This window comes from Mesoplodon mirus (assembly GCF_964341445.2).
Source record: "Mesoplodon mirus genome assembly, chromosome: 17".
Lineage (NCBI taxonomy): Eukaryota > Metazoa > Chordata > Mammalia > Artiodactyla > Ziphiidae > Mesoplodon > Mesoplodon mirus.
The window spans coordinates 4,234,779-4,378,957 of NC_138993.1; the positions used below are offsets into that span (position 1 = coordinate 4,234,779).

The 144,179-nt window shown below is 41.1% G+C and overlaps 2 protein-coding genes across 5 annotated transcripts in view; one reads left to right on the forward strand and one right to left on the reverse strand.

Annotated features, from left to right (window-relative positions):
- The window catches only part of RNF6 (ring finger protein 6), an 8,937-nt gene extending 7,463 nt beyond the window's left edge, over positions 1–1,474 (reverse strand). Inside the window, exons 1-2 of one of the 2 annotated variants that reach the window (XR_014291721.1) lie at positions 1,166–1,474; positions 588–662 (exon numbers count right to left, since the gene is read on the reverse strand). Coding sequence is in view for 1 of the 2 variants with exons in the window: in XM_082602163.1 (XP_082458289.1) it covers positions 1–30 (30 nt within the window). In the remaining variant the exon portion in view is untranslated. Of the gene's footprint in view, positions 55–587; positions 663–789; positions 1,140–1,165 lie in introns of those variants that run through there. The other variant, XM_082602163.1, reaches the window with a different exon arrangement.
- Positions 1,475–16,238: 14,764 nt separating this feature from the next.
- On the forward strand, positions 16,239–115,968 carry CDK8 (cyclin dependent kinase 8). Of its 3 annotated transcripts, none has more exons than XM_082601945.1 (13): positions 16,239–16,457; positions 60,939–61,014; positions 72,711–72,821; positions 77,310–77,450; positions 95,155–95,212; positions 97,541–97,672; positions 104,553–104,696; positions 107,146–107,215; positions 108,016–108,088; positions 111,139–111,236; positions 111,852–111,930; positions 112,054–112,212; positions 114,695–115,968. In XM_082601945.1, the coding sequence occupies exons 1-13, from the start codon at positions 16,330–16,332 to the stop codon at positions 114,818–114,820; spliced, it is 1,395 nt and encodes a 464-aa protein (XP_082458071.1). In that variant the 5' UTR covers positions 16,239–16,329; the 3' UTR covers positions 114,821–115,968. The 3 variants fall into 3 exon arrangements, with proteins under 3 accessions (XP_082458071.1, XP_082458072.1, XP_082458073.1); XM_082601946.1 differs by having other exon boundaries at positions 112,057–112,212; XM_082601947.1 differs by having other exon boundaries at positions 104,583–104,696.
- Positions 115,969–144,179: the final 28,211 nt, after the last annotated feature.

The window sequence follows — 144,179 nt, forward strand, 5'->3', positions numbered from 1 at the left end:
TCTGGGTGTTCTGTGGCTGAAATAAACCATTCCTTGACGATTTCTGGTATATCACTAAAGGGTACGTGTCATAGAGCACATGACTTAATAAAGGCTGCAGGATCGAATGACCAGGTGACCAGAGAAGCAACTTCGGTAACTAGGACTCAGTGTTTCATAAGCAAGCTACTTTAAAAAGAGAGTGAAATTAGCCTACAAGTCTGAACTATTGTATGAGTTAGCAACTAACCAATCTCATGCACATTCCGACATTAGATTACAACTTCCCAGGATTTTTTCACAGTGATCCCTGTGTCCTTTTGTAAAGGAAAGGTCTCGTAGCACTATCCAGTCACATGCAAATTAACATCAAAAACTCCACGTTTCTTTCCATTTTCAGAATAATTAGGACTAGACCATCGTTAGCAAAGAGCATATTCGGTAGGTACAGCAGTAATAAGGTTTCTGTATTAAACAGTTTAAATATCTGAAACCTACCATAAAGCCAAGCTACTTTAATATTATTCAAAACTTTAAGAGCTTCTCCTTAAGTGGTCATGTTCTCGTACAATTAACCACAATTAAGTCCACGTGAATACCTTACTTGCCTTTCAATATGCTTTTAATATATGCAATGGTATCCATCCTTCCACTCTGTGTGCTTTTTTTGACAGCTGCCCATCCTAAGCGATAAAAGGGAGCTGAATTATTCAATAAGTTGCCTCTTTGAAGGCTAGGAACGGCGAGTCGTCTCCCAACTCTACTGGAAAGTCAAGGCAAAATCTCCAGTGGATTCTGTTAGAAACTCACCTAGAAAATGAGATCCCCAAACAATTAGGTCATGGAAATCTCCCTCACGGCCCGTTTCTGCCACAACAGAAACTAGGCCTTTCTTTCCTCCACCGTCACCCTTCCTGGGATGACAACTCTTCTCTCAAGGCCTTCCTTCCCACGCCGCTCCCACTCGGGTGTTGCCAGGCTTAGGGGCCTCCAGCTTACTTCTAAACCTTCACTCGCTCGCCACCCTTGCCCTCCGCCCCGATACTGGTTCCCTTCCTGGAAGTTGCGACGGAAGCTCGCGCCGGGGTAGGGCCACCAGTACAATAAACAAACTGGACTCGGGCCCAACCAACCTCTCCCCAACCGGACCTGGAGTAACGTTTCCCTTAGCGACCTAGATTCTCACAATGAAGCCAGTGACGCGGGGCCTCGGAGCCAATCACCGGCCAGGGCAGGGCATCTAGCCCGCAGGTAGCCAATCAGGAGAGGCGGGGCCCAGGGAGGGCCTGCGGTGACGCGTCTCCCGGAAGCCGCGGGGGGCCCGGTGCTTCCCCCGAGCTCGCTACGCCGGGGACCTGGCCGTCTTCCCGCTACCTGGAGAGAAGCGTGCGGCCCCGGAGGCTGTGACCGGGCGGCGGGCGGGGCTCGCATCCGCGCCTCCGGAGGCCGCTGCGCCCTCTGCTCGTCTGCTGAAGAGAAGCCTGCTGCAGCGGGACGGTCCAGCCGGAGCGGAGGCTCTGGAGGAGGGACGGCAGGCCCCCCCCGTGTCTCCCTACGGCCGGGCCGCCCCCTGCGCGACAGGAGGCGCTCAGCCGCCGCCGGGCGCTCGCCGGTCCGTCTGGAAACTGCGTCCGGTGGGATCCCGGATGCCGCGTGCCGCGTTCCGGCTTTCGGCGCTCGCGCCAGCGCTGATGTCACGTGGACGCCTCTCCAGCCGGAGTGCGGCGGCCCAAGGACGACTTGGGCTGGAGTGCAGCCCAGCGGTCTGTTCCTGTCCCTTGACTGCCTGGGTACCACGTAGATCACCACCCAGGCGCTTTCCCTTATTGCCAATCGGAAATTACAAACCCTAATCAATTTTCGAGTGCCTTTACTCGGGTTTCAGTGAAGAAAGTGAATTCCCGCTAGGAATGCGCTTTGAACCCACGCCCCTCCCCACAGTCGCGTCTCTGGTTTTATTTCTGAGATGTGACGCTTACCAAACTCGCCTCACCACTAGTTACGCCCTTGACTGAGTCCCTGCCCAGCCTGGTATAGGCTCCCCGACTGCCCTACCCTCTAGAAGGTTTAATCATTGCACCGTGCTCACCGTGCTGTGATTCTTCATTCGTTCGTTCGTTCGTTCGTTCATTCATTCATTCATTCACTCATTCATTCCTGCCTTATCTTTGGAGGAGCTAATCTATCCCGGCCCTCATGCTTAGCGCCTGGGTAACAAACTTTAGCATCCATGAGCTACCAGTGTAGTAGGGGTAGAAGGGACAGGGTTTGTTAGAAATCGGCATATTGTTGTAGATACGAAAATGGAAATATACAAACGATGCAGTCTTCAAGGCCCTTCACGATATCTCTGCTGTATACCACTACAGACTGGGCGCTTCTTGGCATTCTGGAACTACTTGAAGTTCAATTAAGCAACCCTCAACCCCACGTTTTCCTTTATCTCCCAGGACTCATTTCATATCTCATGGTCAAGGGATTTTTTTTCTGATACCTCTGAAGTGGCACTCTAACCCCAACGTCCAACCACGCATAAAGCTAGGCCCATGTCCCTAGTACGGTGGCTCCCATAGCTTCCTCTGTATAATTATTTTAGCACTTACTCATTTACTTAACAAATATTTACTGGGTGCCACTAGGAATGAGGTGCTAATGCTAACAGCAGAAGATAAGACAAACCAGGCCCGTGCCTTCCTTTTGAATGGAAGAAGACAGCCACTGAACGAGTACCTACAATGATTTTCCGTTCTTTTATAGTTCTCTCCCATCTAAGAGTCCAAACTCCTTCAGTTCAAACAAATGGATTTATTCATTTTTAGAGTCCCAGAGCTCAGCATGGCACCTGGCACAAAATGCCCCTCAGCCAACTGCGTGGATGAGCAGAGAAAAATGCAAACTTGTTACAAACAGGATTAATGCATGTTAGTACAATGACCTCAGGAATTCTGAGTACACGTCTGAGAAAATCACATGTGAGATATCCAAAATTCAAGCAGAAATCATTTTAAATACCTATACGAGTTGTAATGAGTGTAATACGCCATCAAGTGCAAATACTTTAAAACGTTAAACCGAAAAGACGTGTATATATCCTAAGAGTCAAAAAATATAAAGTCTAATCAAGTGATTTACCTGGTGGGAGGCTGCAAATTTCTGTGGATAGATAGTCAGGTAATGTATGGAACTTGAATCCAATACCTTGCTTCAATTTTGTAGCCCAAGACAAAGTGACTATAAAAGAGTTGTACGTATGATAATGGGGACAGAGAGAGGGGTCATTCTGGATTTCTGTATTTCCATCTCTCATCACCTGCCAAAATCTTTGGTCTAATTAATCTCGTTTGCTGGGGTGCTACCTCGCCTTTCTAGTGTGTAGGCGTCTTTCAACTCCAGGACTTTTTACAATGAAGAATAAAAAGGTATAAAAGAATTAAAACCATAACATTAGAAGGATTTTCTGTATATTTGCTATTTTATGTACTTATAGTGTTTAAGTGATTTTGGCTTCTTAGAATGACAGCCTTAATTAAAATTTAAAATCCAAACTGAGATGTTGATTTAGACTTTTATGTTTAAGTCTTTTTTTTTTCTTTTTTTTCTTTTTGGCCGTGCCGCCTGGCTTGCAGGATCTTAATTCCCCCACCAGGGATTGAACCCGGGCCCACGGCAGTGAAAGCCCCGAGTTCTAACCACTGGATCACCAGGGAATTCCCTTAAGTCGAAATCTTAATAAGTTTGTGGACAGTATAAGAACAGCTAAGAAAAATTTAGGCTCATCATATTGTTTTCTGATTAATTTTAAGATTATTATTTAAGGATTCAGGAAGACATTAAATCCAACATTTGAAGTACTATAAATGAAAAAATACTACATTTATATACAGTTTAAAATGTTTATTTGAAGATGATTAATTAAATAAGTATTAATTAAATAAGTATGTGAATGAGATCTAAATTTAGTCAAAGTCTAATTCCAAATGACTGTTAAAGTTTACTTATTACTAGAATAATGAGAGCTGTAAACTAGATTTAAAAGCCTAAGGTTTAAGTAGGGCATTGAATTGGAATTTGATAAGTTGAATATTAACTGTTTAAAGCAAAGATTTTTTAAAAGAGTATTTTATTAATTTCCTCTTAAAATATATATATATTTTTTTTTTTTTTTTTTTTTTTTTTTTTCCTTTTTGCTGTATGCGGGCCTCTCACTGTTGTGGCCTCTCCCGTTGCGGAGCACAGGCTCCGGATGCGCAGGCCCAGCGGCCATGGCTCACGGGCCCAGCCGCTCCGCGGCATATGGGATCCTCCCAGACCGGGGCACGAACCCGTATCCCCTGCATCGGCAGGCGGACTCTCAACCACTGCGCCACCAGGGAGGCCCTAAAATATATTTTTTAAAGAGCTTTATTGAGCTATAATTCACATACCATAAAATTCACCCATTTAAAGTGTACAATTCAGTGATTTTTACTATATGCACAGAGTTGTGCAGTCATCACCACAGTCTAATTTTGGAATATTTTCATCACCCCTAAAAGAAATCTCACACCCATTAGCAGTCATCCCATTCCTTCCCACCCCACTCCCAGCCCCTGGTAGTCACTAAGACACTTTCTGTCTCAGTGCATTTGCCTATAGGACATATCCTGTAGATGGAATCATGCAAGGGCAGCCTTTTACACCTGGCTTCTTTCACTTAGCACTGTTTTAAAGGGCCATCCACATTGCAGCCTGGGTCAGTGCTCCATTCCTAAAGAGAAACTTCTTAATAGCCTTTTTCTGCACATGAAAACCACTTTCAAGGACGCCCCCTGTTATGGGTTGAATGTGCCCCTCCACTCATATTTTGAAACCCTAATCTCCCCCCGCCCCATCTCAGAATGTGACTTAATTTGGAGATAGGGCCTTAAAGTGTTAATTAAGTTAAAATGAGGCTATTAGGGTGAGTTCTAATCCTATCTGACCAGTGTCCTTCTATGAAGAGGAAATCTGGACACGTGAAAAGATACCAGGGATGTGTGTACACAGAGGAAAGGCCATGTACAGGCACAGCAAGGAGGCAGCCATCTGCAAGCTTAGGAGAGAGACCTCAGAAGAAACTAGACCTGCTGACAGCTTGATCTTGGACTTCCAACCTCCGGAACAGTGAGAAATAAATTTCTGTTGTTTAAGCCACTCAGTCTATGGTGTTTTGTTATGGCAGCCCTAGCAAACTAATGCACCCTCTACATCAATAGCTTAGAGTTTTACTCTATCAGAAATTCCTCCAGATAGAAGCATGTGCCCAGGGAAATGGAGCACTCAAGCTCCTAAACCTGTGTTCTAGAGATGTCCATCATTTCCTTTCAGAGAACCTGCCAGCTGCTTGGAAGGAGCCACTCTAGACCATGTGACCCCACCTCTCTGGCCATGGCTATTTGAGATAAGGTACATGTTCCAGATTTTCTGGGAATTTGGAATTGTCATGGAGATATTGTCGGTTAACTGTGAGTAAAAGAACTGAAAGGTCATAGAGATGAAAAGGCTAAGACCTCTCAGACGGCGGCCATGAGCAAGTAAACAGTCATTAGAAAAGGAACCGAGAGCTTGCCAGTTCCCTAGGGGCTCCGTTACTTTGTCAGCAAATGGGTCTGTGTGATTCTCCTATGCCTTTACATCATTCTCTGTCTTTAATTAGGTTATTTTACTGGGGTTCTTGCAGCTAAAAATTCTTCCTCTGAATCAGCCAGGATTCAAGGCAGGATGCAAACACCACTTTACATTTTTAAAGCAGAAAGGTATTTAGTACAGGGAATTAGGCGCCTACAAAATCATTGCAATGGACAGGGGAGTGTGGGCTGTGGGTTGAGCCTCAGACCAACTCCCACATACGTTCAGGACCGACCTCAGAGGCGAGCTACCACTTCTGAGGTCGCCACTGGAGTCCCGGGTTCAGGAATGTCCGGCATCAGCTGCTGTAATCCAGCGATCTGGAAGCCAACAGCAGAAATCCTCTGTTCCCAGAGCCATGGGTTATCTCTTAACACCGTCAAAGCCGGGAACCACGCTGAATCACTACTGCAGAAAATCCTCACACTCCAGAGCCTTGCTTACCATCAGGAGAACAGCCCAAAGTGGGTAGAAATACAGCTTCTGCTTCAGCTCGGTTTTCCACATCTTGTTGAACACTTTTAGCTGGCAGCACCTGATCTGCATCCAGAACTGTGGTTGCAGGAAAGCCTGGGTCATGTCATTCCTCGTGTTCCAGGCTTTATACAAGATGGCACACCAGAAGAAGGGAAGAATGGAGGTTGAGCAAGGAGGTTGAAAGTACCCAGGGTCATTCTCACCCATCTCACCTATCCAGTGCGGCCAGAGGCTGTCTTGGGTCAGGTTCTCTAGAAACAGAGCCTGCAACAAGGATTCTTGTTCAAGTGATTTTATGAGGGGAGTGCTCTCTGGAAAAGGCGAGTGAAGGAAGCAGGACTGTCCAGGAAGACAAGGAAATAAGAATGAGCCTCAGCTGATCCCACACAATTCACCAGCAAGTCTTATCCAAGAAGGCCAGCTTTTTGTACCCCCATTACCCCTGGATGAGGTCTTCGATGCAGGAGGACAAGAGAAGGTGGCATCTGGAATGGTTATCCAGTGCTCACAGCAGCTGGGGTACAGATGCACTAGCTTATAAGTGGGTTTGGGCAGGGTGCTGTCTTCCACCTTTGCAGTGTTCAGATTGCTTGCTTTTTGCATAAAGCTACTCCATCTAAGCACAGTTTCTCCAGAATTCTTACTAGCCACAATTTCTGGGAAATTTTATAAGAGGAGGGTGATGGGCCAAACTACAGTCCCTGCTGCTGCAGCTGGTCTCAAGGCCATAACTGATACTATTAGACATGATGGTTTAGTTTCTAAGTTGTCCATAAAGCTTAAGTGGTAATTGATTGAAATTCATTTTTCATTTTATTTGATCCCTACTGTGCCTGACCTGTAGGTTTATCCTTTTCTTTTTTCAGTTCTTTGGTTATCTGTGTGACCTTTTGCAAATTACTTAATCTCTGCATGCCTCAATTTCCTAATCTGTAAAATGAGTATAACCATAGTACCTACCTAATTCTGAGGATTAAATGAGTTAATGCCTTGCATGTAGAAAATATTCTATAAATATTAGCTGCTATTACTATTATATTATCATCTGTCCTAGGTTGGCTCCCTCCTACCCCCGAAAAAGCAGAACCTTAGGCAAGGATTCATGTGAAAATGATTTAGGAAGTGTTCCCAGGAAACACCAGTAAGGAAGTGAGGGAGTAGAATTGGGGAAAAAAGTAGCCTAAGTCAGGGTTTAATACCAGTTTGGACCTAAATTCAGCGGGACACAGGAGACAGTGCAGGTTACCCCAGTGTGGTCCCAATCAGGGGTCATGAGAGCTGGAGTATTCATACTTGCACTCACAGTCACTAAGGTGGGGGTGAGCTTAATTCCCAGAACTTCAGTTTTGTGTGTGAAAAGGCGTTCCAGTAGCCTAAGAGTGGTAGCTCCACAAAGAGAGAAAGAAATCTGAACGGATATGGTCAGAGCATTGACTTGGCATCTGCTACACCATCAATACTATCACCAACATCACCATCTCCATCTCCATCATCATCGTCACCACCACCATCGTCACCATCATCCTCATTAGCGTCATCACCATCACCATCACCGTCATCACCACCATCATCTCCATCTCCATCATCATCACCATCACTGTCACCATCATCACCATCATCCTCATTAGCGTCATCACCACCACCATCACCATCACCATCACCAACATCACCACCATCATCACCATCTCCATCATCATCACCATCACCATCACCGTCATCACCACCATCATCACCATCTCCATCATCATCATCATCACCAACATCACCACCATCATCACCATCACCAACATCATCACCATCACTGTCACCGTCATCACCATCACCAACATCACCATCTCTATCATCAACATCACCACCACCATCATCACCACCATCGTCATTATCATCACCACCATCACCATCTCCCATAAATCACACAATGGTACCTAGTTTGAAAGGCATTGTGTTAGGTTCTGGGGACAAAAAGAGCTATAAAATGCAGGCCCTGTCCTTCTACACCTTAGAATCCCATTGAAGAGACAGGATAAACACACAAAAGGAAGTATACTCAAAGTGCCAAATAAGTGTAAACAGGGTATTGCTATGGGAATGTATTGGCACTGGGTGATAAGTTAAGATCCCAGAAGGACCTGAGTTGGATATCAAAGAGGGGGTAGGGTTTAGAGAAGTACAGAAGAAAGGGGGAATGTGGATAGGGAAGGAGGGGAATGACGAATGTTTCAGGGAGAATCGATAAACTCGTCCTAATGTAGCGGTTCTCAACCTTGAACGCTCATTTAGGATCACCAAGGAGCTTTAAAAATCCCAACACTAGGGGCTTCCCTGGTGGCGCAGTGGTTGAGAGTCCACCTGCCGATGCAGGGAATGCGGGTTCGTGCCCCGGTCCGGGAAGATCCCACATACCGCGGAGCGGCTGGGCCCGTGAGCCATGGCCGCTGAGCCTGCGCGTCCGGAGCCTGTGCTCCGCAACGGAAGAAGCCACAGCAGTGAGAGGCCCGCGTACCGCAAAAACAAACAAACAAAAAACCCAACACCCAGCTGTAGCCCAGGTCAATTACACCAGAATTGCTAGGGTGATTCACCAGGTGTTTCCAGTGGACACCCAAGGTCGAGAATCACCGTTTTATTTGATGAGAAGCAGCACAGGGGAAACCGGCTAGAACCGCACTAGAGATAACAGAAGAGCTCAGATTGTGGGAAACTTAGCTATGTGGAGCTAATTAATCTAATTCTAACGTTGCTATTGCAAGCTGCCTTAAGATATTTTCATGTCAGGCTAAAGTAAATACAGAGGCTAGAATATTAGAGGAAGGAGTTTGAACTTTATGCTGTAGGTGATGAAAGGTCACACAGGGTCCTTGAAGATTTCTGAGCAGAGTAATGATGTAAATAAAACAGCATTTTAAAATTTAAACAGGATGTAGGGTTTCAGAGCAAGAAGGACAATATCTGATGGAACTTGACCTTGGCTGGTAAGGGGGAAGGGCTACTAAGGGTGAAAAAGTCCCAGAGGTTCTGGGCATGGAGTTGCACGGAAACAAATAAGCCCAGGTATCAAGTATCAGGTGGTTGCAGAGATGACCTAAGCGTGTTTATGTTGGGTAAAAAGAGAGCTCTGTGGCTCACAGGAGATCCAGTTTTGCGCAGAAACCAGCCAGAAAAGACTCAGCTTTTCTCGTGATTGGGTCTGAGTAACATAGTCCAGCTACCTGGAAGGTGAAACATATTGGAATGAGAGGAGAACCCAGAGTAATGTTACACCTTGAAAAACTGAACACAAACCTAAACGGTGTTCTAGAGATTACTTGCTACACTGTTGTGTGGCAAAGTAGATTTTGAACTGAAAATTCAAGTCATATGCTTATTCAAGGAAAACAGGTGCCCAGCAGAGGAAAAAAGGACAAGATTAGAGTACTGAATATCAATTTAAAGAGGTAAACTTTCTTTAGTACTTATAGAACATGAGAGCAGAATTTGTCGTCAGCAAATGGGAGAGGTTTTCGGTTTGGGATGGTCTTACCGGTCACTGGAATGGGAATCCCTTAGCTAAGAAAAGGAGAAATCATTTTTAACCTGTTATATTATTTTTTCAGCTGTCTGTTTTATTTAGTATGTATTTGATGGAAGGGTCTTGGCTCCATACACAGATATTAATGAAGCAAGGAATGAGGGTAGGTATTTATTTTAAAAATTAATTTGCAAAAAATTAAATGAAAAACTTCAAGCTCGTATTAGGCTATAAGAGGGGAAATCCCGTCTTCATTTTCCTCCTTACCCAGCTTACTGTCATGGTCTGTTATTCTAACTACTCCACTGCTAATAATCCTCACTCCCCGCCCCTCATCTTCTTTTCATCATACCCAGCTGGCAGGGCCCTAACCCCGGATGAATCCAACATCTGTCTTTTCCCGGTCTCCACCTGGGCTGTTGAGTGCTGGTGATGAAAATCTCACAGCAAGGCAGATGGATATGGATACAACGCATAGCTGCACCTGCAAACGGGCCCTTGACATTGGCTAGAAGTCCTACGATGATCTGCCAGCTATCTCTCTGATTCTGCCCAAAGATTGTTTTCAACCCACAGTCTTTTCAGATATGAAACCATTGCTTTCTCTCCTTCCACCCATCTGCTCATTCACAGCAGGTGAACTTTTCTTTTACCTTCGAGAGAAAACCAAAGCCATCTGAAAGGGAACTACTTTCACCAGATCTACAGATTCATATGTACCTGTGCCTGGGTAGAGTGAAAGGCATGGATGATATCTTGCACTTCCTACTAACAAGAGGTGGAGTCCACTTGCCCACCCTTTGAATCTGGGCTGGTCTTGAGTCTTGCTTTCACCAGCAGAATGTGGTAGAAGTGATGCTGTGTGAGTTGTAGAGCTCAGGCTTCAAGAGACCTTACACGCTTTTACCTTTGCCCTTTGAGAGCCCTCCCAGGCAACGTAAGGAAGTGTGAGATTGACTGCTGAGAGGGGAAGTGGGTTAAAAGGCTCTACAACCTTGCGCCTGCCCACCTCTTTGTCCTTATCTCACACAACCTCCCCCCTCACTCATGACACTCCTATCGCACAAGCCTTCTTTCTGCTCCCTGGCCCCCAGCTCAAGGCCTTTGCGCCTGCTGTCCCTCTGATCCATCCACCTGGACCACTTTGCTCCCTCCCCTTAGCAGCTTTTGCTCCTCATCGCTCAGATCTCAGCTGGAGCCTCATCTCAGAGCGTCTCTGGCCATCCGCCCAATTTAAGTAATCTCCTCCCGGACCCACTTTGCATCTCATTGCCCTGTTTTACTTCTTCGTGGTACTTCGAGCTTTCTCCCTCCTCCTATGAGCTCCCCACCCCCTGCTTCCTCATCCCTCCAAGTGAAGGCGCTCTCATATTCTGATATGACCCTGCCTCTGTGGCCACACTTCACTGGGCCAGGATGCGCCCCTAACCTAGTTGGTCCAGAGCCCTTCCTGGGATTTTCAGAACTGGAATTGAGAAGCAGAATCTATTATTCTCTAGTGACAGGCATCTTACATCAAATTCAGCAACTGTTAGTGGTCATGTGTCGAGTCATGTGGAGCGAATGACTCTGTGAGAACAAATGACACTCACATGATGAAGGGGAGAAAGGAAGTTATTTTTGAAAGTGTTTTTTTGGTTCTGACTGTTTCTAAGGTCTAAATTAAATGCTGGATGCTTATAGAGTTAGTTGAGAAACTTTTTGCATCAGTATTTTCTTTGAAAAATTATAGAAGACTAGAGCGTTGATTGATTTAGCTTGCTATTTCTTGTGTCTAACACTACACTCAAATATAGATGCTTAATATGTGCTTTTCGATAATAAAGGTGATGAGTATTCTATCTGCAGGATGGGAGAGTAGATATTTTCCGTTTAAATCACACTTTGATACTGAGTGAGAAAACGGAATGAAAAGTTGTAGAGACAGCAAGTGATCAACACTGAGAAGGCCCAGTAGGACTCTTACGTTCATATATCACGAAGCACCAAATCCTTCTGCATGCTGCAAAACAGTATGTGTTCAGAGGCAGGACTGAGGAAAAATGCCAAATGGTTTAAAATGACTGCCCCCCTTTTATTATTATTAAGGTCCATTTCAATCTTTATAGAAACCAAGCCAGTGACACACATTCTAATTCTAAATAATTCTGCAAACTATGTCCTGGGCACTGTGGGGAGACACAAGATAAGTTACAGACTCAGTCATTAAGGTGTTTATTAAAGGAAAGATATATTTTTAAGTACATAAAATAAATGACTACAGTACAAGTTAGCTGTGATGTTTCTATGTGAGTTACAAATAAAGTGCAATGGTGCCAGGGCTGGGGTAGGAGTTCACGGTAGAGAAAGTTCATATTCAGTTGTAAGAACCAGAAAAGGCTGCATGACTAACTTAGGCATCTGAGCTGTATCTTGGAGGATGGGTAGGCATGCAAAGGTCAGAGATGGTATGAGGAAGCATCCAGCCTTTGAGGATTGGACAAAGGTATACTTGGCATGAGCATGAAGCACACTGAACAGCTAATGAAGGCCTGAGCTCGTAGGGTTGGCAGGAAAACAACAGAACGTCTGTCTACTGGCATCGCTGTGCTGGGGAATTGGGAGGTTCAGGACATGGTATGGTATGTCCAGTTACAGAAATTTTATGTTTGCGATGACAGCACATTATCCCCTGAGGCTGAACAGGAGGCAGTGGAAATGTGGGGCTGGTGTCTGAGAGGCATGTTTAGACTGGAGATGTTAAATTTAGAATGAAAAGAACCGCATTTTAAGAAAAGAAGCATGAGCGTGATTTGCGCATTGTCTGGGACATGGACCAACGAGGGTCACAGACTCTACAGTGTCACTGGAGGTCATTGTGGAGCAAAGAGACATGATGTCAGGATGACCGGAGGCTGAAAATCAAACTGAAACTGCAGCTCTTAGTCCCTGATGTGTTCAATTCAGTCAAATAACAGTTAAGTCTGAACCTGATTCTTTGATCTATAGCAGGGTCCCCAACCTTGCTGGCACCAGAGACTGGTTTCATGGAAGACAAGTTTTCCACGGATGGGGGTGGGGATGGTTTCGGGATGATTCAAGTGCATTATGGTGAGTTGTGCACTTTATTTCTGTTATTATTACATTGTAATATATAATGAAATAATTATACAACTCACCATAAGGCGGGATCAAGTGGGAGCCCTGAGCTTGTTTTCCTGCAACTAGATGGTCCCATCTGGGGGTGACGGGAGACAGTGACACCTGAAGTGTGTTGCTTATGTCCAGTCTACTCCGTAAGATGCAGCTTAATTGTCACTTAATGGCCACTCACTGACATGAGTCTGCAAGCAATTGATTTATTATGGTCTCTGTGCAGTCAAACCTCTCTGCTAATGATAATCTGTAGTCGCAGCCGCTCCCCAGCACTAGCCTCACCGCCTCAGCTCCACCTCAGGTCATCAGGCGTTGGATTCTCATAAGGAGCGCGCAACCTAGGTCCCTCGCATGCGCAGTTCACAGTAGGGTTCGTGCTCCTAAGAGAGTCTAAAGCCACTGCTGGTCTGACAGGAGGCGGAGCTCAGGTGGGGAGCGGCTGTAAATACAGATGAAGCTTTGCTCACCTGCCCTGGTTCCTAACAGGCCACGGGGTTCCAGTCCATGGCCTGGGGGTTGGGGCCCCCTGATCTACAGGAAATCCTTTCCAAAACCAGGTTCCCTCCCTCCAGTGTTTGGAAGACAAGCATGTGCCCCAAGGGCTTCCCAGCCCATTGCTTTGGCTCTGCAGGCTGCTTCTTACCTCTCGTAACTGAGTCTCCGGCTGCTGCCCTTTCCTTTCCTCCAAGCCTGGACACAGGCTCCACAGGTAGGACCCAGCTGATATCTCGGGGATAACAGAAGGGAATTACCACACAGAAAAGAAAAACCTCAAGCTGGATATTAGATATGACTGCTCCTAACACATGAGCCAAGCTCCCCTTTAAGGGGCCCTCGTGGCTCTCTCTTCCTTTGCTCCCCATCGTGATGCTCCTTTAAGGGGCCAGCTTACCTCACACCACCGTGTGCCCCCGACCTGGAGTCCAGACCCCTAACTCACACCATAGCTGCAGAGAGTGAAGCAAGCCTTTCTCTTGCCTGGTCCGAGGCTGGCGTCCTTTCCTGCCCCGGGATTACTCATAGTAAGAACACTGTTAGTTAGCTTGACTATAGTAATCATTTCACTATGTATATGTGTATCAGAACGTCACGTCGTACTTCTTAAACCCATACAATTTTTATTTTTAAAAAACACTCCGTTTCTTCATGGGAAGGTCTTATCTTCATCCACAGGGTGGACAGAGTCAAAGCAGTAGTCAAAAGTACAGTTTAAGAAGGCAGAGACCTTCAGGGTTCAGGAATATCGTGTGCAGGGGCTGTGGGAGACAGGTGCAGGGGTGAGGTGGGGCAAGCCCAGTCTCATGCTTCTTCACAACCTTTTCTCTAGCGTGGTGGTTTGGTTTCTCAAGGTCTATGAGTAAATACTTGGACAAAAAGACACAGCACTGAAGAAATACAAAATATATATGTTTCAGGAAGAGTCTATTCTAAAACCATATTTAGGAGAAAAAATTGAATTCTGTAACTATGCAAAGGAGCAGTCCCGCTAGAGAATCACCCAACTGACATCACTGAGTGGAAACATATAACGCCCCATTCATGAAAGCTTAATTTTCTGGTGCACTTACTCTAAGCTGAGGTCTTTTATGTCTCCATTTTGCAAAGAAAGGAATTGAGGGTCCAGGGACACACTGCTAATAAATAGCACTTCAAGATTCAAACCCAGGCCCACCTAACCGGTCAGTGTGCTTAAACACCAAACAGTATTTGATGTACTAGGAAAAACAACTTCGTTTAAACCAGTGGTGAAGTCACTATTTTCTCCAGAGAAATCTGTATAAGAGCCCTTCTGAGGGTTTTTCATAAAATGGTATCATGGTCATCATTTGTACATAGATATTTTGGACACAAACATCCTTACTCATTAATTCGACAAATGTTTACTGTGCACCAAAATCAAGCCGTGATACTAGGTGTTATGGAAGATGCAAATATTACTTCCTATAGGAATTTATAATCGAGCAAGGGAGAGGAAATAAAAGACAAAACAGAATTTGATGGGTACCACAGGAAAAGTGAAAAAAATGTGTGATGGAGGTTAAAAATGGGAGAGATTATATGTCCTTTGGGAGCTGGGGAGTTTTCGTGGAAACGATAGCAATTGGGAAAAGTAAAATAAATATAAATACAAAATTAATATAAAATCAAAAAATGAAAAACAGACGTCTAAATAAGGGGGATAAAACAACATGAGGGATTATTATCAAGATATCAGGACTCCTCCAGCTGACACCTTTCCTACCTTAAAATTATCCACGGTTTCCATGGATTTAGATCCATTGCTGTAATCATGGCTAAAAATTGCCGTTCGTATGGGCAGTGGTGCAGAGGTCATACTCAAAATAACGTCCCCTCTGAAAGGATGGGACGCACTGGGATGGTCTGTCACAAGAGTGATACTTTTCAGGAGCAGCGTGGCCACACCTCGCTGATTCACTTTTACTGATGTTTGTAATGTGTGTCAGCACATTGCTATCTTTGTGCAGCCCTTATCACACTGTGAACGACAAGAATACACCAAGTAATAGTCTGTGACCTGTTGACCAATACTTCGACTTTTTTCGATAACGATAATGCCCTTTAAACTCTGGAGTTCGGAAGTGGCGCAAAATGTGATTCTAATGCAAACTAGCCTCCCTCACGCTTGAATTTCTTTGGTTAAGTTTCTAGCCCAAATCAGACTCTAAAGACATCGCTGTAAAAAAAAAAAAAAAAAAAAAAAAAAAAAAAAAAAGACTCACCTCCCCTTGGACTACGAGTCCCATCACGCAACGCTGCCACAACCCCACCGCGGGGGGCGGAGCCGTAGGAGGGCCGGCCACGGCGGCGGCGCGTGCATTCTGGGCGTTGTAGTCTGGAGCCCCGGCCGCCGCCGGGACGCCCCACGTGGTGCGTGTAGCGACCGCTCTGGGCAGCGGTCACTGCGCTCTGTCCGCGCAGCCCTCGGGGAGCGGGGCCCGGTGGGGGACGCCGGCCGGCCGGCGCGGCGCGGGCCTCAGGGAGGGCCGAGCAGCCCGAGGCTTCGCGACGTTTTTGCGACAGCGCGGCCGTGTTCCGCGAGTCCCCTCCCTCCGCTCTCTGAGGAGGTACCGGCTGTTGTGCGGCGCTGCCTTTCTGTCTGAGTGGATGGGAGAGCGAGCGAGCGAGCGAGCGAGTGAGTGAGTGAGTGAGTGTGAACGTGTGTGAGCGCGGTGAGGCGCGAGCGCCCGAGGGGCAGTCCGCCGCGCCGTCCTGCCGCTGCCCGCCGCGGGGGCCGAGCGCGCGGCCGGAGCGCAGGGTCCGGCGCCCCGGAGCCCGCGGGGACAAGGGCAGCGACCGCGCTCCCTGCCCCCAGCCCTCGTCCCTCGCCCTCCTGCGCCCGGGGACCGCGCCGTCCCCACCGGCCGGCCCCCGCCCCGCCGCCCCCCTGGATGTCCCCGGCGCCCTCGCGGGGCCTCCTCCTGCCGCCGCGGCCGGGCCGGCGCTGCGGCCGCCGGGCGTAGAGCGGGCGGGTTCCCGGGGGCCGCGGCTGCCGGAGCCTCCCCGGTCCCCACCCCCGCCCCGCGGCGCCGCGACCCCGCTCCCCGGCCTCGCAGGCCGTGACAATGGACTATGACTTTAAAGTGAAGCTGAGCAGCGAGCGGGAGCGGGTCGAGGACCTGTTTGAATACGAGGGCTGCAAAGTTGGCCGAGGCACTTATGGTCACGTCTACAAAGCCAAGCGGAAGGATGGGTGAGTGTCGGCGTCGGGCGGGCGGCGGCGCCGGGCAGGTGGGCAGCCTCCCTCCGGCCTGGGTCCGGCCGGCCGGGCTCGTGGAGGAGCTGGTGCCGAGGGGGCCGGGCCCGCACGAGACCCCGCGAGCCGCTGCCTCAGTCTCTCCTGGCGCCGCTCGTCGGGCAAGGGAGCTGTGTACTTTTATTTCAGGGGTTTCGGTACAGATTTCTTTAAAATTTCATTATGAAACGTCAGTTTAAATGATCTTTAAGGGGGGTCGATTTATTATGGGAACCTTCTGGGGCTTTCCTCAACCGCCTCTGGACTGACATCCATCAGTCTGGAAGGGAAGCTGGGATCCTTTTCCCCCACCAGTTTGTGGTTGATTTACGATCAAATTCGGCTTTTATATGGGGGAAAGAAATCAGCAAGTCAGTGTGGTTCTGAAGAGTTCCTGCTGGTGATCACCTGCCGCAGAAACGGAGTAGTTACTCTTTCGATATCATTAGCTGTGAGTTTTACCTAGAACAATGGGGGTTTGGTGCAGGGTGGGTGGTGAGGAAAAAGGCTGATGACAAATAGGGGAGTCTTGTTCAGGCCGTTCCCCCCAGATGTAGCAGCTGGCAGTGAACTTTCAATAATCTCTTTGCTTCAGATATTCTTCCCTAGAAATATTAAGTCTGAGTGGTAATGCTCCCGATTTAGTTGCCGAAACCGGCAGGTGAAGTGTTCACTTTTCCTTTGTCACTAGGTGAATAGCTTGTGATATTGACAAAAGAGAAGGCATTTCTTAGTTGAGAAAATATAATTTATTAACTCCTTGTTTTCCTCTTCTAAAAACGGATGTTGTCTTTATCGCCTTTGACACTGTAGGAAACTGCTGGAAAGAGAACGTCAAAGCTTGTTATATAATCTTTAGATTTTACTATAAACAAAGTAGGTTTACTTGAACATCACCGTTAGTTTGGTTAGCTGCTGTTTAACGTTGAAGATAATTGCTTTTTTCCCCCCAAATCACACAGGAGGGTATGTTCAGAACTATATTAGCACTACAAAAATGGAACCATTCATAAAGCTGAAGTTACCTGGGCTGGGGGGGAAGCCACATTTATAAATACTTTAGTATTCTAAATATTGGCGAAAGAAGGGTCTACCTATTCAACATTTTTCTTGGATTTACTGAGATACCTTTCTAAAATAACTTCAAATGGACTCTGAGAGGAAGAAGATAGTAATTCTCCTTAATTTGGAATGTGCATTTCCGTGCTTATATGCAGCAGTAAAGCAGTACTGGTATATGCAAAAGGTAGGGATTTGAAAACTTGATTCTGTGGGTGCTGCATGTCTTTAAAAGTACTCTCTAGCAGAATGGATAGTCTGGTGACACTTGAGAAATCAGCTTCTGGAGGTGTTGTTGACTCTTGTTTAATTGTATTTCTCATTGAAGTATTACTCTGTAATAACGTACATAATTAAAAAGTTATCCTTGTTAACTTCCCATACAATATTTTTTAAAGGCCTTACTCCATCTCCCTGTCCCGCAATATTATGTAATTTGGGACATATTTATAAAATCCCTGATCCCATGAGATTAGACATTGTAGTGCATTTGACCAGTCTGTCATCTTTTTAATAAAATTCTGGTGATCTTAAATTCTTTCTAATCTCTCTGAGAAAAACCAGTTCTATTTTCATAAATTACCAATTTAAGCTAATAAAACATACAAATTTTATTAACTTTGATTTTACATTTTATGAAAAACTGTAATATTGTTTACTAGCAAGAGGTACTTTTGACCACATTTTATATCTCATGGTCAAGTTTTAATTTAGGCTAAGAATAATTTTAGAAGAATTATACAATTTAAAATTAGCTGAATGTATAATATATGAACATTTCTTTGTCATTCATGATAACCAAAAAGTAGGTAGCATTGCATTTTGGAAAAATTAACTTTTTGTTTATAATTCTTTGGGCTTGTTTTCCAGTGGCCTCTAATGATTTTGTTTATAGGAAGAACTGTTTTTTTAAAAATGGATGAAATGTCAAGAGAGTTTTAAAATTACTTAAAACAGTTTTTGTGCTCCAGAGGGAATGTTTTTCGGCTTCTTATAACCTCACTCTGGTAAAATGAAGCATTGTATTTATGAAGCTCTTTTGATCTTATGTCAGTGAAATGTAATTTAATGCATTTTAGTCCTGGTAAAATAAAAATCTGTGGCTGTTTAATCTTTTATAAAAAGATGATGATCAAATAATTTGTTTCTAGTATTGATTTACTTTCAAATGAAATGATATATTCTGCAACTGAAATTTCAGAGAACTCTAGGAACCCAGACAATAACACCTTCAAAGAGAAGACTGAGATTTACAATAAAATGAGATAAATTTCATTTAGATGTATTTGGCTATTAAAATGAAGGTATCTAAATGTATCCTTTCAGTTGTCCAGTGAGCATCATAGACATGAATAATTAGTAATGGAATTTAGACCAGAGGAGTTAGCTGCTTAAATTATTGTTTTAGGAAATAAGACAGCTTGAAAGGTCATTTCTTTGATTTTAAGTATTGATAGTACTCTGCTGCTAGTAGACTACACTTTTGGTAAACTCAGAATTTTAAGGAGTGTGGGGAAGGTGGAATACTTTATTTGAGGCATGATTATATACATGGAAAGGGGGCCTTTTATAGTTGTGTTATTTTCAGATTCTAATAGAGTTAAAACATAAATGCATAGTAAATCTTGGGAATAATTCACTCTCACTGTCACATAAATGAGATAGAGAGTGTCCTTTGTGTCTGAACACCAGAAGGGTCCTCAGTGGGAAGCAGGGGGATTCATTTTCTTTCTGAGTCAATTGCATTTCCTCTTTGCAGAATTTAGGCAACCAAACTTATCTTGTTTAAAGGAATGGAAAAGTGTGAGAACCAGAAAACAATCTGTGTTTTAAAATTCTAAATTCTCATTATTGGCACTGAACATTGTAGAATTTAAAAATTAATTTGGGGTAAGAGTTTGATTTCCAAAAAAGAAAAGCAAAAAGACTTTTCTTGAATAGGGTTCTTAGGCTGCTGTACTCTATGTTCAAAAGAACAGATACTATATAATTGGGATTGTGTGTGTGTGAATGTGAGAGAGAGAGGGAGAGAGGGAAATATACAGAAAACTTTTGTTGGGGCACTTCTGTAGACAGCACAGAGATTAGTAGGCAGTGGTAATGATAATAATAGCTAAATTACTGAGTAAGTCTTAGGACCTGGGCAGAGCCCTTTACAGCCATCATCTGTTGAATCCTCACAAGTACCATACAAGTCAGTTGTGTTTTTTCAGTTTTATAGTTGAGGAGACTGAAGTTTAAAAAGGTTAAGCAAATTTGTCCATGGTTACATGACTAATTAAATGTCAGAGCTGGAATTGGGGGATTACAGGCAGGTCTCTTACTCCACAGCCCAGGCTCTTAACCATTATGCTTCATATTAAGATAAATATAAACATAGACATGGGGATTTGGTGTTTTAGTGGGTCATTCAGAAAACATGAATGCCTTATCACAGGACTAGTCTTTTCGATTAACTGATACTTTTTTAGTATGTTCCTGAACAGCCCTAGTTTTTCTAGTGCTGCAAAAGTAAGTGTGTAGCTATGTGGTGTGTACACACACACACATACGTGTATGTCTGTGTGTGTGTGTGTGTGTAGGACCAGACTCTAATAGGGCATGTTGGGATGTGAAAATTCTTCATCCAGTGCAAAGAGCTCTAAGCTGGGGAGACTGGAGAACTGAGTTCAGACTCTGCCTCTGATCACCAGTATGACCTTGGGCAAATCATTTGCCCTTGTAGACCTTTGTTTCCTTATTTCTAAAATTATGGGGTTTGAGTTGATCATTTTTAGGGCCTTCCTAGTATTATAGTTTGAGGAAGTAAAAATATAAAATACTTTTGCAAGATCAGGTAAGCAACCACTAAGACAAAAGTTTTACTTTAGACAGTAGTACACATCCATGTTTCTTAGTCTCATGCTTTAATGTGGGTTCTCATCAACTGCCAACAAGAAAATAAGTAGGTTCCGAAGACTTGTCAGCTCCCTTACCTAACATGCCTTGTACCTGTGGCATTCCCTCCTGTTTACATCTTAAGGTGTGGGATTTATGTGGCTGCTCCCCTCCTGTGAACCATTCATTTGGTGGCTAGCACGAGGAGCGCTTCTGATTTGATCTGCACTAGAGCTTTTAAGTCAGCTCTAATTCCTTAGTGTGATCGGAACTTGGTTGGAACCCTTTGTTTCCCCTGAAGGATTCCAATAGTTTTTCTTCTGACCATTGCTGAACCGTGTATCTAGGTTCAGTTTAAGTATTTCTTTAGATGTCAGAAATGCCAAATACAACATGTAATAATCCCCATCGCTGGGGATTTTGCATGCCTAATAAGGAATATTCCTTATAACATTAAAAAAATGTGAGGGAAAGGGACAAGCAGAATATTCACTATGGATTTCTTATCTACTTGCAGTTGAACTTATCTGCCTTAGATACTCAGTGCATTCAGATCCACCGGGTAGGCCACTTTGAGGTTTCATGCTTAGATCCCGTTTTATTTTTTTTTCCTTTTTAAAATAATTAATTAATTAATTTTTGGCTGTGTTGGGTCTTCGTTGCTGTGCGTGGTCTTTCTCTAGTTGCGGCAGGCGGGGGCCACTCTTCGTTGCGGTGCGTGGGCTTCTCATTGCGGTGGCTTCTCTTGTTGCGGAGCATGGGCTCTAGGCATATGGGCTTCAGTAGTTGTGGCTCGCGGGCTCTAGAGCACAGGCTCAGTAGTTGTGACGCACGGGCTTAGTTGCTCCACGGCATGTGGGATCTTCCCAGACCAGGGATCGAACCCGTGTTCCCTGCATTGGCAGGTGGATTCTTAACCACTGCAACACCAAGGAGGTCCCAGAGCCCATTTTCTTAGTAGCAAGACTGGCAAATTAATTCATTTTGGATTTGCTTATTTGATTATTTTACTGTTTCTTCTAACATTGCAAGAAATCTATTCCCTTATTCACTCAGCAAATATTTACTGGACCCTTCTATCTGCCAAGCACTGTATAAGGTATTGAGAATGCCAAGATGAATAAAATATTCCATTTTTGAGAAGACACCTACTGAGGAAACAAACTTAATTAACCAAAGCAATTTAATCAGCATTATGATAATTAATACAAGGTGCTGTTGGAACCCAGGCCTGGAAGCCCCCACCTGCTTAGGGCTTTCGGGATAAACCTCTCAGTGATGGCAGCACTTCGTTGACTCTTGAAGGACAAGGACGGTCTCATCAGAAAGGGCATTTCTTCTTTTAACTTAGTTTCTTTCTTTTTTTCTTTTTTTAATTTTAATTTTAATTTTTTGGCCGTGCCGCAGGGCCTGTGGGATCTTAGTTCCCCAACCAGAGATTGAACCCGTGTCCCCTGCATTGGAAGGGTGGAGTCTTAACCACTGAACTGCCAAGGAAGTCCCAGAAAGGGCATTTCAAAAGGAACAGGACAAAGGGTTTTTTTTTATTGTGCTCTTACAGACCCCAGCGAATTTTGTGGGTCTGAATTATGTCTTCCACGCCTTTCCTTGCTTCACCTTTTCTGTGGCCGGCATCACTGAGCTCCTGCTGTTTGTGTAGTGCCACATACATGTGCTACAAGTGTTCCATTGTACCCGTTGGACATGACGACGTCTCTGTGATTCAGTGTGAGGATACATTTATCAGCATGTTCTGAGCACCTTAACTGTCACAAGAACATTGGTGAATATCCAACTGTCTGATTTAGGAATATCTCTCATCTGTAAAACTGCCATGGCAGAACAATGGCCCTGGATAGCAGGTGACTCTCCTTTGGCCTCACCTCCCTGAGGAGTAGGGATCCAGAATTTTCTGTGCTGCTGAGATGGTGGTGGCCAACAGGTTGGAGAGGAATTCCTCTTGTTGGGACTCTCAGTTGTGTGAGAAGATGGCAGGGAGGTGGCTTCTGGCAGCCGAATTTCAGCTAGGAAAATAGAAATAATGACAAATTATTAGAAGTTACTGTAGGTCATTTGCAAGCTTATCTACTTTTTCAAAAATTAGTTCTCTTGGCAGTTGTGTTCAGAATTATGATTTACAAACATTTGAAATATGATCCATGTGTAAGTTGGGACTGTATATGCCAAATCAGTGTTGAGAAACAGATATTCTTCCCTGTGGCTGATGTCATCTTTTTTTTTTTTTTTTTTTTTTTGCGGTACCCGGGCCTCTCACCGCTGTGGCCTCTCCCGTTGCGGAGCACAGGCTCCGGACGCGCAGGCTCAGCGGCCATGGCTCACGGGCCCAGCCGCTTCGTGCCATGTGGGATCCTCCCGGACCGGGGCACGAACCCGTGTCCCCTGCACCGGCAGGTGGACTCTCAACCACTGTGCCACCAGGGAAGCCCTGATGTCATCTTTTTGTAGTGCCTTGTATTGTTGCATCCAACCCTCATTGTCTCTTTATGTTTTTATTCTTTTTCTGTTCTTAGCTGCTGCTAGAGAATGAAAATCCTACTGTCCTTACCTCTTTCAGAACAATTTGTAAATCCTTTCCTTCACAGCAGCTTAACTAGGCCTTGGCCATCTCTTTGTTACTTAGAAACTACTGTGATATTTTTTTGTCTTTAAATATTTCTTGTCACCTCAAGGCAGTTCTTGAAGTTGTCACTAAAAAGTGACTTTCACCCGTTAGTTTGATCTTAATACTTGAAGACCCTTAAGTTATCATTCTCTCAAAATTCTGTAGTATAGTGATTGTCAAAGTCACAAAACCAGTCTCTGCTGTAGTAGGCTGCTTCTACTGATAGAGTTATGTCTTGTCCTTCAGGTGTGTTGTCACAGAAAAAATGCTGAGAATCCCCTTTTTAAAATTGAGATACATCACATACCATAAAATTCACCCTTTTAAAGTGTGCAGTCTACTGACTTTTAGTGTATCCGCAAGGCTATGCAATCATCACCACTAATTCCAGAACATTTTTATCAGGTCAGAAGAAACCCCGTATCAATTAGTAGTCACTCCACATTCCCTCTCTTCCCAGCCCCTGGCAACCACTAATCTATTTTCTTTCTCTGTGGATTTGCCTATTCTGAACATTTCATGTAAATAGAAATATATAGTATGTGGCCATTTGTCTTTTACTTAGCATAGTGTTTTCAGTGTTCATTCATGTTGTGCATGTGTCAGTGTTTCATTCCTTTTTATGGTTGAAAAATATTGCTTTGTATGGATAGACCACATTTTGTTTATCCATTTATCAGTTGGTGGACATCTAGGTTGTTTCTACTTGGCTATTATGAATAGTGCTGCTATGAACCTTCATGCGCAAATTGTTGTGTAGATATATGTTTTTGGTTCTCTTAGGCAAATAGCCAGAGTCATATGGCAACTCTATGTTTAGCTTTTTGAGAAACTGCCAAATTTTTGAAAGCAGCTGAGAACCACTTTTGAGTGGCTTTACCTTGACTTTGGTTTAGAACCAAGATTTGTCCTTTGTCCACAAGACCTGGACACCTTAATTCCCAGGACACCTTATTAATCAGTAGCCCACCTTATTCCCAGGAAGGTGTTCACACACTAGTCTGTCTATTGTGGTGATTCTGAAATACAGACTAACACAGCTGCTCCTCCTCCATCAAATCAGACCGCCCTTCTGAACTTGTTCTCAGGCAGCACCTTGTGCTGGGAACAGTTTTCCCTCAGCTGAAATCGGTTCTAACATTTAGCTTCAGAAATCTTAACTGCTTTATCTTAACATACAACTCCAGTAATTCTCTCTTCACTCACCACCCCGCAAAACATAGTTAGTTCTTCATAGATATATTATGTAACTACATTAGTGTATATGTGGTTAATGTTTATATGTCCTTTGGGTCTTTCTGGTGAAGGTTTATGGGTTAGATATTATAGATTTCCTCTAGGGCAGTAATTGTGTGCCCCTTACTTCCTGGCATATTGCCAAATGTCAACAGGTATTTAATACTTTTTAATTTTTGGTGTACCTAAAATTCATATTTGAAAATTTTCCTTTTAAACTTGCTAAACTTAAAAACTTGAGCATATTTTGGAATAGAAAAGCAGCGCCTTGTGAAAATACCCTGAGGAGCAAAGTTTGATGGGCTGGCTAAATTGATACCAGGAACAGAATTGAACGAAACCAAAGGCCAAAGGCAGATGCAAGCTTTGTTAATTGACTGAACCAAATAGAAGTCCCAGGTATTTGAAAAATTGAGCCACTACAAAGAATAAAGTATTTTCTAAAGTATACCTTGTAAATGAATCAGTTTACAGGGGGATCAGACCTATATTTCTAACCTTAAGGAAAATATAATTAGTCTCTGAACCAGAGTTGACATTTAGTTTTGTTTAAACTCTTTGGTTGTTTCATATTTGAAGTTTCCTTTTGTTATGTGAATAAAAAATTATATAGTTTAACAACTACTCAAGGTAACTCAGTTACTCCTCTCTCTAGACAAGCTCTTTAAAATCCATAACTTTATTATAGCCCATGAATTCTAACAAATAATCATCCTCAGGAGAGGAATTCTTCACATCATGATGCCTACTCTGGGTGTTTCTGTACACCTGAATTTTATACCTTGTCTAGAGAACTAAGGGATTGAAAAAAAAAACAAACCCAAACTTGTCAAACAGTGGTATTATGGTTTATATTAAGCAAGTCATTATTTTAGGGGAAAGAGGAGGTAGGTATTGAAAAATTATTTTTATGAGGCTTCTGTTTTAAGGAAAGCCAATAAACCGTGCAAAATTTAAGCTCGTGTAGAATAAATACATTTGTTTGGAGTTTTTTCACTTTATGAAAGAAGCCCTTTAAGTAAGGGAGCTCTCCTAGCATACTTATCCTGTGACTCAGTTTGCCAAAAATTCAGTTTATACACATTTTCCAAGAAAATGTTAAGCACAGAGTAAGGAGTACTTACCTGTATTTGTTTTCTAGTGCTGATTTAACATTGAAGGTTCTTTTAAATGTGAACTTAAGTCATTTAAATATTTGATGTTCCATTATAGTTTCTCTTTAGCTGTAGTTTTAGGGGGGGACAAATAGGTGTATTTACAATTTATTTGGTCGCTGTTCATTGAATGTCTAATGTGCCAGGTTCTGTGCCAGGTATAGGTGATTCAGCAGTGAACAGACCATAGTTGTAAGTCATTAGGGAACTTAAAGACTTTGAGGGGCACAGGCAAGTAAACAGGTAATTACAATACAGTGGGATACAGCTGTGATGGAGAAGATGATTAATGAAATCTACTGTGACCTTATTTTTTTTCATTCAAGAATATTATGCGGAACTTCCCTGGCAGTCCAGTGGTTAAGACTCGCGCTTCCAATGCAGGGGGCGTGGCTTCGATCCCTGGTTGGGAAACCAAGATCCCACATGCTGCGCAGCCAATAAATAAACAAACAAACAAACAGATGGAGAATGTTCTTTTTTTTTTTTTTTTGCTGTACGCGGGCCTCTCACTGCTGTGGCCTCTCCCGTTGCGGAGCACAGGCTCCGGACGCGCAGGCTCAGCGGCCATGGCTCACGGGCCCAGCCACTCCGCGGCATGTGGGATCTTCCCGGACCGGGGCACGAACCCATGTCCCCTGCATTGGCAGGCGGACTCTCCACCACTGCTCCACCAGGGAAGCCCGAGAATGTTGATATTAAAAAAAAAAAAAAAAGCATATTATGCATCTTTCCATGTCAGTAAATATAGCTCTAAATCATCAGTTTTAATTATTGCTGGCATCACATTATACACACCCACACTCACACCCACCCACCCACACACACACACACACACACACACAGTAGATATGTATCCAGTTAACCAGTTCTCTAGTGATAGATGAAATTTAAGTAGTCTCTAAATTTTAGCCATTGCAGTTAGGGAAGTACCTCCTAGAATATGACTACAGTTCTTCAACATAGTATCAAGCTCTCGCAGTGGAATTTTAGGGTCAAAGATTGTATACTTTCAACAGCTGTATTTCTGTTATAAAATAAGATTGGATTATACAATTAATAAACTCTCAGGATAAAAATTCAAACAGTGTGTAAGAATAGGCAGGAAGATCATTGTCAGCCCCTCTTTGTATATATGCATATGGGAGCAGATACATGTCTGGGTCGACTTTAAAATTTAATATTTCATTCATTTTGAGCAAATAATACATGCGTATGCAAAAAATGTGAATAAACTGAGGAAGTGAAAACTTAAGTCTTCTCACCTCTGTCTCCTCCAGGCACTCATTTCTCCTTTCACAGCCGTCCACTGATAACGTTTCTTGTGTATGCTTTCCAGTTTGTGGACACAAACATCTTTGGACTTTATGGTATTATTTTTCATGCGTTAACTCTTTTATTTTTATAAAGTCACATTTATCAGTGGCTGCTGGGTTATGTGTAAGAATTAGTTAGAAAGGTCTGTATGTCATCATCTTTAAACACAAAATGTATGATGGCGTATACATATATTTTGTTCCTTGCTTTTCTCAGTTCATATGTTTTAGAGACTGGTAACAGCACATGTAACGTAATTCATTTCATCAGCTCGTCATTCTTTTTTATGAACATAATATACATATCCAGTTGAAGGACATTTAGGTTGCTTTCATTTTTTTTTTATGCCCTCAAGCAGTACTGCAGTAAATGTCCTTTATATCAGTCTTTCCACACAACATTCTCTCAGATGGAGACAGAACTTCGCAGGTACCCAGAAAGCTCCCCACAGGGATATTTGCTGTGGATGATACCACTGGCAAGGAGCAAAGTCTTCATGAAGCAAGAGAAGCTCCCTTGCTATATCCACAGGGAGTTTTATCCCTCCTGGCTTCTCTCCAAAGTTTTAGAGACTGATCATCATGCCCAAGCACAAGTTACTGGTAACGACCTAGTACATAACTGCTAGACTGCTGCAGTGCAGGTCAGTTTCCCAGGAATGTCTCTTTAACAGGTCTAGGCTTCAGGCTCTTTGGAGGTCCAATCTTATGCACCATTTATACTCCCATCAAAACTCCCAAAACAAAAACTTAATCTGGAAGGAAAAAATGGAAATAAATATAATAATGACATGCTTGAGTCCCTGGGGGTAAATGCACTGTAAAGTTGGAATTGTTTATTCTTTTAGAAATTTTGCTTTAGGTTTTCTTTCCCCACATAGTCCTATATATTTTAGATTACTGGTTGGCATAAAAAAATTGAGTCTTGTGGATACTTAAGATTACAGTCATTATTAAGTTTACATGTTATTTTATGTTCACTTTCATCAGATGATCTTTCTCTCTGTTTCCTGTTGCTTGGCCTTGGTCATCCTTTCATTTCCTGACCAGCATTGACCTTCCTATACCCAGTCTTTTCCTTTTCTCCCCTTTTTGGCTTGCTTTTTCTGTTTGGTACTGATTTTGGCTTTGGCCTTGCTCCTTGTCACCATTGTCAGTAGCATTCCCCTCTGGGCTGGCCTCCCTTTCTGCTGCCAATGGAATTTCTTGACTTTGTGTATTCAGCAGAGGGAATTATTTATGTAGGTAAGCAGGCAGCTGATTATCTACTAGACAGTTCTGATGTATTTTATTAATTTGGAAGAGACTTTTAAAAACAGTTTTAAGTACTACTAAACATAACTCTTTCTTCATAGACATAATTTCTCCTTAACAGAAGTTGGAAAGTACTTACTCCTTATAGATAGATAAGAAGCTGAAAAAGTACGCAAACATTTAATCTTTTTATCTGAAAATCTATTTTAGTACACAAGAGTCCAGGGCTCCTTGAGAGTTTAAACCAGATACCCTGTAGCCAAAAGTTACTACTGTCCTGCTTTAGCCAAGACTAGCTGACCTGCAGAGCCCCTTTAGGCTTTTGACATGTGCTAGGCTTGGACATGCAGACGTGGAAAACATTAGGAAGTCTGTCAAAGTAGCACACACTTCACATATTTCATCTGTTTCTCTTCCGGATTTTTTTTTGTGGGGGTGGGATGGGACCGTTCAGTTTCGGAAGGTGATTCAGCCTGACCTTCTTTAAGTACGTGAAGTTTTCAATGCAAGCAAAAAACACTAACCAAGTATACCACTTTTTAACCTTTATTTGACTTGGATCATGTAGCATTTGCTCTATTTCTGTTGCACTTTGTAAGAACTGGACTCACTGAGTTTAAGTATGCTTGCTGGTTTTAAATCAGAATGCAGTACAATTACATTTTTCCTTAGTGAGATTCTGTACTATGATTACCCGTGAAATGTTTTGGAATATAAGATAACATTTGCCACTAGTCATTCAATATTTATTTTTAAGTGTTTAAAAAGTAGTTTTGATTTAGTTGCAGTGTACTAAGTAGGGAAATTAAATACCAGTTGTCTTCATGGAGAAAATATTAGTAAAACCTTTCAAGAAGTTATACATTTATACTTCATAAGGTTTTTTAATAGCTTTATTGAGATATAATTCACATACCATACAGTTTACCTGTTTTAAGTGTACAGTTCATCATCTTTTAGTGTATTCACAGAGTTGTGTGGCTGTCACCACAGTTTAATTTTAGAATATTTTTATCCCCCCTAAAAGAAAGCCGGTATCCATTAGCAGTCATTCCCCTTTCCCTCCAACCCTCCAGCCTTAAGCAACCACTAATCTGCTTTCTGCCTCTGGATTTGACTGTTCTGAACATTTCATTTAAATGAAATCATATGATATGTGGTCTTTAGTGATTGGCTTCTTTCACTTAATATAATGTTTTCAAGGCTTATCCATGATTTAACATGTATCACATTTCGTTTAGTCATTCATCAGTTGTTGGATATTTGGGTCATTTCCACTTTTTGGTTATTATGAATAATGCTGCTGTGAACATTGGTGTACAAGTATCTGAGTCCCTGCTTTCAGTTCCTTGGATATATACCTAGGAGTGGAATTGCTGGATCATATGGTAACTGAATGCTTAACTTTTGAGTAACCACCAAACTGTTTCCTCAGTGGCTGCACCATTTTACATTCCTACTAGCAATGCACAAGTGTTCCAATTTCTCCACATCTTTGCCAACACTGATTCCCCCCCCTTTTTTTAATATAGCTGTCCTTATGGCTCTTAAGTGGTATTGATTTGCATTTCCCTAATGATGAATGGTACTTTTGTATCATTCAGTATCAGTAAATACTTCTCATGTACTTATTGATCATTTGATTATCTTCTTGGAAAAACATATTTATATCCTTTGCTCATTTAAAAATTGAGTTATTTATGTTTTTTATTATTGAGTTATAGGAGTTCTTTCTATACTCTGGGTACTAGACCCTTATCGGATAGATGATTTGCAAATGGCCAATAAGCACATGAAAAGATGCATCATCAGGGAAATGCAAATCAAAACTATGAGATATCACTTCATACCTGTTAGGATGGCTACTATTTAAAAAAAAAAGTGTTGGCCACTTGTATATCTTCTTTGGAAAACTGTTCAGGTCCTTTACCCATTTTTTAATCTGGTTGTTTGGTTTTTTGTTGAGTTTTAGTTCTCTGTATATCCTGGATACTAATTCCTTATAAGATATACAATTTACGAATATTTTCTCCCATTCTGTAGGTTGCCTTTTACTCTGTGGATATTGTCTTTTGACACAGCAATTTGAAAAATTTTCATGAAGTCTAATTTGTCTATTTTTTCTTTTATTTCCTGTGCCTTTGTTGTCATAATCCAAGAAATCATTGCTAAATCAAGGTTGTAAAGCCTGTAGTTTGTAGTTTTAGTTCTTTAGGCCATGGATCCATTTTGAGTTAGTTAGCCAGATTTTCTCCTAGAAAGTTTGAACTAATTCATACTCTCATTCATAATGAACAGGAGTAATGTTTGCCACTCCCTTGATCAGTGTTTTTATTATTTAATCTTTAAAATAATTTTCTTTTAATCTTTGTAAATTTGACAGGAAAGCTATGGAATCATGGTTTTATTTACATTTGTCTCATTAATATTTAAACTTACAGTTTCTTGTTTTTTCATTATTTAATTTCTTTGGTGAATTGCCTGATCATATTTTACCTATTTTCCTATAATATTTTTCTTAAATTTTTTTTTTGTGAGGTACTTCGCTTATTGGAATATTAAATTCTTTTATTCATGTTGCAAGTATTTCCAATTTTTTATTTCTCTATGATATTTTAATATATAATCATCTGTCATTCTTTCTTTGCTTCTTTTTTTTCCCCATAATATTTTAATACTTTTCCACTTTTAAATACTGGTTTTAATTTTGTGATTGTAACATGGAAGATCCAACTTTATTATTTTTCTTTTAAATTTATTTATTTAATTAATTTATTTTTGGCTGTGTTGGGTCTTCATTGCTGCACCTGGGCTTTCTCTAGTTGTGGCGAGCGGGGGCTACTCTTCGTTGTGGTGCCGGCTTCTCGCTGCGGTGGCTTCTCCTTGCAGAGCACGGGCTCTAGGCATGCGAGCTTCAGTAGTTGTGGCACGTAGCCTCAATAGTTGTGGCTCACGGACTCTAGAGCGCGGGCTTCGTAGTTGTGGCGCACAAGCTCAGTTGCTCCGCGGCATGTGGGATCTTCCCGGACCAGGGCTCGAACCCGTTCCCCTGCATTGGCAGGCGGATTCTTAACCACTGCGTCACCAGGGAAGCCCCCCAACTTTATTATTTTTAAAAAATATCATCAGGATCATAAAGCTCTTTAGAATAGTTACACTCTACACACTCCCAAGATACTTTAAAATGATTATGTTTTGAGTTTGTAGATGAACAATGACAATAATCCAAATACATTGTGTGTACAACTTGGATCAAATACTGGTGAAAGTGTTTAATTGGACAAACGACTGATAAGCTTAAAGATAACCAACACAATTTCACAAGAGAACCAGCTCAGCCCAACTAAGATTTTCTTAATAGCAGTTGACACTGATGTTGTATAGGAGTACAAATTAGTTGATGAAACTGAGCAAATGGGGGCCCCATTCCTCCTTTCCCTTTTTTTGTATTCCTACATCCCTCCCAGTCATCCTCTTCCTTGGTCTGGCTACCCCTGTGGCGAACCCAAATCAAGAGTTGCTATGATCACCCTCCACCAGAAAATCAGGAGCCCTGAATTCCGAGTGAAACACTGTGCTCTCTTGAACTGTACAGTGGACACTCAGGGACAAAACCCCTCATCACCAATATTTTTGAAGTTTCTGTCACAGTACAAAAGAGTAACTGAGTAGAAAAGAGAGGATGATGATTTATTTTTGCTTGGGGAAGAGAAGTGGGAAATAACTGTGGATGAGAAAACATCATGTATATTCAGTACGTAGGAATTAGCCATATGGAAATAATTCTAGAGGGCCTGAATGTTGTCTAAAGGGCTGGTACCTCTCCAAATTTTGATCTCTTTTAAACTCCTTTCATATTCCCCAACACATTTCTAAATCTGGTTGGGCAGGATTAACCCTAGTGAAGTACCAGTGCAATTATCTGAAGGTAAAATGTATCTTTTTTCTTCTTTTTTTAATACAAATATTTTTACTGTAATCATTTTATTTACAGAATAATTTGCAAAAGTATATCATTAACATATAGTGCAAATACAACTAATGTAGATTTAGACACTGCTTTGTAAACTTTCCATACCTTTGTAAAATAAAGCTATCCAATTTAGTCATGATAGTTACTCTGCGGCATGTGGGATCTTCCCGGACTGGGGCACGAACCCATGTCCCCTGCATCGGCAGGCGGACTCTCAACCACTGCGCCACCAGGGAAGCCCTAAACTTTTCTTTTTTGAACATCACAATATAAAATGTTAACTGGTGATGTAGTAAACTGATAATTTGTCTCATTTGCCTTAACTAGCGTTACCACCATATAGGCACTTTTCCTCGTAGTCAAAGTATGAACAGCATTTTTCTGTAATAAGGCATATTCTGTGCACATCATTTAGAGAAAGGTAAATTAAAAAATAGAAAAGATTTATGGAGCATGAAATCTGCGTGCATGTAACGTAAGCATATATTTTATATGTATTCTCCTCTCTGTACAGAATAATAAATACCACTGTATCTGATGCAAGTAATTCACTTCCAGGATTGTGTATATTAAGTGATCAGACTAATCCCATCATTAAATTATCACCTTGCACTTACCATTGAGACTCCATTACCATGTAGGAAATATATACAGGACATGTTCCACGTGACATGACTTTCTGCTTTACAAAATGGGTCTGGTTTCTGTGTTTCTGTAGAGGTGAACAAGTCAGCAAAGCGTCTACAAAATGCCTCTGATTTATGTAAGCACATTTGTGTATAAATACAATGAAGATTCTGAAGTGGGCAGTCATTTCTACCTCAGTGAGTACCGTTCCCTGCCCCTACTCCATGTTTCAAGGCTTTTCAAAGGGGCCTAAGACTAAAAAAGGTATTTTACATTTAACTTCTTACAGCAACTAAAGAAAGAATTTCAGTTTGAATCACATGGACTTCTTTACTGCCCTGCTGAAGTTTCTGATCAAGAGGCAAACAGGAGCAGTGCCCACATTTTCTATGCATAATTTGCAACGTATCTTTTTTTAAAAATTATTTTATTTATTTATTTATTTATTAGTTTTGGCTGTGTTGGGTCTTCGTTGCTGTGCGCGGGCTTTCTCTAGTTGCGGTGAGCGGGAGCTACTCTTCATCGTGGTGCGCGGGCTTCTCATTGCAGTGGCTTCTCTTGTTGCGGAGCACGGGCTCTAGGCGCACGGGCTTCAGTAGCAGTGGCTCACAGACTTAGTTGTTCCGCGGTACGTGGGATCTTCCTGGACCAGGGCTCGAACCCGTGTCCCCTGCATTGGCAGGTGGATTCTTAACCACTGTGCCACCAGGGAAGCCCACAACATATCTTTTAAACTGACCCAAATTAGAAGAACTAACAAACACACGTGTTACTGAATACTAGAAATATTGAATCAGGTGTCAAACTCAAACAGCGAGATTTGCTGGAACAGGTAATACCGTATATCCTCTCACAAATTTCAGGAAGACGTGAGCTCATTTTATTCTGCTCATTTTACCAGAAAGTAGTTTATACCTATAAGGTTATACAGATGTTTCTCTTTGAAGGCAGGCAGAACCAATTTAGGAAATTACCAAATTGTGTCTGTAACAAACTGAAAAAAATCTGTAGCACACAGTACACAACTAAAAATACAATAGAACTATAAAGATATCTGGAGAAAAAAACTAAAGCTCTTCACTCTTTCTCCATCAGAACCGAAGTTCTCCATGGGAGTAAGACTAGAAAAGGTGAAATCACAGGTTATTGACAGCCTTCAGTTATTAAGAGACATTTTGCATGACAACGTGAATTATGATAGAAATCAGTAGCAATGAATTCTATGATTATACAAAGCAAAAAAGTCAAATTCTGAACACAGACTTGACTGTATTTATGATATTTGACTCTGTGTTATGTTAATATGTAATCATCTGTCATTCTTTCATTGCTTCTGACTTTTCTTCACTGTAGACATTTTTTCTTACATTTCCTTCTAACATTTTTAAAGTTTAAAAAGTTTTGCAGTTAAATTATTTAATCTTAAATTTATTTAGTATAAGATGTTATTAGGGTTCTAACTGTAATTTTTCTAGTCTTGTTAATACTGTTGAATAATTCTTTTACAATTGATTTGAATTTGAAATGCCACCTTCACCATTACCCTAAGTTCTCTTAATTAATTAATTAATTTTTGGCTGCGTTGGGTCTTCGTAGCTGCGCGTGGGCTTTCTCTAGTTGCAGTGAGCGGGGGCTTCTCTTCGTTGCGGTGCATGGGCTTCTCATTGCGGTGGCTTCTCTTGTTGCGGAGCACGGGCTCTAAGCTCACGGGCTTCAGTAGTTGTGGCACGTGTACTCAGTAGTTGTGGTGCACGGGCTTAGTTGCTCCGTGGCATGCGGGATCTTCCTGGACCAGGGCTGGAACCCGTGTCCCCTGAATTGGCAGGCGGATTCTTTTTTTTTTTTTTTTTTGTGGTACGCGGGCCTCTCACTGTTGTGGCCTCTTCCTTTGGGGAGCACAGGCTCCGGACGTGCAGGCTCAGCGGCCATGGCTCACGGGCCTAGCCGCTCTGCAGCATGTGGGATCTTCCCGGACCGGGGCACGAACCCGTGTCCTCTGCATCGGCAGGCGGATTCTCAACCACTGTGCCACCAGGGAAGCCCTGGCAGGCGGATTCTTAACCACTGTGCCGCTGGGGAAGTCCCGACTGTAACTTTTAAATAATGGTAGTGTTGCAGGTATTTTTGCCTTTTGATTTTAAATGGGAATGTTTCTAGTGTTTCTGTGTTAGGTAAGAACTCTTATTTTTCTTCTCATAAGATTATTAGATATAAGATTGACGTATGCAGTATACCAGCTTGAACAATTCATTTAATCTCTTTGAGCACTTTGGATTTCTTGTCTGTAAAATAAATTCATCCCACAGAGATCCTTTGCATAGTATAATAAGATAAAACATGTAAAGAAAGTTTTCAAGCTCTCATAAGAGTTTGAAAAGTTACATGTAAGTTACATGTATTTTAATGTATTTATTAATCTCACTTGTTCAGTCATTTGTGATTCCCTATTTCTCCAGTACCCAATTATGTTAATTTATATTTTTCAAGAAGAATTTGTGATGTTTATTAGTAGTTAATTTTCCTAAATATGTCTTTTTGTAGATAGTAACTTATAGTGCTTCTGCCTACAATGTCATGGTTGTATTTCTGAGAAATCTCTTATGAAAAATCCCTTATAAAAACAGCTGTTTCACTGGGGTAAGGGGGCTAGAGGGTTTCTGTTGAACTTGCTGTGATATAAGTATTTTTATAGTTGTAATCTAAAAGGAACACATCTGTTGACTAAAAATGATAGAAATAAACTGAATGTTTCCTCCTTTACCATTTAGTCTACTCAGAAGGTTCTTAGATTCCCCTATCATCTTTGTCCTTGACTGTGCAGTCTTGCTTGTAGTATTGGTACCATTGCCAGTGGTAAAAGAATAAAAGAATGCTTGGGTAAACAAAACAGTTCCATTGCAGAAGAACACCCAGACAGTCAACAGTGCATCTGTATGTGGCTGTTCTTTGCATCCAGATATTATTGGTCCAGTTTACTCTGTGCTGATTCCAGTTTGCATCCTAATAATAATGCCTTTTTGTGGTGATTTTTTACCCCTAATTAATCAGTGGTGTTATAACCATATTATGTTGTAAAAACTCACGCTATAAGAGACTTGCCTATATTTGCCAGTACAGGGTACATAGTAAGTACTGTAAATATTTGTTGATTGCAAGTGACCAGATGACCCATTTTGTAGACTGAGATACTGTTAATGTTCTAGCTCAGTGCAGGTGTTGATGCTCGGCTCAGTCAACTGTGCTTATTGATAGGATCTAGTTGTACAAATACATTTGTTCTTGTTAAAGCACTTGAATGGGTGTCTAGAAAAACATGTGTGGAGGTGGGAGCTGTGCAGATGAAGCAGTAGTCCCCGCTTATCCACATGGGATATGTTCCAGTACTCCTAGTGGATGTCTGAAACCACGGATAGTAATGTAACCCTATATTTACTATGTTTTTCCGTGTACTAACATACACAGTGTGGGTACACTGGACAAAGGGATGATTCTCATCCCTGGCAAGACTCAAGATTTCATCATGATACTCAGGATGGCACACAGTTTAAAACTTATGAATTGTTTATTTCTGGAATTTTCTGTTTAATATTTTTGGACTGTGGTTGACCATGAGTAACTGAAACCACAGAAAGTAAAGCCATTGGTAAGGGGGGACTACTATATTCACTGTATCATTTAGATCATGTGTTGAAAACAAAGTAGAAAATGTAATCCTACCATTGTACAAAATCATAGTACCTTTTTACTTTTGACGAGTGTCGTCACGTTGTAGGAAGACGAGAACTAGAATAGGTTTGGAGAAAGGCAAATAAAATGATTGGAAGAAGGGTACCATTGCATATAATCTAAAAGGATTTGGTCTTTCAGCTTGGAAGTTACAGGGATGGATTTGAAGTATAGTTGGCCCTTGCTACAGGGGGGAGGGGGGAGGGGTCGTTTCTAGGACCCCTTGGATGTCGAAAATCGAGGATGCTCATCTCCTTTTTTTGGGGGGGGGGGCGGTACGCAGGCCTCTCACTGTTGTGGCCTCTCCCGTTGCTGCTCCGGACGCGCAGGCTCAGCGGCCATGGCTCATGGGCCCAGCCGCTCCATAGCATGTGGGGTCTTCCCGGACCGGGGCACGAACCCATGTCCCCTGCATCGGCAGGCGGACTCTCAACCACTGCGCCACCAGGGAAGCCCTCATCTCCTTTTTGACTTCCCTGGTGGTCCAGTGGTTAAGACTTCGCCATTCCACTGCAGGGGGTATGGGTTCGATCCCTGGTCAGGGAACTAAGATCCCACATGCCACGCAGCATGGCCCAAAATTTTAAATAAACATAAATAAAGTGTAGTATTTGCACATAAACTATACATGTCCTCCCATATACTTTAAATTACCTGTAGATTACTTATAGTAATGAATACAATGTAAATCATATGTAAGTCGTTGCCAGTGTGCAGCAAATTCAAGTTTTGCTTTTTGGAACTTTCTGGAATTTTTTTTCCTGAGTATTTTTCTATCCACTGTTGGTTGACTCCGCAGATGCAGGGCCTGTGGATACTGAGGGCTGACTGTAGAGAAAACTGTGACTATGTAGATAGGCTGACTGTGGGCTTGTTTCTAGATCTCAGGCTTAGGACGTGTTGTTCCCTTCTGTCCCAGTCTTGAAGTATGACAGTGGGATAGACGCTCTGCAGTACTTCACTTTGCTGCTGAAAACATAATGAATATCTAGAAAAGTTTAGATGTATTCATGAATGATAGATCTATAATTAATTACTAAGTGGAATTTGGGGCTTTATCCCCAGTCTTCTGAGGTTTAAATCAAGGGGCATAAGCCTACTTTCCCATATGGGTGCTGTTTCAAATATGGGAAAGAGGAACACAACTTTGTGACCCAAGATGTAGAACTGTGACCAGTGACTGAAAACTAAAGAAGATACACTTTGTCACTGTGAACATGAGGAGCAGTTTTGTAACAAAGTTGTCCAAACATGGAATGAGAGGTAGGGAATTCTTTCTCTCTACACATGGCTTCAGTATATCCTGAATGACAGATTGATGGAATTGTAGAGGAAACTCAAGTATAGTCCTGTCAGCTCTGAGTTTTTATAATAAAATATCAGGAACCGTGATCAGTTGGAGAACATTGGACCAAATGGGCTAAATCTACAAAAAGTACAGTAAGGTATGCTGAAACCTGCAGATGGTTGGGTTTACCTTTAAAAGTTAATGAGCCACAAACTTGCTTTACATTTTTAAACAATACTTAAATTAAAAAAAAAATAATGAAATGGTTATAGGAAAAGTATAAACAGTATATACGTAGTACACAGAAAGGCATGAAGTGGAAAGTAGTAGCTCTCCACTCCTCCAACCATCATGTTTCCTTCTCCAGCTAGTAGTAAGGGAAAGGGAGGGTGGAGAATCATTCCACGGTGTCCGGCCTGAACAACTGAGTCGATGATGGTGGTGCCATTAATGAAGAGATGAGGTAAAACTTGGAAGAACAAGAAGCTGTGTGGGGCAGTATTATTAAATTGTCTTATATTGTTTGTCTGATTTAGTTCTTTATGTTTTGAATTCTGATTGGCCTCTGGTGACATCTTGTCTTCAAAGATGTCAAATTATTTCAAAAGGAATAGGAGCTGACTTGAAGAGGGTTTTTTTGGACAAATTTGGGTTGATTTGAGCATCAAAAAGAATAATAGATTATAATGTGTCATATAAAGAATCCATGAATCCCCCCCCATTGGTAGTAAAAAACGGAGGGAGAGGGAGTTCTTTACACAAGAATGCCAATCGATAAATGTAGAAGGAATGATAGAATCAGAAACTCCCAGTGTCATACTTGATTCAGGCAAGAATCATCTATGGATACTAAAGTTATTTGGTAAAAGTTCGTTGGGAAATAGAATACTCCTTTTGTCTCCAAACATCACCTCACGAATAATTTACTACTTGTAAAGGAGAAATGTACCTTTATTTACAGAGAGATCTGACAGTCACCAGCTTAACAAAATTATCAATCTCAGCATCACAGGTAGTGGGAGAGCCCGTATCATGTATCTTCCGATGTGATGCAATAAGAAAAAAAATCACCTATGACGTATTCTCACCCAAATGTTTAACTTAAATCCATAGGTATTTATTATACGATTCCTTCAGTTCTTCATTAGGTTTAAAATTTTTCAAACAATAAATTTTTTGGAAGTGTTGACCTTAAAACAGCTGTTTTGCCAGCAAAAATCGGTTTATTTGGGAATAGTAGAGAAGTGCAGTTTGGGACAAGCAAGCCATAGCAAAAATCAGGCAAATCCGACAAAGGAGAGGAACGTTGTAGAGAAAAAGGAGGAAGTTGGGAGGGTTTGTTTTGAATGAAAGTCCATTGGAGAAAAGTGAGAGTTCAGGGTGATGACATTTCTTTATTGGCTGAGTTGCTGGGGTAGTTGATTTGATGTAGGAGATGCAATGTACACTTTTCCTGTTGGAGCCTGTACTTGATTCTTCCCTGTTGATGAGTGTGCTTTTTTTTAACCTTTTGGTTGCACCGCATGGCATGTGGAACTTCCCGACCAGGGATCGAACCTGTGCTCCCTGCATTGGAAGCACAGAGGCTTAACCACTGGACCACCAGGGAAGTCCTGATGAGTATTCTTTTGGGGTCTGTAATTGAAAGTTCTTCTCTATTTGAAGTCAAGTGGCACTGCTTAAAAGCTTCCCCTTCTGGCTTCTGACTCCATTTTAGTGAGGTTTCCCTTTATTAATTTTCACAAAAGCATGATTTTTAATGACTGCATCATAATTCTATATAGCTGTATATGACAGTTTGTTAAATGTAAATCTTTCAGTGAGATTATTTTTATAAATATTTTTATAAATTATTTTATAATAATTTTGTAGGGATGATTTTTATAAATGGTGGTTTTAAACTTGCAAATATTCCTTTGAAACCTATAATATAACAAAAGTAGCGCTAAAAGTAACTTTGAGGGCCTCCCTGGTGGCGCAGTGGCTGGGAGTCCGCCTGCCGATGCAGGGGACACGGGTTCGTGCCCCGGTCCGGGAAGATCCCACATGCTGCGGAGCGGCTGGGCCCGTGAGCCATGGCCGCTGAGCCTGCGCATCCGGAGCCTGTGCTCCACAGTGGGAGAGGCCACAACAGTGAGAGGCCCGCGTACCGCAAAAAAAAAAAAAAAAAAAAAAAAGTAACCTTGAATGACTGTGTTACTTTATGAACATTTCACCTGTTTCTCCTTGGAGCTCCTGTTCTCATTAGCAGCTGAGCCCTGAGTGCCTCAGAAGACTGCATTGATAAAGCTTTGGTAACAGTAAGATGGGGGCACTAGCAACTATACAGGTCCCATGGTTCTATAAGAGTGAGTAGTTAAAAGTGGTTCCTGTAGGAACCTGGTGTTATCTGTCTGTAAGTTAAGCCATTAAGCCACTGGTGGCATGTAGTGGTACCTCAGTGTGATTTTTTTTTTTAACTGATAACTGGTGAATGTGAGCACCTTTTCATATGCTTAATGGCCACTTGAATATCTTCTTTTGTGAAATCTCATTCAGATCTTTTACTTGTTTTTCTACTGGTTTGTCTACCTTTTCCTTACTGACTTGTAGGAATTCCTGACCTTTGTTGAATATTTATGTATTGCAAAAAATTTTCACAGGTTCCATTTGAGGACCTCTGATGCCACAGACTGTCCTGAGAGCCTCAGAGGTTAACTTGGGTAATTTGCACCCAGGCTTCTCCCAATACCCCTTCCTTTTCCAACTTTGGAGATAACCACTGGCATTCTGTACTAGCCTCTTTGAACCTCTTTAAAGATTTAGTCTTATCCTGTCATGAGGGCTAGGATCCTAGTGAGGAGTGCCTGTCTGCCATAATGATCAGCCGGGACATTTTCTTCTACCTTTGTGTTATCTCTCTTTGTTTAATGGGCTTCTATCTTTATAATAGTTATCGTTTTAGGAAGCATTAATGTCTAAATCAAGAATCCTCATTGTTTCCAAGGCATTACAAAATTATGGATTACCCAAAAGCATATCCACTCTCAATTTATATATATTAATCCTTTTATCTCTGGCTAACCAGCTAGCTAACTGGCAAATTCTGGTGAATGCACTGACTTCTGTCATCTGGACATATCTTGCCTGTAGCAAGGGGTCACATTCTAGGCGTTGAGATGAGATCTGTCCCAGCATATTCTGCCTCATATTTTCTTGTTTCATTCATAATATGTGACCCATCAACAATGAAGATTAAGTCTGAATTTTCTAGAAGAGTTTCTGTTAAGTCTATTTGGGGCACAGTTTGCCAACAGAGACTAATTTCCCCTTTTTTATGGAATGGAGGAGTAGCAAGGATCAACAAACTTTTTCTGCCAGACAGTAAATGTTTTAGGCTTTGTGGGCCACATAACAGTCTCTGTTGTGTATTCTTTATTTTTTTAAAAGAATCCTTTAACAATATAAAAAAACATTCTTAGCTCATGGGCAGTGTGAAAACAGGCTTTGGGGCTGAATTTGGCCCATGGACCATAGTTTGCTGACCCTTGAAGTATTACAACAATGAATGGAAATGTGTGAGGGATAAAGTAATAGGATTTTATATGAGCTTAGCCTCTTGCTGAGACGTACTCTGTCTTTCCAGTGAGCAGTAAAGATTGTGCAGCAGGAGGACCTTGGAGTTGAAAGAAGATCCTCAAACAAAGTGGACAGAAGACTTTGACTACTGTGGCTATTCTTAGACAGATTGGGTAGTCTTTTGCCACTGGGTCAAGAGAAATTTTAGTAACCTCTTGATCTCTTATGACCTCCATGAAGTTAAGTCAGTACACTGAGGGCTTGTTCAGATCTCTCATGGATGAATTGGTAGAAAAGTTTATGATGGTTAGGTAATCTCAGAGTAGAAAGTTGCTGAAGTGCTCATTTTAAATTGCAAAAGATCTGTTCATGTTTAGGTTTCCAGGGAAGAGCTGTAATCATTGAGGACTTGGTTAAATCATTTAATAATCATACAATTATAGGAAAATGGGAACCCATTGCCTGCAGTAGTCAGTGAGATCTAGGAGTCTTTGTAATTGTCTCTTAGTTACATGCCTTGGAAAGTTTTGAACAATTTGTAATTTGTCAATAGTAAGGGATCTACCTCTGTAGGATATATCGTGTATTAGTTAGTATACTTTAATAACGTCATAACTTCTCTTTGGAAATCTTATGTCCTTTCTGAGCTAAAATAGAAAAATGTAATCAATCTTAGATCTTACCTCACCTTTTTTTTTTTTTTTTTTTTAATATTTATTTCTTTAGGCTGCACCGGGTCTTAGTTGCGGCACACGGGATCTTTGTTGTGGCATGCGGGATCTTTAGTTGTGGCATGTGAACTCTTAGTTGCGGCACGCATGTGGGATCTAGTTCCCTGACCAGGGATCGAACCCAGGCCCCCTGCATTGCGAGTGCAGAGTCCACCAGGGAATTCCCCTACCTCACTTTTTGAACACAACGAAAGATCAGTCACATATTAGACTAGAGTAGAAGCCCATGCAAATTTAAGATCCTTGAGGTACTGGTTGAGGACTTGCTGAAAAATTGGAGGGTGCCTCTGTGAACTCTTGGGGCGTAACTATCCAGGTGTATTGTTGATTTTCCCAAGGCAAACAAATGTTGACTATTTTGATCTAAAGGAACACTATAGAAAGACACAGATCTACAAGTGTGAAATATACAGCTTCAGGAGGCAGTGAAGATAATATTTTGGTTTGGTTCTGTAGGAAAGTGAGAGGGGAGGGGAAATGAATTATCCTATTTGTGGCCCTGAGATCCTGAATAAATTTATATCCCTTTCCATTGTGTTTTTGTTTTTGTTCTAAATCACGAAGATGGGAGTATTACAAGGATTAGTGTGAGGTATTAGTTCTTTGTAAGGTTTTCAGTTGTTGATGTTAGTCCTTTTAGCTTCTGCTTTTAGAGAGTATTGTCTAAATTTGGGTAGATGTTTGGAAGAGGTAATCCAGGCCTTGATGGGTTTAGCCCTAATAAAGCTGCCAATATCAGTAGACTTTTTTTTTCCCCCCACAAAACGTCAGACTCCTAACAGTGTTCAATTTGGGCTTGGTTTTAATAAGGAGACACCAGTAAGTTAGCTATGACCTGATTATTGGTTAGGAAGACCTCGAGGATTTCAAGGAATGGGCCAGTAGGAGAACATTTAATCTGGTAATTCCTTTCACCGGTAGATCTCTCCCTGTTAAATTCCCTGGAGTGGTATCATATAGGAGGAAAAAAGTGTTCCTGTTAAAGGCCTGCCAGTGAGTTGAGGGCCGTACGTGGGAATGTCTGAAGGTTATTAGAGGAGCCACCACGGACGTTGGCTGTCAGCTCCAAGGGAGAGGCTCCGTAATAGTGGTGGGGCTTCATTAAGATTGTTACAGCGCTAGCAGGGATACGGCTTTTGCAAGGTAGCCCTTTAATATGTAGAGGAACTTCTCCTTGTGAGTTGAAGGGCAAAATGGGACATTACCCATCACACCCCTTCCTTGATCACCCACTTTTGTTTTATCCTTCACTTTCCTAACAATGGCAGAACTATGGGTTTTCCACTGTCCTTTCTAATTATAGTATCTGCAAGTGTCTTTATCAAGAGACTCATTTATTAATGTGGAAGTCCTAACCTCCTGCTATTCCTTGAATGGTTATTCTAGATATTAAAAGATGCATCTTTGACTTAACCATGTGTAATATTAATTGGTGCATTTACCCTTTGCCCAAATAGTACAAGAATATTAGAGCACTTCAACCCCATTTACTCCCTCCCTCCCTGACTTAATATGACAGTGTTGTATCTTTTAATTCTGTAAGTTTATACTCTACAAGATATTACCATTGTTGTATACAGTTAATATTCCTTTAGAATTACAACCATTTTTTCCATTTCTTATTCCTTCCTGCATTATTGTGCTTCCTTTTTGGATCATTTTCTTTCTACCTGAAGAATACTCCGTAGTATTTTGTTTACTGTGGTACTCTTAACAAATTCTCTCTTTTAGTTTGTCTGAAAATGCCACCATTTTACTGGGTGTAGAATTCTACATTGGCAATTTTTTGCTTACAGTATTTTAAGATATTGTTACTCTTCTGTTTTGTGTTGATTCTGTCGAGAAATCAGCTGTTAGTCTAATGAACTGTTCCTTTGCAGGTAATGTGTCTGCATTATCATGCTTCCTTTTGGATCATTTTCTCTACCTGAAGATCACCCTTTTTACTTAGGCTGCTATGATTCATAATGCTTCTTGAATCTGTAATTTGTTGTCATTAGTTTTGAAAAATTCTCAGCCATTGTCTTTTTAACTATTGATTGTGCCCTCTGTCTCTCTTTTGTTTCTTTCTCCTTTCTTGACAGGATCCAATTATATGCATGCTAGCCCTTCTCATCTGTATTACTTATGTCTCTTATTTTCTTCTTCATGGTTTTCATCATTTTGTCATTCTATTCTTTATTTTGAATATTTTCTTATGATATAGCTTCCAGTACATTAATAATCCCTTCTGCTGTACTTCTTCTGTTTTTAAGTTCATCCATTGTCTTAGTAAATGCAGTTATTTTTTCAGTTTTAGAATTTTTTTTTTCTCCTCAAAAATCTGTTGTGTCCTTTTCTTGGGTATTTGAAACTGTCAGAATTCTCAGTGTTTTATCATCTTGAATATTATATGCTTAGTTAGCCCTTACGAGTCTATTTCTATTGTTTGTTTACAGTTTCTGCTACTTGTTTTGTCTCCTCGTGTGCTTGGTTATTTTTAATTGTGTTTTAGACATTGTGTTTGAAACTTTTCTGTCGAAATAACTTTATGCCTAGGAGATAGTATCTTCTAACAATGAGCACCTTTATCTGGTGCCTGAAAGAGCTAGCAATCTGGGACTACATTAATCTGTTTTCAAGCTTTGATATTTGAAGCTGAGCTGCAGTCCTCATGAGAGTCAGTAAAGTTCTTGTTTCTTAGAGTACTGCTCTTTAGGGTGTCAATCAAAAGTGCATGGGCTTCCCTGGTGGCGCAGTGGTTGAGAGTCCGCCTGCCGATGCAGGGGACACGGGTTCGTGCCCTGGTCCGGGAAGATCCCACATGCCGCGGAGCGGCTGGGCCCGTTAGCCATGGCCGCTGAGCCTGTGCGTCCAGAGCCTGTGCTCTGCAACGGGAGAGGCCACAACAGTGAGAGGCCTGCGTACCGCAAAAAAAAAAAAAAAAGAGGATCTGTTCAGGTTGAAGCAGGGCCAAGGCCTTGATTCTTCTGTACTTCCTTCCCTTTTCCCCTTACTGCTCCTGAGATCTCATTAAGATTTTAAGGCTCTATGAAAGTTTGAAAAATTTGTCTTGAAAGAAAACCTCACATCAGAAGCCTTTAAACATATTTGAGGCATATAAAGAGACATAATAAAAAACATAATGAACACCTTTATTTTTCTACTTAAGGAATAAAACATTAGAAAATTAAAGCTCCTTGTGTGCCCTTTGTAGGAGGGAGAGTAATGCTTACCCCCACAGAAGATGTCCATGTCCTAAGCCCCAGAGCCTTTGAATATGTTCTGTTGACTGGCAGAGGGAAATTAAATTTGCAGATGGCATTAAGGTTTCTTATCAGTTGACCTTAAAATAGGAAGATTATTCTGGATTAACTGAGTGGGCCCAGTGTAATCACAAGGATACTTAAAAGTGGAAGAGGGAAATAGAAGTGTTAGAGAGAAGAGATATGACAGCAGAAGCCAGGTCAGAGTGGCGTGATATGAGAAGGACGTCACCCATTGTTCCTTGCTTTGAAGATGGAGGAGGAAGCCCATGAGCAAAGGCAGGTGGTGGTTGCCTCTATAAGTTGGAAAGGGCAGGAAACTGATTCTCACCCAGGGCCTCCAAAAAAGAGTGCAGCCTGCTGGCACTCTTCATCTTAGCTCACTGAGACCCATGTTGGACTTGCACCCTACCGCTCTGTAATATAATACATTTGTGTTATTTTAAGCCAAGTTTGCAGTAACTTGTTAGAGCAGCAATAAGAAGCTAATACGCCCTCCCTGATCAAACTTACATCTCTCACCCTAGAAGTAACCAACATGCTGCTGTTAAAATTGCCATGGATGCCTTTATCCCTCCACACCTCATGTATGTTAAGTAGTGCTGTGCATGTGTTTAAACTTCATGTAAAGGGTATTGAACGGTACTTACCCTGTACCTGTCCAAATAATTCTTTTCATCTTGCAAAAACTGAAACTCTGTCCCCATTAAGCACTAAGGCCCCATTCCCCCTCCCCCAGCCCCTGAAGACCACCGTTTCATGTTTTGTCTCTAGTACCTCATGTAAGTGGACTTACAGTATTTGTGAGCCATAGGTTTTTAACCTGTTCTGTCCATGATATTTCCCTCATTTTCAGTTTTCCCCACAGAACAGCTGGTGTGATCTTCTTAAAATGTCACTTTGATCATGTCTCTTCATTGGCTTCTCATTGCATTTTGTGATGACTCACAGTCTTCCACATGCCCTCCCTATCCTGGGTGATTGGGCTTCACCTCCATTGTCACCTCTCATCATTCCCTTCCCTGTTCCTGACGAATTTCAGCCCCTCCTAAGCACCAAGTTCCTTCTTGCCTCAGGGAACCTGGTGCCTTGTGGACTGCTGATGTTAACATCTGGAATAGGATCTAGCAAATAATAGATATGCATTAAAACAGTTGAATAATTGAAAACAAACTTTCTATCTATATTTTATTGGAAAAAAGGGGGCCACCCAGCAGAGATTTTCTCATCCTGCCTTCTTTTCACCTTAGACCTTGTTAAAGGGCTACCTCACATTTTTTTTGTTCTTTACTGTGGCTTTCTGTTCTTGTTCTCCTCTTTGCCCTTTCTTCTATTACAATTCATTTGGCTTCAAATAATAGAAAATTCTATCTCAAAATGATTTTTAAGTAAGGAAGTTTCGATATCTTACAAAACCCTTAAATCAAGATTTAAGGCAGCCTCCAGCCACTCTTCTGCAGGCGCAGCACCTCATTGTTGTCATTGAGATGCTAGGCTCCTTCCCTCTCTGTCCTGTCGTCTTCAGCATTAGCTTCATCCTGAGGCAGATCCTCTCATGCAGGTAAAATAGTTACCACAGGCACGTGGGGCTCTGCTTCCTAAGAGAGAGATTCTCTCTTCCAGAGGCTCTTTGATGATCAAGTCCCGCCCCGGCCCCTCCCTCTCAGGGAAGCCACCCAGCAGTCTTCACATGACTCATTGGCCAGAATTGGTTCATAACCTGTCTCTGAACTAATCATAGGCAAGGGAAGTAAAATCACTTTTGGACCATTCTGGCCCACCTGGGGGCTAGGGAGGGCTCATCTTTTTTTTTTTTTTTTTTTTTTTTTTTTAAATATAGTGCACCAATCCTGTCTTCCTCCTTTAAAAAAAAATGTTTTATTTAGTTGTTTTTGGCTGCGTTGGGTCTTCGGTGCTGTGCACAGGCTTTCTTCTAGTTGCGGCGAGCAGGGGCTGCTCTTCTTGGCAGTGCGTGGGCTTCTCATTGTGGTGGCTTCTCTTGTTGCGGAGCATGGGATCTAGGCGCATGGGCTTCAGTAGCTGTGGCGCACGGGCTCTAGAGCGCAGGCTCAGTAGTTGTGGCGCATGGGCTTAGTTGCTCCGCGGCATGTGGGATCTTCCCGGACCAGGGATCAAACCTGTGTTGCCTGCATTGGCAGGCGGATTCTTAACCACTGCGCTAGCAGGGAATCCCCAGGGCTCATCTTCTTTTGAGGCACATAGTTACATTAAGGAAAAGTAAATAAACCTGAACAAAACAGCATTCTGTAAGAAGGAATCAGGAGGAATGGATACTGGGTAAGTAACCAACAGTGTCAACTGCATATATGCTGTTCCAGGTCCTGTGACAGCAAGTATTTGTCACTTTTCCCTGAAGGTGTCCCTTCTCCTTTCTAACCTCTAACCCTCTTTGTATGCTCTGGTGCTTCTGTGTTCATCTTGTTTTGATCCTTCTTACCTTTTGTAGACGTGGGCATATTACTTTCAATTTGTATGCAATTGAAGTTATCAGCATAAAGTAGACAGTTATATCTCTAAGATCTTTGTTATAATCCTCATGTTAACCACAAAGCAAAAACCTACAGTTGATACACAAAAGGTAAAGAGAAGGGAATCAACACATGCCACTGCAGAAAATCATTGATTCATTAAGGAAGTCAGCAAGAGAGGTTGAAAGGAATATGGGAATTACCAATAAGCCAGAAAACAGTTATTAAGGCGACATTAGTGAGTCCTTATCTATCAATAATTACTCTAAATGTGAGTGGGTTAAAATCTCCAATCAAAAGACATAGAGTAACTGAATAAATTAAAAAACAAGACCCAACTATATGTTGCCTATAAGAAACTCCCTTTAGTGTCAAGGGACACACATAGGCCCAAAGTGAAAGGACGAAGGGCTTCCCTGGTGGCGCAGTAGTTGAGAGTCCACCTGCCGATGCAGGGGACACGGGTTCGTGCCCTGGTCTGGGAAGATCCCACATGCCACGGAGCGGCTGGGCCTGTGAGCCATGGCCACTGAGCCTGCGCATCCGGAGCCTGTGCTCCGCAACGGGAGAGGCCACAACAGTGAGAGGCCCACGTACTGAAAAAAAAAAAAAAAAGTGAAAGGATGGAAAAAGATACTCAGTGCAAGTGGAAACCAAAAGAGAGCAGGAGTAACTATACTTATGTCAGATAAGACAGACTTTAACTCGAAACATGTAGCAAGAGGTTCTTTAAACGCCAATGATAAAGGGATTATTTCACCAAGAGAATAATATAACAATCATAAATATATACCCCCCAACGTTGGAGTACCCAAATATATTAAGTGTAAACTAACAGATACAAAGGGGGAAATATGATACAATATGGTAAGGGACTTCAGTAACCCACTTTCAACAATAACTAGATCATCCAGGCAGAAATCAGTAAGGAATGATTGGACTTGAACCATACTTTAGACCAAATGGACCTAACAGACATATATATATATATATATATATATAAAACATTCCATCAAACAGCAGCAGAATATACATTCTTCTCAAGCACACATGGAACATTCTCCAGGATAGATCATATGTTAAGCTACAAAACAGGTATTAGCAACTACCACAAGGGCGTGACTCCCTCTCTGAACCTGCCTGTGTGTCTATCCACAGGTATTGTACTCTTTTTCCTCCTAATAAACACTTTACTTGCTTCACTACAAAAAAAAAAAAGGTTTTAGCAAATTTAAGAAGATTGAAATCGTATCACCTGACTTTGCTGACCACAGTGGTATGAAACTAGAAATCAGTAACGGGAAGAAACGCGCAGAATTCACAGAATGTGGAAATTAACACACTCTTGAATAACCAATGGGTCAGAGAAGAAACTGAAAAGGAGATAAGAAAATACGTTGAAACAAACAAAACTGGAAATACAACATATCAAAACTTATGGGATGTATTAAAAACAGCTCTATGAAGGAAGTTTATAGTGATACACACCTACAGTAAGAAACAAGAAAGATCTGAAATAAACAACTTCACTTTACACCTCAAGGAACTAGGAAAAGAACAAACTAAGCCCAAAGTTAGCATAAAGAAGGAAATACAAGATCAATGCAGAAATAAATGAAATAGAGACTAGAAAGACGATAGAAAAGGTCAATGAAACTAAGAGCTGTTTTTTGAAACATAAACAAAAATGACAAACCTTTAGCTAGACTAAGGAAAAAAAGAGATGAGATTATTCAAATAATGTCAGAAATGAAAGAGGAGATATTACAAATGGTACCATGGAAATACAAAGGATCATACGAGACTACTATGAACAGTTACAAGCCAACAAATTGGATAACTTAGAAGAATGGACGAATTCTTAGAAACATACAACCTACCAAGACTGAATCATGAAGAAATAGAAAATCTGAAGAGGCCAAAACGAGTAAGGAGATTGAGTCAGTAATTGAAAACCTCCCAACAAAGAAAAGCCCAGGACCAGATGGTTTCCTTATGGAATTCTGCTAAACATGTAAAGAAGAATTAACACCAATTCTTCTCAGACTCTTTCAAAAAATTGAAGAGAAGAGGATCACTGCTAAATTTATTTTTTGAGGCCAACATACCCTGGTACTAAAGCTAGATAAGGCCACTACAAGAAAGGAAAACTACAGTCCAATGTTTGATGAACATAGATGCAAAAATTTTCAACAAAATATTTGCAAACCCAAGTCAGCATTACATTAAAAGGTTTATGCATCATGATCAAATGGAATATATCCCTGGCATGCAAAGATGCTTCATCATACACAAATCAGTAAGTATGATACACCACGTTAATAGAATGAAAGATAAAAATCATATGATCATCTTAATAGATGCAGAAAAAGCATTAGACAAAATATAGCCTTTTTTTCATGATAAAAACTCTCAACAAAGTGGGTATAGAGGGAAAGTACCTCAAAATAATAAGAGTCATATATAACAAGCCCACAGCTAACATCATACTCAATGGTGAAAAGCTCCAAGCTGTTTTTTTCCCAAAGTGGGAAATTACCTTTACATTTTGGGATTAGTCTAGTTCTGATAATTATGGGTACTTCCCTCCTTTCCTGCAGTCTTATTGTGCCTTTTCTCTTGGCTTCAAACCACTCAGAATGTTAATTTGTTAAATCATAGGTTTTATACACAATTAAAATTTTTTCACCTCTTTGCTCTCTTTCAGTTTTATACAATTGAAAGATTATAGATATGTGAATGCTACAAATAAAACTTGAACGTTCAGGTGGCCTTTTAAGGTATCAGACCTATTTTTTTGTTGTTCATAGAATATATGACAACAGCTTTAAATGAAAAGTTTTTGATAGCTTATATCTGCTCATTGCCAGATAAGTTGTTAGGTAGACACGGACAGGAGCAGTTTGAGAGTGTGTGTGTGTGTGTGTGTGTGTGTGTGTGTGTTTTAATGACAAGCGAAATAGTCTGTTAGCTCATGTCGATAGAGGAGGTGTGTTCATTCACACGTGACTCATTTGCACTGTGGTGAAGCTGCCTGACAGTATTTTAAATGGAAGCAATTTGTAAACGAGTTGGTAGCCACACTTTCAGAGCAAACTGATACAGCCTTGTGGGGAGATGTTTTCTGGAATGACTGCCTGTGTTTGAGGTCTAGGTTTGCTGCTCTCTAGCCTTGTGACTTTGGATTCTCTGTCCTCGTAGGTAAGATAGGATAATGATTGTAAGTTGTTGTGAGTCATTATTAAACACAACTCTTGCTGTATAAGGGATAATCTGTCATAGCTGTGTAAACTATATAATAACCATGGTACATTTTTTCTTCATGAAACACCTGTATAATTATTCTCATGTCTATTTGAGTTAAAGTAGTACTATGGCCAGTTAGTAACTTAACTATACTAAAAAAGTATTTTCTTCTTCCTCTTTGTATACATATACACACGTATATTTGGATGTATATCTGTATATATCTCTCTGTATATATGTGTAAGTATACATGTATATATGTATACACATATATATGTAGACATGTGCACACATTTACACATGTATTTTAAATATATTTATGTACGTGCATAAATATTTATACAGAAAGCATGTATGCATCCTCTCTATACATAACGACATACGTGCAAAACACATTTTATGTAAATTGTTCCAGATAATGTGAGGCATGGACTTTAACATGCATTTATCTTAAGTGCTTAGTGTAGTACTTGGTATGTGGGAAGTGCTTGTTACACAGTCATCATCTCCTGGGAGTCCCACTCCTTGTCTCCCTGTCTGGAAGTCACATTTGTTGAATATCCACTTGTGGAGAAATAGACTTCCTGGTATTTGGGGAAGTTGGGGGCAGAGGTATGCTTCCCACTCCTGGGAAATGTCTCTGCTTCCTCCCCACAGGTGACCTTGCTCCCGGAATTAGGAGAACACAGGGCTTATAAATGTACTAGTAGAGCGATTTTTTTGCAGAATGGTATGAAAGTGCCAAATACAAAAGATTACTATTGATATTGCTGCAAGACTTAAGCTTCTCTAATCTGACCCGACCCTGGCTGGCGGCCAATGCCCCCCAACCCTGCCCACTTGGAGATATACTGCATCTTTTCTTACTCTGTGCAGCCATCTCGTTTCTGGTGAGATGTTACATCCTTAGCTAATTACAGTGAGTCCCTGGCCAATTTTACCTTATGTGTGATTGAGGTGGGGCGGGGCTGGAAGGAAATGGGAGAAAGAGACAGGTTTCTTGCCTGTGAAGCCCAGCACCTGTATCTGGGATTGTTCTTAGGCAGCCGGCTTGAGTTTATCAGTCTTTAATTCCACTGCTGTTTACTTATGTATTGAAAATAGAAAAATTTATAGTTTGGGTACTTGTTATTTGACTTTTGGATTATTGACAATAGCTTCCTAATTAACATTCTTGCCTCCAACTTTTTTTTTTCTTTTTTTTGGATTTTGAGATTAATTCTGATTGAGGTTGACAATTCTTATTCATTATGGTATTCAACAAATATAAAGTATAACTGCATGGAGTTAATACACTTTGTAAAAAATTGAAATATAGTTGATATACAATATTATGTTAGTTTCAGGTGTATAACAGTGATTCAACTTTTTTTTTTAAACACCTTTATTGGAGTATAATTGCTTTACAATGGTGTGTTAGTTTCTGCTTTATAACAAAGTGAATCAGTTATACATATACATATGTTCCCATATCTCTTCCCTCTTGCGTCTCCATCCCTCCCACCCTCCCTATCCCACCCCTCTAGGTAGTCACAAACCACCCAGCTGATCTCCCTGTGCTATGTGCTTGCCTCCAATCTTGATCCTACTAGTGTGTGCTGATGTTGTGTGATTTTTAAGTGTAATCTAATCAGATCTTAATTTTATTGCATTGAACATTGTCAAATATCTATGTAATTCTGTTGAAATTTTCATAAATTTTACATATCTTTGGCATTTGCCAAATTTAACTCTCCTCCCACCATAATTTTTTCCCTGTAACTTTAGGAAGTTTTATTTTTGTACTTGAGTAGTGATAGTTCCATTTAACTGATTGTTTTTGCTGTTTTTTGTACATAGAATTGAGTTGAAAATACTGCTTGATACATGGCATCCTGGCATTGTCAGTCTGTACAAGGCCCTACGTTTTTCTTTATTTTTCATCCTCTCATCTCTGTCCCATTCTCTTCTTCCATTATAATAGTCTCCCATTCTTATGAATTTAAAAGGCAGATTAAGGGAAAAACATTTATAGGGTACCTTAATAGCACAATAATCTTGAGTACTTATTCACAATAATACTTGGAGTACAACACGTTAATATTTAAGAAATGTTCAGGTGTATTCACATGCCCGATGTAATGCTACTTTTAAGAAGAAAATGTTTTGGGCCAAGTAGAGATAAATTAGGCGGATATGCGAAATAGCAGGAAAGACCAGTTACTAGGGAGGAAAATATTACACATTAATTTCTGTTTTCAGTGTTGCTCATTTCTTCTAGCATGAATATTATGGAGAGAAAGAATGATTATATGACCAGTGTCAAAATATAGTTCTTGAAGTCAGGATGCCTGATTATATAACTTTACTCTTTGTAGAGTTATGTTCAGAAAAATGACACTGGGAAGGTGATCTAAGAAAGATAGGTTGGTAGTTGTCTTTGATGGAAACCCCCTACATTTAGTGATATCTGATCATGTTACTGTAATCTTGTAACTAAACAGACAGAAAGGACCAGGAGTTTCTTTCTAGTTTCCAAGGTTAGAAATACTTTTTAAGCTCTGCATAGCTTTTTTTTCCAAACAAGGTAAAGATGTGTTTGAAGTATGAGAGCTAACAAATGGAGCTTAAATCCCACAAGATAATGCAGAGGAGAGAGATTCATAGCTAGGTTTACAAGAAGCTTTGTAACTTCTTGGAGTTTGGCCTCTGGAGTTGCCAAGAGACGTGAAAGACCTCCTGTTGTGTCTGTCTTGCTCACTGGTGTATCTCAGGGGCTATAGCCGTGCCGACCACAGGAATGCCCCCAAATCAAGAATTAGTAGGTCTAATAATCTTTTAAATAAGCTTATGTGATTAACCAGCAAGTTAACTTGTGGATTTCATTTGTCAGAATGATCAAAAGAGCAAAACATGTTAACTACCACAAGGAATTTTAAGCAAAGTATAGCATGGCTAGTTAGAATGTGTTCTCTGAGAGCTGACCCAATGTAAACTAAAGGGACTGTTGTTTCAATTTGCTTTAATGCATTGTGACTTCATGTAAGGTAATTGGGCATCATGAATGTTACAGGCCACCGGAATGCACCTGTAGGAAGGTTTACTTGCCTGCTGCAGCAAGGGCAAGTGCACACCTGGGAACCAGAGCAAGTGGGGCTTCGTCGGTAGGTTTGGGCTGAATGATTCTAAGGAGAGACTGGGAAGTAGACCAGCTCTGCACTGGATACTGTTGTGAGGTGGGGTCAGTTTGGTAATTGGGTACCTGAGTATTCTGTTCAGGGGTAGGCGGAATGCAGCAGAGCTGGGGACTCATTGGTAAGAGAGCAGTAATTACTCAAAAAAGGGCCATTTTAGTCATTTTGCCATTCTGGTGTGGCCTTGGGCAAAACTTTATTTCCTGTTTGCCTTTCCTACTGGCCTTGCCACTAATCTGTTAGGGATAGCACAATCTGATTTTCAGTGGGGTTTATTTTCGCTTTCTTAGTTCCTCTTTTTGGCCAGATCCAGCCATTGAGGACATTGTTCTGTGAAATCCAGATCTTCTCTGTGCTGGAATTCTGTTGATCAGGAGACTTCAGAGCGTCTCATCTACTGTTGGACTGAAGTCAGTTCTTTGTGACTACTTTTTGTTGTTGTGAGGTCAGTTGTTGAATCATGCAAAGCAAAAATGGCTGTGCACATAGAGCACTCTGGAGATCCCATCTGAGCTCTAGAACACTGACAGATGCTGAGAGATTAGGGACAGTTTGTAGTCTGCTGCAAAGCCAAGAGCCAAGGCCCCAAGTATGGTTTTGGTGTAGACAGAAACTTTCCTAGGTTTGACATCAGAGGGGCTGTCTGTCTCGTTTACTATTTTAGTTTACCATTTTATGGACTTCCCTGGTGGTGCAGTGGTTAAGAATCCGCCTGGCAATGCAGGAGACGTGGGTTCGAGCCCTGGTCCAGGAAGATCCCACATGCTGCGGAACAGCTAAGCCCGTGTGCCGTAACTACTGAGCCTGCGCTCTAGAGCCTTCAAGCCACACTGCCGAAGCCCGCGCACCACAACTACTGAAGCCCGCGCACCTAGAGCCCGCGCACTGAAGAGTAGCCCCTGCTCGCCACAACTAGAGAAAGCCTGCGCGCAGCAACAAAGACCCAATTCGGCCAAAAAGAAATAAAAAACAAAACAAAACAAAATAAAGAGTTGCTTAGTAGTTGAGTGTAATTGCCCAAGAACTAGAGTGAGCTGAGTTGCATCCAAAAGCAAGCAGTTACAATCTCAACAGTTGGCTTGTTTGCATATTTTAGTGAAATCCTGAGCAAATTGCAGCCAGGTATGAGACTCCCCAGGAGTGACTGGGGATGCAAAGAACGGTGTTATAGGTATCATTGTTAGAGATAACAAGTATCTGTTAACAATTCAGAAATTTAAAGCAGCAGAGAGGAAGGGAAGAGCTGGCGGTGGGGGGAGGTGGGGAAAGCATGCAGATTAAAGCCTGACCGACTTTGGTTCTGGCCATTTAGATTTTGTTCCATAAGCCCTGGGGGTGGAAGCTCTCTCTCTCATGCTGCTTGATCCAAAGGTCTTGGGTATAAGCTTTCTCATTCTAAGACCATCTTCTGGACGATTCTTAGCAATCCTCAGTTTGGGGTCTCTGCCTGGACAGTCTTCCAGTGACTCGAGGAAGTGTTGTGTTGTTGTAATTGAGAGGTATGGATCCAAGGAGTTTTACTGCAGAATATGGCAAGGTCATTTCCATGGGGGTTCAAGTACAGTCTTTCCCTAATGATGCTTCAAAAATAGCCAAACACCTAATCCGAGAGCATGTAGAGCTGATTAAGTATCTGGCAAGGGAAGATAGTTGTTTACATCAGTGATAAGGTTGAACAGTTCTGGAAAATTATTTTGTTAACCAGAATTATTATGTCACATAATTATCATTTCTTTTCTGTGATGGAAATAATTTATAGTCTCTTAGCAACTTTGAAGTTTGTAATACGGTATTATTGTATATAATCACTGTGCTGTGCGTAGATCTCTGGGATTAGAGCTCCAGGATTTTTTGTCTTCTAGTTGCAAGTTTTACCCTTAAACAACATCTCCCCAGTCCCCCAGCCCCCAGCCCCTGGTAACCACTATTCTACTTTCTGTATTTACGAGAGACTGCACATGTAAGTGATATGCATGCAGTATTTGTCCTTCTCTGTCTGACTTGTCTCACCTAGCATAATGCCTTCAAGGTCTACCCATGATCCATGTTACCACACATGGCAGGATTTCCTTCTTTCTCGTGGCTGAATGATATCCTTTTTAAGTGGCCCATTACCCATCTTCACTGGAAGGTTGTAAAATCTACTGCTTGTCTCCACTTTTCTGAAATGCCTAAATATTGTCTTGATGTGCATCTGTTTTAATTCATTTGTGATAGGAACTCACTGAACCCTTCCAGGTTTACAAATCCTGTCCTTCAGTTTGGGAGTTTCCTTGAATTACTTTGTAAGTTTTCTTCCTCTCTTTTCTCTGTTCTTTTTTTCTGAAACTCCTAATTATTTGTGTGTTGGATTTCAGGGACTGGTTCTCTCATTTCCCTAGTTTTATTTCACGTTTCTCTAGCTTTGTTTTATTGCTCTGTTTTCTAGGCTCTCTCTTCGGTTTATCTTCTACCCAGCCAGTTCTGCTTCCAGATGGGTCTTGTCCTCTCGAGTCTCTGCTTTGGAGGATCTGGCTCTGCAAACCTAATTGGTTCTCAGCTTTCTTCGCTGTCAGCTTCTTATTTGGTTTTCTTGGATCCTTGTCATCAGCTGCTGTTCTACTGTTTGTCCACTTACATTCTAGTTTCCAAATTTTTATGCTATCTTCTGTCTCATTTTTCATCCTTATGGGTTTACGTCTTTAAAATTTTTTCTTTGCCATAGTTTTAGTAGGGTGTTAGGAGGGGAGTGAAGTTTGATATGTGTTCAGTACTCTATTTTACCAAAACACTACTCATTTTTTTTTAACCACTCCTTTATAGCCACTTTTTTTTTTTACATCTTTATTGGAGTATAATTGCTTTGCAATGGTGTGTTAGTTTCTGCTGTATAACAAAGTGAATCAGCTATACATATACATATGTTCCCATATCTCTTCCCTCCCTTTATAGCCATTTGACTTCCCCTCCCATCTGTTAAAGGCAAGTGTTCGTCATGGCTGCACCCTCTTCTTTTTGGTCTTCTCACGTGACACACTTTCTCTCAACTTTGTTTATTTATTTTTAAATGTGATGTTTTCTTGTCATACTCATTTGTTTTGTACACTCCTTGAAGTGAAGTATACATACTCTGCACCCTTTGGAGACAGCTGGCATGGAAGTCCCCCTCCCACCCTACCTCTGTCTGTTTCTAAGGTAGGCACACCTCAGGACTGTCCATGTGTTTCCATGATTTTAAGCTGCTGCCCGTCTTTGCTATTCTCTGAGCATGCCAGATCCTGTCTGTGCTTCTGTATTTTTGTACGTGCTTTCCCCCTTCCTGGGATGCCTCATATAACTACTGATTTCTTTTCCCAGCCCCTCCTTCCTTTCCTGACAGACTTCTTAAGTTTTAAGAATCTCTGCTTAAGTAGACTCTTTCTGAAGCTTTCTTTCATCTTCCTTCAACCCTTCACGGTATAGTTCACACATCTTTTCAAAGTTTTTTATGTTCTCCCATTTTACCTTTCTTTCTGATAACTTACTTTTATAAAATATAAAACATTAACTACTTGGGATGGGGGAGAGAACTGATTGCAGATTAGATTTTTTTTTAGCTCATTTTGAAGAAATTTTCACATGGCTGTCTTTAATGAAGAGAAAGTCCAGGGGCTGTTGTCAGGGAGGTGAGTTAGTCTCTGGTTTAATTTATTTCCTTCCCCACCGCTCTCTCTCTCTCTCTCTCTCTCTCCTTAGAAGGCTCAAGTCTAGGAAGTTGTCCTCAACAGTAGATATAACAGAACCTGTTACACTCCTGGGTTGACCATCTGGTTAAATCAGTACCACGCACATGAACTGTCTAATCTCTAATAGATTTATTCTGATCCCAATTTCATTTTATTTTTGTGTCACCCTCTTTAATGTCTCCTTTAAGTCTTTCAGAAATCATTCAGACCTGGTGAACATTAAGTACAGATATTCTTAGTGTATTTTTAATATAATGTGTGCCCATGGTGCTTTACTAGAAAGTACTTGTAAATCTGATTGTCGTAAAACAAATCTTTTTTCAGAAAAATAATGTAATTGTGATTTGTTTTTACAACTAAGGATATGGTGTAAATATGTTATAAAAGGAAAGATAAAGTTACATAAGCTTTATTGATAATTTAAAATGATGAAGTACTAAACTTATTGATTTTATAAGGAGTTACTCATCTGTTCAGTCAAACCTTAACTCCGGCTCTATCACGATGCCCTTACTTTTAGTTTGTTTTTTTTTTTTTTTTTTTTGCGGTACGCGGGCCTCTCACTGTTGCGGCCTCTCCCGTTGCGGAGCACAGGCTCTGGACGCGCAGGCTCAGCGGCCATGGCTCACGGGCCCAGCCGCTCCGCGGCACGTGGGATCTTCCCGGACCAGGGCATGAACCCGTGTCCCCTGCATCGTCAGGTGGACTCTCAACCGCTGCGCCACCAGGGAAGCCCCTTGCTCTTTCTTGTGCCTAATAACCTACATCACCAGGATGGAAGACTGGTCAAATACTTTTAGTATTTGACCTCATTTCCAACATCAGAAAAATAATGAAAGCCATCAAAATGAGAACTCCCCTGGCTTTTTGCCTCTGAACCAACTTCTTTGCACCTGTATCTATCCTTTCCTCCCTCCTTTGTCTTCCCGTTAACAATGGAAGACACGTTTCTCCTTCTCGCTCAGAATCTAATCTCTCCCCCAGCATTTCAGTCTTTGCTCTTCTCGTTTTTCCCTCTCATCTCCTTTTCTCTGGGTTCTTCCTTTCAGTACTTAACATAATCAAGTCTCTTATATCTTAAAAAAAATTCTTTAACCTTGTGTATTACTCCAGCTGCTGCCTTATTTTATCACCTTCAAATAATCACCTACTTTTATTGTCTCGGTTGACTTATGCCCCATTCATTCCCCAGCCTTCTGCAGTATAGGCTGCCAGTCCGTCACTGCGACTATTTTTGCCTAGTCCAGTATCCCCTGGTGACTTCATCATTGCTAAATTCAGTGGACACTGCTCACTCCTCACCTTACTAGACTTCTCGGCAGCTTTGGATACTGTTGACCATTCTGCCCTTTTTTGAAAACCTTTTTCTTACCAGTCCTGCTCTTTGGTCTCCCCTCATGTACTCTCCTGGCTTGGTTGACGGTATGTATACGCTGATATCTTCAGCTTTCTCTTGAGCTTTAGACGTGCTTATTCAGCTTGCCATCCCCACGTAGGTGTCTCACAGGTACCAGACTCAGCCTGCACACAGCGGAGCCATCATCTTCCTGTTCCCTAGGACCTTTTCCTCCTGCTGTGTTCCCTGTTCCGGGGGATGATGTTGTGTTGGCCTGTTCCCTGGGGCAGGAGTCATTATGTCTGACCCCATCTCCTTCCTCATCCCCAGGGTTCTGTCCTTTGTGCTGCTGGTCTGCCTTCCGTCACTCCAGGCTGTCCCCTTGGCAGCAGCCAGCATCATCTCCCACCTGAGTAGTTTGGACACTGTGGACTTAGCTGGTCTCTCGGTTTCCTGTCTTTATTTACTGCCCCCCAACATTTAAAAGGCCGCCAAAGCAGAGGAGGATTGATATTCTCCTGTTTAAAAAGTGTTAACGGAGCGTCTCCTCTTGTTCTTGGAGTATAAAAAGACTTCTATGATCTGGTTCCTAACTGTATCCCCAGCCTCATCTCCCCGTTGTTTAATGTATGTTCTTCAAGTGCTTTTCCCTCACCTCATGTGCCTTCACACTTTGTTCCCCTCTTAACACACACACACACACAAACACACACACACAGCACAGTTTTCAAAGTGTGATCTGGGAAGCTCTAGGTGTCCTCAAAATCCTTCGAGAGGGTCTGCAAGGTCAACACTGTTTTCATAACAGTGCTGTGTTATATGCCTTTCTTCACGCTGATTCTCGCGAGTGTACAGTGGGTTTTTCTCAAAGGTGACGTGACACGTGACGATGCCATTGCTCTGGTGGGTAATGGATATGTGCTTTCGTGGGTTGTGTTTTTTAAGAGTTCCCATTTTTCAACTCTAAGAGGGTTAATATTGATAGAACAAACAGAACTTCTTCAGGGTCCTCGGTGACATCTAAGAGAGTAAAAGGATCCTGAGTCCAGAATGTCTGAGGACTGCCATTCGGGCCTCAGTGAGATGGGATTTCCTCTGAGAAGGCTTTGCATGGGTCTCCAGGCAAAAGAGTGACTTTTGGGTAGCTCTGCGGTTCGTACTTGGTCTGTCACAGCATTATCATACTGTCTTGTGGTGGGTTAGTTATCTCTCACCACCAGTAGCCACAGAAAGCTCCATAAAGGAAGGAATTCCCTTGTATCCCCAGGACTTAGCACAGTTCTGGAGACACAGTAAGTGCTCAGTAAACGTATGTCGAGTGAATCCCTTTGAAGCTATTTGGGGATATGAACTATATAACATGTTTTAAATCATAACCATGTTGTACTTTATGAATGATGCATTCACTTCTTAATTTTTTTGACACCCTGATATCCAAATGGGCTTTAAGAGACCAAGTTTTATATATGCACGCAGATGCACACACACACACACACACACACACACACACACACACAGGAAGTGTATACATATTAGAGCAGAAAGAACCTATTATTGGAAGTCAGGAGCTTCATTTCTGAATCTTTCTCTTCTGCAAATAACCATAGAGCCTTGGACAAGTCTTTTTATTCCTTGGAATCTAACTTCCCTCATCAAGTTTTGGGATTGGAATAGATTACCTAAAGTTTCTCCCATATGAAATTATGTGATTATATGTGAAAGGTGTCAAAGTGTATGTGATTTATATTTATTTTTATTCTATTTTATTAAAAATGCACACACATTTAGATTTATCTGTATATTAAAATAACTTTGTTTTTACAGGAAAGATGATAAAGACTATGCTTTAAAACAAATAGAAGGAACCGGGATCTCTATGTCGGCATGTAGAGAAATAGCAGTAAGTGAAGCTCTTTTTATCATCATTATTGTCAGCTGATTTATGGGTGTCCCCTATATAGGTCTCTGAATTGTATTTGTCACATATACACATTAATTGAAAGTTGAGAAATATTTTTCATATCTACTATCTATAGCAAAATATATTTGTTTTTTAAAGAGAAGTAAAGGTGGCATATAGTTCTAGTAAAAATTTCTATGTAAATTCACTTATTTGGGGTTAAGTAAATCTCAGTTGTTTATGTAACTATATATTTTTCCAAAAAATGTCACTAAATAGTTAAGGATCCAGTATTCTTATTATTTCATTGAGTGCAATAAAAGTGTTTATTATGTTATATGTTAATTCATATAAAATTAATATTTCTATTTTAATAAGATGAGATTAATGTCATTACTTATGAACTTAAAATGAGATTGTTATTTGATTTTCATTGTATCTGTCTGTTCATTTGAATAAGTAAAATTATATACCCCCCCCCTTTTTGGAGGCATCCCATTGCCATATGGTAATTAGAATCTCATTTTGATTCTGAAGAAAAATATTCTTCATGTTAATGCATTATTAAATAATTATTCTTACATTTAAAATGAGTATTTTCTGAGACTTTACTTCAGCTTTTACTATTGTGAAACTATGGGTCCAAACTTGTCTTTTCTGTCTTTAATCAGAATATTCTAGAAAATATATTGTAATAATCTTTATTTTTATTGCTTTCAGCCCTCTGTCTACACAGATATAGGCTGTTGTGACCTGGAGGTATTAATTTAAATAATATTACTCGTTTAACAGATTCTATACCACTGGGTTTTCAACTAAAAGTCATTTATTGTGTATCATGTTGACAGGAACTAGACCAAGAAGAAGTAAACATAGAACACATAGAGCAAGTCAGGATCCCTGGCCTTAAGTGTTTGCACACTGATGAGGAAAGGCTTATAATTCTTCTAATAATAGGAATGGTGTGCCGAGCACTATGGTAGGAGGGAATAGAGAATGGGAAAAGGGTGTATGTATCTAAACCAGAGAATCAAGGAAGGTTTCAGATTTTGGAGGACATGTAAGAATTACCTCCATGAGGGAAGAATAGGAGTGAGATGGAGGGCATTCTTAACCAAAGGTATGCTGTATTGGAAATTATGTTTCATTTCATTGATAAAATTCTTATACTCTTGTATCTTGAGGCAAGATATCTGTACATTAACTGTCAGTTCTGCAGCATCTACTATCCTCTATATTCTAGTCGGTTTTAAAGAATTAAAATCTGTTGAACTGTGGTCAGTGATGTTGGTCATCATGATAGGAATGACCTTCAGAGGGGCAGGGAGGGACCAGAGGGGAGACAAGGGGGAGCTTTCAGGATGCTGTCCTGTTTCTTGGTTTTGCTCTGGGTCTGGTCATGTGGGTTTCCCATGTGAAAACTCACTGAGCTGTGCACTTAACGTTCATGTGCTTTCCTCTGTCTTTATTATTCTTCAACAGAAAGTTTTAAAATCAAACAAAACTCCATTCATTTCAGGAACAGACATTCTTAGCTTTATATCTATGTTGATAACTGTAAATGCAGTTAAGCACAATAGGAGTATGAAAGCTTATTTTTAACCTACTTGATTGTGGTTCTTCAGCCTAAGCTGAGCAGAAATTGTTAATTTTGATGAAGTCTCATTTGCTAGTTTTTTCCTTTTATGACTGTTGTTTTCTGTGTCTGGCTGAAGAAATCTTTATCTACTCACTAATTGTGAAGATGTTTCCCTTTGTTTTCTTCTAAAGGCTTACAATTTTAGCTTTACTTCTAAGTCTGTGATCTGTTCACTTCATTTGTGGTTTTAGTCTGATGTAATGTTTGAGCATCTCCTCCCCTCACCCCATGTGAATGTACAATTGTAGCATCGTTGTTTGAAAAGATTCTTTCCCATTGAATTCCTTTGGCATCTTTGTAAAAAATTAAATGACTGTAAGTGTTGGACTATTTCTGGGCTCTATTCTGTTCCATTGATCGCTCTGTCTATCCTCAGCCAATACCAGATAACTCTACTTTACATACAGCAAGACTTGAAGTGAAGTGGTATAATGCCACCAGCTTTATTTTTTATTGCAGGATTGTTTGGGCTCTTTTAGGTCCTTTGCATTAGCATGTACATTGTTGAATTGGCTAGTAATTTTTATTTCTAAAAAAATGCCTGCTAACATTATGGTTTGCATCAATTCAGGGAGAATTGAATCTTAATAATATTGAAACTTCTAAGCCATGAAAGTATGTCTTTCTTTCATGGCTTAGAAAGACATACTTTTCCATTTTTTAAGGTTTTTAAAAAATTTCTCCCAACAATGTTTATAGTTTTTTAGTGTGGAGGCTTTACACGCTTGTTAAATTCATTCCTAAGGATTTTATGTTTTCTGACATTATTATACATGGGATTATTTTTTAAATTTTGTTTTCCACTTGTTTGCTTCTGTATTTGCTTCTGTATTCAGAATTGATTTTAAAAAATATTTTATATTATATAAATTATATTTCTAAATTCACTGGTAGGTTTGGTGATGTCTTTGGGATTTCCTACATAAGTAATTATGTCATCTATGAATAGGAATAGTTTTACTTCTTTGTCTCTTTATGCTTTTGATTTTTTTCTTTTGCATTGGCTAGAGCCTCTCAGAAGATGTTGAATGGTGGTGAGAGCAGGCATCTTACTTGTTCCGAGTCTTGGGGGAAAGTGTTTTCAGTGTTTCACCATCAAGTTAAATGCTAGCTATAAGTTTTTTATAGATACCATCAGACAGGCTTAGGAAGTTCCCTTCTATTTTTTTGTAAATGGTAATGAATTTTATCAGATGCTTTTTTTCTACATGTCCTGAAATGACTATATAGTTCTTCTCTTATTCTGTTATATTGGTAGACTACATTGATTAATTTTCTAACATTTATCCAGTTTTGCAGCTTTGAAATAATCCCTGCTTTGTTATATATCAGTTGATTTGATTTACTAATGTGTTGCTGAGGAGCTGTAGGTCTTTTGAAGAATGTTAGCCTATGATTATTGTTCTTGTAATGTTTTTGTCTTTGGTATCGAAGTTGTGCTGTCCTCACAGAACAAGTTAGGCAGCCTTTCTTCATCCTTTGCATTCTGACAGAGTTTCTGTATGAATGGCAGTTATTCTTCCTTGAATGTTGGACAGAATTCACCGACCAATATTATTTCCTTAATAGATATAGAGCTCTTCACATTTAATATTTGGTCTTGTGTATGATAAGTCCTACTTTTTATGTAATATTTTCATTTTGTTTGTTACTGAATTTATTGACACAAAGTTGATAATAATATTCTTATTATCTTTTCACAAATGTGGCTTCTATAGTGGCGTCCCTATTTCATTGTGGACTTGGTAATTTGTGTTCTCTGTCTGTATCATTGATTTTTGCTCTTATCTTTATTATTTCTTCTATTTACTTTTGGCCTGCATTTCTTTTTTATCTTCTTCTTCCTTTTTTAAATATTTATTTATTTATTTAGACTGTACCAGGTCTTAGTGGCGGCACGTGGGATCTTCGCTGTGGCATGTTTAGCTGCGGCATGCAGACTCTTAGTTGCGACATGCGGACTTCATAGTTGTGGCATGCGTACTTCTCAGATGCGGCATGCAGACTCTTAGTTGTGGCATGAATGTGGGATCTAGTTCCCTGACCAGGGATCGAACCCAGGCCCTCTGCATTGGGAGCGTGGATTCTTACCCACTGGACCACCAGGGAAGTCCCTCTTTTTTATCTTCTTAAGGTGGACCATTAGGTCATTGGTTTTTTTTTTAAACAGTTCTTTTCTAATATAAGCAATTAAAACTATAAATTTGCCTCCAAGTAGTGTTTTACTTGCATTCCACAAATTTTGTCACATTGTATTATTATTATCATTTAGTACAAAATAATTTCCATTTTCTTTGTGATTTTTTTTCTTTTATTCATGGATTATTTAGAAATATATTGTTTAATTTTTAAATATGTGAGGCTTTCCAGATAATTTATTGTTGTCAACTACTAATTTTTTCCTGTTGCGGTCAGAGAAGAGAGACTATATTTTAGCAATATATACTGAAATATTTATAGGTGAAATCATATGTCTGAGATTTACTTCAAAATAATTCAGGGTGGGGTGGGAGGAGTGGATATGAATATCGATAAAATGAGATAGGCTGTGAGTGGATGATGATACATGGGGGTTGTTCTATTTTACTATTCTATTTACTTCTGAAATTTTTTCTGTAATAAAAATTCAAAAGGAGGGCTTCCCTTATGGCGCAATGATTGAGAGTCCGCCTGCCGATGCAGGGGACGTGGGTTCGTGCCCCGGTCCGGGAAGATCCCACATGCCGTGGAGCGGCTGGGCCCGTGAGCCATGGCCGCTGAGCCTGCACGTCCAGAGCCTGTGCTCCGCAATGGGAGAGGCCACAACAGTGAGAGGTCCGCATACCGCAAAAAAAAAAAAAAAAAATTCAAAAGGAAAAAGGATCCCATCTGTCTGACAAGTCTGCTCAGACCTTGCATTTATTATGGAAGTCCATTGTCTGAGAAGTCCAGTTTCTCCAACACTCACCTCCATTATTCTCTTACGATCTACACCCAGTTTGTTCCTTTCATAGCATTTATTATAAATTATAATTATAAGGAGTTTCTTTTTATTTTTTGTTAACTTATTTTCTGTTTGTGGTCCCTAACTCTGCCTGACTGGAATGCATTTCTTCACCAGTGTGTGCTAGTTCTCACACATAGTCTTTTGTTTAGTAAATAATTGTAAAAGGGAGGGAAGAAGGAAAGAACTCTGAGAATTTCTACTGAAGCGAAGAGCATTGCATGTCTTCATCCTCACGGTATTCTAAGTGGCTTGCTGTGTATTTCCAGAGCTTCCTGTGAGTCATGATCCCTTTAGCTTAGTGGTGTTCAGACTTCTTCAGTGGACTATCAATGGACCAAGGGGCCGCCTTGTAGTTCAGCTACTGTTAAAGCTTACATCTGCTTTAACCTAGGCTCCTCAGGTTTTTTAAATTTTTCTTTAATTAATTTGCAAGAATTCAATTGAAGAAAAGTTTCCACAGCTTAAAAAAAAACAAATAATTTTGGAATAATTTTACTGATGCTTTTATAGTAATTTCAACTCAACTGTCATACTTAGGGTGTACATTTAGAATTTATTATTTTTGCTATATTGTAAAATTTTAATATTAGAAATCAATGTTATTTTGAGAATATTAGAGGTTTTCTTACCTATTTCTCACTCACCATGTTAAGTGGTATTTATTGATAAGATAGTTTTAGATGCTATTTATTTTTTATTTATTTGTACTTTTAGAGTTCAGATTAAGTGTGATATTGTGTGGCATAGTTAGAATGAATTAAGTTTATGACGAATGATGTTTTAAAACATTTGTATTTTTAGCAGTGATCTTAGTACTCAGGAAATTATAAGATTTTATTCCCAGTAGAATTAGGAAAACTTAGGTGGTTTCTGTGATGAAACCATTGTATAAGTTTATTTAAACCTTTTTCCATTAAACATTTTTGGACATAAAATTTTCAAAAAGGCAAAAACATCTTATACAGTGCTAAGAATAGCATCTGCACGCCATGGGCTCTGTGTGGGGTGGTGAAGTCCATCAGGTGTGAAAACTGCTTACCACCCCCAGTGTCTGAGCACCTGCCTCACGGGGTTCCATGGAGCACTTAAGACCCACCCCGGGTTACCTGAGCTCTCATTCTGGCTTTACCACTTAACTGGCTTGTAGGACCCAAAGCAGGTGACGTAATTTCCCCGTGTTGTAGTTTCCTCTTTGTAAAATGAGAATAATAGTCGTCTCATAGGGTTTTAGTGCGTGAGGAGCGTAGGTCACTTCTGGGACACAGTAACCTCTGGGTGCACGTTAGTTCCTCAGTCAATTGCAGTTATCACTGCTGCAGCCACAGCACGTGAACTGCCTGCTCACTGGAACGTGTCTGCTGCCAGAGGACTTCAGCGGAAGGTCTCGGCACATTTTATATCCCGGGACCTAGTGCAGCATCTGCCGCAGGGCCTGGCATGTGGCAGGCATTAGCTCTGCTAAATGTAGCCCAGCTTCCTGGTCTTTTGGAAGTGCTTCAGTGTAAATATTTACTTAGAGGCATTTCCCCACTGAGACTCTCAGCTCCATCTCCAGTCCCGCAGTGACGCATCTCCCAGCATAGCGTGTTGTACTTCTCAGTAGTAATAGCTATTTACTGTACTAGTTTGCCAAGGCTGCCATAACAAAATACTGCAGACTGGGTGGCTTAAACAACAGGAACTTATTTTCTTACTGGTGGAGGCTATTGATCCAAGATCAGGGCACCTGCAGACTTGTTTCCTGTGAGGCCTCTCTCCTTGGTTTGCAAGTGGCCACCCTCTTGTGGCCTCTTCATGTGGTCATCTCTCTGTGAGTCTAATCTCCTTTTCTTGTAAGCTCACCATTCAGATTGGATTAGGGCTTATCCTACTGACCTGTTTTTAACTTAATTGTCTCTTTAAAGGCCTTATCTCCAAATAGAATCATTCTGAAGTTCTGGGGGTTAGGGCTTCAACACAAGAATTTTGGGAGGACAGTCCATAACACTTACCATTACTTACTACCATAGCAATAGTACTTACTATTAGAATCATTGCTCTCAAAGACTTAATACTTGACTGATCAGATTTTTAAAAAATAAAAGTGGATTGATTTTTTGATGAAAGCATTGATCTTAGTCCACAGTTTAGAGGCCAAAGGGTGTGTTGTACGATGCCCTTTCGTTGGTGTATTTCTTTATTCGTGAACTCAGTTATTCATGTCTTTACCAGGTATTTAATGCACGTACCAGGCAGTGTGCTAGAAACTAGCAGGGCCGTGCTGAGCTAGACACAGGGCCTACCACTGCCCAGTTCATAACCTAGTATACATTTAAAATACCTGCGTCTCTGGATGATAAGCAGAATTACTCCCCCTGGGTGTTAGGTCTTGGCATGTGTTGTTGTTAGACTAAATTACTGGCTTTGTATTTTAGAAATCAATTAATTAATTTTAAAAGCATTTGAATCCTGATTCTAACCACTACCTAGGAATGTGACCTTGAGCAAATTAGTTAATCCCCTTACACCATCATTTCCTCTTGGTAAAGTAAGAGCAGTCTAAATATTTCATAGGGTAATTCATGATTAAGTGAGATAGTGCATGTCGTGTGCTTAGCCCCATACTTGGCACCTAGGAAGAGCTGAATAAAATGGTTGCTGCTGTTTCCTTTTAATACAAGAGCTAAACCTCATCTTGGAGGTGAGATGGAGGTGACATCTAAGAATAGCTTTACATGTAGGTTTCTAATCATTGGAGAGAGCTTTTGCCACAGCTTTGGAGTTTGTTTTAATTTCTACCCTGCTGATTTCCAGAAAGGATTTGAAATAGCTGCCCAGCTGAGAAGTGTGTTCCAGTTGTGAGGTAATGGAGAGAACCCTGACCCAGAACTGGCATGCACTTAGGGCTAGGTCCACTCTTCCAGCCATCTGGCTGATCTTGGGCGACCCTGAAGTCCAGGCTTTCCCGTATCAGATTCTTTGCCTTGTCTATTAATTAGCAAATGGTCAGTTTTAGATATTGACCTTAAGTTTCTGAGAATTTGTGTATATCTCTGGAGTTTCATAAGTTTTAAATTATCTTCTAAAAGCAGAAATATATGACTTGAATTTAATCTTGCTCCTGAATAAAATAATCATCCCTTTCCAGAGAATAATCATTAATATAAGCGACTTAATATGTAGTCCATTCATAGTCTTTCCTTTGCTGAATTCATTTCAGAGCCCCTAATATATTGTTAACATTACATTTACCTTGATACTTGTTTTGGTGAAAAGCGTTCTTAGAAAAGGTACTGAAGTCCTAAGTTCTAAAACCTTGACTTTCTGACATATCTGTCATGTATTTGGAACACATTTGCAAGGCACTAAGTCATTTCTAACTGATAGAGACAGAATATCAGGCTTCATGATAAGTTTTTTCTTGTCATTGTTGCTGTTGTATTTGTTTTTGCATGGTGGGATGGGAATGCTTTTTTTGGGGTTTTTTTGGAATGCTTTTTAACTTACGCATCATTAGGGCCACTTGGGTTATTAAATGGAGATAAAATAAGGAGATAAAAGATTTTAAATAGAAGAATGTCTTTCTAGGAGATGAGAAAGGTTAATAAACCCATGCAGATGTGTTCTACTTGCAAGTTTCTGTCTGTATAAGCTCTTTATTATTTTGTGAAAAGTTTACAAAATTTTATTCAGCTTTCCTTTGTAATTTGCAGAAAAAATAGGTACTGTATCTCACAGAGTTACAGATCTTAGTTCTTATCTGATATTTGGTGGTGATGAATGTTGTATTTTCTATTGTTGCTGTTACAGTTGTCCCTTCGCATCCATGGATTCAACCAACCATGAATAGGAAATATTGGGGGGGTGGATTTCCAGAACGTTCCAAAAAGCAAAATTTGAATTTACCATGCTCCAGCAACTATTTACATAGCATTTACATTGTAAGAGATATTATAAGTGTAAAAGGAAAAAAAAGAAAAAAGAAAAAGAAGAGATATTATAAGTAATCTGAAGATGATTTAAAGTATAAGGGACTTGAGCATTGGGGGATTTTGGTACCCTCCTGGGGCAGGGTGGGGTTGGGGGGTGGTCCTGGAATCAGTCCCCCTCAAATATTGAGGGACGACTATAGATAGTTTTTTTAAATAATTACAAGCTACAGATTTGTTTTAAGTTTAATTGTTTTGTGATGTCAAAACAGACAGCTAGTAGAATGGGAGAAAATATTTGTAAATCATATATCTGCTAAGGGATTAATATCTAGACTATGTAAAGAATTACAACTCAATAGCAACAACAAAAAACCCAATTCAAAAATAGGCAGAGAGGGCTTCCCTGGTGGCACAGTGGTTAAGAATCCACCTGCCAGTGCAAGGGACACGGTCCGAGCCCTGGTCTGGGAAGATCCCACACGCCGCGTGCAACTAAGCCCGTGCACCACAACTACTGAGCCTACACTCTAGAGCCCATATATTAGATATTAGGCAGAAGATTTGAATAGACATTTCTCGAAAGAAGATATACCTGTAAGCACATGAAAAGATGCTTATCATTAGTCATTAGGGAATTGCATATCAAAAGCACAGCAGGATACCACATCATACCTATTAGGATGTGACTATTACAAAAAGAAAATTTTAAAAGGTAAATAAAAGTTGATGAGGGTGTGGAGAAATTGGAATTCTCATGCATTGCTGATGGGAATGTAAATGGTAAAACTGCTGTGAAAACCAGTTTGATGGTTCCTCGAAAAGTTAAACATAGAATTATCTTATGATATAGCAATTCCACTCCTAGGTATTTACCCAGAGAATTGAAAGTAGGGACTCGGGTACCTGTACACCAATGTTCATAGCAGCATTATTCACAGTAGCCAAAACACGGAAACAACCAGGGCCCATTAGCTGATGAATGAATAAACAAAATGTGGTGTATAAATGGAATGGAATGTATTGGGTTGGCCTAAAAGTTTGTTCAGTTTTCCCGTAAGACAGCTCTAGTAACACTGAGTTGTCTTTAACTTCATTAGAAACAATTTTGTTAGATTGTATTGTGATAGCTGTCATATCAGTGTGCATTTTTAAAAAAACATCAAAATTGGTGAGTTTTTGTGTAGCCATTTTAATATTGAGGATGGAAGAAAAAAGCAACATTTTTGGCACATTATGCTTTATCATTTCAAGAAAGGTAAAAACGCAACTGAAACGAAGAAAAGATTTGTGCAGTGTATGGAGAAGGTTCTGTGACTGATCAAACATGTCAAAAGTGGTTTGCGAAGTTTTGTGCTGGCGGTTTCTTGCTGGACAGTGCTTCACGGTCGGGTAGACCAGTTGAAGTTGATAGCGGCCAAATCGAGACATTAATTGAGAACAATCAACATTACAGCACTTGGGAGATAGCTGACATACTCAAAATATCCAAATCAAGTGTTGAAAATCATTTGCACCAGCTTGGTTGTGTGAATCGCTTTGATGTTTGGGTCCTGCATAAGTTAAAGAGAATAAAACCTTCTTGAAGGTATTTCTGCATGCGATTCTCTACCCACATGTAACAAAGATGTTCCATTTTTAAAACAAATGGTGGGGCCTCCCTGGTGGCGCAGTGGTTGAGAGTCCGCCTGCCGATGCAGGGGATACGGGTTCGTGCCCCGGTCTGGGAGGATCCCACATGCCGCGGAGCGGCTGGGCCCGTGAGCCATGGCCGCTGGGCCTGCGCATCCGGAGCCTGTGCTCCGCAACGGGAGAGGCCACAACAGTGAGAGGCCCGCATACCGCAAAAAGAAAAAAAAAAAAAAAAAAAAAAACAAATGGTGACGGGTGATTAAAAGTGGATACTGTACAATAATGTGGAATGGAAGAGATCGTGGGGCAAGCAAAATGAACCACCACCAACCACACCAAAGGCTGGTCTTCATCCAAAGAAGGTTGTGTATATGGTGGGATTGCAAAGGTGTCCTCTGTTATGAGTTCCTTCTGGAAAACCCAATGATTAATTCCAACAAGTACTGCTCCTAGTTAGACCAACTGAAAGCAGCACTTGATGAAAAGCGTCCAGAATTAGTCAACAGAAAATGCATGATCTTCCATCACGATAACGTGAGACCACATGTTTCTTTGATGACCAGGCAAAAACTGTTACAGCTTAGCTGGGAAGTTCTGATTCATCCACTGTATTCACCAGACGTTACGCCTTCGGATTTCCATTTATTTCGGTCTTTACAAAATTCTCTTAATGGAAAAAATTTCCATTCCTTGGAAGACTGTAAAAGGCACCTGGAACAGTTCTTTGCTCAAAAAGATAAAAAGTTTTGGGAAGATGGAATTATGAAGTTGCCTGAAAAATGGCAGAAGTAGTGGAGCAAAATGGTGAATACATTGTTCAGTAAAGTTCTTGGTGAAAATGAAAAATGTGTCTTTAATTTTTACTTAAAAACCAAAGGAACTTTTTGGCCAACCCAATATTTGGCCATTAAAAAGCTATGAAATTTTGATGCATGCTACAACATGGATAAACCTTAAAGACTTTATGCTAAGTGAAATAAACCAGACACAAAAGGACAAATACTGTATGATTCGACTTATATAAGGTACCTAGAATAGGCAAGTTCATAGAGACAGAAAGTAGAATAGAGGTTACCAGGGGCTGAGGGGGAGAGGAAAGTGGGGAGTTATTGTAATTTAATGGGTACAGAGTTTCTGTTTAGGATAATGAAACAGTTCTAAAATGGATCGTGGGGATGGTTGCACAACATTGTGAGTGTACTTATGCTTCTGAATTGAAAATGGTTAAAATGGTAATTTTTTTATTATGTATATATTTTACCATAATAAAAACATTAAAACAAAACAAAAAAAGAAACCAACTAAACAATAGCAACCATACAGACAGATTTACACAGTTATATCTTTTCAGTATCTTTTCTCCACTGATTTTTACTCATTTGTATGGGTATCTCAAAATTGTATAGGTACTTATTAGAATTTTAGGATTGATTGCCATTAAGTTTGTATTGCCTTTGAATTACAAATGGTATGGGGTTTTTAATGCTATTTTTATGGCAGAGATTTTTAATGAATCTCCTTTGTTTTGCAGTTACTTCGAGAGCTTAAGCATCCAAATGTCATCTCTCTTCAGAAGGTGTTTCTGTCTCATGCTGATAGGAAAGTATGGCTGCTGTTTGACTACGCTGAGCATGACCTCTGGGTAAGGTGAATGGTTGGTGGACGTGGAGCCATGGTTTCAGTTGGGGATTAAGAGGGACTGACTGAAAACAGTTTTGGGAGCTCATCTTCGTATGAGATTTACATTTTGTTTGTTTGTTTGTTTGTTTTTGCGGTACGCGGGCCTCTCACTGTCGTGGCCTCTCCCGCTGCGGAACACAGGCTCTGGATGCGCAGGCCCAGTGGCCATGGCTCACGGGCCCAGCCGCTCTGCGGCACGTGGGATCTTCCCAGACCGGGGCACGAACCCGTGTCCCCTGCATCGGCAGGCAGACTCTCAACCACTGCACCACCAGGGAAGCCCGAGATTTACATTTTTAAAATAAAAGTAACTTCCTAGAATGTGGTTGAGGAGTTACCAACACTAGAGTATTGCTTTGTATTTTTACTTTTGGTCATATCAGTTTGACCTTTGTAACGTACTACAGAAAACAAACAACTCTTCAATATTGTTTCCTAGCTTTAGATTTTTGATAAAATAGAAAAATTAACAGTAATAACTATTTTCTTATAAAATTTAAAAGCAGCATCTTTCCTTTTATTCTGTAATGTAAAGAAATGTAAGATGAGAAGGTGATAGGGAAAAGAATATGTTATGTTTGAAGGACTAGATTGAGATCTAATGGGCCTGTCTGTCATTTATCATGTGACTGTCATTTGTCATGTGACCTTAGACAAATCTCTTAATGGCTCTGAAGCTATAGTTTCCCCCATCTGTAAAATATAATACTTTTACTGCTCTTTTTTACAGGATTTTCCTGGAGAACAATTTTGTATTCAAAAAGCCTTGTAAACTAAGTGTTCTATACAAGTACAGTAGAAAACTTGTTAATCATTTATTGGGTATCATTCACAATTGATATTCAGTATTCTAATGTATTTCTTATTTTCATTGGCAGAAGTTCAATATTGTACACACTTGAATTTGGCATATTCTTATATAGGAAGAATTCTTTGTAGAAGAGAGGTCTAACTACAAAATGAGATTGTCATGGAAATAGAGTCTGTTGTGGCTTTTATTTTGTTGTGGCTTTTATTTTATGATAAGAATATTTTTAGGTCACCAGACCCAATTAAACAGTTGATTCTCAAAGTCAAGTAATTATATTTATTAGTTTAGCTAATATAATGAAAATATGATTCTGTATTGATAAACATTATTATAAGCTAAGAATTTAAATTTATCCTGTCTAAATAGGTAAAATACAAACAGCTGACTCAGTATCTTGCATTTACTCAGCAGATTATTTTTAAAATAGGATTTACAGAAGCCTTAAGTAACTATAAAATTTACTCCTTTATTAAATATAACAGCTACATTTTTTTTTTTTTTTTTGCTTTACGCGGGCCCCTCACTCTTGTGGCCTCTCCTGTTGCGGAGCACAGGCTCTGGACGCACAGGCTCAGCGGCCATGGCTCACGGGCCCAGACGCTCCACGGCACATGGGATCTTCCCGGATCGGGGCACGAACCCGTGTCGCCTGCATTGGCAGGCGGACTCTCAACCACTGCGCCACCAGGGAAGCCCAACAGCTACATTTAAAAAAAAAAAAAACCTGAAAGGCCATCTTGGGGATAAGATTAATGATATATATAGATGAAAATCTATAATAGGATAGCCCAAATAATTTTGAAAGATACAAAACTTATATCCTGATCAGTCTTGGGTGAAGAACATGTTAACACAGATTTCCGTTTAGGAAACAAAACAAGTAAACAAAACCCAGTATTATGTCAAGTTAATTCATTAGCAACTACTTCAGTACTGTGAGATATATTTTTCTGATATTTACTAAGTAATAAGGTCTTTAAATATTTCACTGTGTTTTGCATCCTATCTATATTTACTAAATTAGCATGGCTGTGCATTTATTGAGCTAAATAAAAGAGAAAACATATGCAAGGGATTATAGTATCCTGGCTCAATCTCAAAATCTTCAAAATAATTTATTCTTTCATTCAGCTGTAGTTCGTAAATGCAAATACAAAATTTTGAAATAAAACTAGCACAAATCCTAGTAAAACTGTTTAAAAGTAAATTCACCTTCTGGAAATAGTTTTAAACTCTTGCTAATTTCCAGAAGTATCCTCATTTACATAATTTTAACTTTAACAGACTTCAGAAACTGAAACTTATTTTGGTGTCATATGCTTTCAGATTTATAAAAAAATATTTTCATACTGTTTGTAGATTCCTGTTTTCCATGACTAAATTTGGTTTGATTCAAATTATTTTTGTAAGTTATCTGGAAAGAACTGTTTTCAAACAGAAAATAGACACATGAAATTTTCTCTCTGTTTTATGAAACTATTGTCCAAGGTTCATACTGGTTGTAAATATTTTTTTCTTTTTTTGTTGGCTTCTGTTCTTTTAAAAGAGATCTAATCTAATCAAATTAGGATTCTGTTAATAAAAATTCATTAAATCAGGGTGGCCAATATTGAATTGAACATTCATCATACTGAAATCTAACATAAGATCAAATTATATAATCCAAATTTATGAGAAAATTTCCAGTCTGGTTTATAAACGTGATTTGTAATAAAACATAGTTGAGCATAGGAGATAGCATTGTATTTACAGTGGTTTCTCACAAACTGGTATGTAATATTTAATTTTATATGTAGGTATAATTATGCTTTCACAAATTATACTGCATGTAATGTTGTGCATATAGTCACCATTGTCTTTATCATCATCTTATTAAATACTCATTTAAGCCAAATAAGTACTTTTAATGCTTATTTTAATAAAAACCAAATGGTGATTCAATTTTATTAAAACCTATTCTTTATCCATTTTATTTTCTTATTTTAATTTGAATATTGAAATGAATTAGATGGGGTAAGGCAGCAGAGGATTAGAAAACAGTTGCAGTAAAAAGAGTCATTTAAAAAAATCACTTAGGTGTTGGTGAAATCTTATGGTATACATATTGCATATTTGTTATATTGCACTGGAATAAAAATGAAAGTAAAAAATTCTCCCACTATAGTTTTTTGTAGTTATAAAATATTGGTAAAACATATGTAATACCCTAATGAAAATATAACTAAAGAAGTGGTATATGGCATCAGTTGATTATCTTACCTCCCTAAATATTTGTTCCTTTCATTCTTACTCTGGCAGGTTTTAATTTTTTTAAATGTATTTTAATCTTTTTTTCTTTTAAGCTCTGACAGCCACTGGTTCTTCTTAAGGTGAACAGACTTGATTGTCACATCATTTCTTAAGATAGGTGACAAACAGTCTAGATTATTAAGAGTTATTGTAGCTCTGTTTTGTTTGCCTTTTCTTAAATACTTTAAAAAAGTTACTGAGAAGAAAGTTAACATAATGTAATGCTGCTACTAAAGTATAGATTAATCATACTACATATGTACTGACTGATACCCCTTACCTTCTGAAATATACCTTTGCTTTTTATTTTTTCTTTGGAAGATAAAACTCCTTCACTCATTAGTCATTAGTTATTTCTTACCCATTTTCTACCTCTATATCATAAGAAAGTAGAAATGAAAAGATTAATGTATAATATTAAATATCTCACTCCTCTTTTAATTATTTTTATTAAGTTCAAGAATACACCTGATACTCCCTCACAAATACTGGTCAGGAGTCTGCTCTTGTGCATGTTAGACACAAGCATGGGCACAGTGGTGCACACAGCAGAGTTGGCTGCAGCTGACTTGTAGATTTTCTTGCAGTTTAAGAGTGCTTTCATTAAAATGAAACCTGTCAAAAGTTTGAAACATTGGATCTTGTTTCTGTTGAGGTACATTTATTTGTAAAATGATTTTCTGTTTATAAAGTGGTATTGTGTTTACCGGATGTCCACTAACATTATATTGATACCTAGAAAGCTTTGATGGATGTTACAAGGCTGTTTTTTTTCCTCGTCTGAAGAAGCTTTCATATTTCTAATTATGTCCAGTGTGAATTGGTCATTTACATGTTATTCCTTTGTGTTTGTGTGCACTTAATTGAAATATTTTCCCATTTGCTTTCTTTATAACTCATGTATTGTAAATAGGTACCACATCTATGCTATGTCAACCAGCCAGAGCTTTCTCTGTTCTTTTTTTTTTTTTTTTTCATTTAATCACTGCAGAATAAAAAATACTCTTTCCTTGAAAATTTTCACCAGATAAACAGGGGTCAAGTAACTCTGAAAGTAATTTTTAATTATACTTTAAAAATAAAACCACATTACTTCTCTGTTGTCATCATTTATTTTCTGAGACCGTATCATATGCTTAGGAAATGACATTTTAGCTCTAGTTATTTGGAAAATTTAAGGTTATTTATGTTATCCAGCAGAACGTGAAATTATATTTTCAAATCTTTGGAAAATCTTTGGAAATCCCTGAGTGTTTCTTTTTCTGTTAGGAAAATATTATATATATATATATTATATATCAAGCTATCTTTCCTTTTTTAAGCTTCTGGTGATATTTTTCTTTCTTTCAGCATATAATCAAGTTTCACAGAGCTTCTAAAGCAAACAAGAAGCCAGTACAGTTACCTCGGGGAATGGTGAAGTCACTATTGTATCAGATCCTAGATGGGATTCACTACCTGCATGCTAACTGGGTGTTGCACAGGGATCTGGTAAGTTGAAATGTAGTTAGGTTTAAGCCAGAAAGATGCATTTGGAGTTGGATGATTTTCTATTTGTCTCTAGATATCAGTGCTATACAGGCCTGCAAACCTTATAGAGGAAGTGGGAATGCTAGTCTCAAAACTAGCCTAGCCTTGTGCTTTTGTGTAATGCATCCTGCTTCTTGACATACGTTAAGCTGTTGCTTAAGAGGTGAAAGAGGGCACATTTGTTTTGCTAAGCTTTCGGGGTTTTTTTTTCAAGTCTGTAAATAACGTATCGGCCCGCTTTAATTGAATATTATATGCCAGACAAACTCTAGAAGCTGATATATTTATGAGTAACTTGAAAATAACCCTTTGGAGCCTACTGTATCCTAGGTTGTATATTAGAAAAGGAGCATTCATCTGCTTATTTTTAAACCCACTATGTTAGTAGCAGTCTCTCCGCCAACAGCCTTTAATAATCATGGTTGAGTACATTATTGAGTGCCTTGCCATGTTAAGCTGCAAAAATTTTTACGAATTTAGAAACTTCAGAAACTGACTTTATTTTTATTTCACATGGCAGAATAGTTTATGCCCTTTTTTTAAAAAAAACCCATATAGCATTAAATTGGTGATTAAATTGTGCATTGTTCATTTAATCTTCATAGATTTAAATTATGTAACTCTCACACTCCCCCTTCCCCTTTCATATTGTGTAATGTAGTAACTCTAGTAAGGTGTGCCTTCATTTCAAACAATTACAAACACAATGCTGGAAGTGATGACTTGGTCTCTAGTCACACGTGTACGTTAGGAAAAAACCCCGTCGCCAACTCGGAGGTGGAGCTGCTGTACCCCTCACGCAGAGATTCTTTCCAGGCTGCTCTGTGTTTAATGCAGTCAGTCTCTGGCCTTCAGTCAGGTGTTTTAGTTTCTAGTTCTTTCATCTGTCTTCAGTAAATCTCCTTGAAATAAGTTTAGTGGTAGTTATTTTATCTCCAGTTGTCAAATCTAGAAACCATTTAGAGTAGGATCAATAACACATCAGAAATTTGGTTGAAATAACTTTTTCCCTTATGCAAAAAATTTTCCTTTATTTTTAATAGAATTAGGTTATTTTATTTATAAACAATGAATTTATAGAATATAAATATGAAACATCCTTTGTCGCTTTATGAAGCTGAAAATAAATTTCAGCTTTTAGGGCTAGAGTCCACTTAGGGAAAAACTATTACTGCTTTTGAGTTACTGACCTTTTTTATGATCCTAAAAGAATAGAATCTGGTTTTTCCCCATAGAGTTAATTATGCTACAATAACGCTCCATTTTCTTTCTAATGTAAGTATTTTCTCATCACTAAAATATGTATGTTCATTAGATGAATACAAACTGATTTTTAAACCAGTATTTAATTTTTATGTTAATGTATAATATACCTGAACTACTCACATTAGTATTAACTACAGTGGTGAAAATAATTTCAAAGTCTGATTTCTTTTGTGTCTCTCTTGGGAGAGCTCTTTCTGTTGATACAGCCAGAACAAGTTGTCTTTGGCCCAGAGACAGTGTAGAGCAGGTCACCTCAGAGGTCTCTGTTGGTGGTGTACCAGGAGGCAGATGCAGTGGGGCAGTGCACTTAGGTGCAGGTGACAGAGGGATGCACTGTCTGCAGCTGATTTAAAAATAATAATGAAACAGATGAAAAGTAGTTACTTTTTAAATTTTTATTTATTTATTATTCTTGGCTGCGTTGGTTCTTTGTTGCTGCCCACGGGCTTCCTCTAGTTGCCATGAGCGGGGGCTACTCTTCGTTGCTCTGTGCGGGCTTCTCATTGCAGTGGCTTCTCTTGTTGCAGAACATGGGCTCTAGGCGTGCGGGCTTCAGTAGTCGTGGCGCACCGGCTCAGTAGTTGTGGCTCGCGGGCTCTAGAGTGCAGGCTCAGTAGTCGTGGCGCATGGGCTTAGTTGCTCCGCGGCATGTGGGATCTTCCCAGACCAGGGCTCGAACCCGTGTCCCCTGCATTGGCAGGCGGATTCTTAACCACTGCGCCACCAGGGAGGCCCATTACTTTTTATTGTTACCGTATGCTGGCAATTCTGAACAGTACCAGTGATACAATATTCCTGTTCACTGAGGCAAACCGCTCCTACTCGTGTGTCTTGGTACGGCGCTGCTCTCTGTTTAAAAGTGTGTTCATCCAAAATAGTTTGTAAACTGTAAGCGGTGGTGTTTCCGCTGCTGCCCCCTCTGGCTTTCCCATCTGAAGTGCGGTGTCCTGTACTGTCTGTGCGTGACTTCTTAGTGATCTTTCCAAACGCCTGACCCTTCTGTGCATCACAGGCACACTGCACCATCGTCTCCTTAAAACGGTAACCTCTGTCCCAGGCTGGATCTTACTGTTTCAGGCACCTGCCTCTTGAATTATTCTTCAGTTCTTGAAGGAAAGATTCATTATCATAGTTTTTAAAAAAATATGTGCCCACCTTCCTGCCAACTGAAAATTAAATTTTGGAGTTTGATATTATATAGTTTTTCAACGATAGCTACATAAGATATTCATATATGGAGTAATCAGGTATTTACTCTGAAGAACATTCTTTACAAGCTGTATGATATGCCTTTTCTTAACCCCTTCTCAAATAGTTGTTATGATTTGCGGATGAGATATTTACCCTATGAGAATGAATATAATTCCGAGTTAATTATATTCTTTGCTCCTTTCAGTCAGGTTTAGATGAAATGAGGCAATACCAACCTTAATAGATCTACGTAGATATTTATTTGTTCGTTTGTTTATTTATTTATTTATTGGCCATGCCACATGGCTTTCAGGATCTTAGTTACCCAAGCAGGGATCAGACCTGTGCCCCCTGCAGTGGAAATGTGGAGTCCTAACCACTGGGACCACCAGGGAATTCCCTACACAGATTTATAATGTTAATAATTGAAGCAATTGGTTAAGTTGCTGACTTGCCACAAGAAACTTCATATTAAGGTGGATAATTGGCATAGACAGCCTAAAAACACCATTTGAAAATAGCCCAGAATGTTACTGAAGCTTTGGCTTAATAACATTGGCTTTATTATTAATAGAAATACTGATTTGAGATGATAGAGTTATGAAGTTCTTTGATATATATAGTTGTTATTTAATAAATAAAGATTAATTTTGTCACTACTAATGATTATGTAGTAGCAGATCAGTAACTGGGATCTGTCATCCTTGGCAGGAAATAGAGATCTAATAATTCTGGAACTCTTGTTGGGCTGAAGGTGGTAATGTGTACACATGTGTGGATGTTTTAAGAAAAATGGGCTAGAAAGGAAAAACATTCAGTGTTTATTTTGTGAGATAATTTATGAATCCACAGTAAACTTTTTAGTTTTAGAGCATTAAAATATGTATGTATAAGTTGGTTTGCTTATACACTTAATCTGTTTGCTGTAAGTAGAGAGAAATAAAAACAGAGGTGTGTGTAAGTTAGCTATGTTGTTTCCTTTGACTACACCCTTCTCCTTTCTTCTTTATTCTCCTCTCCTTGGAAATTAAAATCGTTTGACTAATAGTCTGTAGTCCTGGTTCTGGCATTACCATCTGTATTAATCAGCGTTCTCCAGAGAGACAGAATGTGTATATACAGAGAGAGTGAGATTTCTTTTAAGCAGTTCCCTCAGGCAGTTGTGGAGGCCTGGTTAGTCAGAATCTGCCGGGTAGGCTGGCAGGTTTGACAGACCCAAGGGAAGAGGTGTAGTTGAGTCCAAAGTCAGTCTGCTGGCAGAATTCCTTCTTGTTCAGGGAGGTCAGTTTGTTTTATTAAGGCCTTCACCTGGTGGATGAGACCCACCCACGTTATGGAGGGTAATCCCTTTGACTCAAAGTCCACCTATTTAAATGTTAATCTCATCCAAAACCACCTTGACAGAAACATCCAGAATACTGTTTGACCAGATACACAGGCACTGTGGTCCAGCCAAGGTGACAGATAAAATAAGCACCCTATACAAGTTGGTTAGCCAAGACGCCCATTAAGGTGATGTGAGGAAAGGCATTGCTGGGTCACATCGTCCATCCACCCCACCCCACCCCCGTAATCTGCTGTTTATATAAAATAGGAGTGTTCTGTTGGCTTAAGGAATATTAAGATTTTTTTGCCAGATACCATAAAGAGAAGCTAAGTGTGAAATATTATGAAAGCTTCAAATAAAGATATGTTTAAGTGACTCAAAATAAGGAAAGGTTTAAAGTCTGTTAGCCTGAGTGTATTGAGTTTGGTGATTTTTTTCTGAGCCCAGTCTAGTAAAAAACTTGAAGCACCAAAATCATATTCGATACTTTTTGTGTAGAAGCTAAGTTTGATTTGGCAGTAGTGACTGAACTCTTTCCTGTGAGAGATAGTCCTCCTGGACTGAGTTAAAGCACACGGACAGAGTGTGAGAAGTTCTCACTAACAGTGACTCCACTGTGACCTGTGTGAGGACAGCCAGCCAGTTTACGCTATCTGGCCTCTTTCAGTAGAACTGATGGGTTTTTTTGTTTGTTTGTTTTTGTTTTTGCGGTACACCGGCCTCTCGCTGCTGTGGCCTCTCCCGTTGCGGAGCACAGGCTCCGGACGAGCAGGCTCAGTGGCCATGGCTCACGGGCCCAGCCGCTCCGCGGCATGTGGGATCTTCCTGGACCGGGGCACGAACCCGTGTCCCCTGCATCGGCAGGTGGACTCTCAACCACTGCGCCACCAGGGAAGCCCAGAACTGATTACTTTTTATAAAACTTTCTAAATTTAGGAATGGTTTTCTTGTGCAATCGTGAAATTTCAAACTCAGTTAATTTTTCTTTTCCTAGGAAAGTTCTGTGATAGATTAAGAATTTGAAAAACGCTTGTCAACGTATGCATGCTGGTGTTAGTGAACTGCAGATTAAAAACACCACTACAGTCTGGCTCCAGTCTCCTTTTCTTCTTTTCTCTCTTTCTTGATAGTTCTTTTCCAGCCCACCCAGAGGTTGCCCTGCCTTCCTGAATCCCTGCTCCCTTCATCTCCAGCATCTGAAATTCTATTCATCCTTGTCAGTAAAGTGCGCCCCTCCTCCGCCTCCACTCCCCCACTCCCACCGCAGTCACACTAGCTGGGAGGGAGAATGTTTACTTCTACACCCTGTAGCAGTTACTTTGGACTACCCCTGGGGCACTTGCTAGTTTTGGTAATTGTATGTCCTCTGTTTGATGGTAAGTTCCTGAGGGCAAAGACTGTGACTTATTATATGTTTGTATCCTGCCCAGTGCTTAGCAAAATACACATTAATGTATACAGTATTGCTTATATTTGTTGAATGAATGAAGTAGCCCATTTGTAACAGAAGCAAAGTGGCCTCCAAGGTTATTCTCCATAGCTTATCTCTGGTATTACCTGATGCTGGTCCGTATCTACAGACACACAGAGACTCTGCTGCGTTTCTTCCTTTTACTCCCTCTTATCTCTGCTGTGATTCCGTGCAGTGGAACAGTGCAGAAAAAGTTCTTTTCTATTCATACTACATTTTAAGTCCTTTCAGTAGCCTTCCTCTTTCCACCTAAAAGAGCTCAGCTCTTAGCAGTCAGTTCAGAGACCATTCAGCTAATGATACTGATCTGTTGACCTTTTCCATTGCACTCTTCCTCTACCCCATATTTTTGTTCCTCCCACTGAGACCTATTTCCTGGCCCTTTGTCTGTTCTGATGTTCTTCTCTTCATGTCATTTATTTTTTCCAATTTTTTTCCTTTAATCTTAAGGGTCGAACATTTCCATCATAGTTCGTTTACATCCCTCACTTACTTTCAAGAATGTCTTAAAGTACCTTCTGTGTGAATTATTCTTTAATTGTAGGTGAGGGGGCCATACGTCCCTTCTCCTATACATCCCAGCTGTTCTGAACTTGCAGCTCTCATGTTTCACTTTAATACTACATTTAACTGACCAGTTCATTACTAATCACAATGTAAATATTTTAATTTCTAGCTAATAGTTTTTCATTTAAAATTTTCTAGTGAACTCAGTGTTGGCTGAATTTTGTGCTTTTTGTTGAAAATATTCATTCAGTTTATCAGATATACCATAGAAATGATTTACACTCAAATCAGACTTGTATTTAAGTAAGTATTAAAGACTTGGGCTTTTGACATGTTTCCTAAGGAACTTAATAGAAAGTAGAGAAGTAGTTATGATGGCTGGCCTATTTACCATTAATTTTCGTTAAGTATATATCAGTATATGTATATAAGTATATATCTCATATGGTCATTAATGTGTTCCACTTAAAAAAAAAATCTAATGTTCAAAATTTCATTTGAATTATTACCTTAATGGTTTTATCATAGTGGTAATTAACTTGGAACTACCAGACACATAGGGTTGTATTTTTGTCCCGTGGCACTAAGTGGATAATATAACATAGCATATTATATTATATACTGTAATATAGTATTAAGTGAGATATACTGTAATATAACTTTTCACCGTGTTGTTTTCTTTTTTCATTTAAGCAGAATTACAAGGCTGTATACAAAATTCGGTGTGTTCTGGAGTATTACAACTATCTGCTAGTTGGTCACTCCTGCTCTAAACCAATTCAAAATAGTTTTTTGGGAGGGGCGGTAGTATAGCTCAGTGGCAGAGCATTTGACCACAAAATAGGCTCTTTGTTGTTTTGTGTGGTTTTTTGCCATAGTCAAATTTCCTAGAAAATACATCTTGGTAGAGATTTCCTTTGGAGTATCCCAGTGGGGATGTGCTATCATGTGTAGTATGTAATGTGGCAGAGCCCAGTGGGCCATTGCATAAACGTATTTAAAAGATGCTGGAGCTATTTCAGAGCTTTTATCTGACTTATTAAAAAAAATCTGATAGTGCCACCGCCATGCAGTTTATTTTAATTATCCTGGGTAACTTGGAATCACTTGGTGAGGTTTTGGCTGTTTGGTGAAGGATGAGTTGGTTTCCTGTTCAATACAGTCAGAATCTTGGAGTGAGCCATTGACTCAAATGCAGTTTCATAGGGCCTACTTTATGAAGGCACCTGATGATGTATGGATGGTAACGTGATGAATTATTGGGGTGTTTTGGATCTGATTCTTCTTGAGTGAGTTGCCTGGTTTATTAGTTTTGCTTACTAATACTAAAGTTTGCCCACAATGATAGGGTTAGTTGGTTTGTTTGGGTTTTTTAGATGCATTTTCTTTCTTTCTTTCTTTTTTTCACATCTTTATTGGAGTATAATTGCTTTACAGTGTTGTGTTAGTTTCTGCTGTATAACAAAGTGAATCAGCTCTACGTGTATGTATGTGTGTATATATATATATATATATGCCCATATCCCCTCCCTCTTGCGTCTTCCTCCCACCCTCCCTTATCCCACCCCTCTAGGTTGACACAAAGCACCGAGCTGATCTCCCTAGATGCATTTTCTTATTGACTGTTGAGCTCTGTACAATAAGTGGAAGATTCAGAAGGAAAGAGATTAAGTGACCTGATTCTGGTTACTTAAGAGAACTGTTTTCAAAGCTGGGTCACTGAATTTAGGGAATTTTCCCTCTAGATCAATGATTTTTAAATTGCAGGTTGTAAAAACCATAAGTGAGTTGGGAAATCACACAATACAACCAGCCTTTTTATTTTCTTAATGGAGTCGAGTAGAATAGAGAAACTATCAGAGTGCATCATATGTCTTGAGGGAAAGTATTGTTTCATGAAACTTTTGTTTCAGTTCTACATGGGTTTATGTGACTATGGTCACACAATATTAAGTGATTTTCTTCCTGTGGGTTGTGTTCAAAAAGGTTTGAAAGCCGCTGCACTAGACTGTTTCCCAGAAGGTACTTGATATGGTTAGGAAAAGAGAACATCAAGGAGAAGAAAGTAGTAAAATCTTTAGAAAACACTTTGTCCCAAATTATAAGTACTTTAATGTTTTATGCAAATTTCTTGACATTGATAATAAAATAATTTTGAATAGCCGTAGCCCTGTAGGAAATATGTTTTTCTAAGTAGGGTTTATTTACGAGTAGGAGAATTTCAGGCAAATTTCACCTTCCTCCTTTAATACCTTTCTAAATTGTCTGAATAGTTTGCAGTTAACATATATTATTGTTATATAGAAGGAAACAGAGGAAGATTCTATTTAGTCTTTATTAAAAGTTCACACATAATATTCAGTGTGGTTTAGTGTATTTATTTTATGGTAGAGGATGATTGCTATTAAGAAAAAAAAAAGCCATGCATACACTTTTTTTTCTGCCTAAAAAAAAGAGGACAATACCTTCTTCAGGGTAAAAAAAAGGAAAAAGGAAAAAAAAGGCAGAAAGGACCCTGCCACTGTCCAAATGCTGAAAGAGGCAAAGCAACAAAATAATTGACCAGCTGGGAAGAAAGGAGCCTGCGTTCGTGGCCTCTGTTTTAACTGCTGTTGCCCCTTCTCTGTGCTTAGCTTCCTTGAAATGAGTGTTGGGAATATATTAAGCATGTTTCTTTACAACAGAGCTTTTTTGAAGAAAAATGCTTTGTGACTGTCAGGTTTAATCACTGCTTATTACTTGGGATTTGCTTCATTTACTGGGAGTAAATGAAAATAAATAAATCTCCAAGGATTTACTCTAATTTTCTTATTTGTCTAATTGTATAACTAGTAAAACATAGAAAATTGTGGTCATAAAATTTAGGCTTGAAGATAAAGCATAGGTTTTATTGATAAGAATGGGTTAAGACAAACTTAAATGAGGTTTGCATTAATTTTAGTTAACATAATGAATTGTGTTTATTCTATAGTATATTTACTTAAATGACCAATTGGGCAGTTTTCTTTCTTGGAAGTATTTGATTGTTTGTAAACAGTCTGTTTGATTTCTTGATATGTGCCACGTTTGTGTAATTTTGATACTGATGTTGAGCATACACAGTGAACTGCGTTCTATTGTTTGTAAATAATGAAAAAGTGGCCTACTTAATTTTACTGTATAGCACAGCTGCAAATATCGTACCTGCTTATATGGGCAGATTACAAGTTGATTATGAAAATATTATGTTATTTAGTTTGCATATTGCTTCTAATCTACTTTCCTGAGAGTCTGAGTCTTTTCAGGCACTTTATCAGCACAATGCTAGAATCTTTTAAGTCAGATTTCTCACCAATCAAGAACAGATATTCTAAATAATTTAATTGAGCCTTTAAAAAAATGGAGTGTAAGATAATATCTTTGAGTAATCCTGAAAATTGACTAGAAGTAGAGGATTATCTGAGTTTTAAATCACATACATTGGTATCTTTTCTCTTTTTTTAACATAAGATGGAGCCAGACCCGTCTTTTCATCTCTTTGATAGAGAGTCATCTGAAGTATTAGGACTGTCTGGCACATAATAAATGTTCAGTAAGTGCATTTTACTTCAGTCCATCATCACGTTGCCCTAGAACTATGAATAAGTACCTTAGGGGCGGGAACTTTATCCATTTCATTTACTGCTGTATGATTATTACCCAGAGTAGCACATATTAGCTGCACAATAAATATTTATTGAGTGAAATACTGGATTCTTATCAATGCTACCTTCAAAACATATCTCAGATTGAACTACAGTAAGTCCGTCCTATAACTGAGATTTGAATGTGACGCAGTTGGCATTGGTCCCGGTCTAAGACCGTCCTATAACTGAGATTTGAATGTGGCGCAGTTGGCATTGGTCCCAGTCATCTGACCAGTGTCTTTTCTCAAATAAGAGTGACCTGTAGTGCTTGTTTTCAGGGAGAAACAGCTGTGGGAAGAGACAGCCATGAAGGGAAGAGCAAATTAGCAGGGGTTCTGGAGTCTTCCTAGCTCAGTGTCTCTGGGTCAGTCCAATGAACAGGTGCTGACAGGGAGATTGCAAAACCCCTCACTGCCAGGATATGGATTTGGATTTTCCAGGTGGACTTCCAGGTGTGCTCATTTGTGACTTCCTGTTCATTAACCCTACAATAACCTGACATCCCAGTTCACACAGTTGAGTTTTTTGCAGTCCACTTACTGCCTCTTGACTTTGCTTCTTATCATTTCTGTCACTACTGTTCTAATCCATGGTACCTGGATTACTGAAAAAATGTCCAAGTGAATCTTCCCTACTTGCAGTCTTATGTTCCTATGGTCCAGTATCTACATAGCAATCAGAATGATCGCTCTAAAAAGCAAAATCACACCATGTCATTCCCCTACCTAAAGTTCCTCAGTAGCCTCCTACTTGTGAGACAGGTATACTCAAAATCTATCCTAAACATTTATTATGTCTTCTTGCTGCAAAGACTGGAGAGCTGAAAGCTGCAGCATTGTTTTATGTATCCGTAAGATAGAAAACATGCTGGCAACTTGACTGTCATACCATGGAAGTTATAAGACATAACCCAGTTACAGAAATATTAAAATTTTAAAAGGAAAGTAAAAAATGCATGAAGTGACTTTTTCCCTTGACATTTGGTAATGTTAAGTAGCTAGGACTTAATTACTAGTGCAGTGGCAAATGACTGAGGTAACTGTTTTTCTGTCCTTAATAAGAATTGTTAAGTTTCATCATTATGTGTGATGTTTGTTCTAGGGTTTTGGTAGATACCTTTTATCAGGTTAAAAATGTTCCCTTCTATATCCAATTAAGTTGTTTGTTTCTAAATCAAGAATTGATTTTATTAAATGCTTTTCTTGCATCTTTTGAGATGGTCATATGGCTATTTCCTTTAATCTGTTAGTATGGTAGCTTACATTTATAAGGTTTTATTTCATTTTTAATGTTGAACCATCCTTGTCTTAGTGGGATCAGCCCTACTTGGTTTTGATTTTTTTTTCTCCAGTTGCTGTTGGAGTCCCTTTGCCAATACTTTATTGTGTCTATATTCTCAAGTGAAGTTGGTCAGTGATCTTCTGTTTGTACACTATTTTTTGTTATCATGATTATACTAGCTTCAGAAAATGATTTTAGTCTCTGGAATAGCTTGTATAATATAGGAATTACTTATTCTTGAAAGGTTGGTAAAAGTCATCTGTAAAACTGATTCTGGTGCATTGAAATTAGGATGGATGATTTTTGACTACCATTTAAATTTCTTTAATAGTTGTTAAATTATTCTGGTGTTCTACAAAACCCTGGATAGAATAAACATTTTAAAATAAATAAAATTACCATAATTGATCCTGGAAAAGGTAGAAAAACTAAATAGACTAGCAACTAGGGAAGACTTAAAGACATTTGTCACAGGGCTACCTCTAAAAAAATGTAACAAATGCACATTTTTTCACAGTTGCTTCAACCATGAAGCAACAGTTAATCCTGCATTATATAAACTGTTCCAGAAAGAAAGTTTCCTTAATAACTTTGTGGGAAGAAAGCATAACACTGACACAAACCTAATAAAGATAGTAGATCAGTGTCATGTATAAATATTTATGCATATATCCTATATAAAATATTAGCAAATAGTATCCAGAGGAATGTTAAAAGAATACTACTATGCTCCAAGTAAATGAAGTTCATTTCAAGAACGTGAAGATGATTCAGTCTTTGGAAACCTATTAACAGAATTCATATTAATAATGCTAAGAGAATAACACTGTGGTTATCTCAATAGTTATAAATATAAAACTTTTGCAAAATTCAATGTTTGACAAAGTTAAATACTCAATTCTGATTGAAATTCTTTATAAAAATAAGGAAAGAAGGAAACTTCTAAGCACGAAAAGTGTACATACCAAATCAACAGCCATTATCTTTTCTGTTACCTTTTCTGTTGTCTTCTCTGTTCTAACCTTTCTGTTACCACTATTATTTAACAATGTCCTGGAGCTTTTCTGGTCTAAAAGTAACCTAAGTAACTATGATAGGGGAGGCTAAATAAAATAGGATCAATACAATAGTACTATGCATTTATTTATTATTTGTTCACTGTTGAGTGAACAAATACAGGAATCAAAAGAGCCTTTCTGGGCTTCCCTGGTGGCGCAGTGGTTGAGAGTCTGCCTGCCGATGCAGGGGACACGGGTTCGTGCCCCGGTCCGGGAAGATCCCACATGCCACGGAGCGGCTGGGCCCGTGAGCCATGGTCGCTGAGCCTGCGCGTCCAGAGCCTGTGCTCCGCAACGGGAGAGGCCACAACAGTGAGAGGCCCACGTACCGCAAAAAAAAAAAAAAAAAAAGAAAAGAAAAAAAAGAGCCTTTCTAAGATATTTATATAAATGTAAATAATATAGAGAAATCTGGAATTATGTCCACCAAAATACTTGTAATGACCTAACTCTGTGAGGTGAGGTTTCAGGTAAATTTTACTTTCTTTGTACTTTTCTGTATTTTAATTTTCTACAAGAATGTGTATTTTTATTACTTTAATTCTTAAAAAGCTGTTGCTAGTAATAAACAGTTTTTTAATCAATAAAAGGCATAAATAACTAGAAGCTAGAAAGGTGATCAAAAACAATTAGGGGCATCTCATAGGGTGATGTAGAGAAATCATCTTGGGGGTATTATCCAATCATGCGTGGTTACCTCGCCCCCCAGAAGTCTTCAGTTAAGAATCACTTCAGTTGTGAGTCACTATTAACAGATTATAGTGTTAGCTGTCATTATAATATATTTTGGACTTTTAACATATCAAGCATCGTATTAAGTCTTCTTAATATGTGCATTAGTAACATTTATCTTTGCAACACTAACTTGTCATTATTTTTATCCATATTTTATAAATGAGAAAATGGAGGTGAAGGTCACAGAACTAATAGCTGATAGCATCCTTGATTTTCTTTTAGCCTGTTCTTAACCATTTAACCATGCTTCCTCATCTTCTGAAGAAGTCTATTATGTTCCTCAAATGTTTAGGGGAAGAAGAAAGTTGAGAACTATTGGTCTAAAGTCTGTGTCTATTCAAATATAGAAAAAAATTATAGTATCAGATAAAGTATATTTTATTTCAAAAGACTGAAACATATTTTGTAACAGCAGAATGATTAAAATAATGGATGTACACCAAAGAACTTATGGTTTGTTCAATTTGGCAGTTGTACAAAAGGAAATAGAAATATATAATTATGTACTTTGACATTCTTTAAATCAGATTTTGACAAAATTTTTTAAATAAGGAATGAGCAGAAATTATAGAATGAAGCAATGTGATATAATAGAATTGCTTGGCATTTAGGGCTATATAAAAGAACATATTTTAAAATAAACATTCACTGGGAATTCCTTGGTGGTCCAGTGGCTAGGGCTCCAAGCATTGACTGCCAAGGGCCCGGGTTCAGTCTCTGGTTGGGGAACTAAGAATCCCACAAGTTGTGTGGCACAGCCAAAAAATAAAAAGAATAGAAAAAAAAAGAAAACCATTCGCTAAAAATGTATGTCTAGAAAAGTTCAGTGTGTACTAGAAGATGAAGATATTCATGGTAAGTATTCACAAAGACACAAATTCTACATTAATCTCTCAGAGCACAATAAAACAACAACAACAAGTAAAAGCAGAATTATATTTTCTTAGCTATTAGACATCAATTGAAAATGTGCCATTTGAGATGCAGATCAGTATGTGTCGTAGTACAAAATGATTAACAACCAAACTGAAACAAAGCCACTGAGTGTCCGGAAAGTGTGCCACCAGGTTGTGTTGTTTATAGTGTGGAAGTTTCGTTTCTTGTTGACTCAGAGTCTCCATTTTGCCTTGATAACGTTAGTGAGTATGAAGACTCTGGTTTTACTCCTAGAACAGCACGTTGTTAACTTGACGGAGATGCCAGTGCTCTGTGCTTCCGTACCTGTGTGAGGCACCTCCGCTTGGCGATGGAAGCTTCCGGACCAGCCCAATTCCTGTCTGTCTCAAGATGCAGCTCCCTGCGGTCCTTAGTCTTCTACCAGAGGTGGCCCCTTAAATGAAACGACTTTGCCATCCCTGCTGTATGCCAGAACCATCAGTGTGCTGTTTCCCATCGTGACAGAGCCTGGAGAACAGAAAGCCTCTACAGGGATGGTTATCTCTGTAACACAGACATCTTGCTTTAGGAAATGTCAGTGGGGTTTTTTCTTGGAGCACAACAACATAAAACAAGAAGAAAAGCCATGAGAGTGTAAAACAAGGGCATGTTCTTTTAATTACAAACAGTTTTTTTCTGGGAGAAATAAAGCAAGAGAAGGCTATCGTAGTTTCAAACAATCAAATAATTATACTTCAAACAAGTATCTCATTGATCTATTTCATTGTTCAGCAGGCAGTAAAGGGTGTTCTGTAATCATTTCTGTGCATAAGATAACTGTTCTCGAAGGTGTTATCATGATGTTATAATACCTTTAAGTCATGTTGGACCTCTGCTCTCTATAGCAACAAATATTAACAGAGTATGTGCCTCATCAAAATGTCACCCGCAAAGTATGTTTTTTAAGGTGATTATGTCTGATGGCACATGAAAGATCACAGACTATTTGCCAAAGTCATGGTTATTACTGATTGTTTCATGAATTATCACCAGTTACTTGGATGCTTTGGCTGTAGAGCTTAAAACTGCTATCAAATTCTCCCACTGAAAAAAAAAAAGAAAAGAAATTAGCTTTTTGGAGAATATAATATTGTTTCAATGTGGCATTAAGTATGAAAACAAAAATTATCCATCAAGTCTTTTGAAGCCTTCCTTAAAACTGATTAAGCAACAAAACAAATACTGACAAGAGTATTCATGATCTCTGTGGCTTTTCTGCCAATTTCTCTTGAGATTTCCATTAGATCACATTCACAAAAGAAATTTAGTGTGAGATTTGTCTACTAAATCAGAGTATCACGCCCTGAGGCATATGGACACCACCATGGGAGACACCATGAGGAGGCCCCTCATTGTTCATAAACAGTTTTATTAAAACAGCACTTAAAAGCATTCTCTTTTGTTTATGACTACATAGCGTGCCCAGACTGAACTGAAATCCACGAATTTAAGTGTGAGTGGTGACTCTCGGCCCCAAGATCGACTTCAGATCATGCAATAGGCAGTGAGTTGTCTTGCAAAGCAAGTTTTAATTATTAGCTGGAACTTTGGCCCCAAACCCTAATACTAGGCAAGACTTCGACAGAGAAACTCTTCCCCACCAATGCTCAAACCCAGGCTTGGGACTTGGCCAGTCCAGTGAGTCTATAATAAAGTGAAGACCAAGAGAGGGAGTTTTTCCCCCTTGCCTAGTAGCAGGCTGCCCAGTACCACCCATCCCAGGGCTTCTCAGATCTGGGTCCGGCTGCTGAATGAGTAAGAAAGCAAAAGAGAGAGAGAGCTTTTCCACTCCATCTAAAATAGAAGGAGGAAAGTGATGCCCACGTGTGCTTGTGCTTTTGCCAGATATGGACGTAATCTTTTAGGAGTACTTAAGTGCTGGAAAAATCCATCACAGCAAAGCCAGTTAATCAGCTTGTAACTCTGGAGGAGGGAGTGGGGTTTGGGGTGTGGTGGAGGAGTGATGGGTGGTAAAAGAGCCTTTAACTCTTAACTGTATGTGGCCTCGTAGTTTGAATTGTTTATAATCAGAGTGTATTCATGTATTACTTACATCATTAGAGGGTAGGCGTGGAGAATCAGGTTTTCCCAAGTAGTGCAGAGGAAAGTTCTTATGGTAGAAATAACGGGCTAGCACTGACATAGTTGTGTAAGGTCTAGTCACAGAAGGCTGCAAACACACGTGTGGCCGGAGAGTGGTGGAAGGCGGGGCTGGAGAGATCAGTGGGTAAGAGCTTGCAGGCGCCTGGCATTCCATCATAAAGACTTCTACCTCATTCACAGGCGGTGAGGGGCCACGTAAAGGTGAAATACTTTAGTAATAAAACACAACAACGGCATCAAAGAAGTTGTGAAAAGGTCGCCCCTACCTCTGTCACTCTAACCTTTTTTGTTCTTCTAGTCCTTACTCAACACTTTTTATTTTTAACCCAGTTGTAATCATAGTCTATATATAATTTTCTGTTCCACTGTTTTCCTAATAATTTCCTCTGTTACTGTGGAAGATTTTAAACAAGGGAGTGATGATGTGATCAGCTTTGTCTGTTAGGAAGGTAACCCTGGCAATAGTACAGAAGACTGAATTGATGGGAGGAGAATCAAAATGGGGTTCAAGAGATGTCTAGGGAGTCCTGCCCTGATGAGCCCAAATATCCAGTCCCCTCCTGAGCCACACTGTGACTGAGAGCAGGCCTTTCCCTCAGCCAGACAGACGGGCTGCCTCTTCTCTTGGAGGCCCCCACACACACACACACCGACGCTGTCGGCATTTCACACGGGTCTCTGAGACCTGGTTTCCTCGGAAGCAGGCTGAGCTCTGCGGTGTCCCTGACGAGCAGCTCCACGTGGCGCACAGGGAATATTGTTAGCGCTGCGCTCCCTTTTGGTGCTTCCCCAGCTATCTCAGTGGGCAGGAGCGTGTGTGACGATAGAGATCCTGAAAACATTTTCTTGAACAAAACATTATAGTTATGGTAATACACGTCCACTTAAAGCTTGCTGCATGAATTACCTTCAGAAGGGTCTGTTAGGAAGGGGCGCTGCACTGCTCAGAGACGGGCACATCCTGCTGCTGCCCACCGCCCCCCCCCGCCCCATCTCCGTGCTCGTACCTGGGGCAAGTCATGCACTCGCTCTGTTGTCTAGTTTCCTCATCTTAAAAATGGTAGGAATTTTCAGCCTTTGAGATGTATGTGCTGCCATGTCAGCAGTGTTTTTTCCCTGAGGATGAAAAAATAATTTTGATCTTTGGTAGTTGGTAGAATAATGTACTGTAATAGCATAGGGGCTGTCGTTAAATATGGTCAGGGAAGCCTGTGAATTGGGTACCACTGTAAACAGCCTTCATTAAAATCCTTAACCTGATTTCAAGATTGCTTTGATGGGTCTTTGAAAGGCGTCGTGATCTGGTTTCACTTTTATTCAGCAGACGGGTAGACCAGCAGTCAGACCAGGCGGACGGCAGGGAGGCAGCCTGAGAGACGTCTGGGGACTGCCTCTTCCTCCTTTCCCCCTCTCCTCCTCCTTGAAGGACAGCCCATCTATGTTAGTATAGTAGATACCACTGTGACAGATTTTAGATGGCAGTTAATCTTGTTATTTTTAGAGGCTTAAGAACTGTTTGAAATATTACTTTTGTAAAATCTCACTTTAAATGTTAGCTTCCTTTTTTATTTAAAAATGAAAACCTCAAAGATGTTCAGGTCATGGAAAATTCCTTTTACTCTGCCAACTCATTTAGAAAAGACTTTATTAAATTGATTTCTCTATAATTTATTTGAAACATAGGTACATATTATGTGGTTTCCAAAAAAGGGTATCAGGTGGTCCCTTCCCTATAATTAACTTGCTGCTTAGTGTTAAATTATATTTGAAGATATATTTTCCCTTGAAGTTGCAGGACATTTTATGTAACTGAAAGAGTTAGAAGGAAGCACAGCATTTTAACTTTCTGCCAGCTGTTCCGCAGTAGTGAAAGCAGACTGATAACAGGGCCAAGAAAAGCCTTAGCTGTGCCTGGAGAAAAGCACTGCCATATTTGGCCTTCATGAAGTTGCATATTGCTTTGCATATATACACATAAAGTTTCTTTGGTGACTTCCTGTGTTTGATTTTAATTTTTGAGTAAATGTGGTTTTTTTAAAGGTGGATTTATGTTATATTGGCATATTGTCTATTTAAAAGAAACCACTACTGTCTACTGAAAAAAAACACTATTTTGTTTCCACAGAAACCTGCTAATATTTTAGTTATGGGTGAAGGTCCTGAGCGAGGAAGAGTAAAAATTGGTATGTTATATCTTTGCTAAGTCACAGTGTAGCACTCTTTTAAAACTTGTGCAGGCAGCTTTATCACTTCTAATTTTTGCTGTAATAATATGCATTTGTTCATATAGTTCCATGTGATCGAAGCCATTTCTAAAGAGTATACGTTAAAAGTGAAAAATGTTTCACACTCTTGAAAGGTGTCAGACAATCTTTAGAGACTGAAGTGTTCTAATTATAAAATAAGCCATGCAAGTTTCTTAGAAATTTTGCTTTCATTAAAAATAGCCTATAGAGGTGAGTGGCTTCTATCCATGTTAGAAGCCAGCCTCACCTTCAGTCACAAGGGCATACAGTGTACTAGTAATTATACCATCGGTTCTGTTTACCTGAGCCACATTAGATCAGAACATATGCCTCTGTTAGCCTCATCTAGAATAGGAATTACAAACTAAGGATACCACTGAGGCTGGGTAGGTTCTAATGAGCCTTTGCCTGAAGGGAAAAAATTAACAAGCGTTCTCTACCTCGGCATGTTTTCCAATAGCTCTGTTTTCTTTATATCAATGCAAATTTTTACCCATTCCTGGTCTGATAACCTATAAGGATAGAACTAGATTTATTTTTCCTAACTGGTTATTTTTTCATTGTCTTTTCCGAGTTGTGTTTGTCACATTTATTTAGTTTGTTTTGTGTGTGGATAGAAGAAATGTAGTAACTAAATTATATTAATTTAAAAGCAGCAAGCAGGCTTATGGGAGTATATAACAAAGTAAATAGGAATTTCTGATTGTAAGATTTAATATGAATTAGAATTATCAGCTGATTTGTACCAACAAAGAAAAACCCAGGTATTCTTAACCCTTCTTCCCTCCCCTCCCCTATAAATTCCCCAAATCTCATTTTCTACTTCTAATTAGACTCTCGAAATACTCTTGATATAAATTTTGCAAGTGTTTTAGTAGTGCGAACATTTGACACACCTCGAAATGCTCCTAGTCATTGACTTGCTTTGAGAACCAGGCCCTGTCAGTGCTTACCATAGTATCAAATGCCTGTTAAGTCCTTACATGTGCTTTTAAAGGATTTCATCCAATCCACCTTGGTGGCATCAAAGTCAAATGTAAGTTCAGAGATGCAAAATCTAAAAGACCCAGCCAAACAGTATTTACAGATGTGTTCTTTACTGTAAGACTTAGGGGAATTCTATATGTTAAAAATAATCTAGTTTGGAATTATACTTCTGTGTAACATGTATGATGTTGGCAGGTTTGGGGGACACTAACGGCTTAAAGTATTCACATTTAAGAAGAAATATTAGTTCTTCTGTAAACCAGTATTTAGTAATCTGACTCATGGTTTTAATTCTTTGCCAAATTTCTGTGGGTTTTTTTTTTTAACCTCTGTAATTAAGTAGATTAGATTGGGGCCTACTTCATTAAAAATGTATATTAGGAGAGCAAAATTAAACAAATGGTGGATGAATCTTGAAATTTTCGAATAGGTGGTATGAATAGTGATTGTTCATTCAGCGTGTGTTTGGCAAAAGCAATGTGTAATGACACTGTACTTGATGCTAAAAGGGGGAGAGAGATGAAAAAGACACAGTTTTTGCCTATAAGAAGGTGGCAGTTTATTAGGATAAATGTCCATGCCCGAATTACCACACTCTATATTAAACTGTGTGAAATGCCGTGAACTGTATCTCATTACAGCTCCAGCTCTGAGATACGAGTTTATGACATTTGTCAAATCACTTAATTTCTTCTAACCTCAGTTTCCTCATTTGAAAAAGGAGGTGATTGAATTATATGATCCTTAAAGTCTTTTCCAGCTTAAAAAACAAACATGATTCTTTAAAGAAAAAACTCCACCCAAATAAATGGGGGGAAATAGTGGTATTATTATACTGTACAGTCAGCTTCTGATTATACCAGTGAACATGCTTATTGATGCAAATAATGGAAAGCCTCACCCTAACTGATCTAGTGTCTTGGTGCTTGTGACCAATAAAAAGAAAGGGAATGCAGCTTCACAGCCCTGTCCCAGTGGTGGTAAGACAGATGGAAAGAAATCTGCCCGGAGGGGTAGGGTCACCCTTGACCTCTGGCAGCAGAGGGTGTCTGTAACCCAGTGGAAGAGTGAGTGACAAGAGTTGGCAATGAATGAAGATCTCAGACTTGTTTTATATTTAGACTTCTGAAAGGGGTGAGATGTTGTGTTGGTTTTGTTGGTTTTCTCCCCCCAGAATTCACATTTTTCGTATCTTGCTAAATAATAATAGTAAAATTAGAGTAATCAATAAAATTTGTAAAAATCTGTGTCCTTAACATTGCTGTTATTTTTTTACAGCTGATATGGGCTTTGCCCGATTATTTAATTCACCTTTGAAGCCTTTAGCAGATTTGGATCCAGTAGTCGTAACATTCTGGTACCGAGCCCCAGAATTACTTCTTGGAGCAAGACATTATACCAAAGCTATTGGTGAGTAGAACTAATTAAAATTCCATGACTTTTAAAAAGTGGCTTTGTTGTTGTAAAGTGTACATATTTCTGTATATTTTTAAATCAAGTAATATAGAAAATTATAAAAGGAAGAGCAAAAACTAACATAAAATTCTACTCTCTAGAAATACCGTCATTAGCATTAGGGGTGTACCATTCCAGACATCCCTTTCTGATAGATAAATAGATGCTAAAATAGTTTTTAAATATATGGGACTATACTATGAATTCTAAGTAAAAAGTATTTTAATTTTACTTGAAAAGAGAAATAAATACAGTAAAATTTCTTAATCGTTGAACTTCAGACAAATGTTTCTTTCACCAGAAGAAATACTAGCTTCTAAAAGATCCCCTTAAAGCTAAGGAAAAGAGATTATGAACATAAGTAGGCATTTAGAACATCTGAACTCACTTTTCCGTTTTTGATGGTATTGATTATCTCCCTGTTTTGAAGAATTAGGAAATCAGTGCTCTCCTACTTCTGTCCCCACCCACCTCTCAGTTCATAATACCATCGTCATCATTATTAGTATTACCACGTTGTTGATGCTTACAGCATTTATTTTCTGTTTGCAAACCATAATGCCCACTGTTGTTTATACCTAGGCTACATATTGTAATGGATTTGATGTTCAACTACCACAATCCTTTTATCACAACTTTTCCATTAATGACATCTTTATTCTGCTTCATTTCATTCGGTAGAATGTTATCATCATGTAGTTTTTTCTTATGTGTTTTGCCTTTCTTTTTTCCTTTTTTGTGTGCCTTTATTGCTTACTTAACTTGTTCTATGTTCTCCAGGATGGTGTTAAACCCATTTTTATTTTTTTTTGGATAACTCCACCCACAAGTCTTCTATATTTCGCTCTATTCTGGATTGGTTTTCATCCCTATTTTTCCTTTTTTTATTCCTCTGGGTGGGATCTATTTCTTTCTGGATTTCATTTTTCATCCCTTACTTTGCTACAGCATATTCTTAAGTAACCTATCTTAGAGGTAAATTTTCTAGTTCTTGTATTTCTGAAAAAAATGCCTTCATGATACTTTCCAGTTTGGTAGGGATTAAAATTATAGGTACAAAATGATTTTGCCTCAGAATTTGGTGATGCTCATCCATTGTCTTCTAGCATCAGTGTTACTAATGGAAAGTCTCACATTGATCTTGTTCTCATTCAGTGGTGAATTACCTGGGGTTTTGTCCTTTCTGAAAACAAATAGGATTTCTCACCCTTGTATTTCACAGTGGTGTGCTGGCCACTTGGTAGGCACATTCAGTTCGAAGTTTATGTCCCATGTCTGTGGGAAATCCTCTTGAGCTAGTCTTGATTGCCTCCTCTGTGTTTTTATTTCTCTTTCCTAAACTGAGTATAGGCAGATGTTGGATTTCTTGGATTGATCCTTTATACCACTTTTCTTCTCATGCTTTTCTGCCTTTGTCTTTTTTATTTCTAAGAACCCCTTCTTATTCTCTGATTATTAATTTTTTAACATATTGTATTGCTTTATGGAAAAAAAAAGCTTCTTAAATACCTGTGAGGACAGTGATAAAGATGCTTTTTAATTGTTTGTAATTTCTGGAATAATTATCTGTGTTTTCTTTGTAGTCACTTTTTTTACTGATATGTCTTGGTCTTTCCCTTTCATGTGGCTGGTGTTCTTGAACTGTTTGTTGACCCTTGATGTCTCTTTGCATTTGAGAATCAGGTTACAAAAAGCTGCTTGGGAGCTTAGTGTACATGGATCAGAGGGCTCACAGATTGGCAGGCTTTACTTCAGGGTGATCCAGCAGAGAACTACCATTAACTGGGGAATCCTAAATGCCAGTATGCACAAGTCTTTGCACTGAGGACGTTCAGATTCTTTAAGGGAAGAATCTCCAACTTTTGGCCCAAGCTTTGTGTACCTGGTAGCCCCAGGGCAGTAGTGGGTGGGAAGGGATCAAGTGTTCAAAATACAGACTTTGTAGCTGATTCTCCAAGCACAGAATCTCCCCAGAGCAGTGCCGGGTAAGTCTGCTTCCCACTCAGCAGTAATACTGCGGGCTGGGGCCTTCTCTGAACTGTTTGCAGAAATGTTTTTATTTGTATCTCTGCTAGATCAGGTCTGCATATGTCCAGTCTCTTTTCATCCATATCGTAGTCAAAATACTCCCCCTTCAGAGAGAACTTCCTTGGTCACACCATCAGCCTTACCCATCACACTTCTGTCTTCCTGTCTGAAACCCCCTAAATGGGTAAGTCTTGACCAGCTGTTCACCACCGGAGGCCATTGCCTGCATGGTGAGAACTGAGTACTCTGCTGAGTGAGTGACTGGGTCTTGTCCCTGATGGTCTCCTCCGGTTCTATTACTGTGGATTTGGATCTTTATTTCTTTGCTGTCATTTCAATATATACTCAAGAAGAGGAAAGGAAAAATACTTGTAATCATTCCCCTTTATTAATCTTGAATACAGCATGTCTTTTTTTCACAAAATCTTTTATGTTCACTAATCTTTATACCTGCTTTGAGATCACATTTTATTGTATAGAAAAATAAAGGTAGATTAAGTTAGTCAGGTATAAGACTTTTCTGTACTATACCGTTGCAACTTTTCTACAAATCTAAAATTATTCCAAAATAAAATATTTATTTTTTTAAAAGTCAGTTAGGAGGAAAAATACAAGTTATTGAAGCTAGCCCTGTTTTTGAATGTATATTACTACCTAAGCACACATTTGGTTATCTTTTTTACAAAGGTATTCTAAATGGTTAAGCATGAAAACTAATATGATACATAGGTATTTTTTCCACCTAGAAAATGAATATTTAAAAGCAGTGTTACTTTTGGTAAGACATATTAAGAGGCTATACAAATAAGGAAATAATTACCTAATCTCAGCTGCTGTTAACAGAAAACTCAACACTGAATTGATTTAAATTGAGTAAAAAATAAACTATAACATAGGTTTGTGACTGGCTCATCATTTATTACTTTTTTCTTTTTTCTTAAGAAATCTATATTTTATTGTGAGCATTGAGAGTTGTATAAGCTGTTATTCACCAGGACAGTCTGCAGTCTAGCAGTTTCAGGTCAGGGCTGTTTGTCGCAAAGCTAGACTACCAGCTGTTAGATAGATTCCTTTGTTCAAATGCCTTTATAATTTAGCAAAGAGAAGGCCTTCTTCCTTCTCATCAACATCAAAATTTATTGGATAACTGTTAGACTTTTTAAAACTTAAGAGAAACCAAAATGAACGCAAATTATGTCGTTTACCCTTAAGGGATCTCCATCCAGTTGAGAAAACAGTATGACTGTGTGCATAAACTGTGTTGTCCTCTTTGAACAACAGAAGTAACCAAGACTAGAGCTCTGACTTGTAGCCTTAGCTCTGCCACTCGGGGAGGGGGACGGTGTTTAGGCAAGGCGTTTAGTCCTGTATGGCCTCATTTTTTGAAGATGAGAATTTAGCCTAAATCATCTCTTAGATCCCTTTCAACTCTGAAAGTTCTGTGACGTTGGATAGAAACCACTGCCTTCTGAGGTAGCCAGAGCACAGAGGGAACTGACTTGAGGGCAGATGACTTGAGACCAAGGTCAGTCCCAGTCCCTGCGCATATGCCCGGCCCGGCCCAGAGCAATCCTGGAAAATGCTTTCTTCTGTCAAAATGTTTGCTCAAAAAAGTGATAATGTAGATATCTTACAAATTCCTTTTTTGTTTGAGAGAGAGACAGAAATCATATATAAGCCATTTTTAATATAAATTTTACAAAAATAGAATCCAGGAGTAGAAAATGAAACTTCTTCCTTGCTTCCAGTCTCTCTCACATGGTTCGTTCCTCCCGCTCCACAGGTGGGTAACCTAAGGGTGCAGTAAAGCACTCAGCACATCCCCCACCACCACCCTGAAGGCACTTGCCTAGCGTTTTGACTTCCTTGTCAGGTAGTTGTAGTAGGCTCAGCAGATAGAAGAACCTTTGTGGTGAATTTACCTATTATTTGCTGGATATGTTCATACATGCATTTTAGTGGTCTCATTTAGAAGGGTTAAATCTGCCAGTGGAGTTTGCTGGGTTATGTTAGACTGAAGGTGCTAAGAAGCAGCAAGAGAGCATAGGGGAAATCTGAGCACGTCAGCCGGCATGTTCCCACCCTCATGGCGAATAGATCTTAGTGCTGTGCTCATTCACTCCATTGTATGGAACTGCAAGCTGAGTCATTAAACCCAAGAAAGAAAATGATAGCTTAGTCAACACTGTACTCCTGGGGACAAAGTTTAATTCAGTTTTGAGTGTTGGGGGTTTTGTTTGATTGACCTTGTGGAGAAGGCTGAAAGAGGGGTATCAATCTTTAATTAATAGTCAACTAGGGCAGTCTTAAAAGTTTTACTAAAGTCTGAACTTCAATAAAACCGAGAGGATGTGAGTTTACTCTTTCATTGAGATAGAAGCTAACTGTTAGTACACTTGTTGATTAAAACAAATTTAACACATTTTTCCTCCCCCCATTTGGTTCTGTGTAGCCCCCAGTTGCGGTCCACTTTGCCTGGTTAGCTCAGTAGCTACACATGAACATCACATACTTGGAGAAGTAGATGGGATTTGTATGTTTTTAATTTGGAAAGTCTTTCTAGAAGGAGTTTGACAGGTAGGTGAGCAGGAAGGGACTTTCCCTTGTCACAATCTGAAAAAATAGGCAAGATAGGAGACACTTGTTTACAAAGATTTAGAAATTTATCTGAAGTAATAGCCTGATCAGCTAACTCAAATTCGTGATTAATGTCTGGATTTGAAGAAGGGAAGGACGGTGAAATTGATAGAAGGTGAAAGATAATAGAAAAGATAGGAAGAGGGAGGTTATTTAGGGTAAAGTTAAGCAAGGTTCAGTAAAGTAATTTTCCTACTTTCCTGACCTTTTTTTTTTAAAGCAACATAGGATAGCTAAACTATTTACTTACCTCTCATCTTCCTTTACATGTTTTATTTTTTTGTTCGAGTTTTCATAACCACGCTGAGTTGTTACAGCGTCTCTTGGGTGCTATGAGTAGCGTTTTACAGATGCAGACTGACCCCCCGGCCCTCTTGGTGACCCCACTCAGCTTGCCTATCTTCCCTTGGATTGAGATGATGAAAGGTCAGCTTCCTATTGGATAACCATGCAAAAAGAATAATCACAAAATAATTTTCCCGCTTACTCTCTGACGGTAAAACGAAAATAGCTTGGCTTTTATTTCTTCTTCTTCTTTTTTTTTTTTTTTTTTTTTTTTTTTGTGGTACGCGGGCCGCCTCTCACTGTTGTGGCCTCTCCCATTGTGGAGCACAGGCTCCGGCCACGCAGGCCCAGCGGCCATGGCTCAGGGGCCCAGCCGCTCCACGGCATGTGGGATCTTCCCGGACTGGGGCATGAACCCGTGTCCCCTGCATCGGCAGGTGGACTCTCAACCACTGTGCCACCAGGGAAGCCTCGGCTTTTATTTCTTGATGAGACTTTTCTGTATGGTGGTGTTGGCCAGACTTGGTTCTCTGATGGGGGAGAAAACTGATGGGCAGACAGTGTCATTTTTAAAATCACTTGCTTGTAGTCTCGTTTGTCATCTTAAAGTAAATGTTTAACTTGTTACTTTGAAATGTAAGTGTGATCATTTTACATTAAATTAAATTTCTACTTTCCAGTTTTAGATTTTAGGAATTTTCAGTTATTTATAAATTGACATTTTTTCCCACTTTCTATTTAAGTGACCATTATTAACATAACTGAATAATCGGCCTTAATAAAATAGTGATTTTACTTTGTCCTTCTATAGTTATTTATGTTTACCACAGGTATTGGTTAGGTCAGTGAGAAACCACTTATTGAGTGCCTTCTGTGTGCACAGCCTTGTGCTGAGTGTAGGGAAGTTACCATGGTCAGTTTAGGGATTTGTTGAGTAGAAATGGAGTGCTTTCAGCTTCAAATTCCAAGTTGGCATATATATCTTTCCAATGCTAATAGTTCTCTTAGTAAGAATTTAATATGAATGAAAGTTAGCCTGTATCTTAAAGTGAGTGAAGGAAATTTGTTGTATAAAGAGGAATCCATTTGCCTGGCTTTTAAATAATTCTTAGGAATTTGTCACCTCTGTGCCTATTTAAAGGTAGTATTTTGCCCCATATTTTCTTGTCTTTATAAAACACTTAAACTTGCAAAGTCTGACTCTGCTATAGCATGGAGAAACACTTGAACAAAAAGCTCTTCCAATATAAATGCTGTTTCATTAGAATATTTGAGGCTAGGCATTGTCTTTTTCTTGTTGGAACAGTACCTTGCTAACTAGTGCTAACATGGCAGAATAATTGTTAAGCTTCACAAATTAATAAGTACATAAACTTAGATAGGAATAAAAAATATTTTTACCTCAAAAAATGGTGCTGATTTTTTTTTGCAAGTATGCACAATTTCACAGGCTGTTTGGGTTTTCTGTTTGTTTATTTTTTTGTTTCGCTTTATTTGTTTATGGTTCCCATGTTCCATCTGCAGCTTTGTATGTATTTCACAGATAAGGTAATGTTTGAAGCACTTAAACTCACCAAAATTTTTAGGTAATAAATTTGATTAAACTTGAACTGAAACCACTGGGTGGGATGGAGGTTTAACAGGGAATGAAACACTGGGGTGGGTGGGGTGGGAATATGTATGTACATTCAATATTCCTTGATATTTATAATTGCTAGGAATTAATATGGCTTATTAGGGGAGAAAAAGAACTAAAAAACACTCCCTGCCAACATAAAAATGCATTTTCTTTTGGAAAGAACCACTTTATTTTCCTCCTTTCTTTTTCTTTTTTCCTTTCCTTTTTTTTCTTTTCCTTTTTTTTTTCTTTCTTTTTGTTTTAAAGATATTTGGGCTATAGGGTGTATATTTGCAGAACTACTAACGTCAGAACCAATATTTCACTGTCGACAAGAGGACATCAAAACTAGTAATCCTTATCACCATGACCAGCTGGACAGAATATTCAATGTAATGGGATTTCCTGCAGGTACACATTATGTTTTTGTTTTTGTTTTTAAATCACTGTTGTTTGAACTTAGATATCTTCATTGGAAAGGTGTATATTTTTAGCTGATGAAAGCTACTCTTACTCAATTCTCTGTGTTGATGACTTGCCTTAAAGACCCATAGAAATAGCAAAATTTGTAGAGTTCACAAATTAGCATAAAATATTTAGGGGTTTCTTGAATTTGCGGGGTGTATTTTTGTTTCACTTTGGTTTTTGGTTTTGTTTTGTTTCATATTTAAAATGGTTGCAATATCTGTATTTAAAAGGTGCCTTTAGTTCTCACGATTGGAGATGAAATAAAATTCAGTAGTATGTATTTTTGTCTGGCAGTATATATAATAATGTCATTACTTGGTATTTGATTACAAATTTTGAACAGTATTTCTATTTAGGGCACTGTGCAGTACATTGTATTGAATAATAGCATTTTTTGGTGTATAGCTGTTGTCAGTAAGAACATTCTTTGAAGTTGGAACAGTCAGGATGTGAGTGGAGGGCTCGCATTGCACAGCGACCGTGCCTGTACTGATTGCAGCAGGGAGGGAGTTGTTGGGTGTCCCGTCACAGGCTTTAGATCTCCAGCTGCATCCCAGTCCCTCGTGCCACAAGACAGCCCTTCATCACCCACCAGAAACTCTGCCCAGAGGTCCAGAATAAAGAAAATTTGTTTAAAACCCCTACATAGTTCTGGCTAGTCAAGTACTTATTAGAAGTTGTTTCTTATGCTGAATTTTTCTTAGGTCAGTAACTCAAAACTAATACAGAAATATCTGGGACTTATAATTCCACATCCCTTGTGAGTGTTAATTATCAGTAAATGCAGAATAACTACCTTTCTCCAAAATTGACTGACATTTCTACAAAGATTGCTTTGTTGTGATGGGAATTTCATTTATTCACTAAATATTTATTTATTGAGCACCTGCCATGTTTCAGGCACTGTGTTAAATATGAAATATTGTCCATATAACAGACATGACTCTTGCCCTCTTGGAACTGACATTGAACTGCTCTAAGGAGAATGTTGAGAGAATGGGAGTAGTTTGAGTAGGTGGGGAGATTGGCCTTTTCTTCCCACCTCTGAATGTACCCATCATTTCAGAGGCCCCAGGGGAAAGAGCATGGCTTACAGGGGTGGAGCTGGGGGCAGCCTCCATTGTGATGGTTCTAAAATGGTTCTTAGTATGTGATTCCACAGTTAGGGTAGACTTAGCTTATAAGGAACCTAAAAGGAAGGCAGCAGAATTTAGACTTGTGCCAAAGAACGAGACTCTATGATAAGTTCTTGAGAGCTAGTGACATGGTTTATGTTCAATTTTAGACAGATTAGTATGGCAGGGGTATGTAAAAATCAATTTAAGAAAGGTAACTCAAGTCAGGAAACCAGCTGCTTACTTGTAGCAGTACTCCAGGTATAAAGTGATTTGGATGGAGAAGAAAGAATAAAGGTATAATTTTTGACAGGAAGCATGTAATTGAGGAAAGAATAAAAGATTATCTCAGGACTTCTAGCTTGAGAAATTGACAAAAATAGAGAAATTGAACAAGGAAGTAAGTTAAGGAGAAAATGCCATTTAGGAATTTAAAGTATGTGTTTAGTTTACAATATGTGATATCTGTGGAGGTTAGGTAGCAAATATTTTTATAAGTCAGTTGAAAGAAAAGCAAACCTCTGAAGGTCATTTAAAAGCTGAAGTGCTGTGAAGCTACCTGGTAGAGTGCGGGCACCTGTGGGCTCACAGTGAAGTGCCCTGAGGATGACAGCAAGCTTCTAAAAAAGCATGTGGTGTCCGAGTAGCTCTAATGCCAGCAAGACTGATTGAGGCATTTCCCACCTAATGGATCCAGTAGCTGGAAACTAGCCAAGGCACCAGCTGACTTGTTAATATGCTAGTTACATCCTATTCTGTTGCATTTCAAAGAGCTGCTACTGCTTACCTTGATGACCACATAAACCAGTGTACTTAATGAGGGAAAGTGAGGAGGGCCATAGGAAAAGAAGTACAGCTAAAGCTACTGAGGGGGAAGATAGTGCCTTTATTGTTGAGGAGATTGGGTGCTGATTTAACCAAGAAATTTGGGGGGACAAAAGTGGTTTTACAAATAGAAATAGAACTATTAAATAACAGAAATATTTATTTATAACTTGTTCCTCTGTTGTTACAGAAATTGAGGTAACTTATAGTAAAACATATAGAAAGTAAGCATTCAAAAAATAAAGTTAAAAGATAGATTGAACTCAGTACAAGGTATGGGGAATTGCATTTACATGTTTAAGATGTTTGCTATAGCTGACCATTTATTTGAAGTCTGTGCTTTCATGGAAGTTAAAAGTATAGGACAGGTAATGAAAAGTGAAGTAACCTTTATTAAAATTCCTGAGAATAGGAACCTAGACAATCTAAAATTGTATCAATGTATTTCACAGATAAAGATTGGGAAGATATAAAAAAGATGCCTGAACATTCAACATTAATGAAAGATTTCAGAAGAAATACGTAAGTTGGAAAGAAAATAGACCTTTTATTGATTTTTGCTTTTCTGGAATTCTCAGTATAAGATTGAATACTCAACATGGTAGAATACTCAACACAAGATTATTCTATTAAAGAATTTTACTTATTTACTCTAATAAATATTTTTGCATTATGATAGTCTTCATTTCTTAAGATGTTTGGTGATAGAAGGTGAATATCTCATATTAGCAGCTGATTTGGATATGAGAAAAAAAGTCAGTTCATTTCTTTCCATATTTATTACTTTCTGGAAGCTGTGCATCCATGGAAAGTATCATAGCTGAAGCAGTAAGAGACTGAAATAAACAAACCTTGCTGATAGCCACCTGCCTACCCACCCAGGTTGGTTGTAAATTTAAGTAAGTTTGAATGGAGAAGAAGGAATATTTCATTTATTCTCAATGTAAGATCAAGGGGATTGGGAGAGGGAGTTTATAGACCTGTGAGAAATTTTTTAAAATTTGTATTTATTTTAAACTTACTAGTAAGGCTGAGTTAAACTCGACCCATATGTTATTTAAGATAATTGTTGAGATAGCATTCGTGTGAACAAAGCCAAACAGTGTGTATATTATTCATGAAATTATCTTGCATTTAATCCGTAGTATCCATTCAGAAGTGACTAGTGTGAATACTGAATGAAATATAAAATTGATTGAATACCATTTTCAATATATGTTCTGTGTTGGTTATCATTAAAATAATTCTGTTTGGAAAAACTTCAGCCAATGTAAAATTAACCTCATATCTAATATAGCTATTTCATAGTATTTCTCTTTCAGGTATACCAACTGCAGCCTTATCAAGTATATGGAAAAACATAAAGTTAAACCAGATAGTAAAGCATTCCACTTGGTAAGCATTAGAGAAAAGTACTAAACAGTACTAATGCATTTTTCCCCCTGTTAAGCCCAACCTGAGGCCTTTTTGAGTCAATTTCTGTGGTTACTCAGCACTCTTAGAGTTCTTTAATAGTAAAACTAATGCAGAGATCTTGTTGGTACGTATAGTAAAGATATCAAATACTTGTTTTTCTAAACCCATTAATTAGAAAAATTAATTAGATTTTCTAATTAATTAGAAAAATTAATACTAATTTTTCTAAACATTAATTCACAGACTTAATATTTGATTACATTAGATTTTCTAAAGAGAGTCAGTGTACCAAGTCTGTCAAGTCATTTTAAAAATTCCATTTATTGGGCTTCCCTGGTGGTGCAGTGGTTGAGAGTCTGCCTGCCGATGCAGGGGACACGGGTTCGTGCCCTGGTCCGGGAAGATCCCACATGCCACGGAGCGGCTGGGCCCGTGAGCCATGGCTGCTGAGCCTGCGCGTCCGGAGCCTGTGCTCCGCAACGAGAGAGGCCACAACAGTGAGAGGCCCACGTACTGCAAAAAAAAAAAAAAAAAATTCCATTTATTGGTTTTCATCAGTTATTTTAAAATTTCAAAGAAGAATCAAGATGAAAACAATCCCACTGTTCAGAAATAAGTTTTACAGATTTTACCTCTTTATAAGTTTACCTCTTAGAGACTTGGCTGTTAAAGGTCCTTCAGGGACCTTTATGTGCTTTTTCTGGAAGAATATGAGAAATGTAGTATATAGATAGTATATAATGGAAAAATGATTTGACCTAAAATCTAAATGAATCTGCACTGTCAAGGTAATTTGTGACATTATATTCAACTATTGTCAGTTTAAACTTGTTTACAATAAACTTTCCATTTTTACATCATAACAATTAAAAATGTTTTTCAGTTTTATGGTTTTCAAAAAAAGTAGTATAAAGGGGGAATTTGGGGAAGCGGGTTATATTTTGCTTGGCTTTAAATTCTTTTAATCCTTTATTCCCAGTATTTTTAAATGAGTTCATTAAATGGGAATTTTTTTACTTTGAAAGGATTAAGCTTTCCTTTATTACAGTACCAGGCCCCTTGGCAAATATTTCTTGTATTTCTGCTTTTTCTTCTCCTTCTCTTCTTCTGCTTCTGCATCTTCTTCAGTAATTTTTTATCATGTTGTGTATCATACATTTCATATGTAATCAGCAATTTAAAAAGCAGTGCTTAACTGAGCATATTACCATACAGTGTATTATTATCCAAATCATGGCTTCTTATAATGCTTCTCATACTACTTAAAATAGTACCCAAATTGGAAGGTAAGTTAGATCCTTGAAAGTTATGGCCTTATTTATTCTAACAAAATAATGATAATAGTGGTAGAACAAAAGTCACAATTTAGGGGAATTATCTTACGTCCCCCCAATTCACTGCTACTCAGTCTAGTCTGAGGAGACTGTCGCTACCACCACCACCAAAACTGTAGAGAGATAGGCTTCCTTTACAGCTTACTTGCTTGTTTTTACTAGGATGACCTATCTTGGGTGGTTCCATCTGAAAGCTCTAATACAATTCCATTAAAACTGTTGAGTATTTTAAGTAGCAAATGCATGCTTTTCCTTTCAATCTCAAAATAAATTGTGCTTCCACTGAAATATCAGCTCATTAAAATTAAAGTCTCAGCATCCCAGCATTTCATCTGCATTTAAAAATATTTTCTGTCCGTTTGTTCTCTGATTGTGTCATCTCCCACTGTCTCCACATGTCTGCTAGTTGCTTGGTTTTCAGAGTATGGTCATAGGTTAGCGGCACCAGAGACATCTGGGAGTTGTTAGGAGGTGCTCCAGGGATGACTCTGGTGTACTCTAAAGCCTGGAACACACTGCATCAAATCAGAGATCATAAGCTAAGAGACTGCTGTTTAGATCATCTCTTAAATCACATATTAGCATCAAATACTCTAGTTCATAGAGCCTTCAGTAAATTATATTTCAGCCGAAAGATACTGAGTTTTCACATTAGTGTGACATTGCTTTATGTAATAATAATAATAATAATGGCTAACACTTATATAGTGCTTTCTTTGTGCCCGGCACTGTTATAATTGCTTTCCACATATTAACTCATTTAATTCTGAAAATAAACTTACGATAAAAGGTACCGTTTTTAATCTCCATTTGAGAAATGGGGTTACAAAGTGGTTAAGTAACTTGTTCAGAATCTCTCAACTAATAAATTCATAGCCACACCTCTGCATTTCACGAGCTCTGTGCCAGCCACCACATTTATTCAGACCAGCACAGCGCTGTCAGGAGGACTCGGACGGCCACGCTGTCTGGTAGGGCAGCTCCAGCCACATGTGCTTGCTGGCATGACTGAGAAACTGATTGCTTAATTGGTTATTAATTAATTAATTTTTAATTTGGTTTAATTTGGTTATAATTCATATAGATTTAAATCTAAATAGCCACATGTGGCTGGTGTATTATTTGTGTTATAATAAGTTTTCCCGGGGCTTCCCTGGTGGCGCGGTGGTTGGGGGTCCGCCTGCCGATGTAGGGGACGCGGGTTCGTGCCCCGGTCTGGGAGGATCCCACGTGCCGCGGAGCGGCTGGGCCCGTGAGCCATGGCTGCTGAGCCTGCGCATCTGGAGCCTGTGCTCCGCAACGGGGGAGGCCACAGCAGTGAGAGGCCCATGTACCGCAAAAAAAAAATAAATAAAAATAAGTTTTCCCCTTAACAGAAAATACAAGAATTTTAGTCCCGTTTTAAATTGGATATAGCAATTTAGGGAAAAGGTCACTGGTTTAGAGTAAGAAGACATAAGTTTAGTTACTTCTTGTAGGAGAACCAAGTGAGATAATAAGTCTTAGAATGACTAAAATGTGAATTATTACATTAAATGGAACAATTGGGAGATTTGCTTTTGTTAGTTTGGGGGAATAAATACCCTCCAAATTCTGGTGTTATTCATCAAAAAACATATGCCTCCCAAAATTGTGCCAAAGGGTGTAAAACTAAGAGAAGTAATGCAGTGATGTGTTTATGATTTGTGGTTTCAGCTTCAGAAGTTGCTTACCATGGACCCAATAAAGCGAATTACCTCAGAGCAGGCTATGCAGGACCCCTATTTCCTAGAAGACCCACTTCCTACATCAGAGTAAGTGATCACTTTATCAACTCACTAGCACGATGGACTTTTCTGGTGCGTGCTGTTGCTTTTAGTTGTCAGCTCCAAGGTGCCATAGCTCTTACATGGGGACCCAAGGAAATCCTTACGAGAAGTGAAAAATGAGCTCTGATGACTGAAGTGTCGTCAGGGGTTTTACAGCTGTCGCTCCCTCAGACTCCCTGAGCTGGCTCACTGCTTGCAGTTACAGTATTGTGTTCCAGTTGCAAACTCCATTCCCAGATATATTTGTTTCCATACTCTCATTTTAAATGCAGTTTGGAGAGTAAAATAATGACATTCCAGCTGGAATCTATCTTTTGATTGTGGTGATAAAAAAGGAGCCTGGGATCAAAGAAGAAAGCTGAGTCCTATCAGATGATTATTGATTATTTTTATACAATGAAAAGCTCTCCCCTGGCCTGCTGTGACGTCACTGCTTAGAAGAAGAGATTCATTGTGTCACAGCGGCATGAAAGGTGCTTATATCACAAATAAGCAGGCAGAGAGTCCATCTTAAAAGATGAAAACAAAAACCACTTAAATGCAGCATTTGAAATATTGATGAGTATACCCGAAATCACTTTTCTTTTTTCTTATGATCAGCGTTTTTGCCGGTTGTCAAATCCCTTACCCCAAGCGAGAATTTTTAACAGAAGAGGAACCTGATGACAAAGGAGACAAAGTAAGTATTAAAGTGCGCTTGGCCACTTCTTGTTTAATTCGGTGCCACTCTGCCATTTCCTGGCTTGGACATGTTTTGTTCTCCTCCTGAGCTGAACTTTGTTTTTGTGTTTAACCACTTGAGAAGAACCAGCAGCAGCAGCAGGGCAATAACCACACGAATGGGACCGGCCACCCAGGGAATCAAGACAGCAGTCACACCCAGGGACCCCCACTGAAGAAAGTGAGAGTCGTCCCTCCTACCACTACCTCAGGTGGACTGATCATGACCTCAGACTATCAGGTACCTCTCTTCTGTTTCGCATTGACCTGCCTTGTCAGTATTGCATGTGGGCTTGTGACCACTGGAAAATGCGACGTCGTTAAGAAAATACCAACCTTTACGTGCCTGGGAAACACGTTGACATGAAGAGTTATTGGCATTGAAAGCACTTGGTACAGTAGAGGGGGCTTAGCCAGACTTGACATGATCAGACTTAAATTATGCCCTTCATTCACTCTGTGACCTTGGACAAGGCTTTAGTTTCTCATCTGTAACATGAGACGGGCGAAGCCTAACCTGCCGTTGCCGTGGGAACAGCTGTGGTGAACTTCAGCACCCAGCGTACGGTGGGCACTCGGGAAGCGATGTCTGTCGTTTCTGAAACCACAGTGATGAAGGACTCAGGCCTCCAAATCCCAGCCCCGCCACTGACTTCTGGGCAAGTGGTGGTTCAGATGTTGGTTCAGATGTTCTCGGTTTCCTCATTTGTCAGATGGATGTGGATAGTGGTCAGCGTGAGGCTGTGGTCAGGATCACGGGCACTTAATACATGACACCACTCACCTTCATTCCTATTACCGCCGTCGTCATTAGAATTCGTAGTAGCGGTCACAGTGCACAGGACACACTTCCTGAGTTCTGGTGGCGGTGCTGCTGGTGACTGTCGTCATGGGAAGAGCTTGCCGAGTACTTACCATGTACCAGCTCTTCTCCTAAGCATGAAACAGACATCATTTCCTCCAAGCGTTACAACTCTGTGAGGTCAGCATTATTGTCGTTTCAGAAAACTGAGGCTCTAGAGGTTAAACCCCTTTCCCACGTTCAGCCCACAAGCTGGAGGTAGACTCAGGACGCAGACTCAGATCTGCCGGGGGTGGCTCCGATGCCACTTGTGGATCCTCTCAAGTGACAGGGTCAGGTCCTTTTCCGACAGACCCATTTTGAACATCGTGTACCACCTCCCTGCTGGTTCTAATCCTGTTCTCGACTGATCTGGATTTCAGTGTGGAAGCATACTGAAAACTTGACCAATTAGAGTTATTTCCCTACTAAAAGAGAGAAAGAGGTCTTAGTAAACTAGTACGGCTCCCAGAGCCTGCGGCGACTACACCTCAAGAACTAGATATGAACTCTTTGCTGTGGTTAGCGGGAGGTCCAGCCCACCAAACCCTGGTAATCATTGTCTGCCTGAGTAGTAAGTGTCCTCCAGTGAGCTCACAAACAGGCGTCTTGCGGGTTGACCTTTGCTCCAGTACCTTTTCCTCCCCACCTGGAGGGAAAGAACGCACCTCTCGGCACAAGGATTGTTTGCACACTCAGGTGGTGCGTCCTGAGCATGAAAATGAAGCAGGGTGGAGCATGTTGCTGTGCTTCTGTTTGTTGAAGTTATTATTGTGGTGGTTTTTGTGGGTGGTTTCAAAAATAGCATTTCTGACTATAATTTCACATGTCCACTCTTTTTAAAATGTTATTTTTGCTAGGGTTGGCAGAATTTCAAATTACATGATTTATTAAACATGCTTTGAAAGAAGAAAGTATTAAATGATGGTTAATCTTTCGTAGTGTTTGTCTTGGGGAACTAACAGTATGAGAGAGAGGTGCAGGAGTGGGAATAGGAATATAAGAGATCAATCAAAACTAGAGGACTGGGGCTTCCCTGGTGGCGCAGTGGTTGAGAGTCCGCCTGCCGATGCAGGGGACGCGGATTCGTGCCCCGGTCCGGGAGGATCCCACATGCCGCAGAGCAGCTGGGCCCATGAGCCATGGCCGCTGAGCCTGTGCGTCTGGAGCCTGTGCTCCGCAATGGGAGAGGCCACAGCAGTGAGAGGCCCGCGTACTGCATAAAAAAAAAAAAAAAAAACTAGAGGACTCTGAACTCGGCCCCTTGCGCTGTTTTTAGAATTGAGAATACCACTCTTCCTACATTTTAATAATTGTAACTTTACTTTTGTATGTCACTTGTAGCAGAAAGTAAGATTCATTAATGTAAAGGGCATAAAAATATCTAATGCTGAAGAAATGATTCTGCGGTACCCTTTTTTGTCATGTTCATTTTTGTTCTTTAGTCATGCGTGTGTGTTGAGAGTTTTCTACTGAAGAAACAAGCATGCAGGTTAGCTTTGAATTTCTTAATGTACACATCATTAAGTTCCAGAGTAACCATCCCAGGCAAGTTAGTTATTATTTATCAGGTAGATATAAAACAGCATAAAAGGGAGTTCCTGTTATAGAAAAAAAAAATGAACTGCACAGCACAGTAGTAAGACTCAGCTTAGTGTTATTTTACCAGCAATACTTCTGACCTTCATAAAGAAAAGCTGATATTGAAAGATTTGGGGGTTTTGTCATTTTAATTCTAAAGCCACTACATAGCACAAGACTTTTAAAATTCTTACTGCCGTAAAATAGAAGACATTTCAAACACACATAAGCCTTACTGGCTCAGGATACCGCCAGCGCGTAGAACACCCGAGTCACATCTGCCCTCCCTCTCCTTTTCCAGCGTTCCAATCCACATGCTGCCTATCCCAACCCTGGACCAAGCACATCACAGCCACAGAGCAGCATGGGATACTCAACTACCTCCCAGCAGCCTCCACAGTACTCTCATCAGACACACCGGTACTGAGCTGCGTCGGATACTGTCCATGCACTGTCGCTGTGCTGCAGGGCTGCCTGCGGCTCTCGGCGGGAACCTGGAATGGGCCGTGAGAATGTACTGTGCAGCCACGTAGTCAAATGTCCGGTAGCCGAGTTCCACCACTTTGCGCAGATTGGGGTAGTGGCTTCCAAGTCGCACCGTTTTGGAGTTAGACTTGAGAAGAAAGTGCTAGCGCACTTTGTGTTGTGGGTTTGCTACTTCCATGGTTTACTTGACGTGGTTCAGACCGACCAATGCATTGTTTTCAGTGACAGTCTGTAGCAGTTGAAGCTGTGAAATGTGCTAGGGGCGAGCATTTGTCGTTGTATGTGGTGAATTCTTCCAGTGTAACAACATTATCTGACCAGTAGTACACACACACAAAAGTTTAACTGGTACTTGCAACATGCAGTATATGTTAACAGAGTAACCAAGACTCAAAATGAGATTATTTCGGTACACCGTTCATTTTAGTGTCTTAACAGTGGGTTGATTCGTTTTCTACATTAATCAGTGTTTTTTGACCAAGAATATTGCTTGGAATTTTTTGAAAGTACAAGAAGCCACATAGTTTTTCCAGGAAGGTTTCAAAACTCCCAAAGATTGATTTCCAACTTATGAGTTTGTTTTTACTTTTAATCTATGACTTGACTGGTATTAAAGCTGCTATTGATAGTAAATAAATATGTTGTCATTGATATAAACCTGTTTGGTTCAGCAAACAAACTAAAATGATTGTCATAGACAGTGTTTTATTTTTCCTGTTGGTGTTGCTGATTTGTGAGCATGCTTTAAAGATGAAAAAAGCATGAATGATAACTTCCTTAAAAAGGTGCGGCATCCGATTCAGATATTTTGTCCTGATTTTAAAGCTGGTTGGTGTCGTGCTACTAAAATTTTGTTCAGTGCATTTTCTTTTTTAAAACTTGTTCGCACGTTGTTTAGGGTGCCCTTACTTCAGCAAAGGAGAAGGAGTAGGAGAGCCTTAGAATTTTTGAGGAAAAAGAAAACCTATAACATACAATGTACTGTATCAAACTATTTTACATGAATGACACAAGTATTCTGAATTTAAAGAAATTGAACATTGTTAAAAACAGGTGTTATGTAATAAATTTATTTTTCATAAATCAAAATGTGGAGTCAATTGTATTTTTATATACACAAAGGTGTTTTATTTTAAAATGTGCCTTAACAGGTGGCCTCCAAATAAATCTCTTCAGTTGTTTTCATTAATAATATCTATATCTTCTGCCTCCATAATGAAGTAATGACTTATGGTTTAGATACGGATTCTTTTCTCTGTTCCACTTAGTGCTATAATACAAGATGTGAAATAGACACCTTTCTAATGGAAAGAAATCATAATGAGCCTTCCATTTCTAGAATAATGCCGAATTCTGTGATGTGCTGAGCCCACTTTGACTCTTTTATCCCAAATAATTATTTTTACTCCCTCCTTTGACACAAAATACAGAAGATTAAGAAACTACCATACTCCTTTTCTTAAAAATTCAACTCATTCATATAAAACTATTCTAAAACATGTTAAGAACTGAGGAATTCCGATAGCGCATGGCCTGACCCTAACGGTAACGGTGATCTTTAGGAGCTGAACCCGTGTTTCCGTGTTGAGTCCTCCCGCCCCAGTTCACGCGCACGATGCCCAGATCTGGCTACAGAGTTCCCCCGCTGCGTCACCGCCCTCAGTCTTACCTGGATTTCCCTTCCGCTCTGATTGTCTTCCGCTTTTTTCTCCCTGCCTTTAATGAAGTGCTTTTAAACTTAGTGTGTATGAGAATCATCTGGAGTTTTCTGTCTTCTCGGGGTTTGGCCCCCGAGGTTGTTTCGGTAGGGTTGGGGTGGAACATGGAATCCTCGATTTCAGCAAGGTCCCCAGTTGGTTCTGATGCAGTAGTCGAGGGACACGCACGAGGAACGCTCCCAGGCTGGTCTAAAGCTTGAGCAAACAGTAGCAGTTAAGTGGCTTGGAGAGAGGGCTGCTCTGTTGACAGCCATCTTCTCCTGCATGAATTTCAAAAAGCAAAACCCACAATAACAAATTCCACTTGAAGTGTTGGAAATTTCTCGGGCACGGTCCTCAGATTTCTTTATTCCTTTATCAACCCCCATTTGCTGAGCAGCCCTGCCCAGTCTTGCTGGTGACCATCAAATTCACAAGTCCAGCCTCTTTTCCTCCCTGAGCTGCAGACTCATGTATTTAACTGCGTCTGTGACAGACGACAGACCCCCACGCCTGCCGTGGTTCTCTAGCCTGCTCCCTGGCTCTGCTGCTCCACGAAGCACCTCTCGTCCACACCTGACTGCTTTGTGTCCCTTCCCTCTTCCATCCCAGTCCTCTCCTCTTCACACTTGCTCCCTGGCTGCCGAGTTCCAGATTCCCAGCCCAGACCTGCCTGGCACATCTGACCCATGACTCAGATTCTCTCTAGACTGAACGTATCCAAACTTGACTCCTTCCTCGACCGTCCAGCCTGCTGTCCTACAGACTTACCCGCCTTCCCAGTTGTCCGAGCCACGGGGAGACCTTGGCTCCGTACACGCGCACGCCCACAACCCCCTCCACCCCACACCCGCCTTTTCCTTCAGTGGCTCCCAGCTGCTGTCTCCTCCCCCTTCCCTGCACCTGTCTTCTGCGTCACAGCAGCCTGGGCGGTCCTCCTGCTGTTCCTCCTCTTACCCCCATCCGTGGCAGCCAGACCCCTTGCTGTGCCCAGCAAGGCCCTGCGTGTCCTGCCGTGTCTTTCCCACCCCGTCACCTGCTTGCTCCAGCTCCAGGGCTGTCCTCCCTGTTCCTGGAACCTGCCACGCGCTTGTGGTCTCGAGACTTCTGCACGTCCTATTCCATCCGCGTCTGTCTCTCCCCAGCTTCTCGGCTTCCTCCCTCACCTCTTTCAGGTCCGCTCAGATCTTATCTTATTAGAGGCTCCCCCTTGCACTGTGTATAAGACTGCAGCCTGTCCCCATCTCCCCACACCAGCCAGCATCCTGCCCCCTTGGCCCGGCTTTATTTTCCTACACGGCACTGACCATCACTAACATACACTTGCTTCTTGTTTTTCCTCGCCCCGCCCCAGGAGGTAAACTCCACAAAGGCAGGTTTTTGTTTTTGTTTTTAAAATGGAAATATTATTGACATACAACACTATGTAAGTTTAAAGTGTACAGTGTGTTGATTTGATACACCTGATTCCACCTATATGACATTCTGGAAAAGGCAAAACCATGAGGTCGGAAAACAGAACAGTGGCTGCCGGCGGGGCAAGAGTGAGATAGGGATTGGCTGCAAAAGGACGTGTGGGAATTTCTCTGAGTGATGCAGCCACTCTGTTATCTTGACTTCAGCTGCGCAAGTGAATGCAGAAATCCTCAGAACGGTGTAGGTGAGTCTTAGTGGTTTTAAATTCAGCCTTAATAAAAAACAAATAGAAGAAAAAAAAAAAGCCAACAAAATCTAGTGTTGGCAACTGGAATGCTCATACATTACTGGTGGGAATATAAAAAACAGCCATTTTGGGAAACAATTTGATGGTTCCTTATAAAGTTAAATGTATACTTACCATATGACCCTGCAATCACACTCCAGGGTATTTACCCAGTGGAAATGAATGCATGTCCACACAATAGTCTGTACGTGCATGTTCAAAATACCTTTATATTATAGCCTGCAAATGGATGTCTATTAACAGATGAATAGATAAATTGTGAGATATCCATGCAGTGAAATAAATTATTCAGCAATAAAAATGAAAGTTTGGTAGAATCTTGATTGTAGTGGTGGTTACACGTGCACATATATACGTTTTTCAAAACTCATCAAACTGTACACTTTAAATTGGTGATTTGTATGTAAATTGCGCTTTAAACTTGATTTAAAATCTAGTATTTGTAAAGCTGTTTAGCACATGCCTAGCTTTTAAGCGCACATAAATGTTAGCTATTATTAGTGTTTTCTCCAAATGGAAATATGACTTTTTTCTTAAGACTTATAGTATGACCGAGTTCTAGCAGGTAAGTTAAACTTGGAGTCATTTCATGACCAAACGTTTCCTAGCCTCTCATGAACCAGCTTAAGAGTGTTTAAATGAGCGAAACGGAAAGCTAGTGCATTGATAATCCCAAGGCTGGAATAGTCAAAGGTCCCTCTGAATTCAGTAGTCTTCATTAAGATTTTGTTTTTTAATTCTGCAGGGGTTTGGGGCTCCTGCTTTTCTAAAGTGTTACTAAACAATTAATACAATCTTCATCTCACTTATGAATTTGCTCATAACCTGAATGTTCTTTGAGCGAGCAAGAGAGTTGAATTCACTAGATATTTACTGAGCATTTGGTATGTGTTTGATAGTCCGTTAGGACTTGTAGCCAAACAGAACTGAAACAAACCTCAATCGCTATCCTCAAACCCTCAAGGAACTACATTTACATTTAATCGAGGAGTCAGGATACACACAGGAAACACAATATAGTGGACGCCATTACGGGATCAAGCACTAAACAAAAGGCTGGGAACCATGACTCTCCTGTCTTGAGAGGAAGCGGCACCATGGGAAGGGTTTTGGGATGGGGAGGATTGGTGTGGAGCATCCGAAGAACACGGGGCTCGGGGTCAGAAGACCTGGGTCTTGGCCCTGCCACTTACTTAATGTCAGCCTTGGTCAAGTCATTCACCTTTTCCAAGCCCCTGTCAATAATAAGAATTGTAATAGTAACAGTGTTGTTTTCACTGTCACAGAAATGCCAAAAGGCATTGTGTAAAGCAAACTATGCATCACGCTTCAAAGTTGCATAATTAGCTTTATTAGCTCAGCTGGACCCTAAAGTAACAGCGAATGCCTACCATGTGACAGGCACTGCGTGAAGCATTTTACACGTAGAATTACTCCTCATGAAAGCTTGGTGAGTTAAGTATTATTTCCCCCCATTCTGCAAATGAGAATAATGACGTTCTGAGAGACCGTTCCCTGCTCAAACTTACTCAGCTATGTGACCAAGTCAGATTTGCTTTACCTCAGCTTCCAGGACTCAGAGGAAGGAATAAGCCATGTCATACAGGGTGAAGTGTGCATCTGTCCAGAGCACAGAACATGTCCTGGGCAGCAGTAGCCAGAGATGAAATAAATAAGCTTGTGGGCTGCCAGCGAGGGCTGTTTTATTTTCAAATGAAGTCATTTCTTGGTGTGCTTTCCCATTTAAATTACAAAGTACAAAAAGAATTTGTATTTTACTAGTTACTGATAATGTCTGTTGAAAGCATACTCAACAATATAAGGGATTTTAAAATCTGACGCTTGTTCAGTAGGCCCTAAAATCAGCTTGATTAATATGCGGTAATTGCTTTTCCAGTTGAATTTCTGCACTGGCAGAAAATATGCTTTACATAGGCAAAAACAGACAACTAAAATTTTTCTCTGATGTCGTCAGAGACTTTCACTGTGCCAAGTTACGCAGGACTCCTGTGCATGTCAGAGTCCTCCGGGCCCCTTCATCCTCCAGCTGCTGTTAGGGTGACTGTGTCCACATGGGCTGCAGCCATGTTCGGGCAGGTGCTTTACCGGGGCCCACGACAGTGGAGCTTCTCTGATGCCTCATCCGTGCAGAATGCTCGTAGGACCCACTCTGAACTCAGGATACGAGGGGCAACTGATGCCCAGGAGGTTACCCTTGCCCAGTGGATTAAAAGAATCAACGGCAGACTTCCCTGGTGGTGCAGTGGTTAAGAATCCGCCTGCCAATGCAGGGGACACAGGTTCGAGCCCTCGTCCAGGAAGATCCCACATGCCGCGGAGCAACTAAGGCCATGCGCCATAACTACTGAGCCTGCACTCTAGAGCCCGTGAGGCACAACTACTGAGCCCATGTGCCACAACTACTGAAGCCCACGTGCCTAGAGCCTGTGCTCCCCAACAAGAGAAGCCACCGCAATGAGAAGCCCGCGCAACGCAACGAAGAGTAGCCCCCCGCTCGCCGCAGCTAGAGAAAGGCCGCGTGCAGCAACGAAGACCCAACACAGCCAAAAATAAATAAATTAATTTATAAAATTAAATTGAAAAATAAAATAGAGTTAAAAATTTTTTTAAAAAAAGCATCAGTATGTAGATGCTTCCACCTTTGATTTCCCAAAGCAGAACAATTTGGAGAGGCATTTTGTAAGGCACTTTAGAAGGTCTTGACAGAACTGAGCACCAGTCACCCACGGTGGCAGCCAACCGAATAATGCATTCTTGAATTGGTTTTCCTTTCTTGTTCCCTCCCTCACCTCACACTACTGCTTCCTGAGATCACATTCACACGTAAATCAACTGCGCACAATGCTTTGTCTTGGCTTCTGCACTGGGGTAGCATGGAATCCAGGCTAAAAAGGTGTGTTCAAAAGATGTCAGCCGTGAGGAAGCCGTTGTTGGTCAAGTAGGTCGTGCTAGGCTGTGCTTCGCGGTAGTGTCAGTTTACTGAGATTTTCCCTGTGGTAGTTTGAATGAGCTACAGATGGATCGTTGGACTGGATTATGAAGAAGTTGGGGCCCTTGAACAGTATGGGAACAATGTGTGTGTGTGTATACAGAGAAGATGTGTGTGTATGTATATTTTTACATATATATACACACACTCATCTTCTTTGTCCATTCATTCATTGATGGACACTTAGGTTCTTTCCATACCTTGGCTCTTGTGAACAATGCTGCAATAAACATGAGGATGCAAATATCTCTTTGAGATACTGATTTCATTTCCTTTAAATAGATACCCAGAAGTGAGATTTCTGGAACATACAGTAGTTGTATTTTTAATTTTTTGAGGAACCTCCATACTGTTTTCCATAGTGGCCGTACCAATTATTGGGCTGGCCAGAAAGTTCGGGTTTTTCCATCAGATAATGTAACAGAAAAACCCAAACCAACTTTTTGGCCAACCCACTACACTCCCACCAGCAGGTGCACAGGGGCTCCCTTTCTCCACATCCTCACCAACACTTGTTATCTCTTGTCTTTTTGATAATAACCATTCCAACAGGTGTGAGGTGATGTCTCACTGTGGCTCTGGTTTGCATTTTCCAGATGAGTAGTGATGTTGAGCACCGTTTAATATACCTCTTGGCCATTTGTATGCCATCTTTAGAAAAATGTCTCGGTTCTTCTCTCCACTTTAAAGTTGGATTCTTTGGGTTTTTGCTGTTGAGTTGTGTGAGTTCTTTAAATACTTTGAATATAAAACCCTTTCCAGAGATACGATTTGCAGATATTTTCTCCTATTCTGTAGGTTGCTTTTACATTTTATTAATGGCTTTCTTTACTGTGCAGAAGCTTCTTAGCGTGGTGTATTGGGTTGGCCAGAATCTTACGGAGAAACCCAAATGAACTTTTTGGCCAACCTGATACTTCCACTTTTATTTTGCTTTTGTTGCCTTTTCTTTTGGTTAGTGTCAAATCCAAATCATCACTGCCACGACCAATGTCAAGGAACTTACCCTCTCTGTTTTCTCCTAGGGGTTTTATGATTTCAGGTCTTAAATTTAAGTCTTCACTCCATTTTGAGTTGGTTTTTGTGCATGGTATACGATTGGGGTCCAGTTTCATTCTTCTGCTTGTGGCTGTCCGGTTTTCCGGACACCGTTTATTGGCGAGACTGTCCTGTCCCCATTCATTCTGTACTGTCGGCTCCCATGTGGTAGATTAGTTGACCGTATATGCACGGGTTTCTTTCTGGGTTCTCTGTTCTGTTCCATCGATCTATATGTCTTTTTTCATGCCCGTACCATATCGTTGTGATTGCTATAGCTTTGTAATATATTTTGAAATCAGGATGTGTGATATCTTTAGCTTTGCTCTTCTATCTCAAGATTGCTTTGGCAATTGGGTCTTCCATGGTTCCATACAAACTTTAGGGTTATTTTTTCTGTTTCTGTGAAAAATGCCTTTGGTATTTTGATAGGGATTGCATTGAATCTGTAGATTACTTAAGTAGTATGGACATTTTAACAGTATTAATTCTTTCAAAAAAATGAGCAAAGTATCTTTCCATTTATTTGTATCTCACTATCCTTCATCAAATCATATAGTTTTCAGTGTACAGATCTTTCACTTCCTTGGTTAACTTTATCCCTAGGTATTTTATTCTTTTTGATGCCTTGTTATGGGATTATCTTCTTAGTTTCTCAACCTAGTAATTTTTTTAATTGGATGCTGGATATTTTGAATTTTGCTTTGTTGGTTGCTAGACCTCGTTATATTTGTTTAGTGTTGAATTTTGTTTGGGCACACTGTTAAATTAACTGGATCCTTTGGATACTTGTTTCTAAGCTTATATATCAAGTCTAGAACTGCCTTTAAGTCTAGGGCTAATTAGTCCCCACTACTAAAGAAATGTCCTTCTGGGCTTCCCTGGTGGCGCAGTGGTTGAGAGTCCGCCTGCCGATGCAGGGGACACGGGTTCGTGCCCCGGTCCGGGAAGATCCCACATGCCGCGGAGCGGCTGGGCCCGTGAGCCATGGCCGCTGAGCCTGCGCGTCCGGAGCCTGTGCTCCGCAACGGGAGAGGCCACAACAGTGAGAGGCCCGCGTACGGCAAAAAAAAAAAAAAAAAGAAATGTCCTTCTGAGAATTCTGCCAGAAGCCCCAGCTACCACTCTGACTGGTAGGAACCCAGACTATTCTCAGCCCTGTGTGAACTCCAGGAAATGGTTCTCAACCTCTGGTAGAGGCCTCTCATGCATCACTTAGACCTGAGGGGACCCTTTTGCAGATCTCCAAAGCTCACTCTCCGCGTAGCTCTCACTCTCCAAAACATTGCCCTTAAATTCCAGCCACCTTAGCTTCCATGCAGTGCAACTTCCATCTGCTCAAAACACCAAGCACACTGGACTTTATTCAGATTCTTCTTTCCTGTACTGGGAACTGCTTTCAAGCAGTAAGCTCATGCAACAGTAAAACTCACTTTGTTTCTGGGGAAACAGTACTTGTGCTGTCCATTGCCTGGTGTCTGAAAACCAGTTTTGAAATATATTTTGTCCAATTTTTGAGTTGTTTAAGGGGGAAGGGTAAACCTGGTCCCATTACTCCATCTTGGCTGGAAGCAGGGGTCACACCTGGAAACAGTTTGTTAGGTGGGTAAAACGTTAGGCAGATTCACAAGATTTATTAGCATCGTGATATAAGTGAGTTTGAGCTTGATAAGACAGTCCGTACATTTTCCTAAAATCTGTGTACTCTACGTCATACATGACCAAACATAAGGCAATCTGGTATATAATGTGATCCTCTAGTTTCCCAATGAGAAGATTAAAAAAGGAAAAGCTTAGATGGATAGATAGATGATATACAGATGGATGATAGCGATTTAGACATTGATATAGATATCCTTTAAGAGATGGAGATGGAATGCTTAAATATCTACTTTCAGTTATAAGTATATAAAATTACACATTAGATAAACCAACATGATTTTAGAATATTGCTTTTTCCTGCTCTCACTTAACATGAAATAATTTTATTCAATCTCTTATATGTGTCTTTGACTTTAGTAATTTTGTCATTGCTATTATCTCTTTTTGAGTTTCCTAAAAGATCATTTTATATCATCAAAGTTGTATGAAGCACAGCCCTTTTTGACTCTTAATATATGTTGCTGTCTCTGGAAATTTTACCCAGGCCACAAGGAAATGGTTTGCCTTTCTGTGCTTGTCTTTTTTTTTGTTTGTTTTCACTTAGTGATCACCACATGTAAAACACTTACTTTGTGGCTTTTGTAAGTGATTTTTATAAGCCTTGTTAACAATATAAACAATTGTAATCGAGTGTCACAGCCCCAAGAATAATTACTAAGTACTAAACCTGTTCAATTTTTTTGTCTCTGTTTTTAAAAACCCATTGCATCAAATGACCTCTATAATCGTCCAAAACTAGCGTTTTAAGTTCATTTTAGACTCAGCTTGCAAGATAAAATATAGGGTGTCCACTTAAACTTGAATTTCAGATAACCAATAAATACATTTTAGTGTAAAAACGCCCCAAATATTGTTTGGAACGTACTTATACTAAAAAAAAATGTTGTGTATCTGAAATTCAGATTTAACTGGGCATACAGAATGCCCAACTACAGATCTTTCTTTGTTAAATCCGACAACCCTATTTTAGACCAGTGCCTACCTACCTCAATTAATCTTTCTAAGATATTGCTTATCAGATGATTCCTTCTATTTTGAGTGATAATATTGAGAGACCTCACTTTATATTTAGGCATGAACAGTAATTTCCTCCATCATTTTCTTCCTAAGTATGTAATACCATAAGCACTCTTAAATATATTTCCAAGCATTTTCCCTTGCTGGAAGGTGGAAATTAATTCAGAGAATAAAATATTAGAAAACTCAGTTCACCAATTTTCTGAATATGCCACCAGAACCCGTATTACTAATTAAAGCATGATGTCCTTAACACGGGTTTGGACTGGATGAGCATGCTCATTTTTCTTTTCATATTTTCAGCTTTATTTTCCCTGAGCCTTTCGGCACACCGACAGTTTTCAAAGGCAAATGTCATCTTTCTCACCACCATCCTGACTGCACAAAGTGTAGGTATTTCCTAAGCCACACATGCTTGCGAGGCAATTAAATAGCAAGTCGTAGGATCTAGGAAGAAATCTAGGATTAAAGGATCTCTTTAATCCAATTGACTGTTTTTTCTTTGTTTGTTTGTTTTACAAAAACAGAAGTTTTGAGGACTGAGTTTCTTCATAAAACTAAACACGTTTTCTTCATTTATTCTTGGGCCTGGTCACAATAATGCTTTCATTTCCCCCTGCTATATCATTTAGAAAGAGTAATTCAGTTTACCCCAGTACTGCAGAATCCCGGTGGGGTGTCAGATCTTTAATAACTTAACTCGTTCTGTCACTTTATTGAATTAGAAGGAAAAAATAATGTTTGCCACTTTGAATCCCATTTTAGAATCTGTGAAAAACTGCGAAGTTCATCTGTGGCTCCTGAATATCCTCAGTTAATATCAAATTGTACCCAGCTTGAATCATTTCCTATGATTCAGAAAATCATTTTTGTTCCATCCCCAAGGATACAAATTGGAAGTAAAGTGATGAAACTTGGAAGTAACACAATAAAACATCCCTGGGAAGCATGAGAATCTTAGATTAACCACTTGGAGGGTTTAAGTTCTTGCCCAGATGTGCTGGAAATATCCTTTCCACACAGTGAAAATATTCACTGCCTTCTTTAATTCAGTGATTTTCTCTTGCTTGCTTGCTTGTTTGCTTTCTTCTTCTTCTTCTCCTCCTTCTTTTTACTTAGAAAAGCAGCTGCTGTTCTTGCTGGCAGATGGCACCGCTGGTTCTGAGGAAAATTCGAGAGCTCCCCACCTTGGAGGCTGATGCAAGGTGGTAGGGGGAGCTCAGTGCTTGGGCCAGAAACTTCTTCATGCCCTGGCTTAAAAGGCATTTCTTCCAACACATTCCTATCCCTAAAGAACACCCCTGCTTTCCTTTCCAGCACAATTCTTCCCCTACCAGCCAGACAACTGACATTAACCAGAGCTCTGCCAGCCCTGTCACCCTCTCCCACACCAGTGACTCATTTTATACGATTGATTTCGTGTATGCTAAGCCGAGCGTTCTTAAAGAAAGAATTTTTTAAACTATAATTTAACAAATGACATTTCCTCGGTGCTCTGGTGTTTCCATTCTTCAGGGCAAGTGCGCCCGGGGCCAATGTGTTCACAGCATCCTCTCTCATCCCGTAACTATCAAGTCAACTTGAAAAGATGCCCGGCGGTCTTTGCTTTATAACTTGATTTCTTTCACAGTAGTTTATACTGAATGATGACCTGTGGTCCGGAGTGAGACTGAAAATGGGCCGTCTGCTCCTTGCCCAAGGGCATGGCAAGTTCTGGAGGAGGAAATGTGGAACTGTGTTCCGACCTGTGCTGGTCTCCTGTGGCAGCACTGGGGCAAATCAGTCTGCTGCTCTGGGGCTCGGGTTTTCCTGCATGAAACAGGGAGCGTGGAGAGTAACAGGTCCGAACAGGAGGACTCCAGGGCTGCTCGGTGAATTCCAAGCTGCGGCTGGCGTCTCGACAGAGTCCCAGTACCCGTGTGCATGGGCGAGCTGAGCCTCCCAGAGGGTCTGGGTCAGGAATCCCCTGAGCTCACAGCACCCCCTGTCTGCACGGACCACCCACCCTCTGCGAGCTTCACAGGAGCAGTACCCAGCCTGATGTGCTTCCCCGAGGACTCTGGTACCCAGGGGTGGCACCCGGCATGGCGGCACTTGATGGTTAAACATCAGTTTAACTAGTTCTTCTACAAAGATGATGTTTACAGCTGCAGTTTCTAGTCGACGTTTCCCCCCGCACTGAGCAGAACTCAGGATGGGGGGTATCGGGCAGCAGGGAGAAGGGAGCAGTAGATGCAACTACAAACTCTAAGAGGTCAAATGTCTTCATTTCTATGGTTATTTTAAATAGATTTTCATTGCTTTTTCTCTTCCTGGGGGGAGTTGCTTAAATATCAAAAATTTTGATTTTTGTTATCTACTAAAAGCATGGAACATCTCCAAGCACAGTTAAGTACTTGCCTAACATGGTCCAGAATAAATAACCAGGGACACAATTTCCCTGCGCCTGTTACCTTGCACGGCTCTGCGCCACACAGGTTCTCCGGGCTTGAGCAGGGTGTGGTTGCTTTTGTCTCTGATCCTAGACAATGTTGTGTTCCTTTGTGTTGGGATAAAAAAAAAAAGGGTATTCTGGTCCCTTTGAGTCAAGAAAATACTTTCTTGCTTTTTAAAAAAATTTTATCTTATTTTTTTTAAATTGAGGTATAATTGATTTACAATGTTGTGTTAGTTTTGGGTATACAGCAAAGTAATTCAGTTATGCATATGTATATATATATTCTTTGTCAAGTTCTTTTCCATTTTAAGTTATTACAGATATTGAGCAGAGTTCCCTGTGCTCTACAGTAGGCTCTTGTTGTTTATCTATTTTATAATAGAGTAGTGTGTGTATGTTAATCCCAGACTCCTAATTTATCCCTCTCCTGCACCCCTTTCCCCTTTGGTAACCATAAGATTGTGTTCTATGTCTGTGAGTCAGTTTCTGTTTTGTAAATAAGTTTGTTTTATCATTTTTTTAGAGTCCACAAATAAGTGATATCATATGATATTGGTCTTTCTCGGTCTGACCTGCTTCGCTTAGTATGATAATCTCTAGCTCCATCCATGTTGCTGCAAATGGCATATTTCACTCTTTTTTTTAGGCTGAACAATATTCCACTGTGTGTGTGTGTGTGTGTGTGTGTGTGTGTACACACACATATATACCACATCTTCTTTATCCATTCCTCTGTCAGTGGACATTTAGGTTGCTTCCACCTCTTGGCTATTGTAAATAGTGCTGCTGTGAACATTGGGGTGCATGTATGTTTTCAAAGTAGAGTGTTCATCTTTTCCGGGTATATGCCCAGGAGTGGGATTGCTGGATCATATGGTAATTCTATTTTTGGTTTTTTAAGGAAACTCCATACTGTTCTCCATAGTGGCTGCATTTACATTTGGCTACATTTACATTCCCAACAACAGTGTAGGAGGGTTTTGCTTTTCTAATTTCACGATACCAGTACAGGCGGACCTTGTTTTATTGCACTTTGCTTTAATGTGTTTTGCAGATACTACGTTTTTTACAAACTGAAGGTTTGTGGCGACCTCGTGTTGGTCAGGTCTGTCAGAGCCATTTTTCCAACAGCATTTGCTCCTGTCTTCCTGTCTCTGGGTCACATTTTGGCAATTCTCACAATATTTCAAACTTTTTCATTACTGTTACGTCTGATTATGGTGATCTGTGATCAGGAATCTTTGATGTTACCACTGTGGCTCACTGAAGGCTCAGACGATGGTAAGCATTTTTCAGCAGTAAATTATTTTTAATTAAGGCATGTCCATTTTTTAGACATAATGCTATTTGACTGCACACTTCATAGACTACAGTATGGTGTGCACATTAACTCACATGCACTGAGAAGCCCCACATTCATGTGATTCGCTCTGCTGTGATCTTCCCTTTCTTGGTGGTTTGGAGCAGAACCCGTGCTGTCTCCGAGGTCTGGCTGTATTTGGTTTGTCTGTGCTGAACATAAAAGGAGCCCAAAAGCCTGAAAGCAGCCCTGGAGGCCAGTGTCGCCTCCCCGCCTGCTTCCCTGCTTCTCTGTCCATTGTTCACCAGGTGCCGGCAGGTCCCCACTCTTGCTCCTGTCTTGGGGGTGAGGGGATCAAGGGTAGGGCACCTGCCACACTGTATCCTAACAGCCTACTTCCTCCCCTGTGTTCTCCCTGGCTCTTGTCTCCGTAGGCCAGCACGATGCCCCACGCTCTGTGAGCATTGAATACGTTCCGTTAAGACACCGTGGGCGCTGACATTTATAAGTGCCTTGCTTATGTCAGCCACCATCTCACCGTCTCATTTAATGCTCACAGCCATCCTAGGCCACAGGCCCTATTATTATTCCCATTTTCCAGATGAGGAAGCTGGTGCTTAGGAGGTTCACATTTTACCCAGGATGCACAGCTCCGGCAGAGCCAGGATTCCACTGAGGCCCAGCTGCCTCTGGAGCTGCCGTCTTTACCTCCACAGTGAATCAGTGATGTCATATTGTCCCATTAAGTCAGTGGAGAGGGGGGGGCAGCAGTCTTGGGACAAAGCTGACCCCGAGGATGGCAGAGCAGAGGCCACAGGAAGCCGGGGGCCTGGAGGTGGATCTGCCACCCTGGAAGGCGGTCCCCTCGCTGGACTCGCAAATTCCATAACAAATAGCCTTTCTCTTGAAGCCATGTTAAGTTGGTGTTCGGCTGTTTGCAATGGAAAGCACTCTTCCTGATACACACTGGGCAAGCGGGGTCTGCGGTCCTTCACTGCTGCTGCGTCTTCCACTTACTAATTATTTACAGAGGCGCTTCTTTTCTGCAGGAACGTATTCATTAATGAAATGTTAGCAAAGGTTTATCATATACCAATTGGAAATCAAACTACACCAATAGATGATTAAAAATGTGTTCACATGCTTTTGTTCTCGTGAATATATTTTTTTTTCCTGTTTTAACTTCTGTGTTTATTTCATGCCCCTAAGAGTTTATGAAACTGTCCGGCTCTACATGGAAAAAGAGGTAACATTTATTTCTTGGTGGCACATCACAAGCATGCTGTCTGGGCAGAAAGCCCTTTTACACGCACTTCCAGACTGATTTATTTCTTTGCGAGCTGCACAATTGCAGCCTTGTGGGAAGAGTCCTCCATGTTCAGACCGCAGTGACAGGTTTAGAAATGGTCTTTGTCCAAGCCGAAGTCTCTTCTGCATCCTTGATTACGTCTAAATGACGCTCTTATCCTTACACAGAACCCACCTTCTCAGTCCACCAGGAAGCACTTGATTTGTTTCCCAGCCCCAAGGATGGGAGAAAGCAGCAGTCTAAAGGGTAATCACACAGCCAGGTGAGCTGTGGCTTGGGAGAAGACGGGTTTGAATGCTGAAGGAGTTTGGTATTATGCTAAACTATTTGCTAAGGAGTCTGCTCAGCCCTGCCTGGGAAATCGGATGGGCAGGCAGGAAAGGATTCCAGACACTTCCAAATGGAGACACTCCAGGTGGCTCTAATTGTCCTGGTTGGGGAGAGGGGACAGTCATGAGCGGGCAGTGCCCATGGTGCGTGTGACATGGAGAAGACAGACCTATAGATGTGGGTGGATGAAGGTCTTCACAGCAACCCCAGCTCTTGGGGGTGGAGCACCTTGGGCTCCAGTGCCCACAGAGGACTGATTTCCCTAGTGCTGTGGCTCAGGTTTGCTTAAGTGACAAGGACAGCCAGCGAACAGGACAACAGGACCAGGTGTTTCCGGGAGGACAGGCACCCTGATGGAGTCTTGACCAGGCGAGATGACCCTGGCCCATGGTCCTGACATGCCTGCACCCCTCTGTGGGTTTAGGAGGGCCCTGTCCCCGCAGAGTCGGCAAGGTGAAGACTGAAGACAGACAGCGGCTGTGATGTTAGAGTCTCCTAGGGCTGCCCTTAAAACTTCATTCATTCCTTGAGGCCAGCCAGACATCGTGTTAGGTTCCAAGGATGAAGGAGAATAAGTGTGTGTGTTTGTTGTGTGGGTGAGGGGAAGGTGGTCTGTGTTGCGAGTCGAATAATATTTTGCATGTCCTAAACTAGCTTCTTATTCACAGAAATGTTGTCCTAATCCGTTCCTAAAATGAGGAATTTTATAACACAAAGTCATTCTATTTGTAAACACCAGGGGCTTGAGAAACAGGCCCACGGAGGGGCTGGGAAGCCTTAGAGCAGCTGGATTCAGCTTCTGAAATCATCCTCCAGATGTGCGCAAGACCCCACCCAGCCCCTGGAGAGTGCCTGCCGCATGGCCTTCAGGCCCCCTCCCGGAGGTTTCCAAGTGAATCTCTCCCACTTGCTGTGACATGGCCTGCAATGTCCAGCTGAGGCCAGAGTCAGCCAACACCTCTGCGGATGAAAGAGGGTCGGGACTTCCTGGAGGAAGTAGACATGGCTTGTGACAATCTTTTGGAAAGAGAGGGTCCCCAAACCAGGACCAGGACAACCGCAGCCCCGCTGGAAAGGCCAGGCCTCTGGTCTCCGAGCCTCGCTCACCAGGTGTGTGCCGGGAGCTTGCAGGACCGCTGGGCCCCCTGGTGCCTGAGGAGCCTCCAGTGCAGACCCTTCGACACTATTTCCCAATGAAGTTACACACTCAGCCCCAGAGAAAACTGACAAGAGTGGAAGCTGCTCATCTCACAACCTTAACATTGCATCCCATCCCCACTTCTCACACCCACCGGGCTCTTAGGAATTAATCTGGTTTTTTTTAGCCCAGTAATTATTTTGTGACAGGCACAATTATATGCATTGTATCTGTGCAGGCGTGACAAATCTGTTGATTTGTTAAACTGTGAACTGTTAAAATACGCCAATATTTTTGTAACTGCTTTGGCATTCTTCATTTTAAAAAATATATCAGGTGATTCAATAAAAAATAAAAAAGGAATCGGGCCTGGCCTTTTTGAACCTCAAAGAGGTCCTGCCTGGCCTGGGTGGCAAGGTTCACCCAGATGGAAAGAGGCCTTGCTCAGAGTGTGGTCCCTGGGCCAGTAGGTCTGCCTCGCCTAGAACTTGTTCAGAACACAGAACACGGACTGTGCCTTTGCATAAGATCACCTGGTGATTGCTGACAGCCGCAGGGAGGGAGCACAGGAGAAGATGTGTCCAGCGCTCCGTCCCCCAGCGCTGAGCCCCTCGCTGTTTGGGGTGAAGGGGTGAGCCCCCTCCAGGGCAGCACAGAGCCCCCCAGGGAAGGTGAAGGTCATGGAGACCTGGGCTCCCAGATCCAGCCACTCATTCACAAAAAGTTATACTGTTACCACTTACTGACTTATTTGTCAATAAAAGCTCTATGGCAGTTTGCTTTCTTTCTTGTTTTATAAGTCAGATTCCTGGAGACAGAAAGTAGAATGGTGGTTCCCAGGAGAGCAGCGGAGATGGGGCCTTGGTGCTGAATGGGGCAGAGTTGCAGTTTTGCCAGACGGAAAGCGTTGTGGAGACGGAGGGGGTGACGGTTACACAGCAAGGAGCATATCCTCAATGCCACTGAGCTGTGCACCTAAACGTGGTTAAGGTGGTAACTTTTATGTTACGTGTATTTTACCGCATTAAAAAGAGGCATTAAGGAGGTACAGTCAGTGGGACGCAGTGGCTGGTTCCTGGACAGGAGGAGGGAGAAGCAGCCGTGCTGCCCGGCTCCTCCGGCTGTCCTGACTCACGGTTACACCCTCCACTTTCTCTTCCCAAAGCTGAACACTCTCACGGTCACCAACAAAGCACCTACAGAGGCTGCACCCGGGACCAACGAGGGCCCGGGACCTGATGGAGAGGACAGTGCGGGGCGCGGCTCAGCGGAGCCCGCCGCCGCGGGAAGGCCGCTGCCGCCGCGCGCGCGGAGGATGGAGGCTGCGGCGGCGGCGGGGCGGCTGGGTTCCCGGCGGCCGAGGCCCGGGCAGAGGCGTGAGGGCTGTGGTTTGGCGCCACCACTTCCAGGCCAGGGCCCCGCGTCCTGTGTCCCCGCTTTGTGCTCGCGGGCTACAACAGCCGCCCTGAAGTGGGAGCTGGAGGGAAGGGGGCCCTTGGGCTCCCCAGGGCGGCGTGGGGTCGGGGGAGGGGCTACTGAGGCCTGAGGGGCGGGGCTGGGGAGGGATGGAGAAGGGGGCGGGGAGGAGGGCCCCTGGGAGTGGCCGGGAATGGGGTGGGGGGGGTGAAGGGCCCCTGAGGAGCGGGGAGAGCCCCGGAGAGGCGTGGGCCAGAGGACCAAGGTGGGAGTGCGTCGCTTAGAGGCCGGGACGGCTATTGGACCTTGGCCTCCAGGAGGGTCAGACACAGACGCTGCCCTACAGGGCTTCTGAGGGGAGTACAGGAAGGAGGTGTGGCCCTAGCTGAGGCTCTGCGCTCGGAATCCGGCCGGGAGAGGAGGAGGCAGTGCAGAATCAGGCAAAGACAGCGAGGGTTTTGCCAGCTGCTCGGAATCTAGATGGCCTTCCCTTAGGCTAATGTGGTTGTCGAGAGAACCCTTTCCTGTAACCCTTGGGGTCCCAGGGCAAGATCCAGCTCCACAAATCAAAGAACAGATCACAGAGCTCCTACGCTGTCACAGGCCCTCGGCCCGCGCTCCCCTCCGCGTCCCCAGCCGTTTCCCAGCCAGTGTTCCCCGGGCCGTGTGGCTCCCACTGAACAGTTACCTGCCTGCTTTGCGGAGGAAACGGGAGCACGCCACCCTCCTGGTGCCGCCCACTCGCCAGCGGCCCTTGTTGGGTCCGGTGGAGCCTGGGCAAAGCCAAACCTCCTGTTCAGCATTTTCTGGCTCTGCCCTCTGCTACGTTCCTCCTACAGTCTCTCCTACTTCCGTTACAGCAATGATCTTGTCACAGTAGAATTTCTTGCTGTGATATTGTGATTTATAAGAAATCTACATTTGGTCATTCAGATGACCACAATATATTTCTCATCTAGACTGTGGTTTTCTTCCGTGGTTCCTGGCTCACAGCTCTGACAGCCTTGGAATTTCCTGATCAATGAGAGCCATGCGAGCATCTTTTGTTATAATCTTTGGTCTCCTGTCCTCACTCCCTGCAATTGCTTCAGAGCCATCAAGGTGAAATGGGTATCTTGTTATTCATAATAAGCCCCTTGCCACCACAACTGGGTTTAGGTTGATGAGGTGACTTTTGGAAGGTACTTAGGATGGGGGCTGGTTGCCAGGGGAACCAACCAGGAAAGGGGTGGAACTTTCAGCCCCACCCCCTGATTTCCAGGGAGAGGAGAGGGGCTGGAGATTGAATCCGTTGCTGATAATTTAATCATGGTTTGAGCAATCATGCCTATAAAATGAAGATTCCACATAAACCCAAAAGGATGGGGTTCGGAGAGCTTCTCGGTTGGGGAACCCAAACCCTTCCATGTGCCACCTTTTTGGGGACTTCACCCTCCTGTATCCCTTCATCTGGCTGGTGGTTTGTATCCTTTAATATCCCTTTTAATAAACTGGTAATCTAGCAGGTAACAGGTTTCCTGAGTTCTGTGAGCCACTCTAGCAAACTAGTTGAACCCAAAGAGGGGGTCGTGGGAACCTCTGATCTATAGCCAGTCGGTCAGAAGCACAGGTAACAACCCAGACATCTCCGGGCAGATAGGGTCAGAATTCAGTTGAATTATAGGACACTCGGGTGTTGTCCAGAGAATTGCTTGGTGGTGTTGGGGGGAAACCTCCCATCCACACATTAGAATTGGGTCCAGAACGTCATTACTTGCGTATCTCTTAACTAGACTGTAAACTTTTGAAGTTAAGGACTGTCTTTTCATGCTGTATCCCTAGCTCTTGGAACAATGATAGGTTCTTAGTAACTTGATGAATGAATGAGTGAATAGATGAATGACCGCATGAATAAGAGAATGAACAGCGGAGAGAGAGACCCAGGATTCTGACCCAGTGGGCCAGCACCTGCCCAGTATCTGATGAACAAGGCGTTCTGTGAGTGTCGTTTCATTTAATCCTCACAGTAACTTCGAGGTCAATACCACTAGCTTATTAGTTAGTCCTCACTTTACAAGCAAGGGAACCGAGGCTTAGAAAAGAAAAGTGATTGTCCAAGGTTATACGGAATCTCATTTGCAGAATGGGGCTCTGAACTCTGGCCTGTGAAGGTCTCTGTCTATTCTGCATCTTTACATCCGGCTCTTTTGAGCCTCACGGTCTCAGTAAGTGATTACGTGCTTGGATTTTTGAGCCAAATAAACCCCGGACTCAAATCCCAGCTGTGCCACTTAGGAGCTTCTGTCCTTAGGCAAGTTCCTCAACCTCTTAAAGCCTCAACGTTATCTGTACATGGGGGTGATGAGATGATGGTGGAAGTAGTGGAGGAAGCAGCAGCGCTGCCCTGAAGTGTGAGACCTTGTGTTCAGAGCTCTTTGCACAGTGCCTGGCACGGGGTGAAGTCTCCGTGCATATTAACCATCGCTTTTATTGCTTTTAAAGGGAAATAGATTCAGAAATTTTCTTACAACCTAGCTCTATTCAAATCCTGGTGAACAGACTCACACCCCTTTATAAACCAGGGTAGCAAATTATTAGTTCACAATAAGAATGCCAAGCAGATCAGACACCAAGTCACCCTCCCTTTCTCCCCCCTGGGGACCGTGGCTCGGACACACTGAAAAACTCTTATTATCCACTTCTCGGTTTTTCAGGTTCTGTTATGACTATTATTCCTTTCTTTGAAATGTCGTCCTGGCTTCTTTTCACAGAGTGTCTTGTTTCCGAGTCCATTCACGTTGAGCTGGTCGTGAAAGTTTCCTTAATTTAAACCTTCAATCAAAGAGGATGACCCGTCCCTTTTGAGCCCAAGATCTTGGGCTCTGTCTTACTTTGAGAACGGAAGTCCCTCCCCCGTCCAAGGACGACACTGTTTATCCTCAAAGGAGAGAAAAGCAGGTTTTCATTTATGGGCCAGACGATGTATCATATAGAGTTGGGAAGACGTCCCCGCTGGAGATCTCAGCAGCAGAGGGCCAGGTGTGCTAGTCAAAAGACACCATTGATGGGACAGGAACAGAAGCCAGTGTCCTCAGCTGCCCTGAGGATGTCTTTCTGGAGATGCTTGTGTGGTCTGACATTTCTGACATTTGCAAGGGAGCCAGTGGGACCGCCGTCTTCACTGAGGCAGCGGCTGGTAGCTCTCCTCCAATCGGCCCCGAAATGGTGTGAAATCCCTTTGTTTCCAACAGCCCACAAGGGGACCCCAGAGATGTGGTGTCCTCACAGGAAGGTCTTTTTTTTTTTCTGGCCATGCAGTGCAGCATGCGAGCTCTTAGTTCCCCGACCAGGGATTGAACCCATGCCCCCTGCAGTGGAAGTGTAGAGTCCTAACCACTGGACCGCCAGGGAAGTCCCACAGAAAACTCTTAAATCACAGCTGGGTCCTGGCCTGAGAGCTGCCAAGTGTGTTCTCTTCTGTCCTTCTCTCTGTCTCTCTGTTTTTGTCTTTCTCTGCACCCCCCTTGTACTCTCTTTGTATGTGTGTGTGTGTGTGTGTGTGTGTGTGTGTGTGTGTGTGAGAACCTGCGCTTTAATAAAACCTACCATGTAGGTTAAATATATTTAGGATAAAATGTACTTTTCTCGTAACTCCTTTTAAAATTAAATAAAAATTTGGAAAGGTCAAGGAATGTGTCATAGGAGTATCAGGAACGAGCAAATCTCAAACATTGTATCTGAGAAAAGATGCTTCCAATCTGAATTTAGGGGTCCAGTCTGCACAGAACCAAGTTTCCCATCTTAGCCTCACATTCTGATGATTTTGGGGCTGTTCATTTTCCCCTAAGTAAGAAAACGCAGAGCGTGTTATATGTGGGGTCATGTTCTCTCAGACCGTAATGTGCCTTCCCGTCCAGTTCTTCTGGGTTGGGATGACTGAGCTACTCTCCTGGTGATGGGACTGAGGGGTCCTATAAGCTCTGAGATTCCACCACAAGCCTTCACATTGACAGTGATGGCATTTCTAAGGCATTAGACACAACAACCCAAGGATATACCACACCATAGTGAAGGCGTGGCTTTCCAACTTCAGGTAAAGGTATTTTTCCTTCAAGCATAATTTTTTTTTTCAGTTTGACCTAATTTCTTTCTTGGCTGAGCTATGGAGTTGAAGCTTACTAGCCCACCAGCTGGGTCAGGTGGGTTAGGGGATATATTCACTCCTTCATCCAAGTCCATGAGATGATGCTTCCAGCATCCTGTCCTCACAATCCCACATCCCCCGTAACCGCCGTATCCCCACCTGCCCTAGTGACACCTGGGGCCTCACAAGACCTTGGAAGTGCTTCCCCTCCCTTGGCCCACCTCCTATCCTTCTACCTTGACCTACTTTCCAAGCTCTTCCTGCATCATATTCGTCCACCCAGTAGAAACATGCTCGCCTTCCCCATCTTAACAATTGGCGGTGGGGGGCAGGGGGGTGGGGGGCAGGGGGCGTGGCTGATTTGTAGTCTTTGCCAATTTCTGTAGTGTAAACACTCCTATAGTGAGTCTGTTTCAAGCCAGTGGTAACAAGATGCTCATGGAATTCCTGAAAATTTAATAATCAACTGTCCCCAAAGTAGGGGGGTTCTGGGACATCACTGCGGCCTTCCCTTGGCTCTGCCTTACTTGACCCATCTTTCTCTTCCTCTTGGTGACGAAACGTCTCAAAGAGCAATCTACAGCCATCACTTATACTTCCTAACTTTGTGCTATCCCAAGGCCTTTACAATTGGAGAGGTGTTAACCTGGTCAAGATCATTAGTAATTTTTGTTGTTATTACGAAAGCTATCCATGCAAAATCCAAAAGCCAAAAAAAAATTTCATCCACAAAAATGGAGTTTGAAAGAATTACTGCCGATGAGCTTTGAACCGCAAGCCTACCTTCTTGTTCCCCATTTTCTTAAGTGTCTCTGCACCGTCGGTCACTAGTGCCAGGGGCTCTCTTTTCTGTGGCCTCCCCGAGGCTGCACTGTCCCTTGCTTCTTCCTCCCCCACTCCCACGATGACCTCGTCCCAGAGCTCTGTCCTCTGCCTTCTTTTCCCTTCATTAGCTCCATCGACCTTGACGATGGTAACTCAAAAGCCCCTACTTCTACGCGGGACTTCTCCTGAGCTCCAGTGCCGTGGCTCAGCCGCCTGCAGGTCCTTTCTGAATAGTCCAGGATAGAATCCACCAGCTTGACGTCCTCATCTTCTCCGCTGTCTGCATTTCCTCTTTTGTTCACGGGGCTCTGTCCTTCCAGCCTCTAAGGCTCCAGTGTCATAGGGCTCCCCTGTGCTCTTCACCCACGCATCCTGCTTGTGGAATCTCCCAGCTACCTTCTATTCAGTTTCACCTCCACATCAGTACCTACTGGCATACCTTCTGGCCTCTAGAACTGGTAAGATTCCTCTCCAGTTGATAAGAAACCCAGCTATAAGATTCATACTTGGTAAAGCATAGCTCTGACCAATCTCACCTTCCTGCTCAAATACCTTTGATTACACCTGAGGTTTAGCCTCACATCAAGGCCCTCAATGGATGACCCCGGTTACGTCCCAACGTTATCTCCCATGCCAGCGTTCACCTGCCCCTGGACTTGGTCCATGTTGGACCCTCTGCCTGGAGCTCCTCGTCCCCTGCTTCTCCATTTCTAAATCTACCCATCTTCAAGTTCAAAGGCCATCTCTTCCGTGAACTCTTTTCTGAGCTCCCCCAGCTGTAAGTAATTGCACCTCCATTCTCTGCGCTCTCAGAACACTTTTCTTTTGTGACACATCACTTTCTGCCTTGCATTAGAGACGTTTGTGAAAGGAAGGAGGAAAACGTAACATTTATTAGATCATTCATCGCATTAAGACTTTGTATTAGCTCCTTCAAGGTTTCCACAACCCTGGGAGGTGTATACTATTACTTCTTGTTACAGAAGACAAAACAGTTGCTCAGAGTGGCACTATGAAATTGAATTCTGATGGCAGCCTTCATATCTCTGCTGTTTCCAGTCCATCGCGTGTTACGTCTAACCTCCTCTGGATGGTAACCTCCTTGAGAGTGAGGACCATGTCTTTTTCATCTTTACACACCTCAAGACTCCTGGCGCTGGGCTCGGCCCTTGGCCAGCACTCTGAAGGCTGTGGGACTGGATGAAGGCTGAGCTGACTGACTGGTCCGTGCACTGCTCTTTCCCAGCTGTGCTGTGCATTGCAGCTGTGCATTCCAGAGTTACACGTGCTGTAATGACCTCATAGGCCATCCAGTTTAAGTGTTTTTCCCTGCTCTCTGTGTCCTGCTTATGTGTCTCTCTTTGATTGGCAAGCTTTGAAGGAGGCAGACATGGAATCTGCCAAAATCTCTTTTGTCCAGATCCTGAGCATAACAATCAACAGATGATTCCTGGGGATGGAAACAAGTTGTTTTTCAACTTGATGATGATTTTGTGCTGCTTTTTGGACCAAGTCTGCTTGCATTTCCTCCACCTCATTTTTAAAATTATTGATTGATTTTGGCTGTGCTGGGTCTTAGTTGTGGCATGTGGACTCTTAGTTGCGGCATGTGGACTCTTAGTTGTGGCATGTGGACTCTTAGTTGTGGCATGTGGACTCTTAGTTGTGGCATGCGTGCGGTAGGGGATCTAGAGCCTCCATCTCATTTTAACAACAGAAATTGTGGGTAGAGTCCTCTGTGACATCACTTTTGTATGAAAATTATTAATACTTAAGACCCCCAGCCTATTACGACCTATTTTTACTCCTCCCACCCTCCCCCGCTCTCCCCCTCCCTGTTCTCCCCCCCTTCCCCTCCCCCCACCCCCAGTGGCCCAGAGCCCTCCCTCCGTCTCTGTGCTCTGAGCAGGTGCAGGGGGAGGCGTCCTGCCAGCCACACAAGTGGTCCTGACTTCCTCCGCCGAAGCTCCCCTGACCTTCCTCTCTGCTGCTTAACTCACCCTACAAGCTAACTGGGACTAGACGACTGTTCACGGAATTGCTGCATTGACTCCTAACTTCTTCCAGTTGGGCAGTAGCTTTATGGCGTAATTCAGTTGAAAAAGTAACTATAATGGCGGGAACTCAGGCACCACGGTGTCCTGTTGAGAAAGGTGTTTTAGGGCAAGGGGACTCTCCTGAGGGCCCTGCCGGGGCACCGGCTGCCTGACTGGCTGGTCCCGTCCACACACCGTCCTCCGCCTCCACCATGCTGCGCTTGCTTTGCGGCAGGAAGTGGCGACAAGCCAAGGTCCCATTGCTGCCCTCTTACCATCTGATGCACAGTGACTCACACATCAGGCTGATAACACCGCTGACAAACAGAAAGGTGATTCCCCCAAGAGCAAGAGCGATCCCCGTGGGGCTGCGAACTCCCCCGGCCTCAGGGCGTGCTGTCAGAGCCGACCAGGGGGCCTCCAAGACCAGGGGGACAGGGCTCCTGCTTGGCTGACTTCTCTACCAGCGACGCCTCTGACAGAGTGACATGCTGCCCCGTCCTGCGACCCCCGCCCCCAGTGCTCTCTGAGGCCCACGACGGGGCCCCCCAGAGGTGCCAGGGCCCGTGGGCGGGGCCAGAGGGGGAGGGAGGCCCATGCTTCCCTGTCCTGCCCAGGGTGGGTGAGCAGGATCCTGCAGGTGCTTTTGCTTTTCCAAGAGCGCCAAAGAGTCTCTGACTCCCTGGGTGTGTTGCTTTGATATTAGAAAATCCTTGTCTTGCCTCCAAATTCCTGCATAAATCCTACCAAGGCCCCGGGTTGATGGAGGGTTGATTTCATGGGCATCAGTGGCCCTGAGCAGCTGTCATGGGATTTCTGACTTCTGAACGCACGTTCATTCCCACGGAGAGCTCCAAGGACATCTAAGCCCTTGGATGTTCCTCCTCGCCTGTCCTCTTTCTGTCTCCAGTATGCAGGCTGTCACGGATATTGTTGCATCTGTTAGGGGCTCGTTCAATAAAAGGTTGTCCTTTTTAATCCAAGGTTAACGCAGTGTGTTCTTGTTTATTTGTATATATTTATCTGAATCTCAGTGTATCGTGGGATGCAATGAAACTAAGAAGTAAAATTGGTCTGAGGTGACTATGGATAATGCTGTTTCTAGCCTCTTTTTGGATATGAGAAAATTTTTATTAGTGTCAGGTGACATACTGAAGAAAAGTGGATGATCCTGATGGAAGGGTTAGGAACTGGCCAGATAATTGTTAGACGTTATAGACAGAGAGGTAGATAAATAGATAGAAATATATACACATTACACTTACATTTTACGTGCCTATTGTATCTATCTATCTGTCTATCTATGTAATTATAGAGAGATGCTAATTTCAAGTACTAAATGATGGCAGTTCTAAATTTCTTTTTCTTTAAGGAGAAGCAAACCCAGGCCAGGCTGTGAGACAAAGGAGTGTGGGCTGTTCTCCCAGTGGAGGTGGGGTCTGACCTCCTGCACGATAAGGAACAGTTGTCGCGTGCTGGCTCCTGGCCCTGGCACCGAGGATTCCCCCACAGGCTCACGAGTTCAGGAGGGAAGTGGATGTTCAGGGCTGTCTCCAGCGCTGGCAGAGGCGGGCCCTGGCCAGGGGTGTGCTCGCAAGGCAAGGTCATGCCAGTGCCCCGGGGGAATTCCCCCAGCCTCTGGCAGGGCAGCCTTCGCCAAGGTGTGGCATTCGTGCACTTGACCTTTCAGGTGTATGTGAGCAGGAAGTAATCCCAGCAGCCGCATCCCTGAACGGGCAGAACAGCAGTGCTGACCCTGCCGGCAGTGTCAAGGGGCAAGCAGCTCTGAGACGTAGCCTTTGGAGCCCTAACGTTCTGAGCAGTATCTCGATCTCTCAGAGGCATCATTATGAAAAAGCATAAGTGTGGTCTTCAGAGGCAAGATCATCTAATTCAGATGCCAGTCTCAGGACCAGCTGCATCAAATAACCTGGCAAACTTGCTGAGAATACAGATTCCTACCTCCCGTGCTGGATTCTGACATGGTAGGTCCGGAGCAGGCCCTGGGATCTGCGTTTCGGTAAGCTGCTGTACAGCCAGATTTGGGGACACTGGACTGGTCTAACGCCCCCCATAGAATCATAGAAATCCCTTCCACGATATTCCTGAACCAACAGCATTGTTCCTCTTACTGAGCTGAAATCTGCCACAGGGAACTGTTTACCCATCTGCCCTGGTTCACCCCTTGGCACAATAAGTGAAAGCCTTCTGAATGTGAGGGTTGGGGAAATCAGCCCAGGGCAGGGGAGTCGGTCGGTCGTGAGTAGGAGTGTGTGTGCGTGTATATGTGTGTGTGTACACAGGATGCACCCTTGCATGTGTTGGGGGATTGGCCAGAGCAGGCGTGAGGCGGAAGGGAAGCTGACATTTGGAGATCAAATGGGGGCTTGGTACATCCAGGTCCAGCAGCCACTGCGGTTGGGGAGGATGGACAGGACAGGTGTGCACAAGCCGAGCAGCGCCGACACCAGACCAGCTTATCCAGGAGACTCCATCTGGTGGGGAGAGCCTGATCTTCAGAAATGGGGGCTGGAAGAGAGAGGCAGGCAGCCAGCACTGGGTACCAAATGAAGTTAAGGAAACCGGTATGGGGAAACCTCAAAATACCCAGGAGACCTGAGCAGAAAGAGGTCAGCCGTCCCTCCACGTAGGGAAAGAAAAGGAGCTACTGGCTTACAGTGTCAGAATAGTATCAGAATAGCTTTCAGCGCAGAGCTGTAAAAACAACTTCTAGATCCCATTCACTCGTGGGGCAAGGGCGGTCATCAGCACGGGCCGGGGCAGGCAGGGACTACGCAGAGGGTTGGGTCTCACTGGGGGCTTCTGTGCTTCCAGGATGGGGCCGGCACCACGTCCTCGGGTCTCCAGCTACCTCTCAGTTTTCAAGGACTCTTTGCCACCTTGGTTGAGCACCTTCAGTTAGTAACACAATATTCCAGAAGCTGTCTAATCAGTACAGAGCAGACTGGAACCAGTACCTTCTTGTTCTGGACACCACTGCTAGCTTTGTAGCCCCCAAATCTCCCAGTCAACGTAGCAGACCTATAATCAGACTGGTTTACGCTGACCTTGTAGATGTCTAAACCCTCTAGAACATTTTCACAGAACTTCTTTTAAAATCACATCTGAATGCAAGTAGAGACTTTACATTTTTCCTTTTTCAATTTCATCTTTTAGTTTTGACATAGCTTTTCTAGGCTTCGGCGGTTTCTCTGAGTCCCGGTCCACCGCCGACATCTTTGCTGTTCCCCACAAGTTGATGTCACCGGCAAACTGGATCAGAATGACTGCAGTGTCCTCCTGTAAATTCTTAAAAAGAGTTTGGACAATGTAGAGTTGATATAAGTCTTTGTGGTGAAGCAGTATAGAGACCTCCCTCCACTTTGATGTTGAAAATGTAATGTTCTTCCACCAGGTACAAAGTTACCCACTTGGACTGTGGAGCAGGGCACTTTGTAACTGACTCCGTTACAGCATTTATCAAGCTGTATCATCATCACTTCTTTACACAGCTGTCTCACTCACCAGGCTGAGTTTCTCCAAGGCGAGGACCGTGTTTGATCCGTTTTCGTGATTTCAGCGTCTAGCTCCGCGCAGTAGGTGTGAGGGGTACGTGGTGTGGATAACTCTTCTGGCTGACATTTCCCCAACTTGTCTAGAGATAAGAGGAAGCCTAAATCATCCTCTTGTCCAAATGAAGACACTCTTTCATCCCGCAGCCTTTCGATCTAGCAAGAAATATCATGAAGTATGAGGTTAGCTGGACACAAGTGAATTCCCCAGAATCATTCATTCTTCTCCTTAATGTACATGAAACATTGGCTTAGTAACATGACATTGGTTTGTTCATCTAACCTCGACGTATGTTAGTGCTCAAGGTCACACTCACTGTCTGTGGTTTGGTGTCCACCTTGTTCTTGCCCCCCGACCCCGCCAGTATCCTTAGTCCTTTGCCTCTCACCATCCCTGTGATTTCTCAAAGACTCCTGTCTCTGTGGCGCCAACAAGCCTCCCCCTGGCTGCCCAGAATGTCCTCACTTGGACCTGCCTCTCTGACTTGGTGGAAAGCCCTCAGTGCCAGGTGCCTATTTCCTCTCCTTTCTTGGACCCCACTTCCCTGTTCACCAGGACTGGAAGTGGGTCTCTTGGGGCCAGGTCTGGAAGCAGTGGGTGGGGATGTTGCCTGGGGGCCTACACCCTCTCATGTGTGGCCTGGGGCCGGGCCAGGAGACACGGAGA

Coding starts and splice junctions, on each gene's coding strand:
- CDK8 (XM_082601945.1), top strand. CDS start 16,330: ATGGACTATGACTTTAAAGTGAAGCTGAGCAGCGAGCGGGAGCGGGTC. Junction 77,451..95,154: donor GGGTGTTGCACAGGGATCTG/GTAAGTTGAAAT, acceptor TTGTTTCCACAG/AAACCTGCTAATATTTTAGT. Junction 104,697..107,145: donor TGTAATGGGATTTCCTGCAG/GTACACATTATG, acceptor TGTATTTCACAG/ATAAAGATTGGGAAGATATA.